The sequence below is a fragment of the Myiozetetes cayanensis genome, unplaced genomic scaffold (genome assembly GCF_022539395.1).
Source record: "Myiozetetes cayanensis isolate MyiCay16 unplaced genomic scaffold, myiCay2020 scf42, whole genome shotgun sequence".
NCBI classification, from domain to species: domain Eukaryota; kingdom Metazoa; phylum Chordata; class Aves; order Passeriformes; family Tyrannidae; genus Myiozetetes; species Myiozetetes cayanensis.
This window is the reverse complement of record NW_026087654.1, coordinates 813,158-936,845: the sequence shown is the minus strand read 5'-3', so window position 1 is coordinate 936,845 and position 123,688 is coordinate 813,158. Positions and strand designations below refer to the sequence as shown.

The following is a 123,688-nucleotide window of genomic DNA, read 5'->3' as shown; positions in this document are numbered from 1 at the left end:
TTTAGATATGCACCCAGCTGTCCTGGTTCGTCCCATGAAAGGCTTTCTTTTTTATCATTAGCCATGAAGTGGTGTGGTTGAGGAGATGTGGTCTGTAGCCTACTGTTATTTGGTAACCCTGGCATCATTCCAGTGCTCGTGGCAAGTGACTTGCTGACTTCCAAAAAGTTAAGAAGAGCACATTGCTCTGCTAATACTGCAGGCTGACCCACCACTGCCTCGGCTTCCTGCACCTGCCCCTTATCCAAGACACTGTTCCTGACACACAACTCAGCAGCCTCTTCTTCCTCACCAATCAGTTCATGTGCAACACCATCACTTCTCTGCCATGTTCATTCCTATCCCTTTGTTTCCTGCTCACTGCTTTGCAAACTGAACTACATCACACATATATCGGGTATTTTCAAATATCTGGCTCCATTGTAGCCATTTTTAAGGGGCATTTCTTCAAGGCATATCTTGTCTTCAGCTGTTTCCATGTTTCCATTTGCTACCATGTGAAAAACTAAAGTCTGGTAGGCACAAAGAATTACAGCAATAATGGAGAAAAGGCAGGGAAGGGGGGGAAATGCTTCTGAGCATCAAGACTTCTGCAGAAGTGAGCGATAAAGGAAATACAAGCATAACCCAAGGAACAGGAGACCTGATTGCAACCTCCCTGAATGGGAGTGAGGAATATTGCCTGTGGGGTTGTAACAGCAAACTGGATCTAACTAAGAGGTTGGAGGCTGAAAAATTATACAGAGGGCTGGAAAGGGTTTCCATTTTTCAATCGTCAGGTCTTACATCTGCGGGAAACAAAAGTACCCAGTAAAACTTCAAGCAGTCCGGCTCTGGCTGCCAGCTCCTCATCCTCTATTGAACTTGAAATGTCCTGTGGGTCTCTCCTGCTGAAATTCTGCCCCAGCCTGAGCTACTGGTCTTCTCCTTTGGCCACCAGCATCCCTCCAGCAACAAAGTCCCCAAAAGCACCTCCCACACAGTCCTGCTCAGCTTGTGCTCTTGCACCCCACACCCATGATCCAAGATAGTTGGTTCCCAGTCCAACAGTTTTCATAAAATAAACCCCTCAAACACCTCTTCCTTAATACACCCACCCACCATGCACAACACTTAATCCTTCCTCCAGCCAGATGACACCTTGAAATCTTTATTAAAAAACAAAAAAAAGGAAGTATTTTAACATATTGCTTTCAAAAGGCTTTTTTCCCTTTATTTTTTTTATGAGGTCAGCAGCGTCACCTCCCTCTGAACAGAAACATGGAAACATGGATTCTGTTTGAGCTTTAAGCACTAATGCAAGCTCTCAATCAGGTCCTTGGAACAACTGCAGTTTCTGCATCCCCTGTTCAGCGTCTGAGGACACAGTCCTTTGAAAGGAGGTAACAAGGGTAGTGAGAAAGGAGCAACAAGGGTGACAACATTTACAGTAAAGTATTTGAAGTAAAAATGTTGGAATTAAGTGGAAATGCAGACCAGCTAGCTCAGTGTTGGGGCGACAGAGCTGAATCAACTTTATTAAAAAATGGAGGGTTTTTATAGGGATTGGGGAGGAAGGTTCAGGAATATGGGAGGAGAATAGGAGGAGCATGCTAATCCTCCAACTAGGATTGGGTATAGGGAAATACATAAACATAGAGAGCATATGCATATGTATGCAGGGGTAGGATAGCAACAGGGTAAGTCAGGGATTGGTCGAGCTGCTGTGGCTCCACGAACTGTCCAATGGCAGCTGACACTGGCTCTTGAACACGATGTCCATGGCAACCACTTGCAACATGATGACAATTGAAGCTGCAGCTCGACGACAATATCACACCTAAAAATCACTTATAATACAGGCTGTTTTAACCACCATAATTATGTTCATTACAATCATAAAAACTACTTCCAACATAAAACCAATAACAAACCCCAAAAAATAGGAAACACTTTTGACCCTCTGGCTATCAGCAAGCATTACAAACCAAAAGGCAGGAACAACCTCTGTGTCCATCCAAATTAAAGAATGAACAAGACAGATCATGTTTTCTAACACCAGCAAGAATAACAGCATTTAGGAAAGTTTCTGGCATTGCAACTGAGGGCAAACCAAAACAAGCTGACATTCTTCTGCTAGAAAGTCAAAATCATATTCATGCTGCACATGCAGTTTGTATTTAATGTGTCACTTTGTGTGGAGTCAGACTTCATATCCCCAAGATGGTCAAATGCATTTCTGAATTGCTCCATTTATTATCTCCGATGCCTGAGGAGAGAGACTCAGCACCATGGATTTGCTTTGTTGGCGAAGTTTCATCCCAAGGGACATGATCTCACCAGTGCACACGGTTATCATCAACACAGGAGAGAGAAACTCCTGTGGTCAGAGTGAAGCAGCTCCACCACTGAGGGCATCTGGTAGCTGACAAAACACGTGTGGAATTCAGGCAATAAATACCACCCTCCTCCCCAGCTTTTGTTATTTCTGTGCCCTTTATCAGAGGATGCACTTGGTTGGTTCACTCAACACTCTGTCAGGAATTTGCCCAAACTAAACCTGTATTTAGCAGTACCCCAGCTCAGAGTAATGTTCCGTCCTCACCCTGACAAGGAGCCAGTCACCAGGGAATCCCCCACCCCAACTTATTTTGGGTAAAAAAATTTGGCATTTTATTAATAACAAGGAATGCAAGGCAAACCCAAGGAAAGTGAAGGATCCCTGGGAATCGGTGCAAGTGCACTCAGGGACCATTTTAGACCATGAGCTGGTGACATGGTTTGACCTCAGCTGGCAACTAAGTACCACATAGCTGCTCTCTCACTGCTCCCCATCCTCACTGGGAGGAGAGGAGAATCAGAGGAAAAATAAAAAACGGTAAAAGAACCCGTTGTGGGTTGAGATAAGAACTGAAACAAATTAAAACAATAATGACAATATTTTCAAAAATTAATTATTAATATCAATTAATTTTTAAATTATTTGCTTATAATATTTACAATTGTTTATTATAACTAATTTAATGAATTAATCAAAATTAATTAATTAAAATAATAATGACAATATTTTTAAAATTCAAGAAAAACGAGTGATGCATGATATAATTGCTCACCACCCAGTGAGCAATACTCAGCCCATCCCCAAACAGTGATCAGCCCCTTTCTGGGTAAATCTCCCCATTTTATATACTGTGCATGATGTTTTATGGTATGGAATATCCCTTTGACCAGTTTGGGACAGCTGTCCTTGTAAGAAATATCTCTGATTAAAATTTCGAAGACAGCCAAATAAAGTGAAACAAAGAACTTTATTTTCAGCGTGCTGGGTGCAGTCAGCCTCCTGCCAGAGCCTGAGAGCACATCCGAGATGGGAGGGGGCAGTTCTTTTAAGGTCTCTTGATTTGCATAACTATTCCCTCGTTCATCACATGCTCAGCTCAGCTCCTTTTCTTTCTTAAAAGGCGATACAGCCCTTTTCTTGAGCTCGATTGGGTCTCTCAGGGCCAGCTCATACTTCTCTTTACCAGTCCATTGGTTGTCTTAACCGACCTGTCAGGTTGTTTCCCTGTCCCAGCCGCGTGGTCCCTTGGCAATGAGCCCTGGCTGGTCTCATTTTCTTACAGGCTTCCCGGTTCACCTTTATACAGTAACTGTAAATAACAGTATACAGGATCACAACTATGAGTACCTGTAACAGGTCATGGCTGCAACAGAACTGCAGCCACAGGCAACTGCAGAACACCCCTGGTCACAAAAACTCCTCAACACGAGGCAACCATGGAAATCCTGCTTGTAATAAAACCATCTCATTTATTTCTTACATCCTGGCCATTGTCCCTCCAAGCTTTTTGTGTACTTCTGCATTGGCGGAGCATGGGACATTGAAACTTCCTTAACATGGGGTAAGCAACAGCCAACACATTAGTGTGTTATCAAGATTATTCTCACACTTGACCCCAAACACAGCACTGTACCAGCTACTAAGAAGAAAATTAACTATCCCAGCTAAAACTAAGATAGCTAGGCAGACCACTCCAGCAAGGGACAACCATCTTCAGGGAAAAAATACATTTTTCTACCAGTCAAAGCACAGTTAAGTCCTTAACACCTTGAAGAACAGTTCCCCAGTGTTGCTCTGAGTCCTTTTTTTTCCACAAAAGAGAAGGCAAACAAAGACCCCAGGCACAGCAAGCAAAAGGTAAACCAGCAAGAGGCTGAAAGCAAAACTCATCTCCTTCCTCCCCAGAGATCCTCCAGACCTGCCTGGGTATGAACAACCTCCCCTGCTCACAGGGAGCGCTGCTGGGAGCAGACAGTCCATGCCAAGCACCTCTCCGCAGGTGAAGGAATGCACACCAGGGCTGGGGACAATGAAGTAATTCACACCCTGAAGCTGTACCGCCAGCCCCTGTGAGGGCATGAAACAGCCTGGAGAGGTGAGGATGCTGGCTGAGCTGATGAATGGTACTGAAGCAGATCTAGTTGAACTGTGTCCAGCTAAAGGTGTCTGTCTCTCCCTACAGATGGAGGGTTCTCATGGTTGGCCTGGAACAGGACGTGAGGTCCAGCACCCTACAATGGCCATCAGGCTAATTTGGGATTTTACCCACCTCGAAATTCCACTCCATTTAAATACAATTCCCAGTGCAGGGTCTGTTTCTGCACAGACTGATCCGTAGCCAAAGCCATGCTAAAACTCCCTGTTTTTAAAGGGTTTAAGTGTATGCACAAACAGAACAACCAATTTGCTTTAAAAACATTATTTTAGCTGGTGTAGCTTTCACCCGGGGGGTCGGGCTGTGTTTGGGGCTGCAGGGCTGCTCTCCAGCCCTGCTCTTGTCCCTGTCCTGCTGCTCACTGCTGCTAAAGCTGCTGTCATCAGGTGTCCTGGCTGGGCTTTGCTTCGTTTTCCCTGGCTATGACCCAGGGTAGCAGTCCTGCTCCTCTCCAGAAAATCTGCTGTCTACTGGGCAAGACACACATGCCAGCAGGCACAACCCCAGTGCTACCTACAGATTTCCTGGGCTTCCAGTAAAAGACACCCTGGGTGACCGGGAGGGATCTTTCCAAGAGTCTGACAAGGGATAACTGCAGACTTTTAATTTAGTGATCCGCAGCGCTCGGTCCCGATCCCGCAGGATGCTGTGCTGCTCCGGGCCTGGATGGGCTGATCTGGGGACACCCCCTGTGGTTCCTCACCTCTGCTGAGGCCGTCAGAGGGGGCTTTTACCCACGGATACGATGGACACGGAGGAGGTACCCCGGGCTCTGCGCAGAGCGGTGAGGAGAGATAAAAACTCACCAGTGGGGCCTTTTGCTTGTTTAACACAGTAAGTATTCACTAATTTCACTCAATAAATGAAGCCAGTCCCAGGTGGGTGCCAGAGGCTCCGGGATGCGGGAGAGGCAGCCGCACGCCCACGGGTGCCCGCCCGAGGCAGGAGATGCATTCGCGAGGCGGGGGAGCCTCCTGCTGGAGAGATACGGCGCGGGATGCGGGATGAGGGATGCGGGATGAGGGATGCGGGTAGCTGCCTCTGCCCGCCGTCCTCCTGAAGCAGTAAATACCCTTCCCCGTTCATTTTTGGAACCACTTTCTCCTCAACCCTCAAGGCTGCGCCCCTGGCTCCCTTCCATGTCCTCTAGCTGTCGTTCCTTTGCCTTCAGGCTTGGCAGAAGACAGCAAACATCACACACCGTAACAGCGAACAGGTGGGCTGGCACCCCCCGGGGATCCTCTGGAGGAGCCCCAGGATGCCCAGCTGGGAGCGAGTCGGGGCATGCAGGTAACATCCAAAACCCGTGGGAGTGGGGAGTGTTTCCCATCATGGTGCTGGGCAATACCTTGGCTGTGTTACTGCCACTGGGCTTGTCTGTATCCTCCCTTCCTGGTGTTGTGCTCCGGCTGGGACCTCCATGCCATGCAGTTAAGCAAAGGGCAGTGGGATCTGGAGAAAGGCAGAGAGGACATAGAACCATGGAATGATAGAATTGTTAAGGTTGGAAAAAACTTCTTTAAGATCATCGGGTCCAACCATTAACACAGCACTGCCAAGTCCACCACTAAACCATATCCCCTAGGGCCACATCTACATGGTTTTTTTAACACTTTCAGGGATGATAATTCCACCACGTCCCTGGGCAGCCTATTCCAATGGCTGACCACCCTTCCAGCGAAGAAATTTCTCCTAATATCCAACCTAAACGCCCCCTGGAGGAACTTGAGGATATTTCCTCTTGTCCTATCACTTGTTGCCTGGGTGAAAAGGCAACTCTACCTGGCTACAACCTTCTTTCAGGTAATTGTAGAATGATCAGGTCCCCCTCCGGACTAAACAATCCCAGCTCCCTCAGCAATCCTTATCTGACTTGTGCTCCAGACCCTTCACTGGCTTCATTGCCTTTCTCTGGTGTGGAGGGAGGTGACTGCCCTGGTGCAACTCCTTTGTAGGTGTTTGCTCCCTGCCCATGTCGAGTAAGATGCAGATTAGGTGGCATGCTGGTTGGTGCAGCAAGGACAGAGGAACAACTTCATCTGAGCTATGGGCTCTGACAGATAAGCTCTGGGGCTCTGCCAACACATCTAAGGCGTTACCGCTCCCAGATGGCTGCTCTGTCCCTCTGCCAGGAGGAACATGCTTCCTAGCTGGAGCAGGAGGAGGAGGGACATCTGCCTGGGTTTCAGCCACCAGAGTAGCTGCCAGCCTCCCTGTGCGAGCTTGCATTTGCTTTCAGGTGAGAGGATGCTCTGTAAAGCCAAGCTGCTGAGACCTTGAGTGCTGTGTCCAGCTCTGGGCCCCTCAGTTCAGGAAGGACACTGAGGTGCTGGAGCAGGTCCAGAGAGGAGCAACCAGGCTGGTGAAGGGACTCGAGCACAGGTCCTGTGAGGAGAGGCTGAGGGAGCTGGGGTTGTTTAGCCTGGAGAAGAGGAGGCTCAGGGGAGACCTCATCATTCTTTACAACTACCTGAGAGGAGGTTGTAGCCAGGTGGGTGTCAGTCTCTTCTCCTAGGCAAGTAGGAAAAAGGGCATGGTCTTAAGCTCTGCTGGGAGAGGTTTAGGTTGGATATTAGGAAGAAATTTTTTACAGAGAGAGTAATCAGATATTGGAATGAGCTGCTCAGGGAGGTGGTGGATTCACTGTCCCTGGAGGTTTTTGAGATGAGATTGGATGTGGCACTCAGTGCCATGGTCTAGTAACCATGGCGTTGTTGGATCAAGGGTTGGACTTAATGATCTCAGAGGTCTTTTCCAACCCGGTTGAGTCTATGATTCTATGTCCACAGGGGCAATGTGGCAGCCTACAGCAGAGAGTGGCTAAGATACATGAGGGTGGTGACACTTTGCCTGCTTCCACTGCTGCCAGGACTTGTCAGCAGCTTCTTTGCATGGGATCAAAGAGGAGAAATGAGTGTTTTGCGAAATTACACCCTCACCTATTGAGCACTGATTTCTTACAGCTGATTTCTGATAAATCACCAACCTGTTAGATTTCTTTGGGGTTATTAAGTCCTTTTATTCCTTCAGCGATGCCCCCAAACCCGATCTCCCCGTGTTAGAAAACTGGCTTCTCTGCGTGATTCTTCCAGAGTGGCTTCCCCAGGCCAAGCATAGGTGACTGCATCTCCCCTTCTGACACCCTCAGGATGCATGTTCTTTCTTAGTGTGGGTTGAGTATCGTGGGACAGCAGGGACACTGTCTTGAACATATCACTGTGCAGTGCAAACCCACATAAATTCACTTTGAATCCCCAGTGCTCTCCATCGACTGTGTTAGGTCTGAGTGTCACCTCCTTGAATCAGAGGAGAGAGTAAAATTTGCTTTAATCTTTCTGGAGAAAAACAAACAAACACACAAAACAAAATAAACAAAACACCAAACCCACAGCGGGACTTCGAGCAGCACAGCTTTATTTCAATATTTTGACCAGAAATTAATTCCACATTAGAGCAGGGAACGATGTAACACAAGCCCCAAGTATGTGCTCGCCATCCTGGAATTAATTGCCTTACGCCCCTCGTTATTTATAGCCCCGGCGGCGTTCCCAGCGGCTCCGCACGGCGCTACTTGTGCGGCGCTACCCGAGCGCGCTGCCTTCGCCTCCTGCCAGCTCCGAGGCAGCAGCGGCAGCTGTGTTGTGTGTGCAGATCACATAGCAACTGCGCACAGCTGCCTGCCAAGGAAAACCGGCCCTGCTCCCTTCCCCTCGCCGGTTATTACGTGAAGGCGGGGAACAAAGCAAGCTGGCAGGGAGGGAGATGCGTGGGGAAGAGCGAGACCGGATTCCTTGGCTAGCAGCACCTAAAAACCTCCTTCCAAAGGCAGACAGGGGGTTTGTTTTGGTGCGGAGGGCTTCTGCCGTCGGGGCAGGGCTGGTGGAATGTGAGCTCCAGGCCGTGCTGCTGACTGGCTGACAAGAGTTGGGAGGAGAATAATAATTCCCAGCATTGCTGATGAAGCCGCATTAAATCGCACGCGGTTTTCCTGCTCTGAGCCAGCTGCTGCCCCTCTGTTGTGGACAGCAGCAGCAAAGACGAACGGGGCAGAGGTCGCGGGGGGTGGGTGCATAGGAACAAGGAGGCAGCAGGGGCCGGGAGCTGGGTGTGAACGGGCCCATGGCTGCTGCCTGGCTGAAATCCAACTTAGGTCCCCAGCCGATTTGGCATGTTGTCACCTCGACATGCTTGTTTTCCGGCACCACTGTGGCTGGAAAAGAGAGGTATCTGTGCTGGTGGCAACAGCCAGAAAGCATAAAATGTGGGCCAGGATGGGGGCAGGCTGAGACCTGTAGCCAGGCTGTAGCCTGAGCCAGGACTTGGCTCCTTCGGAGATTTTTCTGTCTTCATTTTTCATCTACTAGAAAACTTTTTCTATAAGTCTCTTCAATTACTTTTAGGCAGGATTTTTACTGTGCCTTATACCTCGTGCAAGCAGCATACCTATGCTGGATGACACAACAACCTCCAGGGCTCTCCCCCTCGGGATGTATAGTGACAGCTGATCAAGCAAGGGAAGAGCAGCTGGATGACCCCTCACAATGGTGCAATTCCCACTGAGGCATGGCAGAGCAGTCATCTTTCAAAGCTGTTTTAACACATCATGCCCAGTGTCTGGGCTGAGGCTGCAGCTCTCCCTTAGGGTAGCAGAGGCATTTACCTCTCACACAGCTGCTGCTTTCTGATCAGAAGCAGCTGAAGGACAGAGGGAACCAGAGCTGGAGTGGTGGCACGAAGGCCAGCCTGTCACTCGGGTCCCTTCCCACTGTACCTTCTGCCTCCTGTGGATGCCAAAGTCTGCAGTGGGGGAATTAAAGAAGAAGCAATCCACAAGTTTCACACATTGGGAAATTCCAGTCTTACACAATCTGTTAGAAAATACATACGACACAGTAATCAGAATCATTTTATTAAAAAACTTGCAATAAAATTCCTTGGAATTCACCATCTTAACTTTGAGAGTTGCAATATTTTACTAGTACATAATAACACAGTCTCACATATTTACCTTATAGTCCTCTATATAACAAAAATAGCCATGTTGTACTACTGAATAATGTTTCCAAGTATTAGCCTCAACATTTCGGTACTTCCCCCAGCTGAGTCACTGTCCATGCTCTTTAGCATTTACAGTATCTAACAAAGCAAGAAGGAAACAAAAAAAATAAAGTGTGTGTCTCATGATGTCAGGCAAATCCCTTTAAGATGGTAGTTCTCTGACTCCCACATTTTTCAAGAGATAAAGTGCATTGGAGAGGAAGATGTACACATTATAAAATATCAACGAAGAGTTAAAAGTATATTTGCAAGACTGTACAGAAAGTAATGCTAGGGAAAAAAAAAGGCAAAAAAATGCTTCACAAACTGCTACTGCACAGTTTTGGCAGCAAGTCACAGGTAGCAGAGGGAGAGGGGCAGAAAAAAAAAAGCCAACTACAAGAAAAAGAATGGCCCGTGCAAACGCCACTGTGTGGCTTTGCCATGGCCTTTTGGTAGGTGTTTCCCAAACCAAAGTGCAGCTGTCTGGACAAAGGAATTTTTTTTTGTTTGTTTTTTAATGTGGAGACGAAGGGTCGTTTCCACAGTCCAAAGAAACCCAGTGAGGTCAGCCTGCAGAAAGCGACTGCCTCACCAGCACAGCTTCAGTCAAACACCACTCCCATCCTCAGGGAGCTGCAGTGGAGTGTGACAGCATTGTATTGTGACAACCCTGTATCGTGACAACCCTGTGGCCTCCTGGCTTGCTGGGGCTGGTGGCCCTGCTAGGCAGAGGAAGGGGGATGAAGCCTCCCAGTAAATCCGCTCCTGCTGCCCAGAGCAGGACTGATTACTTTGGAGAATTTCACTGGGACGGACCATTGTCTCCAAACTGGAAATTACTTCAGTAAGCTGTGCACTGATCCATATGGTGTTTATTTCATTTGGGATTTTTCTTCCCTTTATAACATTGGCATTTGCTGGTACAGCTCTGCCGCGTGTGAGAAGAGACACGGCTGGAAAAAGCTTTGTAGCCATCACTGAAAACCAGGATACCGCTGCTCTGTTCTTAACCGCATACAAGTGGGATGCCACATTTTTTTGGTTTGCTTATAAACTACTCTAAATAGAAATAATCCTCTTCTGGAAATGGATGGAATGTATATTTTGACAAGTACAAAACCGTTTTAAATGTTCACTAAATACAAGGAACATCTTGGTATAAAAATAACCGACCCTCCCACCCACTATCCCCTCTTTATATTTCTAATTATAAAATGGTACAGTCATTTCAGGTTCCTAACATGAAACAAGAAGTGAGGATGGCATTACGTACACATAAAAAACATTTAGATATTTGACATCTGAAATAACTGTATACATTCAGAGCAAACAAGCATCTTGATCTGGCTATTGTTTTTAATGCTACACAGGACCAAAGAATCAAGAAATAAACAGGAAAGGGAAAACGCTGAAAATGCTGTTCCTCCTTTTTTTTCCCTGTCCTTACTTCTTTTCCATTCCCTACAGAAAGAAATATCTTCCACCAATTCACAATTAAAATACTTGAGAGAGACAAGATTAATTTCAGATGGAAAATTAAGCCGTTGGCTTTTCATTCAAAATCCACAGCATCTTTCATTCATCTTTCTTCTCTATTTCTCCCTTTGAAATAGAGCTCCTGCTCAGAAGGTTTTTTTCCTTGAAGAAGAAATGGAAAGATAAAGGGACCAAGCGGGTGTCCAGCCCAGCGGGGGGAGCGGAGCGGCAGAGGGGCAGCCTTTGCCCTCGCCCTCCCTCACTGCCCCAGCCTGCAGCTGCCATCTGCTACACAAACAAATCCCAACTAAAAAGTCCATCTGGCATTCCTCTTTCTGCGAAACTATCAATTAGTTCAGGTAACAGCTTGGGAAATTAAAAGAAGTGCTTGTTTTGGATCAATTGTCCCTATTTAAAAAGTCTGTGAAAACAACACCTCCAACCTCATTTTCCCTCACCCCTAAGATATTTCGTGACAATGTGTTTTGCTGCTTGTGCTAAACCAAGCTGATTCATTGTTGTCACGCACACACACTCTCACATTTTGCATCTATAAAATAAATGAGTCCATATGGGCTCAGTGTTCCTCAACAAAGCTGTGCTCCCGGTCAGCACTGGCCATGAAGAAGCTTGGCTGCCTTGAACGTGCTGAAAGCCCACGGCCTGCCTTTTTTTAAGCCCTGGAGCTGAACTTGGGCCGGCTCCTTTCCCTCCTCTGATCTGCTGCAAGAGATTCCAGCAGCACAAAACACAAAGAGAGGAAGCAGTACCGTGCCAGTTTGATCCCACGTTCTCCTTCCCTTGCAACAAAGGCTCATGCAGGGGCAAACACTTGTGAGAAGGGTTGGGAAGGAACTGGCTGGATTTCTCTGCCGTTTTAGTCACATGAAATGGATGCACCCAAACAGCAATGCTCTTCTTGCAATGACTTCCTCGGGATTTGATCCAGAGGTCATTAGTGAGATCCAAGGGACCACTTATCACATGTGAGTTCAATAATTTATTTTTCCAAATTGCCTCTATAAACCCCTTTTCTTAAGTGCTACAATCTCCCTCAAATAAAAGGTCTAAAAATGACAGCTGCTTCTGTTTTCACTACACAACAGCTTCCATACCCATATCAGTGCACTTTTATATGCATACATGGCAATTCTACAGAGTGCTTAAAGAATGAACTGCAGTCCTATGATTGTCCTGATCTCAGTTTTCAGGCTCTAAAGCAGTCAGAAAATAAAACAACCCCAAAAACTCAGCAAGTGCCAGATCTGTATCCCCACCAGAACTAGTCAGCTGTGGGGAGGGGATGTAGACCCAGTGCCTTGCACATTTGCATGCACACATTAGGTCATTTGTGATTGCAAAATTCTGCCCACATAACGTTTTATGAATCCTACCTATTGAATAGACCTTTGGGAAGGCAGCTTAGTGCAACCCAAGAAAATCCAAGAATACTTTAAGCCAGTCTCTATCTGACCGAGTTTCATCCTGCAACACAGCCCGAGGGATGATGAGCCTCACTAAGGCAAAGTCTTCTCCCACCTACCACTTGCTCATGGAAAAGAAGAGAAAAGAGCCTCAGATGACAGGATAGGAATTTCTGGGAGAGACACAGGATCAGTTTAATGACAAGAGTGCCTTTCCCTGAGAGCCACACGGTCCCCTGCCCACTGGCCCTGTGCAGTAGGTGACCCCCCTGCCCAGTCATGGCGTCAGCCCTGCAGAATTACATCCACTTGTTGTCAGAGGGCACCAGAGGATTTTGTTTTTTCCTGGCAGCCTGCTAAAGGCTGCTTTCCCTTCTGACCAGCCAGTGCTGTGTCCCAGGCATCTGAATCCCATATATTTAAAGCCCAAGCTTAGCAGGTAGCAGTACCGAGGACTCACACAATGCTCAGGATGGGACTAACCATGTTCAAAGCTGCAAATCTGGAGGTTTAATTTTACCTTGTGAGGAATCTCAGTGGAGACACTCATGTAAGCAAAAATGTGCATGGGCATGCAGCTATGCAGAATTAAGGCCTTCACACATGTTACAAACATACATCAGGGGAGGTTTTAATATTTATAAAGCACCTTGAATTCCCAAGGCAGTTCACAGTTCATAGGTACAAAGAATATTGTCAGCCAGGTCCTGTTTAGGAGAATGTTTCCATTTGACACAGGGGCTTAATTACGCTCATAGAAGACCTACTGAAAACAATGTGATTTTGGTACAAGTTCAGAATTAGTTGTAAGTGCTTTTTTAAAGAAGGACGGAATAGAACATTTATTTAAGTGCTTTCCTAAGTTCAGGCTTCGGTGATGTGTAACCTGGCTTTGCACTCATTATGACTCAACAATGCTCAGAGCTGCAGGACACTTGAGGACAGGGACGGAAAGACATCTTCCCTGAGCGAAACTGCAGGTAGAACTTGGAAAACAAAAGCAGAAAGACTCCTGACCCAGATTTGTTGGGACGTCTCTTCTGAAAGACCACAGCACATGGTGATATGTCAAAACATCTCACCCAGCCTGATACCCTGCCTCTACCAGTAGTGGTCACCCATGGATGCTGAGAGACCAGATCTAGGATGGGATACTTGAACCCTCTAGAAAATCCTTCATTAACTCCCAGAAATATGAGCAGGGTCTCAGTGATGCCATCTCTGTGATGCCTCTGAGCACAGCTCCCTTTAATGATTTTGCTGGACAAAGGACACAGCCTGCTATCAGCTGGGAGTTTCACCTCCTGCCTTGCTTTTCCACAGAGCTCTTTTTTCCTCTGCTGTGCTGTGGGTGGCTCCGCTATGGCAACAGCGAATTGGTCAGTCTATCCATTGAGATTAACTTAACTCTGTTTATGAAATAAAAATGAAGACTTTGCAACAACTTCCTGTGAAACCCGAACAGTTTGGCCAGGAGCTTTTAGTCTGTGTGCTGAGCTACAGTGGGTGTATGTGAAAGGATTACTGACAACTCGGACATCGTGTTCGTGATGTTCCTGTGACATGTAGCACCCAGGCTCCAGCACTGGAGAAGAAATTGTACCAATGCTTGTACTTTCTATAGGGAGCCCTGCCTGTGTATAAGCAGCTTCACTCCTTCCCCTGCAGTCATTTGAGATGAATTTTGTTCCTGTGTCAGTATTTGGTGTAAGCACCACTTAAATCCCATTTCAGCATTATTTGCAGAGCTTTAAGTGGAGCTGATGCAGTACCTCGTGCAAACTCTCTTGTGTAGGGGTCAATTTCAGCATTGATGCGTCAGGTCTTTTCTACCGCAGCAAGGAATAGAAAAGACATTAAAGAATAAAGAAAATAAGATTACAGAACCACAAATATTGTCAAGACTGACCTAGCTGCACCTTCTGGAATGATCTCTAACTTTCTTTTTTAACCAAGAAGGTTTCCAGCTGCCTGTATGTCTTCAGTTGAAAAGAGATTTTCAGTCACATGGCTTCTAAAGATGTAACAGCACATTTCTGCATCTTTTTCATAGAATCACAGAATAGTTTGGCTTGGAAGAGACTTTAAAAACCATCTTGTTCCAATTCCCCTGCCAGACTAGGTTGCTCAAAACTCCATCCAATCTTACACACTTCCAAGCATGGGGCATCCATAGCTTCTCTCAGCAACCTGTTCCAGTGCCTCACCACCCTCACTGTAAGAATTTATTCCTAATAGCTAAAATAATCCTGCCCTCTTTCAGTTTAAAGCCTTTGCCTCAAGATTACCCTCCAGTTTAGGGACTAGGAACATAAAACAAAATTAAGCTATAAAATGAACTGAGTTCTAAATGGACAAAAAAGGATGGAGAATAATTTCTCCTTCTTCCTGTACTAAAGAAGCAAGTCAGCCAAAATTTTAGTGATAATTCTAAACACATTTGTTCCTGAATAAGATCTGACAAACACAAATTTTCACTGGAAGTTGGTTTCCCCATCTAACAAGTAAATCCACGAGATTAAATATAGCAAGAGTTCCAAGAGTTGCATTTTGAGATTCTGCCATGACACCATAAAGTCAAAATGTTTGACCTCCATGGAATTTTGATGTAAGATGAATTGTTGATTCTGTGGACTTACTCAGGAAGCAGTAATGTTCAAATCATCTGACTCTCAGCAGAAACCATGTACTCTTGTGTAACAGAAAGCCAAAAGTGCTTCTTCACAGCTGAGTATTTTGACTGAAAAACTGAATCATGCACTGAAAAAATAACAATAAGCTTTTACCTGGAAAGCAGAGCTCAAGATGAACTAAATGGTTATGTCAGGGCGTTATTATTTAGGTGTTTTGATTTATGTTAGTTCTTTTTATCTTCCAATTCCCTCTCGAAAATCCCTCCCCAATATATTTTGGTATATCTATCTATATACAAATTGCAAGTATTCCATTATGCTTCTGACAGTGTTGACTCTGGAGGGCAACAAATCACCTGAACTCTTGTGCTGCAAAACAAGCAGACAAAAACTGCTGTGAAATGCACTAAGGGAAAGGACCCAAAACAAACCAGGAGTTAAACATTTCAGCCAGCTGCCTCTTGCTTCATTAGCAATTTCTGACACTGACAGCAGCATCTCCAGACCCTTTGTAAGAATATTGTCACCTGCGTAATGCAGAGCTGTTAATGAGCAGCCTCTGGGACACCCCTCAGACACTCCTTTAGCTCAATGATTTGACTTTAGTCTGTGAAACTAAGAAAAGACACGATGTTAGACTAGATCTTTTTTTTTCCAGCTACTGAATTGACTTGAAGGAAGGCCACTAATGTACTGACAGCTGCTAATAGCATAAAATATAGCACAGGACTAAACGGATGGAGTGACGCTCTGAGCTTTTCTTTCTCTCCTTCAAGATGTACGATACTTCTCTAGAACAGAGCTCTATGTAAAAGACAACATAATGCAGTTTTAACCCAAATCTCAGCAATCTCTGTTAATTCAGAGCTCTCTTACAAATAAAGACCTTCAGAACATTTCCAAGCCTTCTACTTCATGAAAGCAGGCTTCACATTAATGCAGGGTGCAGGTGCACCATCCTTCTGAAGCCATGTATACTTCATGCAGAAACAACAAGGCAATGATATATCCTGGTCAGATTATGAAGTGACCTGCAAATGGGAATTCAGATTTCTCGACTGAACTCTTGAAAAACCTGGGGTCAGTCAACACAAACAGAGTGCCTATCCATAACAAACTATAAACAAACAAACAAACAAAACATATATCTTTCAAAAAAAAAAAAAAAACAACAACAAAACCTCAATTGAACAAGTGTAGAAAACACTCAAGCTGTTATTTCAGTTGCGTATTTACGAGCCACTGAAGAGTTCCATGACCTCTCTCAAGCACGTGGGTAAACTGGAAGCGTTCATCTCCCGTGGGAACCAAACAAGGGTATGTAGATGATGAAACCGCATCCAGGCAGACACAACTGTTGCTATTGCTTTTCGTGACCATCTCAGAATGGAGTGTGCAGGAGTGACAGTGCTCTGGAGGCATGTGCATGACTGGTCCAAATCCTAGAAAGCTGACTCGGTCCCTCCCTGTGGCCCTCCCCTGTAGTTTGGTGTTGGATCTCTGTTTGTTTTTCAAGATTTCACCTCTTCGCAGTCTTGATCAGTGGAAAGCTCCACATCAGACAGTCCAACCTCCATTGCCATAATCAGTGAAATATCTGAATCACTGCTGACCGCTGGCTCCTGTTCATCTGTGAGGGTAGAAAAGACAGGAAAAGGTAATGTCTTTCTGTTAGTGTACTACAAATTTTTAGTTCTGCAGGTGGAACCCAGAAGTTTCCCCACCACTGAGGTTGTGATTAGAGTTGAAACTTTGCTTTTATTTGATATCTGCCAAAAACATTTCTAAAAAATATCACAAAGTTCAAGCTATCATAGTGAGCAGCATGATGACAAGGAGCTTGTACAGGTAACACTTTCTTCTCCTCTTAATCCTCCCAGGGGCTTTTCATCCAGATCCTTCATGACCTTCCTCCCACCATCTGAGCGTTTCCCTCCCCATCCCTTTTCACTTCCTCAATTTGGCATCATCTTCTCTCTCCACAAAGGCAGCAAGTTAAAGACAAAGTCACAGACACCTGGTGGAGCAAGTCAATCATCATAAGAACATTCCTAAAAGGAAAAAAATCTGCCTAAGCCCTCATCAGGTGACAGAAGCTCTGTTAGCAGACACTTTTAGGCAGGCACTAGGCTGACATCTGGAAGGAGCAACACAGGCATCGTTAGTTCTGCCTCAGGACTTTGGATCAGGCTACCTGCCTTCTCAAGTGCCCTCTCTCATCCTTTTCCAGTCTCTTTCATATTCACTCTTTCCTCTGATTTGAAGATACCTTGCAGGTTCTTGAACCAGGCCGAAGGGATGTCCCTCAATCCACTATGACCCCAAACACACTGAGTCATATTATTGACTTCTGCCAAACTGCAAATCCCATCAAGATTACAAGTGCAGGAAGAGCAACTTGCTTTTGTTTTGATCCCACAGCACTTACTATGTGTATATTTAGTAGCAGATAAAGCCAACAGATTCTAAAGGACTAAAAGCTAATTTTCTTTCAAGAACAATCAGTAGAAGCAAAGCACACTGGAACTCTAGGGAGATTTTCAAAGACTCAAAACCCCCATAGGTGGCTGAATCCCTGAGAGAAAAAGTCGATGGTTCTTATTTTCAAGTGGTTTAATTACAGTTATGGTATTTATACGGTAGCAATACAATGTATTTAAATCTGGTGCAGTTTTTCCTTTACATATTTTATTTTTCAGACAATAGAAGCAGAGCCTGATTGATGCTAAAGACTCTGAAAGGTAAAAAACAGTACAGTGAGCTAGGAAAATAATAACTCCTCACAGTTTATTCACTAGATGCTTAGTGAGCACAATTAGTCACCCACCTCACAAGAGCTGCATGATTTGTAAATCTGTTTCAGAGAAAAAAACCCCTACATGTGTTTAGTTGTGCTGGGATTAGACATCATGTTCTACAGAGAAAGCTTGAATGGGGTCTGCATTATTCGAACGAAAGAACCAGTGCTTTCCTTTACAATTCTTCCCATTTTTCGCCCTGGATTATTTTTACACTTTCCTGATTGCAGGTTAAATAATTAATGCATACAACATCTTTACATCTGTATCTTTTTTCGCCTTTCAATATGACAGTAGTAAACATTTCTACTCACTTCTGACTATGTTTCCACTGAAAGGTGGAGTAAGTATTTAAGAACTGAATGATACATCCTACAGACTTCACTGGGCTCAACTGCATTGAACCTTTAGGTGAACTGCTAGATCCTAGAGTATAACAGTGCATCTCATACACCTCCAGCACAAAAAGCATCACGTGTAGTGGAAACAGCTCCCTGAGCCAGAACAATGTGGTTCCAGACCACTGGATTATTTATCATTCCTCTATAACTAATAGGATTCTTAAAAATAATGAAAATTATGCTTTAAATGTTGACCTAAGAGCAAGTTTATATTTGCAGGACAGAGTCCCTGAGGCTTAGCCATGTTAAACAGCCACTTGGAGCACTCTTGAGAGCCAAGGTGATTTCCATCTGAACTGGCTGGGCAGGAAAAAAGGTCTGGCTGAATGGTGACAGCCAGATGCACACTCAAGACTCAGGCAATGCTGCCAACACCAAATGTCAAAATGTCAAATGAGAAGTGTTTGTGGTGCTGATATGTTATTTCAAGAACTGTTGTTTCCTCCAGGGTTGCATAGCTGAAAAAGATCTCAACTGAGTCCAAGACATGAAGATGGGACAAAAGCAGATTTGCAAATGTCAGACCAGGGTACAGGAGCACCCCCTTTCCAAATCAGCAAACTTTAGTTTTAGATTAAACTCCTATACAATTATTCAGATTCTTGGATCTCAGTCTTTGCAGACTGTGGGCTTTGTAGTTTGTCTTCTTAGGAACTGTAGTGCAGGTTGGTAGGAACAATGAATAAAGATCCTAAAAATGCTCTGGCATTGCTTTTCCAGCACTGTGAAAGAGCCTAGAAACAGGAACACTCCACCTTCCTGGCTTGCTAATAGTGCAGAGGTTCAAAACTCTAAAGCTACAGCCTTCCACTTCAGCAGAGTGGGGAGAACAACCTGGGCATCCCTATCCTTACAACTTCCATCTCAGGGAAGGTGTCAGCGCTCATGTTTCTTTGGAAGATGTAGACAACACAAGGAAATGAATGCATCCCTCAGCATCACCTGCTGGCTCCTGTAAACCCGAGTCCTACAACTGACTGACCCCAACACGCACAGGAAGAAACTCTGGGAGGCTGCAGAAGTCATAGCAGACACAAATCAGCTGTAGGTAACTGCAAGGTCTGCAAACTGCCTCACCGTGGCTCCCCCACACAACAAGGGCTTGCTAGACTCTGCTGGTTTGTTTTTTGGTTTTGGTTTTTTTTTTTTTTTTTTTGGCTGGCTTCTCCATAATGTGAGCCAGGAGAGGTACTGTTATTTGTTAAAGGTAAGCAAACCTCAACTATACTGCAAGTGCCAGGAGCTTAGCCTGCATTTTGCACCTCTGGTTTTTAGATCCTATTTACAATGACAAAGCTTATACAATCACGCAGCTTCTGCAGAAGATGCCTGACTTCCTGTTAACAATTTCTATGACCTTTTTGCAAGTTTTTTGTAATCTGCTGTTTTTGTTAAAGCCCTGAAGTCAGGTGAAGATCTCACCTTTCGGTGAAGATCTCAGCTTTCACTTAAAAATAAATGAAGCTTAAGAAGCAAAAAGGAAACAAATCTCTAATTTCGAGACAGATTTTATGTTGGAATATCTGACTTTTGATTTTAGATGCTTGAGACTGGCAATCCTGTCTAAGAACACACACTGTAATACTTCCACCATGTTTTACAGCACTTCATGCCACAGGCATAAAGCCTTTTGCTTAATGAAGCAAAAGGCACATCCCAAGCTGCTTTTCAGCCTGAGTGCTGGTGCCTACAGCGGGGAACTGTAGACCTCACTGCCACATTCCTCCCATGTCAGTGAAATGCAATACACCACAGCAAGCTGCCTGTCCAGACAGACTTTTTCCACTCACTTATATTTCCTGACACACATTCGTTTGAGAGATGAAATAAACCAAATCCCTTCTTACTTTAAATTTAATTATGTTAGTGCAGGAAGAATATTACCACGGATATGGAACTGCCCTACATAACAGCAGCACAGCCCTTACTTCTTGAAAAGTTCACTAAGTGATGTTTATACTTGAATATTATTGCAATCAAACAAGAATGAAAGCAGCTAGTTACTCTGGTGCTTTAAAAACAGTAAGACTGCACACTAGTAGTAATTATTTACTGCTACAGCTACTCCTAACTCTTGGAATAACTCTGCAGCTGCTGTACACTAATAAATATTCCAAAAGAAAGAGGTCAGAAGATGGGTTTCTAAGAATTTGATACTGTTTGCAAGAGGCTTGTGAGGGAGCAAAGCACTCAACAGTGAGTGAAAAAACATTCCTCTGCCATGCAAAGGTAAGCATACAGGCATGGGCACCAGTTGAGATCTTTTCCAACCTAGTTGATTCTGTGATTCTGTGACTACAAAACAAAAGCTTCTCAGCACTGAAGATATATAAGGTTTGCCTAAGATGGCACTTTTTTCCTTCTCTGGACCTTTGCTATTACACCCATTTGGGCACAAGGAGATGAGAACTGCCACCAAGTGTGTAATTCATCTACTGAAAGTGTAACTAAAGCCAGCAAACTCCTATTCTTGCGGATTAAAGACACGGGTCACAGCAATAACCCATTCAGTTTGGCGTCAGTCTGTCTTGCCTCATTTATTATCAGCCCTCCATGAACTAATCCAGCATCCTCAGTCCTTCTCTGCAAGCAACTGAACTCTGCACAGAGCTGTGCAGTTGCTAGTGGTTTTCTTAATCTTATGACAGTGACAGGAATCAAGGGGTAAGAAAAAGCTGCTACCGAGCTGCTGACTGAGGTGTGACCTATTTGTGTAGCTAAAAAGTCGAGTATTTAGCATAAGAAGCAGGTCCTGCTTTGCACAGGTCTTCTGTTCTTGATGGTAGATGTAGATGCCCAGCTTAGAGGTGAAATGACTAACTATTGATTTTTTCATTTAATGAAATACTGTGCAAAATTTATCTGTTGTTATTTCATCATTAACTAGCAGAAAAGTGGGACTCTGTCTAAAACCTTGTTTTAGCAAAACTTGGATTTGATTTCACTACTCATTTCACACACTCACTACTGTGAAATATACCTTATTTCAGAACTCCTCAGTTTCTGAAGATAGAATTAAACCAAAACATAAAATCCCTGGTGACAGTTATGCTCTCAGATGTAGACAAACACCTAAAATGCATGTGTTAACATGAACCTTATTCCAGTCTGGGGCTCATTTCTACTAAAAAAAAAGCATTCAGAGGTGTCTAGAAGGATTTTGCTTCAGAAGCAACCAGAAATGTGACCCATCTTCTAGAGCTTCAACGACCTGATAGAAAATATGTCCAAAGTCATTAAAGGCACTGATATGGGACCTTTACCAAAACACATTCTGCTCAGCTTGAAGCTGCAGTGAACTGCCAGTGCAAGCAGTGCTATTCTGAATTTGTTTCCAGTATCAGAACAACCAGAACACAATTCATCACATTTGATTTATGAGAGGGAGAGAGACATATCCAGAGTCCTTTATTTTTCTTTGTCTGCCCAAGAATGCACTTTACCATTACAGAGTTTATTGTTCCCTCCTACTGCAGCCTTGCCACAGCATCACTTTGCTGCTTATAGTCTAAGAGGAAGAGCATGATCTTATGAAGTTAGTACTTCAAATGGCAACTCCTTGCACAACAGTACCAATTAAACTTATTTTATCACTAAGACCCTCTCTTTTAAAAACACTACTGATTCTTAAAATTACTCTCAAATTAATCAACCCATACTTCTCATTGGGTCATTTTATAAGTAAATCTCAAATTCCTTCCATATCATCTCGAGACTTGTAACACTCCAGAATGGGCCATAACTGCACTAACAAAACATAAAAGAAAATACATGGAAAAAATTGCCTATAAAATCTCTAATGCAGAAGAAGCAGAGGAAATATGTTTGAGAAGAAAAGGGTTATAAAAACCCCTGTTACTGATGCAGTCCTTTTGTCCAGATGCTAATAAAATGGATGAAGAAGTTTGGCTGGCTACAACTGAGAACAAAATACCAGGGAAACACTTTACTGCTGTTCCCCAGCATCAGAGAGAGATTTATCTGAGCAGCAAGGGGAAAAAGTACTTGAGCATGGTAACTGCTTTTGGAAGAAAAGGTTACAGTCTTTTCCATAAATAACAAGCCAGAGCTCTGTGAATGTACTAATGGCAACAGGGCTTCTTCCAGGGGGTAAAAAGCAGATGACGTCTGAAACACAGTGCAAAGAATACCCAAACATCAGCACAAAGGGAAGAACCACATGCCACGACTGGGCAAGATTAATTCAAGATGACACTTCAAAAATGTGTTTACCTGCACCAAACCCCTAAGTGGCTGAGAGATGTGATAGATGGGCCTGGATATGACATAAAACACTAGAGATTGACTCCCCCAAAGCAAACTTGCTTTTTTTCTTATTACTGAGTAAAGGGGTAACAAACTTTCCTCCCTGCTTTCTCCAAAAGAAAGGGGAAAAAAACCAATCTGTCCAAATAAGGACATATGGTATATAACACAGGGAGCACATAACAAAAACATTGGGAGAAAGCTGAGCAAAAAGGGAAGAACACATACCAGATGTTATTGCATGGAGGCACTTGGACACAAATGGCTGGAAAAGTAGAGGTTTTTGTTTTTTTTCATTTTATATATCCTTCCCAACAGGGCTTCCAGACTCTTAAACCTTTGCCAAGCTGCTTTTCCTTTCTCTCTCCAAGCCTTTCCACTGTCTGGAAGGAGAAAGGGACAGTGGGATGCTGCTGTGGACTCTCCTTTACTGTTCACCACTGGCCATCCTCAGTGCCCAAAAACTGCACCGGATGCACCTCTGCTCAGGGCAGCATGTTTTTCTGATTCCATAGAAAGCTTTGGAAATAAATGCAAATGTATTTCGTTCAATGTCCAGACTGCTAGAAATTATCATTATTTAGAACCTGCAAAATTATTTATGTATTTGATTGAAAATCAGAAAATGACATCTCCCATAAAAAGGGAAAAGTTTAAAAAATACTGATGCACAGGGTTGTAACTACATGACAGTTTTGATTCTCAAGTACCTTAGCTACCTTTGGTAATATGTTAAATGGCCAAAGATCTTTAAATCTGAAAGAATTTGGCTATTTGTAGTAAGATCCTGCCATTTCTTACACCACTCTAAGGACCCTAAGAAACATTAAGTCCTCCATTTCATGTTAAACAAAAAGTCTAATTCAACTCGTCACCAAATTCACTCATAAAAAAAGTCTCTTAAGCCCAGACTGAACTAAAATCATGATGATTGTGCAGTCCCAAGCAGTGCTAGAAACACTTCATGTGCAGGTATTATTCTCCTATCGCTTCTATTATTCTTCCATTTAAATTCTCTGTATGCAGACCTGGTTTCTGACCTAGCTGAAGCACAGTTCTATGGACCAGCAGCACAACAGAGCCAAGTAGTGGAAGTCCAACTCCTCTTGCCTAGCTCACCACCCTGCCACCTGTCCTGAATCAGTTCTGCTAGTCCTTTGATTGGCCAGCAAACAAAAAAAGCCTGCAAACTCCCTTGGAATCATTTTTTGCTAGGCACAGCTCAGTCACAAGGTAAGTACTGCAGCCAACTTCAGGAAGGAAGGAAACAGAAAGAGGAAGGAAGGGAAAGTACCTCCTCTTGCATTCAACAACTGCAAGCTGTCCCTGCAGTAACCCTGATGTTATACATCTAAAACTTCAGGTGTGGCATGGGGACTGCTTTTTTTAACTCGATTTTCTTAACAGCTGCTAAATGACCGAGGCTCCGTGGTGTTAACTGCAAAACAACGAGCATTAAGTGATAAAGTTACCCAAAAAATCATGCTTTGTCATGTTAATGGTGTGTGAGGGATACTGCAAAGATTATCCCATTAGCCAAGGGGAGGCAGTGGGGAGACAAACACCCCTTGAGCAGTGAGCAAACGTCTTTGGCCAAGCTGCCAGCCATTTCAAACTCTGAAGGGACAGCAGGTGTGTGACAAAGGCAGAGTTAAATGCTGTATGTACTAGCATGTGTTCTACACTATGTGGCCTATTGGCAGGTTGTCGCGATAAAGAGACTTTTACATCCAAGAAGTATAATCACGCAATTTAATCCTGTGCATCTCAGCTTCCATGGGCTATACTAGTCACTGCTATTGTGGCTGAACTTTCTTATTTATATTTCAAAAACCTGTGTCAGCTCTGCTTCCTGCAAGCCTGGAAGAAGGAAATTACAGCCTGTCTCAGACACATAATGGATTGAACGAACAAGAGTGTAACGGTAAGAGAAATTTCAGTTCTTGTTCTGTTCCTAAGAAACATCATAAGGAACATCAGGAAGAAACATCCTTTGATGGGGTGATTTAGAGATGAACTGGCCAACACCACACAATGCCCTCAAAGCAGTCATGCTGGAGAAGTATCTCAATACCCCCAAGCAATATTAAACCAGAAGACTCAGTGTAAGGTGTTGGTTTCCAAAACCTTTTTCTCTGGTCATGCTGCAGAGCTGGGACCTCTCCTTGGGGGACTCCATGGCAGATGCAGCTGCATATTGCCATCTGAGATTGCTCCTCCTCAGGACTGCAGGTCCATGCTGACCCCACCTGCTCCCAGCTGGGAGGAACAAAGAAAGGGATGCTCATCCCAGAGGCACCTTCCTTCCTGCTGCGGCAACCCAAGAGCCTGTCCCAGAGCACCTGCTCAGTGGTGGCCAAGGCTCAGCAGGGTCTGCTGGCACACAGCATGGCCTAGGGGAAAACGGTAACCCATCCCTGTGATCTTTGTTTAACATCTTCAGCACAGCTGGATCCTGCAAAGGTAACCAGGACCGTGGTCCTCCTGTGAAATGGGAATGCTGCCTTCGGCACTCAGGGAAATGCAAGAAGGGGTGACTGGTGCTTGGCAAAGCAACCTACCAAAGGCACAGAATGAGACTAGGGCATGGAAGGGGACCTGCAGTATTTCTTCAGGGATGTTAGAAACTTATCACTCCTACTTCAGGAAGTAGGAGTGATACTCATACTCCTATTCCATGTACAAGGTGGCTACTAACCAGTGAAAATCCACACTGGGGCAACTAATTCTGAGCGACAATTGGAATATAAAGTATTTCTGCCTAATCACTATGAACTGCTTCCTCAATTGCAAGTATGCATACAGATATAACAGAAGATAACAGCTTGCTTCCAAGACAACTCCTGTTAATTTTTAAATGAGGGGGTTGGAAAAGCTCATGTTAGTCTGCCTGAGTTTGTCATGACAGCATGTGTGTGATTTTGTCTGATTCTCCCTCATACACACACAGAGAAAGCACAGCCCTGATCTTCACTGAGCACTGACAAACATTTGAGTTATTACCAACTTCTGGAGCTGTCAAAAATGCCTCCTTTAAAATATTGAAAAAACCTGGAATACTTGACTATTCTCCGATTTTTTATCTTCTCTCCAGTCTAAGTGATGATGTTGTTTCAAAACAATAGCAAGAAAAAGAACAGACAGTGCAGAAACCACAGTTCAAAATAGCTCCAGTGGAAAAGTATCTTTAACTCATGGACTATTGCTCTATACTGAAAGGGGAAGCTGTAGGAGACTTGCACTGCAAGGGATGTCCTGGGTAGTTGAGTCTGTTCTCCACTATTGTAGTGGCTGCATGATATAATTCCTTTCAGATTTGCTAGCAATTAGCATCATTCACTGCACAAGCTCCCCAGCTACTTAGTTCATCTCTCTGCCAGTGCAGAACCACAGATGGGTGGCAGTTAAAAGCTGTAATACCTGATTTTCAAAAGAGCCCTTCATGCAACACCAACCCACAGAGATTTCTTTTTTTTTTACATCCTATGATGACAGATGAGTTCAGCTGCTAATGCTCATTTCTCTTAAACCTCACAAGCCTGTAAAACCTTGAAACACATTTCATATTCCAGTGTAATGATGCAGCTTTTGAATAGCTTTATTCCAGCTCTGATATTCCCCTAATCAATAGTTTCACTATCAGTTCTCTACCTACACTTGCAGGACAGTTCTTTGATTGGGAAGCAAACCTGACCACGGCCCCCAACAGCAAAATGGGAACTTTTGTACTTAAGATTTCCTAAAATGAGAACTTCTCACTATCTGGATGGCCTGTGTAACAGGAAGGTCCTTGTGTGCCACTGGGCAGCTGATGCTGTGGGTCAGCATTTTGCAGGGGGTGCAAAATGACTCAGACTGCTGCTGACACTGACGGATTGGCAGGTAGGAGATGACATTGTCAGTGCTGGTAGGATCTATAAATCTCACATAACTGTGACTGAGTACTAGCAGGAAAAGTAAAGTTGATCTGTGCAGACAGAAGCAGCCCGTAGTTTCCAGCAGGAACATGTCTACCAGAACTTCCTGGAAACTTAAACAGAACCCCCTGATTTAGTTGGTCTATGTATAGATGGTCTTCATTAGTTTAGAAATAATAAAAAAAACCCTAACTCAGTGACTGTATCAAAACCTTTTCTCTTTGGAAAAGTAAACTGGTTCAATGTCCTTTGCCTCTCCTTTAGGTTGCTTCCACAGTTTGCTTAAAGGATTTAGCAATACTTCTGATCTGACCAAAAGCATTCTACAGGAAAGAAAAATGAGCACACTCAAAACCCACCACTATCACATGAAATGATGATTGAAATATGACTAGGAGGTATACAGAACCACTGCCTGTTTGGAGCAGAATTGTCCAAAATGTTACTTGTGTCCTTGTAGCAGGGCTAATGCACCAGATAAAATTCTAACAAGCTTGTCTGTGTATACAGAGGATACATGAGTACTGAAAGACAACTGAGAAAAGCATTCATAAAGGAAGAGGTCAGCTGTTTATCTCTTTTGTTCTTTTAAGAAATTTTAAATAAGCTGATGCCAATCTCCTTTTAACTGAAACATTTCTTTGACAATCTTGGAATAGCTCAACTTTTTTTTTTTCCCCCATTAAAAAATAAATCTTTGATGTGCCAGGCCAGGCCTGCTACATTCAAGTCTTGTTGGAAAAGACATGTATAAAAATGTAAGAAGAAAACAGAAATCAGCTTTACAACAACTGAAACCAAATTGGACAATTTTGATTTAAAGAGTTCAAATTAATTTAATGTGAGTCTCCCTCTGATCCTGTGTCTCCTTCCTGCCTGTCTCCCTTTCTCATTGAGTTCAAAATGAGTCCAAAATGAAAAAGAATGCAGCATAGTTTTTCTTAACCTGAGATCTGAAACCAACAGTTTTGTCTCTCCAGCCCAAACCAAGAGTGCAAGCATGCTTCCTCCTCACTTACCTACCTCCTTTTGCTTCCTTGCTTGTGGTTCACATGAGTGACATCACAAAAAAGTGAGCTTCATTTACTGGCTTGCAAAATTCCAGATGTGACAAAACCAGAGAGGGGTAGCCAGGATGATAAGCAGCAAAGCTAACACTGAAGAGGGAACTCAATCTCACCTCAGGGTCACTAAAGCTGCCGAAATGGACATCTCAGAATAGCTTCTCACTGGCGAACTGCCCTTGGAGGCCTGGGCTGGGCTGGTAGGAAATCCAGCAGAGACAGCAATAGAAACTGGTTTTAGGCTATATAAATCTAGGGCCATTTAGCATTTCCTTTCAAATAATCCTCCAGTCACAATCTAGTTTCAACTGAACAACTTCTGGCATCAGAAAATCCCCTTCAAGTCACAGCTTTTATCAGGGACTCTTGATGGAATGCTCATGAGAACATGAGAAAGGCCAAAGCCAAGACATCCATTTTCAGAGTTTCTTCTCAAAGCAGTGGATGGGAAAGGTCAACTTTAGTTTCAATAAATTGCCGCTGGAATATTACTAGAAAATATGTTCAGTAGGTCACTTGGCCACCACCACTACTATCGAGACGTCCCTAAAATTCTACAAAGTGAAACAAACTGGAAGAGAATAATTTCAAAACACTGTTTCTCTGCATTAAAGCATTCTGTCACTGTTTCAATCTTTTTGACTGAACACATATTCCTGCTCCACCTTCTTTTGAGTTCTGAGCATTCACACTCCTTGGAGAGGCAGAACAAAGAGTTATTACCCTGTGTACTGATATACCTGGAAAAATAAAAGTAACAAAAGCTCTGTAAAAATCTGGAAACTATCCATGTGACTTCAAAAACATAAATGCCTTTGCACTGTTCATTATTATTTTCCTTGGGAACACTACTGTAAAGTTAGAGTCAAAACTCTGTGACATTAAGTGTGGGTTTAACCTCTTTTGCCTTTTCTTTTTTATTCAAGTTCTTCACTTTTAATTCCTCTAATTGAGAAGCAGTAGTTTCCAGAAGGTTCCCAGGCAGTTTCAGAACAATAGTTAGACCTCAGGAGCTTTTAGAAACAAAAAAGATTAAATTGTTGTATTATATGTCTAGTCTGGAAAGAGGGCTTTTAGAAGCTGAATATAAATATATAGTAAATTTTCAGTTTTAACAAGGGAAGTGGACTTGCATTTTTCAGTCAAGCAAAATCAAGCAAAATCTGAAGGATTAATTAAAAAAAAGGCGAGACAGAAGGAATTAATTACTGCAAACAAATGTAATTGTTTCTGCCCTGTGGAATATGCAGCTGTTATAGTAGTTCAACAAGGCCCTTTTGAGGGTCAAAACTAAAAGCATAACCCTTCCATCACAGCTTTTCCTCAAAACTGCTTCCTTTGAAGTGTACTTTTAGGCTGCAGGTTACTCCGCAGCTGGGAGCACGTTACATCTCCCAGAGCAGGCTGGCAGACGGTCATTCTTCTAAAATTTCCTTCCGTGAGACTATTTTGGTCTCCGCAGACTGACGGCTATTCATGCGCAGAAAGACAATTTGCTGGTGCCACTGCCTTTTCAAAAAGCAATTACAGGGAAGCAATAAAGTTTAGCAACACCTCAGTTGAGTTCAATATCCCAGGCAAAAATCAGAAGTCAGGTTTGTCATGCATACGCGTGACACACCATGTTGGATGGCTGTCTCCCAAAGAAGCGCCGGCAGCTGGAAACATCCCGTTATTTAATTAACTGCACAAGGAACTGGCACATTTTAAACCTCCTTTGTGTGATTCCCTCCACCCCTCCCCACTGAGATGCTACGATTTAATAAAGCTATTTCAGTTAAGTGCTTTCCATATTCAGACTTTGCCAGTGGCATCTTTGTTCCACACATTTTCTATACACTTTTGCTGTAGGAGTATGTTTTTTCATTGTCTTATAGGATCTAGAGTGGCAAATAGAGCAGAAATTCGCAGAGATCTCCACGTAAGTTGTTTTGAACACTGTGTGTATTATTGTATGATTTAATTATTGCATATGTTCTATTGCATATGTTCTTGCCTACTCTCTGAGTGGCTCAGATATGTTAACATGAGTTACAATGAAGAGAACAGTCAAATGTATTGGCCCTTGAAAAAGACAGTCACAATATAAGGCTAATTTTGGTGGATGTTCATTAATGCAACTCTGATGCTACTATGCACTGTGCTGAATACAGCCTGAGCTTATTCCTCACTATATCAGCCTTGTCACTGGAGTGGCAAAGATGGCATCTAGCTGGGCAAGAATATATCCACATAGGTTCTATTTTCAGCATCCCTAAATGTGAGGGCTTACGCACCTCTCCTGGCTCTGAGGCAGGAGAAAATCCTCTAACACTCATGCCAGTAGTTGGATATTTCCTCTCAGATACTGGGCTTGACCTGTTACCTACTTCTCTTCTGATCATTCATGTTTCCTATAAACACTCATAAGCCACTTTCTCCATCTGGCTTATCAGTTTCAACAGTCTCAGGCCCTATCTTCACTTAAAATTGCCCACCTCCAGATCAACAAGAAGTGCAGTTACTAAAGATTTAGTGAGAACTCTCACTTCTAGGTGAAGTGACCTGGTTACTGTGGCAACTCTAAAGGATTCCTGAAGTGCCCTAATTTCTGCAGGAGTTGGAGGTAGGTAATGAAAGAAAGAGCAAGACTTGCCTAGTGTTTTATGAGCAAATACCACTTATTCTTTGAGGCTGAAATCGTAGAGTATTAGAGACCATATGTGAAAGCTTGAGCTGTTGCCCCTACAAGAATCTGGAGAAAACACTCCCCCCTGCCTCCCCCTTTCACTTAAACTCTTCTAAATGCAACTCTTTTGTGCTTTTTGAGAAATCAGAACTGCTGGTTACAACACAACAACTACAGGTGTAAGCATGCATGTGATCCTTTAAATGCTTGGGAGAAGCCAGACAGCTTCCTTGTGTAGATGATCCTCTGGCACATTCACAGGCTCAAAGCCTAGATGAATAAGGAGAAAAACATTACATACCAATGCCTGAAAACATTGTATCAGCAGAGCTCTTGTCTGACTTCTTTCATTCGAGTTACCTTCAAAGTGGTTCACAACACTGTGGAGCACTAAGGCAAATGCACACTCCATTATGAGGGAAGGCACCCAGAGCAAAACACACGCAAGCAGAATCAGGAGAGACTGCTGCAGAAATGACACTACTTTCTCAGTACCTCCTGTACCTCAGCCTCTTATTTTTATTCACCCATAGGCACAGCTGCCTTTTCACTGTCTGTCTTTTCCCACTGAATTTATGAGATCTGTTTGCTTTGCTATAATCTGCTCTTACCTGTGAGGTTTTTGAAAGTGAGTCCATCTCTGTATGTCCTGACTGGTTCAGCTGAGCCTGACCCTGGTAGGGTCTCTGGGCTCTGTGCAGTACAGGTGAGCATCACTTTAACCTTGCCTATCTGTCTGAAATTCTGGCACCAACCAGCAGCACTAACCCTGGAATCCTCCCTTTCCTCTGCCTGCCTGGCTACAGAACCATTTCTCTGTCTTACTTTGTAATTCTTATTTTCAGGTGCTGATCCAAGCTGGGTCCTTATGTCTCCCATTTGGTTTTGTTCCTGAATTGGTAAGAAAAAGATTCAGAATCACAGCACCACACTGTATTTTAAACAGCACTTCCTGGTGATTTCAGTGGAGGTTTTTGTGTAAAAACTGATGAGAACAGAAACTGCACAGACATCAAGACATGTGAGAATGAGTCCTAAATAATTAAGCCAATTGTATGCAAGATACTAAATATCTCTTGTGAGGCAAGGCTTTCATTGTCAAGCATAAATCAAAGAGATCAGTTACTATTGTTGTCTGGTCTCTCTGCAGTTCAGATTTGTATTTTACAATACATTGTCTATTTTGCTTTAAAAGCTTTCTTGTTCAATGTTTTATCCAGCTGTCTACTTAACACGGTGAAATATAAAAAAAGGCACAAGCTATTTTATCGCTGGTCCCAGTCCTCTCTCTTCTTGTCCTCCACATTTCTTTCCTCCTGTTGTACTGGCACAACAACTCCAAATGAAAAAAAAAAAAAACCAAAAAAAAACCCTAGGAAGAAATTGGTTGGCTTCTGGATTGGGTTCCCAAGGTAGCTGCACAACACAAAAGCAATATGGAGGCAGGAACTTGTAATCTGGGACAGAGAGAGGCAAGCTAGGGACAAATTTAGATCTAGAGACAGACTTACAAATGGAGCTGAACTAATGGTTTCATCCCTGCTCTGTAGACACTGTCAATATATACAGGAGATGTGAAACAGAGAACAAACAAAACAAATTTAAATTTAAATTTGCTCCTCGTGTCACAGCATTTTGTACATCCTCTTTTGCAATTTGCTGCACAGAAACACTGTCTGTATTTCACATCTTAACATATGGAAAGGAGGAGCAGTTTTATAACAGGAAAACTTCACTGTCCATTCAGAGTCTGGCAGGAGTCTCGTAGGTGTATGTAATAATCCAGAGCACATTTTTAGTGCCAGTTATGTTTCACTTGGTGACTCTTTCAAAGCACCAATGCTATGTTGGCATCAGTCTTAGTCTCAAAACAAATCTAGGAGCTCAGCTCGTTGGAAGTTTCAGTCCATGACAACAGTTTAGTGCGACGTCCTCACAAGCTTTTAATAGAGCCACCAGGAGTTATGTCACATGCCAGGCACATGGGACCCAATCTGCTCAGTTTTTAACTAGGTCCCATCAGTGTTCTCCCTCTGGGACTGTGTAAGAACTTACTAATGCAAGTGTTAATAACTTTCTGCATTAACTACTGTCTAGGGAGTTTTTCCACCTTTTCTTCCCCCTTTACATTCCGCCCAAGAAACCCACTATTAATAGCAAGGAGGAACAGTCAAGTGGTTACAAGACAACAGCGGATCAGGTTCTCATCGTGCACTTTTATCCACTCCCAAAGGCTGATTATTCTTCAAAAAGACATTTTAGACATACACAGATCAAAATAATTACTTGAAAAGTTATATTAATAGATTTAATGAAGAGCTATCAGAGAGATTTGAAAGGGTCCTAACAGTCACGATGAGCTGTACGTTGGCAGGGTTTTATGGAAAGAACAAAATGAGAGGCAGAAAAGGAACTGCTGGTATTCTCTAGACTGCCCACACTGCCACACAGTCCACCAAGCTCTGTTGACTTAGCAGGTGATATGACACCTCGGGGGAGAGCTTGTGGTGCTTCATACTAAAAGTCCCGCCCCTGTTTGCAGTAAAATTATTTATGGATCTTCCTCCAGCTACAGAGATTGTGCTAGTGGGATTTCTGATGAGACATCCCACTGAACAGAATATAAAAACTTGTCTAAATTGAAAAACTAGATTTATGAAGAGAGGGCAAAGACTTGGGCAGTGCACATTATTTTCTGCAGAAATTAGCAAGTGTTTGAGGGAGATAAATAACCATGTATGCTATAAAAGATGAAAAAAATCAATAGCTACTTTTCACCTGCAAGGGTCACCCTACAACCTTTAGAATATCTATACGCTACTTGCCCAGAAAACTACCTTTTTGAGCCATATCATTCAATCCCAGTTGAGCCTGACCCAAAGAATACTGCAATGTCCTCCTCAAATCCCAAAGCCACCCTCCAAAGCTAGCTCAGAGCTTCTTCAAGTTCAGCTCTTAGCCAAGTCCAGCTCACACCCACATCATACGTAGAGCAGACAATTCCACCTGCAGTGAAATTTCCAAAGATGTTAGCATTTTGCATAACTCAGTATGAAAAGCTAGGAACAGAAATTGCTATGATGCATCATTGTAGAATAAGATCCTTAGGTTATCTTCTTTCATATCCTTTGGAGAGCTGAAAAGTTACAGGGTCAAAGCAGTAAACTCAGCTGAGATGAACTCCTAGGTATTTCACACCATTTTTTCACCCTCCCTCCTTCCTTTTTTTCCCCCCTCAACTCCAGTTTTTCACTTTCTCCATCAATACATTTTCAACAACCGATTACAGAACTTTATTTTAGGATGCTATCCCAGGATCCTACACAAAATCCCACCACAGAGAGCAAACAGCCACTAAGACTAAATACTAAACAGACTTTGGGCTATAGATATGCTCAAGGGACTTGATGAAGGCTTGGATCTTGGTAGAAGGCAGCTGGGAGAAACTGCTGGTCCATTTTCAAGTGCTACTAAACAGGAGATGCTTGGTTCAGCAAGGAACTTTAGGACTGGTCCCCAAATGAAGTCCCATCCAGATGCTCATAGTACAGTACATCTCCCAGAGTCCTGTGGAAGACATTACCTATTCAGGAGCATAGGGAGCAAAAGGGAGAGAGAGAAGAGGAAATGTGTGCTGAGCATACACACAGAAGTTAAGATGAAAAGCGCTGGTTGAGCTCCAGAAATTAAAATCAGACCCCACTGAAGTAAGCAGGAGCTTTGCCACCACGGAGATGGAATTTTACCCAAAGTGAACAGTATTCTGGAAACATCCTCCCTCCAGACACACACTGTGGGAGCTCTTCTGGCTCTGAGTACAATCACTGGAAACACAGAAAGGGAAATTAAACCCAAACCAAGACAACAATACCAGAACGATTAATCAACAGACAGAAAGAATGCAACAACAATTAAGTGAAAAGTATTGCAGAAGTGGGTGGGAAGAAGAAGACAACTCCTGGACCACTGAAATTTGTGAGGAATAAGGAAGGATGCAAGGATTTGCAGTGCCATGTCAAGACTGCACTGGAGCCTTGGAGTCTGCACAGGTTCAATAACAAGAGGAAGAAAACCTTGCAGTGCAGATTCAGCCTCGGAGTAGGCTCCATCACTAATGCTATATAAAGAGGCCAGAACCTAGCAACTTCAGCAAAGATTCCTAGGAGCAACCAGCGTCATCGCTTACAAATTCCCAGGCAGTCTAGTTCACACAAAGGGCACGCTCAGCAAGCTCTGCAGTTGTGTAACTAACTGAGGATTCTGGAAATGAGAAATACAATGCCTGAATACAATAAACAGACACAGTGCCTATAAAGTCCCATCTACTATGACAGCTATGACCCAGTTATTTAGCCTACATTTGCCCTCTGATTTAGTTAGCATTTGGGTTCATACCACAACTATATAAAAGGTCCCTTTCACTGGCTTAAGGGTTCAGGCTGCCCAAGATGCCAAGTTCTACCTTCAGAGTGCCTGAACACCCCAAATTCACATGAGCTGACTGGAGAGACAAATTCCCATCACTGCTGGAACTCAGCCCCTAACTCCCAACCAAAGACCTCTTCTTTGCTGCAGCTCTGCTGCAAAAAGGGACCAAATGGCTGTTTCTGGGAACTGCTGCAAAATGCACCACTTTGGACGTGGTGGTGACAGCAGGTAAAGTTGCACATCTACCACTGATGAATATTCAAGTATTGTATTCCCCTTTGAGATGAGAAATCCAGATGAAGATTCATGTCTACGTGTCAGTGATGAGTGAGTACCAAGAGCTAACCAAGCATCAAATCAGAGTTCCCTGAGTGACTATGTGGCAACCACAGCATAGACAGGCACACATCTGGGTTTGGGAGATCCCAAAGTGCTTTGAATTTTCCTCAGGACTCTTCTTTCCTCACAAAACAACTGAAAAGGTCTGCTTTTAGCAGTGGGTCCCCAGCCACACCTGTGACAGCAGGGAAAATAACCAGGGAAAAGCCCTTTTCACAGTCCTTCCCCAGACATGGCAAATCTCTTCATGTGATGGAGATCCGACACTCCATATTTGCTGCCTATGTGCCAGGACAGACCTTGGACAACACTGGCTTTGGGGTGAGTTCCTTGTCCGTGGCCTCTGCTGTCAGCCCTCAGGATTGTCCAGTCTTAGGGTCTCTTGCCTGATGTTATTAAAGGTAAGTGGGAGAATGGAGGGTAAGGGGGAAAACTGAGAGCAACAGGGCAAAATAAAACATCTCTGCAGGCCCTGCAGTACTCTGCTGGCTCAGAGCAAGTTTTTCACCCAGTTATCTAACTTAGCTAGCAACATGGAAAATGAATTAAAAATGTGTTTGTTCCTTCTGCAGCCTCTGGAAACAAACCTGGAGGGAAAAGAGTGTCTGGAGAGTTACTGAGCTCTGGTGCTCCTTGGCAGCCTCAACACCATTGTTACTCATGGTGAGAAACCAGCAGAGCTGCTTCTCAGTCTGACAAGATCGTGGGATGAAAAGCATGGACTGCCCATCGTGCTGGGCTTTGGACCAGGCTGCTGGCTTTTCCCGGCATGTGTCATGCAGCCGTGTGTGTAAAGAGCACACCACAGCCCTCCTTCCCAAACTTACTATCAGACCTTGTAAAGAACAGTGGGGCAAGGACCATTATCTGTGAGAGGAACTACTTGCTTCAGGAGTGCTAAGAGGGCACAGCTGAGAACAGTGTCTAGCCCAGTCTTTATTACATTGTGGTACCATCTTTCCTTCATTGTTTAAATCAGCCTCAAATGCATTTAAAAAACAATCACTGGAAGGAACATCTTGTTTTGAACAGCTCTTGCCAGCACTCAAGGAGACTTGAGAAAGCTGAATGCCACCAGCTGAGAGGCTGGCCGTGGAAGATGGCTGGGCTTCCTGCTCACCCCTTGCTGGATTCAGTACTTAGACCATAAAAGGGCCAAACCTTTAAAGAAAACCAGAACCTAATTCACAAAGGCGAATTTAAAAATCTACTTCTGGGTCACCTGTGTCTAAAGTCACAAGTCCGGCATTTCCACAAGTTATTTTCACTGCCATGACACTGGCTGCAATATCAGGGAAAATGTGATTATCAAGTCTTTCCACAGAGTAAGGAGACTAATGTAAAGTCATTTAATCTTAGTTCTGTCATCTGTCTCCTACCTTTTACACATCATATTACTACTTGTCTTCTTTTTCATGCCCAGGCCCAAAGCAGTACCTAGAAATGGTTGAAAATGTATAATTCTTTCCAGAACCTACACTAACTCCATACACAAACCTATATTTTGTTACATCCTTCTACCTCCCTTCAAGTATATCTGATGATTTTCTACACTAGTCTTGTCAATACACCAACTGGTATCAAACACATATTTTCTACTGATTCACTATTTTACCTAAAAATGAGAATTTTAAGACTGGTACAATCCTCACTTGAAAAAGCTGACAACATTCCTTTTAAACTGTCAGAAGTAGATTTGCAACACAGAACATAATTTTTAGGAACAGAGACACATGCAGACATTTTGAGAACTACCCGTTCAAATGGTGCCCCTTTACACAAATGAAAACTGAACAGACTGAAAACATATAAAATTATCTTTTTTTTTTTTTTTTTGTACAAATAGGCAGTGTTATTTCACTGTGCTCAGGTTTTCAAGTACAGGAACTCTGACCATCAATACAGCAGAACACAGGATATTTAAATTTACTTACCCTGTAGAATCCCCGCTGGGCTTAAAGTAGGGGCCATTGCTCCAGCGAAATGCCCTCAAGAGATCAGTTTGTTATTGGGGTTTCTAAACATTTATTCTCAGTGCAAATTCTGCCAGAAATTGGAACTTACTGCTTGTTGTGAAGTTACTCTCCCCAGCCTGGGGAAAGGAGTCTACGTCTTGGATGACTTGTAGCACTCCCACAGTCCGTGCTGGGGGATCCAGGGCTACAGAGCTCTCGTTCACTGTTATGTCACTGGCTCCTGTTATCTGGTTGGTTGGTGGTCCTCCTATGGATGCTTCCAAGTCTGGAGGTATATCATCCATGCAATCTGCATTTGGCTAATGGGAGGGAAGAGAAAAAAAAAAAAGAAAATCGAGCTTCTACCTGATAAAAGGATTGAATTTACTTGTTCTCACTTATTTTGAGCTTTTCACGTTATTTCAGTACTGAAAATGGCAACATATAATGAATAAACACACAGAGTTTGTCTGTTTTCATGTACTTTAAACAATCTGTTGGAAGAGAGACCCAAAGCATGCCATGGAAATATTATTAAACTGTGTCACCTCCAACTGCTAAACATTCTTATTTATACTTTTAAAAGGGTTTAGAAGAGTGTACATTAAAAAAGTAACTCATTTATTGATATGATCTGCTCAACAAAGGCAGATTGCTGAGTCAAATCACAAATGTAAACAGACAGCAGGAAGGGGAATGATTATCTTTTCCCGAAATACACATTTTATAGAGCCAATATCAGAGCTTCCTGGAATAAGAATCCAAGGGAGCTGACTGTGGGTGCATCTATGTGTGGGTTGCAAAAATAAAACCTAAAGCTGTTTGTAAGACAAATTTCTAAACGTCAGAAGATCATTTCCCTTGCTAATACTGTATTTCCTACAAAATAAAATTATGAGAAAAGAAACAGACAAGCAATAATGGGAATTTGAAGAGTATTATTCGATTCATAGTCTTTCTTGCTATGTGATTTAGCGAGACCAACAACAGAGGAACATAGCAAGACCTGAGTTCCAATACGCAGACACTTGGTTAAGTTAGGAAATGTAAAATTAAGTTGTTTCCATTTATCTTTATTCTTCAGGAATCTGGATCAGTCACGTAGGTTTCCTCTAACTTCAGTGGTTTGAGACAATTTTGCTGTGTGATTCATCCCATACCCCTAGGTATGAATTGCCCCCTCTGCTTTCCCTCTGCTCAGCACTAAGCAGAGACAGGCCTTAAGCTGCTAGACTGGAAATCCAGCTTCCAGATGGCTAACGTCACAGGAGATGTACTCTCTTCAGTGGATCTGATTTTTTCTATGCTTAGTTCTCACATGCTAAGGCACTTTGGAAAATCTCACTACCTGCCTATCTCCCACAGCAGGCACCAAGAAACCAAGCAAAATATGATACAGCAAAGGCTTAAAGACAGGCTTAACTTGAAGCACAAGAGAAATCCCTTTGAATTCAGGCACAGAAGGTTACCATACGCTTACATGTTTTTTCAGAAGGAGGAAATTCACATGTTTTCCCTTTTTCACATACATTCCCTGTCTCATGGTTGCCACCTCATAAGTACTTTTTCACAAATGTTCCTAATGAAAAAGGCAGGCAATTTAAACAATCTTATATCCACAAAATGAAGTTTGGAATAAAAATTAGAATTGTTGTTGCCTGGCTCCAGTCTAATCCACATGCAGCAAGAGCTCCCCAGAATTGGGATAAAGGCACATTCAGCTATACCAGGTTTTAATGAAACTCACCGAATCTGTACTTTTAAAAATTAAATACCAATCACTTATCTGCAGGACAGGGATCCAAAATTATCCCTTAGATGTAGCACTCTTAGCTATTATAAAGAAATGTTTTTGGAATTTCATTTTTAACTTAAATTTGCCTTTGGTGGTAGTGTGCCTTAAAAAAAAAAAAAAAAGGCCTGTTTTCTATTACATAAAAAAGTATTTCAGTTTTTTTCAGGGGATCAGTTGTTTGTCCTTTGCTCTGATGACAGTTATTTTTTCAACAGGGTTTTATAACAAACTTTTAAACCTTTAAAAAGGGGGGATTATAACTGAAAGCCAAATCAAACACTAAAGATGTAGAAATAGTATTGCTTGATATAATTAATCCCTTTACTCCTGAATCATTTTAGTTGGAAAAAATGCCCCAAAGTAAGCAACATGCTACAAAACTAATGATATGAAATACTGATCAAACCCCTCCCTCCCCCCACATTATGGCTTTTGCTGCCAGAGTGACCCAGATACATTTGCTAAGTTTAATTATATTGGTTTCACTCATTCCCTGCATGTGAGTGCTTTGGGAGCACAATTCCACTAAAGTCAAGGGAAGGTTTTCTATTGCCTTCTGAGGGCTTGGCTAAGGCTCTTAGTGAATAGCTTCAAGTCACACAATCTGCTGCCAAAAATGCAGCTGACTGCATATCCAGCAGATATTTGCAGAAAAGAGGGAGAAGCAGAGGGAAACTATTTTATGTGATATGATCATCCCAATAGCAATGTAGGACTATTTAAAATGAAAGACACTTTCGCTGATAATCTATTTCAGATATTACAGCTGAAGGAGGTATAGTCTGAGCTGGATCCACCAGCAAAGAGAAAGTGGAAAAGGTTAGACCAACCATTTGCTGATAAACAGTTAATAATCCTCCAGAGCTGCAGAGTGCCACAGAGAAAAGTGAAGGTGTTTGGGTGCTCAGCTACCGTGAAAAGGAGTGCAGGTATTTCAGTGTCTCACAGCTGCCTGGGGAATCTGGGTTTAGGGCAGATAATATTTGAAGTCTCTGTTACAAAGTAAATGGAGAGTTTAGATGTGAACTGAATTGAAACTTTGAGGTATTTGGATTTTAACCAATCCCTTCCTGGAAAATCCCAAGTCTTCCTGTGAAACGAAGCACAATATATCCACAGTCACACAAGCCAGGTCTTTAATAACAACCATAGGACAAACATGCAGTTGGCAGGAAAAAAACACCATAGCCCTGCCTGTGGTAAAATTTCCTTATTCCTCTCATTGTAAAAGCTTGGAAAAGGACTTGGGCAAATCTGCACTCAAGTCTCCCATCAGAGACTGGTGACTGCCTAATGCTGCTTTTCTGTGTGTGGAAATTTCACCTGAGATGGCTCAGCAAGACTCAAGAATGTGGTTAGGGAGTGACATTTTGCTTTATCCACTCTATAGAAATGTCTGCCCCTTCTCACCAAGAAGCCTTACAGCTTTACAAGTGCTTTGAGGGAACATCTTTTCCCACAGCAGCCTATGGATATGTGGCTAAGCAATGAGGATATCTGACACATAGTTCCCATGGACAACAGCTCCTACTGAAGGCCACCTCGAGGGGTAAGGCTCTCCCTTCATGAACCTAACTGATGATCCATGCAGGTGGGAGCCAGTGTGCTTCCTCCAAAAGATGTAGGGGGCTCTTCTTCAGTTCGTTGTCTTAGAACAACCTAAGGAAATTTTTACGGAAATTCATACAATAAAATCCCCTAAACTTTGCTAGTGGAACATTAACATACAAGTGTTTTATTTTTAGCATTAAGACAGACCAACACTAAGGCTGACTTGGAAAACTTAATTTGAACCAGTTGTTCATGTATGTTACAGTAGTGTCTTTAATTACATGCCCAGTACAATTATTTCCACAGAAACTCCATGCAGAAAACTCTCAGTGACAGGAGCCTTTCTGCTATGTGGTACAGAGAGAACAGGGAGCTGTGAGAAGAGAAATGATGGCTGAGGAAACTGAATGGCACTTCAATTATTCCTGGCAATTAGGTTCTATACCTCCCACTCCAGAGCTGTTCATATACAGTAAAGGCCAGTCATGTAAAACAAAACCTCTACAGATGGCCTCTGGGCATGTTTTCCCTTCCCCTTGCTGTGCCCAGCCTCAGAAAGTCTGTGGACATGCTTAGCCCTCAGCAGCTGCCAGTGAAGCCAGTGAGAGCTGTATTCTGGATGCAAATTCTCACAGCACTAAACTCTCTGGAAGCCTCTAACATCTCACTGCAGGCCTCCAAAAACCAGTGGTCTGATTTGCCTTATATCCCCTGATTATGAAGCCTGACAAAGAGCACCTTAATGAAGTGCTTGGGCAAAAGTGTGAATGGACCAGTGTGAGTGCAGAAATGATGCAGAGGAATTGCCAGAATCCCAAGTAACTGCTCACTGGCAGGCCTGTGAACTGAGATGTGGAACCCGGAGAAAAAATTCTGTATTTAAGCCTAGGTGCAGAGATGCTGAATGGTAGGGCTAGCCTTCATTCTGACCTTTCATCTCAAATACTGATTGAACAGTTGTATCATCTTTCAATATTCTAAAGACATGTTTAGCAGAAAAAGGAGCCAAGCTGTAATGACAGGTTACCCCAACTACAATGCTCTACTTCATTTTTCCCATTGCATGTTTTTATTTTGGATTGTATGAGGTTGATTAACGTATCGACCCACTTCAGCAAAAACATATTTCATTGCTTGCTGTGGACCCTCTTCTGCAGCAACCTGCTTCCTACTCTCCATGAAAAATGAACTCTGGGGAAATGGCTGGATCAGCTCCCCCAGTCCGTTCACGTGAGCTGTTTTACTTTATATAGCTCTTTCATATGGGAACTGGCACGTCACCATCTCTAACTTGGGAGGGTATTTACAGCACCTGTTAATTCATCAGCTGGTGGTGTTTGAGTACTGAACTTCACTGTCACGTGGCAAGCCTTGCACAGGGGGAGAGAGTGACTCACTCCTTCCTAGTGAAGCCCCTGAGCTCTGTGGTAGCTCCAGCTGGGAAACAGTATGGCAAACGGGACATGCACTATGTGAATGCAAACATGCAACTTAAAAAAGAGCAATTGCTTTGGCAGCTACTAACCACATCTGAATGTCTCAAATAACAAAGAGCTTTCTTGTATGTCATGTGGCCCACCATGGGAGAAATGCCTCTTAATTGGAATTAGGAGTACAGATCTTGCTCCAGATAGACTCTAAGAAAAATCTGACAGAAAAAAGATTTGGTTTCCCAGAATGAGCAATTAGTTGTCCTTGAGAGCAGAGAAAATTTTATTTGCAGACTTCTTCTTTGAGATTGGAACTGAGAGCATGATTAAAAAAATAAATCCAGTCCTGATTTAAAACACAAGCAAAATCTATGTGAAGGAACCTATAAATCCACTAAAACACCAGTAAACAATCTTTTGCTCCACAAAGCAGGCAACCACAGACACACAAATCCCAAGCCCCAACCAACCCCCAAATACACACTCTTCCTTGCTAATAGAAGTGGGGCACAGGAGAGAGGTAGAGTCAGACATTTCGGCTTGTACATCCCTTAATAAATCAATTAATAAATCAATAACATGGCAAAAAGGGTAGGATGGGCACAGACAGGCAAAGGGCTAAGGATATACCCAAGTAGCTGGTGTTTCCCTCCTGCCCCACCCAGCTGCTCTGTGATGTGCTTACCGGAATCCCTAGAGCTTTTAGAATATTCATTTTACACATCGGGCAGGTACGATGGTCTAGCAGCCAGGGGTCTACACAGGACTTGTGGAAAAGATGCCTGCAATGAAAACCAGGAGATCTTAATTCAAATGCACCACAGCACAATTTACCACTTAGTACCAGATGATTCTGAATTCAGCAAAGAGACTGCAGTTTGAGACCTCTGCAAAGACTGCAAAACTAGATCCTATGCACACAAGACTAAGATTGTTCCTTCAGAATCTCAAGTACAAGTGCACATTTAAATGTGTTTGGAATAGAAGACATACATAATTAGAGAATTAGGGAAAATACACAAAATGCATCAGCAAATCCCATATTCTTTAAACATTAAAGGCTGTCAGTAAACAAAAGCTGCTTGTTGGTAAAGGTAAAAATCATGTTAGTAATTCTTGATGTTTCTACAGACAAACCTGATTACACCTGATAGTTTAAATGTGAAGTCATTGAGTATAGTATTTTTCAGGACAGAGGCCCAAGGAAATAAACTGAATTTAAAAAAGATACTTTTAATTTAAACAGAAAAGCCAGGATGATGCTTTTTAAAACATTCTCCCTGACTTTCCTGCTCTTTAGAAGCTGCCCATCAGAGAGAGCTCCTACACAATGCCAGCCCTGAAGCACTTGTTGCTAATACTATTCTAGGTCTGAAGTGATGGCCAAGCAGCTACCTTGTAGGTGCTGTACACCACTTTGCTTAGGTGGAGGAGCTGAAAGTTTCTTCTCTAGCATTGCCTGACACAAACTGATATTGGGAGTGTATTCTGTTACTAGGAATACTAGGAAACATTTCTTCATCAAAAGGGTGGTCAGACATGGGAACAGGTTGCTTAGGGAAGTGGTGGAATCACTATCCCTGGAGGTATTTAAAAGACATGTGGATGTGGCACTTGGGAATATGGTTAAGTGGTGGACTTCTGCAGTGCTGGCTTACGTTTGGACTTGATGACCTCACAGGTCTTTTGCAACTTAAACAATTCTGATTCTAAGGCTCAGCCTGGAGCGTGGCACTCACCTGCTTCTACAAGGAAATGCAATCTCTGAGAAAGCCAGAATCACTTAATGTACCAAAATAACGTTAAATATTTAAGTGCCACTTATTCAGTGGAAGGGGTCAGCAGACGTATTATGGTGCAGCCTCTCTCACACAAAAGATGCACGTTCAGCTTGATGGAAGATACTGAAGTGGACTTTAACCAATACTGGTTTGCAGCCCCAGCTCTTACTAACATGCTGTTGACCCGCAAAGCAGCTGTTTGGCTTCTGAGAGGACTGCAGTCCTAAGTAATACTAGAAATTCAAAGTCAAAACTGTGTGAAATCTTATTCTTTTCACTACAATGTTTTTTCTCACTACTTCTAGAAAAAAAATGGATCCTTTGTGAATCAGAGCTACATAGCACATTATCACATTCCTGTGCTTGGTATCACTTCACACAAGCATGGGAAAGTGCAAATCTGTTCTTGGGAGTTCGATCCAGTCTAATGATATGAGTTGGCTGCAATACTGAACTTGGTGAAACCTCATCTGACCCTGTTTGTCAAAGCAATTAATGCAAATGAAGCATCGTTAAGTTTAAACCTAAAGTTTAAACCACTTCTTTACTAAGGCTACTAAAGATTAGAGCTGTCCTTCCAAACAAGACCTGACTTAATGGATAACAACACAATGTACCAGATTTTGGTCTCTGTCCTGCATAAGAATTCCTTCCTTTTATCTTAGGAGGGACATATTCAGTGCATCATCAGACAAGCATTCTGAAGAGGGGAAAGCTTACAGTTCTCAGGCATGTGTAATTTTACATCTGTCTGACCTACAGAATTTCTTGGGTGTGTTAATTCATGGAGGGTATTGAAAATCAATGTCTTGCCTTTCAGCTATTTGAAATACTGATGAAATTCATGATAGTGATTGGTTTTAATTATATCATCAAATTAATAAACAGATATATTTATTGGCAAACATCTGAAGCATATTTGTGCCAAAATAATCAGTAGATTTACAAAATCTGAGATATTTATTCTCTCAGAAAAAAATCCCAGATTTCCAAAATCTGTTTTGGATAAAAAAAAAATACATAATTTCTATTAAGACATTTTACCACAGACTAGAAAATCCCTTTTTGTTTTCAAGTTCCAGCTTTGAAAGCCTCAGTCCAACTGAGGTTCATTTTACAGAATTTTGTGATGTTTGTTCATCACCAAAAGCTTGGAACTTTTGTGACTTAAAGACTTTAACAACTGAAGTTCAGTGCTCCTGAAGTTGGCTTCAAAAACAATATTCTAAAATAAGTCCTAACAATGCCAAATAATTTAAATACATGACAGATTGTGTCACTTTGCACTTCTCAATACTAATGTAGCACAGTCTATTACGAATCTACTAATTTCAGATTTAGTATGCACAACAGAAGGAACTTGATTTGACAGAAGTCTATAGAAAAATGGAATGTTATTGAAAATCAGATAAAGATTTGCCTTTTAAAATTGTTGTGCTGCATTATACAATTAGAGCTTTCATAATATCTATTTTGAACATATAAACATTTGTGAAGAGAAGCACAGGGGCAGGCTTTGCAAATTTGGAAGTTTATTTTCTTTGTTATTAGCTATACCACCATGTACATGCTTATGGCTTTTAACAAATTGTCAATTGTGGGATGTCCTGATCAGTTCATTATCCAAATTCAGGCAAAATAAGGGTCAGCACAAGGTAAGATAAGAGAGCAACTGCAGTATTTCACCATCACATGGTAAGATAAAGATGTGAAAAGATCAACTGCAACAAAAACCCTTCCCCCTTTGCAGTTCTGGCTGATGCAAGCTTTAAATGGAAGGAGAAGACAGAGGCATCACGGATGAGTTCAGAAGTAATGACCCATACAGGGAGACATTAAAGAGAGAGATGTTCCAAGTACAGGCTCAGGACATGGCTTTGACAATCAAAGTCAAACCTAGAAAAAAATACTGCCTTTTCTCCCTGTTGTGTGCAATCAGATGCATTGCAAAACTGTGTTGATTGGGATGGGTTGAAAAGTTTCTCAAAAGAACTATAACTGATTAATTGTCAGAGAGGAAGACGAGGAGATGTTGCAACAACGTCATACAAAAGGCTTTCATAAGGGGAAAGGAAACAACTGCTCTCCACCTCTCCAAGGGATAAGAGGCACAATGATGTGTTTAAACTGCAGCAAGCGAGATCCAGGCTACACAATAAGAAAGGTTTCACCACAGTCAGAGTAACAAAGCCCTGCAATAAATTATCAGGGGAATCTGCAGTCTTCATCCCAGGAGACTGCAGAGTGTGTTGGAAAAAGCTCCCAAGAATGACACGTGCGTGCCAGAGTCCCTGTGCCGTTCCAGAGGTGGTGGCCTCCTGAGATCCCTCCTGCACTCTTCTGCGACTGCACAGGGTTCACAGAGCACAAAGAAAAAGAACCTCAACATCCCAGAGCACTCCATTTACTATTATCTAAGGAGTACTTCATGTTTGTTAACTGGTGATTACTTTTGTTTGAAATGTATTTATGCTTGCTTTCAAGCTGCAATTTTAATCACACAAGAAAAAAAAAAAAAGTCATGTTGAGCTCAGTCCCAAATTATAATGATGATTATAGTACAACTATTGTAAAGCTTTCAGCTTGCCAACAATTTTGAGAAGTCTTTTTTCCAGGTTAGGGGAAACTGTTCTTCTTCTGCCTTCCAATCCTAGTCTCATCTCTGCATCCCTAGGGACCGTGAGTAAAAGTATCAGTTGCCTGGATTAGACCTAGGGCTAAAGCAGAGGATTGAGAAGGGTTTTGATGAGGGAACACTGTAGTATCCAACAAGAAGGTCTGAGCTTTTAGGGGTGCATCTAGGGTATTATTTGTTTACTTTTAAGGTAAAAGGAAGGATAAAAGAAGATGATGAGTGTGAGAGGAAGAAATCAAAGGAAAGAATGTGTGCTATGAAATAATGTTCAAAGGAAGCTAATAAAAAGAGAAAGCGGGAGTGAAGTAGACTCTGAAATCACAGTTGTTCATAGAGTGAAGGTTCAGGGGAAGAGAACGAGCTGGAATGGGGTCAGAGAGTGTGTTTATTAGTGAGAGAAATGACACAGCCAAAAAAAAAAAAGCTTATGAGGAACTCAGCAGAGATAATGTTGAAAGAAATGTCTTGCCTCTCTGTAGAAGTTTACTAAAGTTAGTAGAAGTTTACTAAAGCTACTGCACTGGGGGCAGCAGCACCAGTAACTTCTCCAAAGCCAGAGCAGAAAAGGCAATGGTGTTTTGAAGCTGGAGATGGAGGACAAGCAGAACAAACCAGGGCTGTGACAAGAGATGTCACTCTGGGAACAACGAACTTGGTTACATGAGATCTTGTGTCAGTGCCCTCAAAGACAACTTCAGTGATGTTTGCTACCATTAAACATAAAACTAGCTGCAAGTCAACACTTTTCTTTTTTTTTTTTTTTTTACCAAGTGTCATTCCTTATTTATTTAATACACTCTGTAGAGTGAAGTTTATTAATACAGTCAGTTGTGGGAGCTGCCTGAAGAGGACAGAGAGGAAGAAGCACAAGTTCACTGGAATTCTCCTCTGAGCTTTTCAGAATGGAGTACATAACAAGCAAGCTATCCCAGTGCCAGCAGAAAATGGGACATTTGGGGAAACAGCAAAGTCCAAGTCAACATGTAGCTATTTGACTTCAGAGCTCATCCACTGCAATACTGGCTGGTGGACTTTTGGTACCAATTTCTTAGGAGATTTCAGCTCTTACAAAGTCTTAAAGAGTCTTTAAAAGAAATCTCAAGATACACAGGGCTTTATACAGCACGTGCCTGCCAGCAGTGGCTTTCCCAGTACTACCTGCAGTACAGGGCAGCACCTTTCATGTACAACGCCTGGGGTGTATTTTGCTTTGCAGATAAAACCTTCTACATCTCTGATAGAAACACTAAGGTTAGTCAGCACTGGTGTCATATGGTGCTGGCTTCTGCAAGCTTGGTGACAAGCCAGCCTCTTATTAAACAGCAGTCTAATGAGGTTCCCACATTAAGAAACTTCACATGGTTTAACTGAGGATGCTGGAGGAAAAAACTACAGACTCTATAGATCTTTATGAAGATATAACACACTCCTACTCACTTCACAGAGACAGAAATTAATCTTTTTTCTTCTTTTTTTATTTAATTTTTTAATGAGGAGACAAGACTGTCAACAGCAGAAAGAGTCATGACTACCGTTTCATGTTTCAGAAGTTCAAACACATGCGAACATGCAAAACACTGCCCTCACAACTTGTGTAGCCAGGAAGCCAGGGATTGTGAAGTAGCTGATTGAGAAAGATGAGTTTTTATAATTCCAGACTGCTGAGGCTCAAACCGTGACTAGTTTACAAGACAGTTCTGCAGCTTCTACCCTTTTAGCATGAGTCATTTTCTAGGCGACCTTTTAAGTCAGCCAAGAATCGAACACCACCTGTTAACTATGTGTTTCCTATCCACTCTGCTTGACTCAACGCTGTGGATGACAAAGTCTTATTGAATTATGAGGTGACACACAAGTGAAAGCTAAAGCTTAGACATATTTTAAGATGTTGTATAACTACCTCCAAACACTGCCTAACATGCAAAATTTCTAAGCTTTATTCTGCCTCTATGCAAACAGGTTTGATGTCAAACCAAGGTCTGTATTTTCTGGTAATTTCTCACTGTTCTGTATTTCTGCTTCACCAGAGGATGTGTTTGTGTCTGTTTGTAAAACAATAAAAGAGCTCACATGTGATTTGTCATTGTGAGGATTTACAGTAGGTCAAATTTATGATTAATCCATTGCTTTTTGTTTGCCACTTAGAGATGACAGTAAACAGATTTAATGAGTTGCATGAACTAGATGAAATGGACAGCTTGTAACATTCAAATATCTACTAGGGAACAACATAGCAGGAAAATAAACAAGTATTTTGGTTTCTCAAGCCAATGAATATGATGCAGGAGAAGAAAGACGCTCTATTAAAAAATAAAACCCTCTGTTCTGTATGTACAGCACTTGAGATTCTTATGTCTAGGGAAATCAAACACCTCCTGTTGCTCTCCTGGAGGAACCAGTGGTCCTAAGAAATTTCCTAAGAAATTGATTTCCTTAGAGAAATCCTTCATGTCACTTCACAGATGACAATACAACAGCACAAAGATGAATATAGCTGTTAGGGGTGGCAAGAGGCTCCGCTCCTGTTCCACATCACTGCGAGTGTAAGTTCTGCACAGGACACGTTCACATGAGGGGAAAAAAGGAGAAAGAATAAACCCAAGAGCTCTTCTTCTCACCTTTCTTTACTGTTTCTACTCAGTGTTATCTCTTTGTATGATAGGGGATTTTTTTGACCAAAGTCATCCCTTTCTGAGTGACTGAACGTGGCCCAGGACAGCAAAAGAAGTAGCTCCAAGGAGAGCAGGAGCTTGCTCTATCCCTGCCTGCTGTGGCCAGAGTTCACCTTGGAGTCAGAAGCAAATTCTCCTAAGGCATTTATTCTGGACTGATTAAGAAAAAAAAAAGTGAGGAAAACAGAGGAATCAAAACCTTTAGTGTAAAAATCCTACTGAAGACCTTTGTAACAGGTCCAGATCAGACAAAATTTCTTACTGTCATACTAAACCCTCAAGGTCCCACAACCATTAATACCTGTTTCACTTCATGCTGAATAAAGAGGCATTTCAGATGTCTTTACCAACAGATTTTGCATAAATCCAAATAATTAACTCACCCTTCCCTCCCCTAGCTCTCAGGTAATCTCATCAGTGTGAAACTGTGAGAACAGAGACTGTCTTGAAGTAGAGAGATTATCAGAGCTAAAGCAACTTCAACTTACCTGCAAGGCAATATCCTGACAACATCATTGGGCTTGTAGCCTTCAATACAAACAGCACAGTTATCAAAGTCTGGCTCAGTCTCCTGCAGGAAAAAGAACATTCATAATTTTCATTTTTTGTATTTTTGTTAGCTAATCTCTTCATACAAGAGCCTATGTGACAAAGTAAAAACAGTCACTGAAGTAGATTGCAAATCCAGTAAATGCATTTCAAGACCAGCAAGTCAGATTTTCCAACATGTTTCCAGCTAGAAACTTGCACTGGGAAGCATGCAGATTTAGCGTGTTTTATCTTCAAGGATTTCTTGCATCTTTACTGAATCACCCTCTCTACTCCATTCCCTACATAACTTGCTTACCAGCATTCCTCCCCCACCTGAAGGACACAATAGCTAAATAAGCAATTGCCATTTCTGTTCTGCCTCGTTGTCCCAGAGGTCTGAAGGAATCCTCAGCACAGAGTTTCATTTAGTAACAAGCATTTTGAAAAATTACCTTGTCACCTTTCCTGATGGTTCTGACTTGCAGCTTGCTGATTGCTTTCTTTGCAGCATCTCCAAGCCGGCGCTGTAATACAAAATTTGATCTTACGAAAAGAGCAACTCTTCATGCAGAAACCATCCCTTTTTCTCCCTACCCTTCTTAGTAATTGCAAATGACTGTACATGGAAAGGGAGAGTGTATAAATATAATAATTCATAATAAGGCCACAGTAGGTGTTCTAGGCTTGTTGGTAACCCAGAGCAGATGAGGCAAAGCTACTCTGATAGAGTTCCAGTGGAGATCGCATGTGAGCCCCTCCTGGCACTGCACTACAGCAGTGAGTAGCAACAGATGTAAAAAGTCCACTATTCGGGTATCCTACATCTTCTCTCTCCTTTTTTAACGACACTTAAAAAAAAAAATACTGGGCAGTAAGCAGAGTGAACACTGAACTTTATTCTTACATTGGTCCATTACTAATTCATGATCTTCAGCAAAATGTAAGACCTGAAAGTGAGCTGTTAATTTGTTAACCACAAAAACTGTGAAAAGTCTCTCCTGTTCTTTTTTCCTGCAGAGTAGCCTACTTTGTAAAAGCAATGCAAAGTACAAAAATGAGGATAAAGCATCTGCATTTTACTTGCAGGTAAAGCACTATATAGGCCTGCAGTAACATCCTATCCATACATAACCATTTGCTCAATTCTTCCCCTTTCTATCTTTCCCTCCAGTGCACCACAAATTGGTAACCATGTGAAATTTTTGTCTGTTCTCCCATATTTCCAAAACACCATTATCGTGCTAGCATGGTCACAGCCACTCAGGATTAAAGTATGTAATAACAGCCTGATGCAAAACACCCTGTTCTCAGACGCTGAAGATGGACACGTCTGCCCCTTGCAAGAGGCTGTGAACACTGCAGGGCAGTTCACACAACCACTGCCCAGTGGTCCTGTGCTGTGGAACTTGTGCCTGTATCAGTGCTCTAAGGACTTGGCTGCTCACCTGTGCTAGCCCATGAACAAGGCCATCTGCAGACAGACTCACAGGCTGGAAAAGTCTTTGAGAGGTCATGCACTCCCAGCCGCCCCCTGCTCAAGGCTGGGTCAACTTCAAAGTCAGAGCTGTGTTCAGTCAAGTTTTGAATATCTCCAGGAAGGGAGATTTCACAACCTCTGTGGATAATTTGTTCCAGCGCTTAACCAATCTCAGTCTTTTTTCTTTTCTAAACATACTAATGGAATTTCCCTTGCTGTAATTTGTCACCATCAATGTGCACCTCCAAGATGAGGCTGACTCTGACTCCTTTCTGACCACCTGTTATGCAGCTGAGGGCTGGAAGCAGAGTCCTTCTTCCTCCTCTGCTCCTCTCCCAGCTTAGCATGTCAAGCTCCCTTCACCTCTCCTCAGATGCCATGTGCTCCTGTCTCCCGATCATAGTGGTGACCCTCCTCCCAGGCACTTCCCACCTTTTTTCTGCCTCTCTCATTCAGTTCCAGGCAGCAACACCTACTCCAATGTCTTCTTGTCAGCTTCATAACAGTCCATAATACAGCGCATCCCAATTTGCCACCACTTGAACTCTTCCCTTCACCTCCTCCCCCCATCTATGTTTTTAGCCATGTGTTGTTAGATAGGAGAGAGACTTAGGGCCTTTGGTGACTCAGAAGACATTCAACTTTCCTGGCTGGGAACACTGCCTGTGCTGGAGTTCAGAGGGACTGGTCAGCAGGAAGGGTTTCCAGCTGGAGGGAATGAGAGCAAGAAGCCAAAAACAGACGGAAGCTGGAGGCAGTTTGTAAGTGTAGGCCTAATCACCATACAGATATGACTAATAAATTACCACTTTGTTCTTCAGATTCAATTAAAATCACTGAATTAAATTTGGAGAGTGAGCTTATTGGATTGGAAAGACATGGAAGCTGACAAAATGCATGCAATACTGAAAGCAGAGGGCAATTTCAGATCTGGCTAAAGAGGTGAAAACAATCTTGGCTATCATATGAGATTTATATATGAGCTTTCCAGCATAACTAATTATTGCATGTGAGGGAGTATTTTGCAGTTATACAACATCTCTTTCTGTGGTCCATTTTTCTCACAGTCTCCCTTAAATAAAGGGATCAGATGAGAGCTGGAAACATTTCTTGCCAGCTATTTGGTTCTTTAATGTAAATCAAAGACAGACTGATAATATACAGCAAGACAAGAGCCATTATGTCCTGTTTCAGAAATTGCTTGTGATTCCTTTTTATCACTATTATTACTTAAACGAATGAAATGTCTCAGTTCTTCTTTGCACGCACTTGAAGGGGAAAGGACAAGATTAAAAACTCATGTACTTCTTTGATCTGCTTGTTTTCATGTTTGCTTTCTCTTATCTATCATAAATAGAAAAGTTCATGGCACATGCAAATGAGAGTAATTTAGTTTTTCAAAGAACAGGAGTATCTTGGAGTAAAGGCATACTTTCAAAGTATTCTCCCATTTGAATGCAAGGTGTGCTATCAATAACCATTGATTTCTCCTAAAAGTTAAGAGGCATTACAATAGTCCAAGGGTTTAAAGTGAGGCTTAGAGATTTACAATCATAAATCTTATAATCTCATTAGCATGGTTGCAACATTCAGTACTGGAAGGAGTCAAGCATATGAGATGCAGCGGTCTTGTGGAAATGGGGATCCTAGTTAAAAAGAGAGGGCAGCAGCATGGGAAGCATCACTTACATGCTCCTGAGAAAGTAAATGACCGTAAATGCTAGAGAAGAAAAACTAGAGTAAGTTTTTCTCTCTTAATATCCTTACTAAACTATCACCTTTCCAAGGAGGAGATCACCTTGTGCCTTGTGCAAAATGAAGCGCATCACTGGGACAAGGTATCAGACATATCTCCCGTCCACATTTAAAATTTGCAGACTCCATTGTGGGAAGCATCTTCCCAAAACTGCTTCAAAGACTGATGTTTCTATTCAGTGGCCCAGAACTCTCAAAGCCACAGCCAGCAGTCTTCCTTCTAAGATAATTGCTCCGCACACTGACAGTCAGATACTAAAGATTAACCCAGGATGCATGGGATCCTCCCAAACCTCAGTGCAATCGCTACCTGCTTTGGCTTCCACTGTCCTGCTAAACTAATGAAGCCCACCCAGTTTCAAAATGACTTTGAACATCATTGTTCAAATTCATTGACTCCTCTTAAAAAGAAGCCAGTGGATAGAAATGACATGGAAGAAACACGGTAAAGAAGTCTGGCACTGGAACATCATCCCCTCGTCATCTTCCCACCTGACAAACAGCAGAAAGAGAACTCCACTATTACTGGTGAAATATGAAATCTGACACACTGACAGGGTTGATTTTTTCTTTTTTGATTGTTGTTAAGTCTGTGTCCTGGCTGCTACAGGGCTGTGACAGCAAGTCACATTCTGCTGAATTATCTCTGGCACTCGAATATTTCGTGATTTTGATTCTGCAATTGTCATGTAATTCCAAACTGCTTCTAATTAGCTCTGCAACGTGATGTTTCTTGATGCAAACAATTCCCACAGTTTTTTACAAACTCTCTCATCGTCAGGAGGGCTCCCGGAAGAAGCTGCTGAAGAAACTGATTGCCTATGCATTGCTTATGCAAATCTATCCTCTTCATATCAAAAGAATTATCATCAGGGCAATCACCTTCCTGGACATCTTGTTAGGTCAGAAAAAAAATGTTCATCCATATGAATATTACTATCTATCTTCTACTTCCATATGCACTGTACAGTTGTCTGTGTTAGAGGTACTCTTAAATATTAAATATATTGAAATAAAATTTGATATCTAACCATATTTGTAGCTGGTTCTTTGCTAGCTGCACTCACTGCTTTCTTGATGGATAACTAAATCAGTTCCTTTTGGATTTACTGCTTGCTCAGAAACTTATGCTTCTGTGCAAGAAGGGAAGTGGGCCTGGAAAGGAGGGTCCCCATATATAAGAGGACTAGACAAAGGTAGTTAAAGGGCTCAACAAAAGGACACACAAAGTTTTTCATGAAAGGGAGACACAGTTGCAATGAGTCAGCTTGGAAGAGGCAAAATGGAAAATGACTTAGGGAGACTTAGAGTAACCAAGGAAAGATGTTCTGACATCTTGCTTTCATTTAACAGTGCAACACTTCTCCTGCTTGGAGAGAACAATTTTTTCTGCCAGTCACAGTTTGCAGACACCATTCTCTCAGCACAGTACCCACACTACCAACCCATAGGAGGCTGAACTGCCCCTGGTAGCAAATTCAGTATCAGCCAAACCTCTGAAGGCCATGCAAGGCACAGGTTAGCAAAGACATAGGCATAGGATCTTATCTAACATAGAAAATATAGGGCCCCATGAACCCTTGTTTTAAAAACTGTGTGACTTTAAATAATTCAGATTATAAAATTAAACACTTTTAAAAAAAAAATTATTTTAACTGAAGTCTAATAACTGAGTCACAGTTTTTCACACTTTGAGAAAAGGGCAGTCAGTGTGCACAGTGAAAATTCATCGCACTGTGGGGTAGGAACTGACAGCACAACTTTCTCTCAACAGACCAGCTAGCTCCCCTTCCCCTAATGCTCTGTTTATCCAAACATTTCAGCCTGTGGATACACTTCAGCCCGAACACATCAAATACAAATAGAAAGAAAGCATCTCTTCTAAAATTAGTTAACGATTAAGGTGATTCCAAGCCACACTAGGCTCTCCAACAAGTAAGCACACCACCTTCATATCAATAGCAAGTTATAATGGTAAAAGGTTTTGAGTGCAGTGACAACCTGTCTCCAGTAAAGCCATAGAGGTTTTTTTGTATATATTTGAATATCCAAGATATTAACATAGAAACTTGTGATCCCATCCTTGTGCTACAAGAAAATGTGTCAAAGAAAAGAAGAAAGGCAGAACTTTATGGGAAACAGGGAGGAACCCTCATGGCAAGGCCAAGGGCAAGTTGAGCTCTTCTGAACTACCTACATCATTATATTCCATAGCCAGGACTAAAAGAAATAAAACAAACAAGCCACAGCAATGCATTAACACAAATCATTGAGCTTTGTACATTGCTGCCATTTTTCATATGAAAAGAGTTAACACAAAGATTAGAAGAGATGTCAGACAAAACTGTATGATGAAAATGGCTGCAGACATTCTAATTTGTCTCATATTATTGTGCGATTGTGGCCAAAAAAAAATAATTCTCAGGAGGCATGTTGTTCTTCTTCCAAAGAACAAAAGTAGTAAGATATAAAAGTTACTAAAACCTCTCCACAGGACAAATGCTTGTGCACATATCAGTCTCATTCAAACTTTGGAAAGAAAACACTGAAAAGAAAATTTTCTTGAACATATAAACCTATCATATTACCTGATATAAAACCTCGTATTACCTGAATGAGCTTCTTATTTTGTTGAGTTTTATGTTTATGTATGTCTATTTAGATTGCTAATCTGCCTGTATAATTACTTGATTGAAAGCACACTAACACACACAAATTAGGCAGCCATGTGCTTTTGCAGACAAAGCATCTAAAAATCGCAACAGCCGTTACAGTCACAGCGAATCTGCTGCCAATGATGTTCAAAATCCAGCTGGGATAGTCTCATTCTTGCTATCCAAAATTTCAGACCGTATATTTAAAAGGAAAATATATTCTTTCTGTCTGTAAATACAGAGCAGCTGCACTCTATCTCAGAGGATGCCTGAATTTCAATGGGGGAGGGCAAAGGATTCCTATTATCAAGTATATGTTACAGAGTGTGTGGCTGTACTTTTCTCTACAAGATGATTATTAACACTCTCAGCTTTACCTTTTCTGCAGAATAAGCAAGGCAACCCTCCTGGCCCTGAAAGTAATTTACTGAGGGTTCAGAAACCTCTCTGAATTACAGTGCATTTTTCCCCTGCATTAAAATGGTTATCTCCTCAGATTTCATACACTGATAACATTTTCTGGTGTACCATTAGCATGAAATGTAGAAGCCTTGGCTTTCCAGTTCTGCTGATGCTGAGATAGTTGTATCCAGAAAAGAACAGATTAAATTTATTATTATCATTGCCATTATTATTCCCTGTTGAACTACCATAAAGAGGGACAGTACTTTGTAAATTCAGAGCTCAGGGCTCATTCCCACTGCTGACTTCTCTCCAGTCCTATAGGCTTTGTATCTCTTTCAAGGGGTTTGGACAAGATGCCAAACCCAACAGCAATAATAACATTTAATAACATTGGTGGCTATCATTACAGCACTTACATGTTCAGTGATCATTGTCAAATGAAGATGGACATGTTTGCCTTTCAAGCCCAAGACCCCTCTAAAGAAGCATGAAAATGAAAACACATTCTGTTCTTTCCTCACTTATTGTGAACCATTATTTCACACACAGACATTCACATACCTCTCTTCTATTTTAGTCATCACTGTAATCTCAAGGGTTGCTAGTTATATACATTGCTGTGTCACTTGGCTATATGTACCAAAACAATCTTTTCATGAATAAACATCATCAACTTTTTATTTCTTGTGTGTTTTGCATGGGAAAAAGCCCCATAATATATATATACATTATTAATTTTTTCCTGAATCCCATCCATATTGACAGAAGTCTTGGCTTTTCCCAGACACAGAAGTTTTTATATCTCTATATATCTTCCTTTAACTTTCCTGGGTTTTTTTGTTTTGGTTTGTCTGTTTTTTCCACATGTTCACAACTTCCTCAACTTTTGTTTCTAAGCTGAACCCCACGGGGATCTTTTAGAAACACAAAACAGTGATTCCAGCCCTGCTCACCTGATTTCTGTCTCTGGCATTTGCGTAGCGGAATCTCTGGATGTAATAGAAGACCAGCCACGCCAGGGAGATGATCATCAGCACAATGAAAGAGATGGAGACGAACACCACAGAGGTCCGGCTGACGTACTTCTGCAGGTTGCGTGTCCCGATGGTTATGTACATCATCACAGTAATGTTCCTCTCCAGGAGGCTCACTATCTCTTTTCCTTTGGGTTCAGGAATCATTATTGCTACAACATCTTCTAAACCTATCAGACAAAGAGAGAAAAGGAACTTTTAAGTAAAACAAGTGATCACCAAAAGGCAATCAGAGAGTCACATAATAGCCTTCAGTTTGGAAGGGACCCAAAAGGATCACTGAAGCCCAACTCTTGGCCCTGCGCAGACCACCCCAAGAATTCCACCATGTATGTGAGAGTGTTGCCCCAACACTTCTTGAACTCTGTCAGGCTATGTGCTGTGACCTCTTCCCCGGGGAGCCTGCTCCAGTGCCCAACCACCCTATGGGTAAAGAACCTTTTTCTAATATCCAACCTAAATCACCCCTGACATAGCTTCGTGCTATTCCCTCAGTTCCTGTCACTGGACACCAGAGAAAAGAGATCAGTGCCTGCCCCTCTGTTTTGCCTTGTGAGGAAGTTGTAACTGCAGTGAGGTCTCCCCTCAGCCTCCAAGTGCCCTCAGGTGCTCCTCTCACACCTTCCCCTCAAGACCCTTTACCATCCTTGTTGCCCTCCTCTGGACACTCTCTAATAGCTTAATACCTTTCTTATATTGTCATGCCCAAAACTGCCACAATATTCAAGGTGAGGCCGCCCCAGTGCAGAGAAGAGCGGGACAATCCCTTCCCTCGGCTGGCTGGTGATGCTGTGCCTGATGCCCCCCAGGACATGGTTGGCCCTCCTGGCTGCCAGGGCACTGCTGACTCATATTCCACTTGCCATCAATCAGGACCCCCAGGTCCCTTTCCCAGCACTGCTTTCCAGCCTCTCATTCCCCAGTCTGTCCATACACCCACCCAGGGTTGCCTCATCCCAGATGCAGAATCAGGCACCTGCCCTTGTTGAACTTCATACAGTTGGTGATTGTCTGGACCTCTAATTTGTCCAAATTTGTCAAAACACTAACAAGAAAGCTGTGCTTTCTTCTGCTCTCCCCGCCTGCTTACCAAGAAGGAAGTCAGAAGATGGATCAGATGAAGGTTTCAACCTAAGCCATTACACAGCGTGTTTCTATACATTAGTCTTGGTGTGATACATAAAATGTGTTTTATGGGTTGACATAAACACAGATTTCTAGCACTACTGAGGCTTATCTAGATGCTATTGCTGCAAACACTGCAGAAAAGGAGCTGTGCTGTATCCAACATTCCATACATGTTTATCACAGGCCACTTTGCAGGGTCATGAGCCTGTGGGAGAAGCCCCTCCAAACTCTGCATTCAGATCAGAAATACATTCAATCACAGGTTCCCACATGGTTTCACAACCTAAGCACACCAAAGCATCGCTGCCCTCACCCCAGGCTGGCAAGAGAAGAAAGCTGCAGGGGCAAGAGAAGCTCAGCATATCCCCAGCAGCTCCCCACAGCCTGAGCCCACACAGGCATTTGGGAGCTCTTGCTGGGAGCTGGACTCTCCAACTGATACAAGTTTAAAGTCAAGAGCACTGTTTAATTCCACAAAAAAAAATGCTACTGCAGCCCAGATAAGCCTCTGACACAGTTTGCAGCATGGCCCCACAAGGATGCAAGTCAGCGCAGCTGAGGCAGCAAAATCCCACTAATGGGATGAAGCAAGGACTTCCTACAGTCTTGCCAAGCCTTCTAAAGCCATGACCCTGTGAACAGGGCCCTCCACCAATCTGTCCTCGACTCTGAACCAGTTTTCCTTTCCATACAGCACTGTTTGACTTTACTTGCATCACACACTGCTGAAATTATTTTCTTTTCATAATTTTATGTCTCCTGTGTCCATGAAATACATGGTATGAAATGATTTGGCATTCAGCAGGTCGTTAAATGCTTTTTCTGGCCTTACAAATAAACTATCTCTACTTTATAGTTTAGTATTATGGATATTCTGTTCTTCTACTTCATGAAACAAGCATGTAGAGTATTTTTACACCTAAACTATGTTTTGCAATAGTCAAATCCTGAATTGCTACTAAGCAGCTAAGGACAAACAGGATGTACTGTAATGTAGAAACAGCAGCATATTAACTGATCACAAACTGGCACTTAGAAAGCTACAAACTGGGGGTGTCTGAAGTCAGAGAGCAATGCTGGGGTGGGATTTTAGAATTTCAACCGAACTCCCAGGAAATCAGCCAGCATGTTGTTAATCCCATGGCTATCTGTATTTTGACTGTGGCAGGGGGAGAAAGCGCTGCCTGTGTTGGGACATCCGTGGAGGTGGGAAGGGATCACTCAGCTAGAAATGGAGGTGTGAGAAGGTGACTTGCATTTCCAGCAACATCCCCCTCCCTCCAAGCTGGTATCCAATATGAGCTTCACCAGGGCAGCACTGTGTTCTAGTCTTCACAGCCCAGCTCAGACATTTCTTCACTAAAACCCCTGTGAGGTAGAAACCAGATTTTCAAATATGTTTGGACGTTAAAGATCAGGAGGTGTTTAGCAGGACTTAGGATATACAAAAGCAGACAGGGGTGGTGTTCAGCTGAAAACACTAATTGTGGGGGAAACTATAAAATTCTGCTGGGTGCCTGGAGGTACTGAAATAGCTGTGACAGACTGCTGCTACTCACACACAAAACCTGCTCTCTCAAGTCTTGGAGTGGAAGTGCAAACACCGCCACTCTTCCTCTTGTGAGACTTTCTACAGTGACACTTTCCTGATTATGAACAGGACTGTCAATGAATACGGGGAAATCAATAGTCTGGCCAAGTCAAGAGTTTTAGATATCCACGATCAGAAACTTAACCTTTCTGCTCATCCTTTTCCATAAATCATTAATAATTTTCAGCTATTTACCTTTTTTTTTTTCCCCCCTAGTAAGATTCCACCTTAAGCAGTCAAGATATATCTAGCTTTGCAACTCTTCTGATCCCTGTTTATTACGAAAGGCTAATGCAAACATTACCCTAACAGCCTAGGGAGAATTTGCCAAGTCTCAAAGTGGCTGAGAAGGGCACTGGTACCACGCCAGTAATTTTCCTGCAGTCAATAAGACAAATTGTCTGGAGTAGTGCTTAGCTGTCCACATGGATTCCTTTGTTCTTTTCCCTTCTTTAAAGGAAATAAAAATTTTAAGTTCACTCTACAAGAAAACCAAAGCAACAACCTCACACATGGCCAAAAAGAAACCACAGTGAAAAATTCTGCACCCAAAAATACTGAAATGAATTTAATCAACTCTTCTCAAAACCCACCATTCAGACCCACTGACTTGTCCAGTACAGACCTTTAACATCATCTTCAATACAATTTGGGACACTGTATGAATATTACCTGATAGCCTATAAAAATGGAGACACAGAAAAACCCGTTTTCAGTAGAAAATATAGGTAGTATTTTAACTGTTTAATTATCTCAAATCTGCATTTCTTGAAAAACTTTAACAACATGTTTAATTGTGTTTAATTACGGTTAATATAGCTTTAATATATTTCTAGAGATATGAGATTTCGCAAGGAAATAATCATATTCATTTGCTCAATTCTGAAATCGGTATTTTTGTAATACTAAAACAAGCACCCCACAGTAACGTCCTATCTTTGTTTAAGAGCAAAGTAATTAAACAGAGGGAGAAAAGCTGTGTGATCTCCAGCACAGATTTAACCTCATTCCTGTTTTTCATCACCTGCCCTTTCTGATTAAGCAACAGTGCAGCTTTCTGGCTTTAGTTCATGGTGGAAACATAACTGGCTCTGCACAGGAGTGCAGCCACATGCCTCCCTTCTCTGCTCTGTCCTCCTCACATACCTCTGACAGGGAGGGGGCTTCCCAACCTCTGCCACTGCGAGCTTAAGGTCTTTTAAGACGCTTTCAAACACACAGGACACTAAGTAAATTGCCATGGCTATATACTGAATAAAACTGCATTTTGAAATGCAAAGCAGAAGACACAGTCATTGCAAGAGGAAAGCAGGGGCTTTTATTTATTGGAGTATATCAATTTCAGGCATTTTACTAAGTTCATGACCATTTTTCCAAGGCATTATAGAGAATGCTATTTATCAATCATATCATTAAGCTGTGTTTTTAATCTCAACTATGCTCAATATTGGGAAGAAAATAAACTAAAAAAAAGTAATAGATTTCTCTTTTCTCCCTTATATAACAAAATGTTTGTATTATCTCAGTTTCATACAAGAAGCTCCAACATACATTAAAAGCATACAAATTAAAGAAGGGAAATAATGTCATGAGACATCAGTGTTAGAGATTCATTTTAATGCCCAAGTACACATTTGCTCAGTAGAGTCCAAAGAGAGAAAGTATCTGGTTACACGTACCGATGATTCTCTGGCGAGTTAAATGCTACCAACGCCTTTCATTAAACACACTCACAGTGGGAACTGCATTTTGTGGCCCTCTGATTCCCTAACACATTTCTTTTCTCTTTCTGGCCAAGATTAATGCAGAGTTTGACATGAATTTTTAAGTAGCTGTCAAGATGAATCAGAGATTCATAAATCAAAGGTATTCAGGCTGCAGTCAATTGATTTTTTTTATTATTTTCTTCTTTTTTTTGGCTTAAGAAACATTTAACATATCAGTGCTCCTTTCTTATGAGCCAATAACCAAATAAGTAAGGTAGAACTTACAGGCGTTTGGGATGATTTAAGTCACTTTAACTTGTTAAAGTGTATTTACCTATTTCTGGGTGGAGAAAATGTGCTGCTAATCTTCAGACAGCTATTCCACTTCTGGGTCCTGCATCCAGGGCCATTGGCACAGCCATCAACGGGTGCTGGCTCCAGAGGGGCCAGGCTGGAGAGCTGTGTCCAGGCTCAGATTGTTTTCCTGTCACTGGGCCAAACGTGTGGCTCTGTGGCTCATCCACCGACGGCACAACAGCTGCACCAAGCTTTGTTCACTTACAAAGAGTGGCTCGGGAATTAATAAGGGAAATGGAGAGCAAGACTGCAGCAGGTATCAGCCACCTTTCGACACAGTGACAAAGTCAGAGGCTTTCAACAGCTATTGATGTGCACTTTGGAAAAAGACCTGAAGACCCTCTCCAAACCTTCCCTCTCCACACAGTTCTGGGCTATGGAAATACGTTTCAGCTGGTATTGCTTTTAGGCAAAAATTGCAAACTTCAGGGGTAACCATCTATTCCCTCGTGACAGAGGAAAATACTTTAGTTCAGTCACAGTGGCTTTTTTTACAAGAAATGAATAGATTTTACATCCAGAAGATGTACATAAATTCCACACCTTGGCTGCAGGCTGTGCTTACAATCTTGTGATATTTCTTGATTCTGTTCTGGGAGTGTCAAGGATGACACTGAACACAGTCCTCTCCTCATTAGCAGTCAGGCCAGCAGTGGTGGGCTGCTGCTTTCATCTTTTGTCAGTTTTTGATGGAGGCTCTAAAAAGTGGTGTTTCTGACACATCTTAGAATAGACAGTTTAATTCCTCATGCTTGGCAACACCCAGAAGTCAGTCAGAGAAATTCTCTGAATCATTTGAATAGAATTCCAATTTGAGAGGCATATAGAGTCTTTTCTAAAATATCACATCAAGATATAAATGAGTATTTTTCTTATGTTGTAGATCAAAATCAACCACTAAAGCGCTTCCTTTTCCAGATTTTGTAAGTGAAAATGCAAACTATTTTAGAGTTTAGAAATTGCCCTGAGAGTGTTCAGTCCTGCTCCGAGCCCAGGAATAAGAAACCTTGCAGGAAGGTTCAAGAACCTAAGCAACTCTCCTTCTACTTCTTGAAGAAATAATTTCATTTTTAAGAATCCACTTCAGTAACCAGCAGCTATTGTAAGAAAGCAAAACAAACACAAATCTGAATGATTTGACATCCCACCCGTGCCTAGCTCCAGAGCCTCATCTCCAGGCTCAGCCTGAGGTCCGTGGGTGCTGCCAGCAGTGGTGGTGATGCTTCCTGTGAGCTCAGCAGCACTTGCTCTGCACAAGGACTCACTGTGCTGCCAACCACCCCAGTGCTCTCCTGCTGTAGCTCCTTTTGCTTCCTGTATCTCTGTGAATGGATTTTCTGCTATGATCTGGATGATGGGTAGCATTTTAAAGCTAATTCGGAGCAGAGCACAGATATTTTTTAGAGAACTCTTTTCCCCCCCTCTAGAACAGCAGCTCAGCTGAAGAATTATTACTGAAGAGAATGAAAAGGACTCTATGGTGACAGTGCCGTAGTTGTGACTGTCTAAGCTATAGCTAAGAATGGTCTGTTTGGTTGTTAGAAGATATTCCCTTTTCCTACAGATCTTGATCTCTCTGAAAACAGCATTGCTTTATAATTGTGTTTGGTTTCCTTACAATGAAGTTATATGGGAAATGGTATAGAGGTTAATCAGATGGCACTTCAATTGAATTTTAATACCGTAATCAGTTGTTCTACTATCATTGAATCATAGAATCGTAGAAATGTTTGGGTTGGAACTACATGAAAGATCACATAGTTCCAACTCCTGGGCTTGCCATTCAGTAGATCAGGTTCCTCAGGGCCCCATCCAACCTGGCTTTGAACCACTATCTTCATAGTTGCAACAAAGGTTCCAAGTCTTTAAGCCCATCCACTGACAGTTCAATCTCAGTTCTTCTATTCTGTATGGTGCAATTATAAATCGATCAGAATATCAGATGATACCCGGTTTTCTCCTTAAAAAACCAACCAAGTAACACAGGCTTAGATTACATTTTTATGAACTCAAAAATAACATTTGAAAATCAAAGCAATATTTTAGAAAACCTGATTTCTGAGCTTCATCCATTTCAGGGAAGAAGGAGCATAATATTGTTAAAACAACATCCTAGACACTTATGTAGGCAAACTCGGAAGCATTACAGTAAGAAACCAAACTGGGTAAAATGACTGTTCCCTCTTCTCTAAATGGGCATTTGCAGCACTGGTCTCAAATTGAAGTATCAATAAATGATGCTACTGAAAAAAAATTGGCAAGGAAAGGGCAATACACAGTAAGTGACAGTAATACACAGTAAGTGACAGTAATACACAGTCAACACATCATGTATCACAGGTGAACTGACTATAATCTCTTGCATAAACTATCTCAATGCCAGAGGACTAGAAAGGACACCAATTTCTAAAGAGGTTTCATAACAGATATGGGCAGCTACAGATCAGATCAGTCCAAAGTTTTTCAGCGAGGTTCCTCAATCAAGACTCTTAAGCCAAAAAGGTGGCTCTGAATAAAATGGGAAGGGCATCATATGAGAAAATAAGTGGTTAAAACACAGGATCTAGTTGTTCAAAACATCAGAGAGCAATAAGGACAAAAACCACTCAGGGACCACACACTGCTGGAGGCTGGGATAGCCATTCTGGAGGCAGGATTAAAAGTTCACCCTGTGCTTATTCTCTTCCCCAAGCAACTACTATTTGCCATTATGAGAAAAACCCAACTGGGACAGATGGACTTCTGGTCTCCAAGCTTAGATTTGCTTTGACACTAACTGGAAACTGAAAGTTTCGATTCCCCTGGAGAGAAAAAGGGTTAAGTGAAGTCATGACACCAAAACAACAGGTCTGATTATGCCAAAAAGTCCCTCCATGAGCCAGAGTGGGGAAATCATACCTGTTTCTGTGACTAGTGATGAAGAAGAAAGGACTGGGCCTGAGACAGTCAGTGCCTCTTGCTTCTCAAAGCCCCACTGAGGATCTGACCCAAGGCAGAAGGGTCATTGCATTTCCAGTGTGGAGGAAGGAGGGTGGGTTTGTGGCTCAGAGCTCTGCACCACATTTGTGAGCATCAAGTGTTCAGGTTCCACCACAGGGGCGTGAACACAACGTAAAGCAGAGGTAAGCAAGACGTGATGTGTTCCTGCTGACCTGGAGAGACAGACTGCATCATCCATCACCCCCTGTGCTGAACATCACACCTGGGTCCTGCAGATGTGCCCATCCACCTCTCCTCTCAGTGCCCGTCTCAGAAACGTATTACTGTCACCAAGGGCAAGGGATTGGTGAGGTTGTGGGAAGGATTTCACCCTACACTGTGCAGAAATCGTTGCCCACCCAGTTCTGGGGCCCACAGGCACTGCCAGCCTGTAGGGTACACCCACACAGCAGCCCCTCTGCCCTTGCACCTCGTCAGGTGAAGGAGGAGAGCTGCCAGCAAAAAAGGAAAGGAGGAACGTGACCCTTCTCTGTTCCCACTGCTAAAACTGAGACACTCCAGGCATACAAAGCTAACCCCCTTCCAGGGTGTCCAGCCTGAGAGGAAAAAAAATGCAGGGGAAGGCCAGGAGCAAACACAGCATAGCAGCACATAGCCCTGTGTTTGTAGATATCAAGCTACTGAAGTTATCAGAACACAAGATTTCACCATATAATCTTTTTTTTTTTTTAACTCTAGAGCCCTTGCTTGGCAATGACGTAGGTGCTTTCATCTCCTCCCACCCACAATTCCAAATTGTTTTCTTTCTCTGTTATAGAGCAGAGAGATACTTCCTTCATCTTACCCTTTCCCTAATTTCCCGCTTCTCCTTGGAACCGTTAGCACTCGCCTTGGGCCTCTGCCCATCTCCCAAAACATTAAACTATAAGCCAGTTTTCCTTTAAAAAGCAAATGAGGCAGCCACGGAGAAAGGAGCAACACCTTCTTCCTACAGCACTTTTCCCACTTGCAAAAGAAGGAAGTTCTTTTACACAAATTATGTTTTTTTTGCTTTAGACAACCTTATTGTCAGGAAACACGTTTCACTGAAGGAGCACAAATATCTACTAGGATAATTAAGTGACATGTAGAGAAAAAAGACCAACTCATGTGAATGACTGACTACAGTATTTAAGTAAGGAATATAAAATTTTGCTATTCTATCCTGAAATGGACAACAACCACCTCCAGCAGAGTTGTTCTTGGTTCATTTCTTTTGATGCTAAAACCAGGGGAGGCAAGATGCTTCTGACTGTGATCTTTACTGTGAAAAGCAGCTTTAGCCACTGTTTATCGCTGCTTAGGGACAAAGAAATTTCTGTTCATGTTTTTGTAATCAATGCTGATCTCGCAAAGGCTGGAAGAGCTCAGAATATATTGACTTTATGCAGCAACTGCAGCAAAGGAAAAAGAAGTAAACAGCTACAAAGCTCATAGAATCAAATTCAGCATGATAGTTGCATATTTCCTGGGCTTCTTTCCCACAGTGTCAGCTCATCAGCCTGCTGAACTAACCAATGCTAATGAAGGAACATAGTGATACTTATTCACACTTAATTACAGAAAACAGGTGGTTCTATGAGAGGTTTTCTCAGATCTCAACCCAACCTAAGGCATAAATTGTCAAGACTCTGTTAGCTGAACCAGGATAGTACTTCATTATAACTGCTAATCATTTGTACTGAGGACTGCTCTAGAAATCTCTCTCGATTTCTAAGCACTGCTAGTAGCATCTGCCACTTATTCTCTGTTCTGGACTTTGCACTGGGATGCTTTATGATTTTTTTCATGTAGAAGGTGGCCACCCAGACTCCTTCATGCAGACCTTACAGCTCAGATATGCTCCAACTCAGGGCAAAATATGCTACAAGGATAATTTATTAGTAAAATACAACCTTTTCAGAGTTGTGGCAAAACACACCCACTGCCTAAAGCAGAAGCTGCTTCAGTGGCACTGTGCCAAAAGAAAATATGTCTTAAATAGTATCTTATGTAGTCAGGAGAGAGTACAATGAAAACACAAACTAGTGACTGTGCCTGGTGCCCTTAGAAAGGGAGTAAATATGTACAGTTTCAGGGACCTGAAATTCCTCCTTCCAAACCTTAATCCCATGCCTTGACAAAATACGAACATGTTCATTTGAAGTGCAACCTACAGGCGTGCAAAGATGCATGGAATTCTCAAAGATAAAAGGAGGGGAAACAATTAAATGACACTGTAGGTAACTGAAGCTGTTGTTTGCATAATTAAATGACATACATGGAATGATGACCTGCTAATAGAGTTACGTGCTGTTTATGTTTAGCAAACTTCATGGACAAAGGATATTGGAAACACATAGAAAATTAAGAAGCAAGCATGACACTATACACAGAAAAAATGCTGCAATTATTATGCAGATTAGTCATCATTATTATTAAATGCATGATTGTGCAGTTTTTAATCTAAACTTAGAGACAGAATCAGTGATTTTTTTTTTTCCATGTACTGACAAATCCTGCCCATTTACTGATAACATGAAAGAGAGTGTTAAAAAATATTAGTCCCATATGCAAAATAAACAACATTTGACCCTGGAGAGTAAAGAATAATTAGGAACTTTCCAAGCTATTAAAACAGGGAAAAAAAAGAGGGAGAGAAGGACATGCATGCAGAAATACAATTTCAACTGAAATGTCCAAGTTCCAAAATTATGTTTCAAACACTTTTAACACAGCTTTTAAGCACCCTTTTAAGCCCATGAGGCTTAATCTACAATTCTGGCTGAAAACTCTTCACTAAAGGAAATGGACAGGGACCAGATGGGGGTTTCTTAATCACTGTTCTCATCACCAGTCCCCAGCACTGGAACTACAGCAGTCAGTTCCCAGAGCAAATCCAGCCAGTTTCAAAGGTGCTGCAGATTCCACACTGACCCATGGATGGGATACCACGGGCTGCAGACTGGAGAAAAGGGGACGCGGTCACGCTGTCTGCTGCTTGGAGAGGCAGCACTGTGCACATCCTCCTCCTGCACCATCAAACCTGCCAGTCAGAGAAGCCTTACAGAGCATCTGTTTTTCTCCAGAGAAGAGGAATGAAAATCCCCAAACCAGGAGATTAAGAGAACTCTGGCTGAAGCCACACACAACTCTAGTGGCTCTGCGTGGGCTGGAGTGGTTTGTGGTTCAAAAAGCACAGACGACTGAAAGAGTCAAGAGCTAGAAAACAGCACAGCACATCTGGTGTGGTTTTAAGCCACATTGCTGGGCATGTTCCAGTTCAAGTGACCCTGAATTAGCTGGGCAAGAAACAGGTTCAGGGCAGCAATCTGGAAACTTCGTAAAATTACTTCAGGGAATTTCCTCCTTCCTTACTCAGGTAAAACTTTGCCAGAGATGCAAAAACACTAACTGCTTTTATCACTCTGTGCAGGGGGATGGGATTAAAAATCACTGATAAGAACAACAAATTAAAATGGAAAAAAAAAGAAAGAAAAGGGGGGGGGAAATGGTAAAAAACAAAACAAAAGAAAAGGACAAATCAGCTGAATCTCAGTCAGTAGGCGAGGAACACATCAGCATAATGAAATAAGCCAAATCTGAGGCAGAGTATCAATGACACACTTCCAAACCCTCCAACAGTGAGCATCCCTCAGTGCCATTAGATTTTTATGGGAATTTCTAGACCTCTAAAATATGTGCCATTAGTCATCTCTTTTCCAAGTTGAGTGATCCCTGCCTTACTTACTCAGACGTTCCTCATATGGAAACCATTCCCTATCTTTCAACATACTTTTCCATTTAGGTTTGATTATTAGGGTTTGATTCGATTATTAGTGGCATGTTTGCCAACATTTTTTCTAGTTGCTGCCATCTTAAAGACTTCTCCAGGAAGAAAAAAGGCTTCAGTCATTCGTGCTCAGTGTACGTTGTGGCCACAAGCCTGAAACACCTTATCTGTCACCTCCTGTTACTGTCACAGGGATGACTGAGGCCACAAGTCTTTGTACCAACTGCAAAAGCAGCAGTCGAGTTTTCATGTGGCATTAGCCCTCATTTGTCTTTCATCAGTGATAACAAAATTATTCAGAAAACTAAAAAGGAACGTTGGAATTAGTTCAAGTAACCCTTTACTTTATGCCTTCCCAGTTCTTGGAAAGACACACACTCCAGCAACAGCCCCACATCTTGCCTGCAAAGCAGGCAACCAGCACCACATGCCTTCCCAGTTGGGGGAATGAGAAAAAAGTCACCCTCTGCATGCTGAGGCAAGAGAAGTAGAAGAAGGAAAGAAAGGGAATCATGCAGCTCAGTGTCAGCTGTTTCACCCCAAATGTCACCCAACTCAGTCACAGAAGGCTTATTCACCGCTCCCAGCCTGGTCAAGGCCATACCCCAACAAGAGGGGCATGTTTGTATCCTCTGTTTATGAGCTATTTAACCCCCAAATGGCAGTGAATCCCTGAATTAAACATAGAAACAAAAATCAAGCAAACACCTCAAAAGAGAGGGGGTCCTGTCCTAGTTTGTTTTACCTCAGACATAAACAGGAATAATAAAGTCTGTCTTGTTTTTGTTGAAGAAATTTTGTTTGCTCAAGAACCTTATCAGGGAAACCTTCCATCCTAAGGATGGGACAGAGCTGCTCAATCTTTGGCCTTCATTTTCGCACATTGTGGTCACAGGCTGCTTAAAATTGGGGTCCTATTCTATACACTGAAAGAAAAAAGGCAATATCAGCATAAATCAGACAAAAATTGGGGAAAAATACGTTATTTGGGTAATAAAGTTTATCTCCTTTCTCAAGAAATCAAGTTTTATTTTATTAGTCTCTAACACTGTCAGTTTTGTAATTCTCCAGCTGTCCCTATAATCCCTTAGGGTAAACAACACTTAAAATGTCTAATTAGAAAAAAAAAATATCAGGCAGAAGATAGATGTTAGGTCTCTCCTACATGATGAACACACTGACATGGCTAAATTACCTCCACCAATGCAGACAGATCAAAATAATTTTGAAGAACATCAACTTCAGAAAAAGTGAGAGCTTTTAGAGTAAAATAAATAACTCCCAGGGCCTCTTCTTCAAATCATGGAAAAGGTTTGGGACGCAATAAACTCCTTTTTAACTACAGTGTCAGGGTTAGCTACACACAAAATTTAGCAACAGGCATGTATATATGATAAAAACAAGACAGAATAACAGGAACAAAGACAGAATTAAGAACAATTGAGACAAAACTGAGAACAAGCCACCTAAAAATGCTGGTTTGGAGTGGCGAGGGGTTTGCTTAGTTAGATTTTTGTTTTGTTTGGGGTTTCTTTTGCCCAAGTGAGCTGTCTTGGTGTTAGCTAATATTCCTCTGCATGATTGATTCGACTGTCAGCTGAGAAGTTGTGGACACCCCATTCCTGGAAGTGCTCAAGGTCAGGCTGGATGGGGCTCTGAGCAACCTGGTCTAGTATAAGGTGTCTTTGCCTATGGTAGGAGGGTTGTAACTAGATGATCATGATCCTTGAAGGCTCTTTCCAATCCAAACCATTCTGTGATTCTATGATCTTTTGGATTTGACTCTTTCTAGAAACAACTGGTTCTGATCCCACCGAAAGGCTGGATATTATTCTCCGCAGCTGTAACATCATCATCTTCTCTCTCCAGTGGCTCTAATGGTGGGTAAATACTATCAGCTGAGAGTGGGGCAAGGTGTCCAAGTCACAAAGAAAAAGCAAGAGCTGGGAATGTGGCTCTGGTTTCCCCAACTCCCCAAGCACTAGTCTACAAGTCCCACTTTCTGACTCCACTCAACACAGAATAAGGAATATTTTCTGATACATTTGTTCTTACATTTGCTTTGTGTAACTCCCAGCACATACCTAGTAATGTTCCTGTGGAAAACCCAGCCCAATCATGTACCACAACAGAGGCTGCTTCCTACAAGAAATAGTGCAAATAAAGCCGAGTGAATGGCAGGGGAGGGTTGCCAGGGATCACCTGCGGCAATACACATTTCCTAACACACTCCTACGAGCAAGGTGGTGTTTCTAGGAACAAGGAAGCCAAACTAGGCAAATAAATAAGCATGGGAAAGAGAAAAGATTAAAAAGAAAAAAAAAAAAAGAGAGAGAAGATTGAAAACTGGAAAGTTTGACAGAATAGCCAACCAAAACAAAGAGTGCCATATGAGGGCAGAGTTCAAGGGTAACCCTGCGGCAAAGAAAAGTACAATCCTGGGATTTATAAACAGGAAACAATGAGCAGAAGCAAAGAGCAACTAAGAGGAACAGCAGAATAACACAAACACTTGTGGCTGTGGAGAAAGCATTTTGGGGAGACCTGAAGCATTTCAGGTGCTTTATTGAAAACAGGACCAGGAGGTGACTTGATTATACATATACACATATATATTTACATCCACATATGTTCATATGCTCTGAATAAAAGGGCCTTTGTCTTCATAGGAAAAGGCACAGCTAGAATCAACAGCTGGAGACTTAAAGTAGTCTTCACAAAGAAGAAATAAATCACAAATAAATCACAGATTTTTAAACTGTGAGGGTGATTAGGCAGGGAAAAATTATTTTTTGGGAGGAGAAGGCTGACTGAAATTTGGATTATCCTTAGTAAACAGGTCAGATTGGAAAAATGCAAAAATCACTCTGTGATTTCTTACACAGGACCCCAGCTTCCCTGAAGCTGTGAAACAGAGATGGTAAACCTACCTGGCTGTAATTTCAACCACATTTAAGCTATTATGAGAACAAAATTTTACAAAATATGAACTTTCTTGGATTTCTTTCCCCGTGGGCAGACGTCCAAACAAGGGTTCACAAGGACGTTTACGTGCGGGTGTTTATTTAGTGCAGTCACCAATACCGGCCTTGGCAACTGTAACTCCCATTTGCATTTGGGCTTAAAGCAACCTGAGTGATGAAATGAGATTATTTGATGGGAAGTTCAAGATCACCAGACCCTGCTGTTCACACATGACAGTCTCACTAATGAGTTCCTTAATGGTTGTTATTGAGCCGGTCACCTTTGGCTCCAGGAAGGAGACCGGGGAGGCACCATGAGCTGCACACTACAAAACACACATGATCTTTCATAAGGTGATGTTCCAACTTGAGCTCAGCACAGAAAGCCTAATTCAAAACAAGAAACAGAACAAACAAAAACACACTGGAAGAAAAAGAAAAACTCCACAAATGAAACACAGAAGTGTTTCTTCAGGTTTCAACCAGACGACTGAACTGTGTGAACTCAGAAGTAGCTGGCACTGCTCACCAAACCTCAAGCTCTTCAGGATACTACACATCAAGACTGAAAATGTTTTGAATATGCAGGCCTTCTCAGAGCTGGGGGAAAAAAAAAAAAGAAAAAGATAAACAATACTCAAGAGAATGTGAAAGTCTAAATGTCTTGGAGAAAAATATTTATACTTCTATAGAGTCACAGTGTTTATCTTTCCTGATTTCACAAGCAGAAAGTCACTGGAATGGTTTTTAATGCAACACAGAGAAACAATTATCCTCCAGGACCTTATAGTTGTAAAATCTACGTGGAACTTGAATATGCAACTTCTCTTAAAAATCCTTTTAATGTACACCTTTCTATAACAGTAATATAAACACATCAGAAGTGCCTTTACGTTATAGGAAAAGCAAATGCCTCATAAACCTTATTTTCCCACCTTACAATCAGAGAGGAAAGGTCTGTGCTCCCATTCAGAAGACACACACCTTTTCTCCTTAAAGCCAGTTCTCCCCACAATGAAATGAAAATTAAACCTGCCTCTGGCTAAAACCAAGGCAGAACTGGGCATTTTGTATCTAAAGTCAGCTATGGAAAGGCTACTGAAGAGAAGGAAAAATATCTACCACCACTGAAAAAGCTGGCTATTTTTATTTCTACACTGCTCTTTAGGCAACAGGTTTTAACAGACTGGGTCACAGGCCTTATTTTCCCAGCACAGGATGTGAGCAATTCCTATTGATTATGTATGGAAGTTACAGACATCCTGGAGAAAGGGAACAGGGCCCCAAATATCCTGGCAGGTGTAAGAGTAAAATGTTTTCTTCAAATCCTGCACTACATCCCAGCATTTTCCAGGTTCTCATTTTCAGCAAAGTAGAACTGCAGGTTTCATGAAACGCCACTTTAAACAGCACCTGAATGAATCAATGCCAGATATATGCTCTGGCTAAAATAATTCCACGGTTTCATCTCAGAGGTGCTATTTCCAAATAATTACTTAAAAGGACTTATAATTATTGAAGAACATTTCCCCTGCAGACCAAGAAATCCCTCTTCATCTGCTCAGCACATCCTTTTCCCACTGTCAAAAGCACGTGGGCATGATGAGAAAAAAAGGGTTATGGCTCTGATGTGCCTTTCAGATGCAAGGTCTCTACATTTCTTCAAAGATGCCATTATTTTTATGCTCCTATTATCAAATTCTATAGAGCTTTGTGCTTCATAATTGCATGATAGGGGGAAATTAATCTTTATTCTTACATTTAAGGCTTCTTAGCCTTTCGAGTACTTACACTGGAAATGCAGATTTAAGAAAACACACAATTCAAATTAGGTTGAGATATCTCTGACCACACTAGGATATGCAGGATATAAACATGACTCTGTATTTTGGTTAGTATATGCTACACTGGACAAAGAAAATACTGTGTTTCTTAAAACCACTATTTGGACCACCAAGGCAGCTAAGAATAACCTCTTTCAGTAAAAGTAACAGCCAACATTTTTATTTCAGGCATTTTTCCTTGCAAACACTTTTAGTGCATTTCTCCTGGAATTATCTTTACTCAGAGGCTCTCAAGACATTTACTAAGCAAAGGCTGGAAACAAACCCAAGAAATAAGACAGTATTACCTGCCCCATGGGGGGGTACTCTGCTCTAATGAGAAATTACTGCATCACTTCTATCTGCTACCCAGGGATTAGCCTGGTTTCATGAGAAAAGTCATCATCACACAGAAAAAGCACCTAGTCCTCACGTAGTACTTGAAGAATATAGATATTCTGTTCATACTTCATTTGGAAATGTAAAACAAAGTTCACAATAACCTGGTGCAAAAGAAATCCCCAACATTATTCCAACAGTTAATGTAAAAGGCTCAAAACCACAGTTCTGTGGCTTTTATGGTATCATTCTGCATCCCCATAAGTCGTGGTATTGTGCCTCAGGTACCACCAGTGCAGGCAGCAAGGCAAGGCAAGGGCAGCAGCAATCAATGAGCCTGTGGTCACTTCCCATCAATGCTGCACCTGCCTGAGGTGCTCATGGATTTCCTGAGAGCCCACATTCCTGAAGGATGACAATTCTGGGAACACAAGGATATGGATTTTTTTTTTTTAATGCAAAGTTATTGTATTATACACACATTTAACAGTGACAATGCTCCTGTCTGTGTGCTCTGCTCAGGTGTTTAAATCTCTGTGTTATGAGACAGCAGCATCGTTAACCTTCGGTCTTGCCTGCTAATTTTTCTGATTCTGCTTTTCTGATTCTGGCTTTAAAGTGGAACGTCAGTTTCATGATTCTTGTAAATGTTTTGGGGTTCCTAGTATTAAGGTCAATGCCTCTAAATGCCACTTGCTGCCATTAATGTCAAGTTTGAATAAATCTCTCACTTTCCTTTTTTTTTCTGTTCACCCAGTCTCCAAGTGATCCACAGGCAGGGATTCAGCAAGGTCAGTGTTATTTATGACATGAAATGAAGGAACTTCAGAAATAAAAGAGGGAAATACCAAAGACATTAAAGGGATTCAGTTAAAAAGCAACACACTTTATGTGACACTTCAATTATGTAACATTTCCCCAGAAGGCAAGCCTGGCAGTCTCGAAGATTTGTACATTGAAAGTCAACACATAGAGGTCTTCTATGCCAAAAATATACTTCCAGACACTTTAAACCTGAACAGCCACTTCCAGAAGCCAAATGAGAAAGAATAAAAAAGACACAAAACTGAATGAAATTGTTCACTTATCCAGAGTTTTGGTGGTGATTTTTCAATGTTCTTCCTACACAGCACTAAGATGCAAACAAAGTATATTAATGAAGATTTCAGGTTTGTTAGTGAATTCATTTAGACCTTCTTTCCTCCCTGCAGACAGACTACTACTTCACTCTACAAAGCACTATCAGATTACTAACAGTGTAAGATTGAATCTCATGCATATGGCACAGCCATTTCAGGCAGGATTCATCCCTTCTACAAACAAAATGCAGTAAGTTCATCTAGCCTTTTTAAAAATCCTGGAGCATCGTGAAAAACGTTTAAGTTTTTTAAGTTTCAGTGCAGAAAGGTCACAGTGAGTAAGAGCACTCAGGTTAATAAAGATGCAAACTAAGCCTTTGTGCCCCATAACAACAGTTGCTCCTACCTTGAAGAGGAGAGCAACAGCCTAAATGACTTTTTGAGGTCCCTTCCAATGCTATTTTTACATCATTCTCTCAGTTACTACTTTGTAGCACTTACATGCTATATCATGGTGGTTCCTAAAAATATTTAGTGGAAGTGTACTTGAAAAACAAACACCAAAACAAACACAAACAACCCCCTGAAAACAAACAAAAACCAAACAAAACCCAAACAATCGGGGTAAGAAAAAACCCATTGAAACAATGTATTCTGCTTGAGACACTGCTGTGGATCAGTTGTTTGTGAGCTTCATCTCAAAACCTGAATATGGCAATCTAAATGTTAGAGGAAAGGTAAGAAAGGACAGAGAAAAGTTAAGCCTAACGCACTAAACACAGAATGCCTCAGGTTGGATGAGTCAGTGCCCAGAAAAGGAAGTAAAAAGGTGCTCAGGTGTGCTCCCATCCAAACTAATGAGTGGCCTGATTTAAAATCATACATGGAATTAATGTCACCTCAACTCAACCAGTCAGCTACCTTGAGGCTCTTCCTACAGTCAAAAAAGATGACATATTCACCCTCTGCAGATGTCTTGCTCTTCACATAATAAATGGAGTTCACTTCACTCATTCAGATTAGTGGCCTCACTTTCAGATAACTTTGGTTAAAAACAAACAAACAAAAAGGATGAATACCCTCCAAAGCAATCCACTCACTGTCATTAGGCAAAATCTGTGGGGCTGTCCCAAACCACAAAGCTGTTCATCTCAGTCTAGACTATTTGAAAAGTGGTTACAGAAAGCCCATAGGGAATAACGACCACACTAGTCAACACCTATCTGTTTACAAGAAGTGAGAGAAAAGTCAAGAGTGGAATACTTTTTTTTAATATCCATAATCAGAGCTCACAGCAGAACCACACGTCAGTAAAAAGACAGGCTTTGCCAAGGACTCAAAAGGGAGGTCACCAGGCAATTAGCACAGTGAGCCACACTGGCCTTGAGGTTTGAAATCTATGTCACTCCATTATTTTCTCATTCCCCATATGTGGAGGTACACAGCCACACAGAAATACACCAAAAGACCTCATGCAAAAACAAAGGTTCTCTTCCTTCAGTCTGATTACTTCAGGCTCCATTTTAGTGGGAAGTACTGTGGGCAGCTTTCAAATCAGTTCTCCCATGTCAGGCAGATTAGACAGCACAAAACAGAGCACAGAAGACAAACAAAAGCTGACTTCCATCTAGCCTCAGAGGAACTGCAGTCATGCCAAGGCTGCTGCTGACTGGAACCTGCAGCCTATGCAAGCTGGTGATAGTTTGACCAAGAGTGCTACCCAAAATGCTAAAGGGTAATAAGGACCCTTCAAGAAAAGGGAGCAGTTCAGCCATCCCATTGAAGATCTACATCAGTGCCTTTTGCTGGGATGGCAATTCCCATTTCAGATTTAGCTGTGGAGACAAAAGTAGCATCTGGGCCAAATGATGCAAAGGGACTTCCATGGATCAATGGCAGCACACCTTGAGCAAGGTTTGGTTCACCCAAGCTTTGATTCCAACACCAAGTTTTTAGAGCTCCTTGTAGTGTCAAGATCCCATGAAGAAGTTACTGCAGAAGGAACTGGAACTCTTGTATCACTGTTACAAAGTATTTACAAAACTGGTTGAGAATCAGGCAACTGCTATCAGGTTGTATACTGGTAATGGGTTCTGTAGTTACTAACACATAATACTGCCAGAGTGCAGCAATTGCAGATATTCAGTTTAGAAATTCCTGTATCACTACCCCTGACTGGGAAAGTGAATCCCCAAAGGTTTCATAAAATTTTCTTGCGTTTTAGGAATAAAAGACAGCTGTATTGCTCTAATGTGCTTAACCACAGTGGTATTATCAACTCCCTATCTTGTTTCTCACTCAGAAACACTTCAGTGTTAAATGCCATGTTTTTCCCTTGGCTGCAAATACCTGTATGCATTAACAAGATGTCTGGATTACGGCAAATGCTGCCCTTTTTGGTTTCCTTGTTTATTAAACCGCTCAACAGTTCATGTACATTATGTGAACTCTTCCTGGGGGATTTGGTTTTGAATTATGTATGATGCTTCACATTTCTAGTCAATAATACAATGCTTTCTATGTTTTTCAATAGTTGCTTCATTCATTAACTCCCTACAAGCAAGTTGTTTACATTAAAAAGTATCATTTCTGCTCTTGCTGTCCTATATTTTCATAGAATCCATTTGTGCTCTTGCTATCCTATATTGTCATGGAATCACAGAGCTACTAAGGTTGGAAAAAACCTTCAAGATCATCGAGTTCAACTGTTTCTTTGATTTTAGAAAGAAACAGTTGGTAAAATTGAACTGCAGCTGTCAAAAGTCACTACTTAAAAGAACTTGTTACATAGGCAAATAGTAAGTGTTTACACACTCACAATAGGCAGATAGCTATTTGTCTAGAAGCTAAAAATCCACCTGTATTGAGCCAGTCGCTCAAGGGACTCTTTTCCGACTGTGGCGGCTTCCAGGTTACACACAGCCCTGCCTTGCAATTTATACACTCTCCATGGACAGAAATATCCAGGTAGCAATAACATGGGTATATAATGAGACAGGAAGCTTCCCTACAGTGCTTGGGACAAGTTTAGCAGGTCCTACTAAGCATACACAACATTCCCAAATGAAATACACAAAGTATGACCCTGTGACTTCTCACTGAGGTTTCCTGTTATCCTAGAATCACAGAACCATTTAGGTTGGTAAAGACCCTTAAGATCATTCACTGAGTCCAACCATTCATCCTGCACTGCCAAGTCCAAATCTAAACAGGTGGCCTTAAGTGCCACATCTACACATCTTTCAAATACCTCCAAGGAGAATACACAGACTCTTTAAATCTCTTACTCCTGCCCTTCATTTCCAGCCAGCCACACACCAGAGATGCTCAAAACCAAGTCTACAGAAACAGGTAAAAATCACATATTGCTTTAAGATACAGAATTGAAAAGTGAGTTTCCCTACATCATCCAGTGTTTGGAAGCAAGCTGTGGAGGAGGAGGATAGCCTTGAGCTGAAGGCACAGGGTTGTCTAGTTCTTGGCTTGCCCCCTATGTTGTTATTAGCTCAGCCCTGTCTGTACTGTTTGAAATGTCATCTCTGCGATGTCAAAATGTCTTCTTACACCATTTTCACAGAGAAGCAAAACACAGTCCTGGAAAACACAAGGTTATCTGTAGTGCCTATTATAAGGCTTTGATTATCTCCTCACCTTTCCCACAGCACTTGCTGCAACCCACAAGAACTGTACGTTTTCTTGATTTCATTAGGCTTTTACTTCCTAGCAGTTGCTGCCTGCTAGCTAACATCATTTGTTTTCCCCTTGTGAGGAGGCTTTGTGAAAGCTGGAGCTGCAGAGTCTGGATCCACCCTGCACGAGCACACTGCAGTAATCTATACAGATAAAGCACTTGGGGTCCACACCAGGGTGCCCTTGTGATGTGCTCTTTGGCTGCCACAGTAATATGGATAAGAGACAGCAAAGCCTCTGAGCAGCACGTACAAGGCACAGATTCACTCACTCTAATTAGACTTATGTCTTCCCTGCCCCACTTTCTGTCAGGAAAAGTGAGAAATATGAATGCAAGAGGCTTCACCATTCAGACACACAAACTACCAAGCACTGTATAAAATGGAACTCGGGAGCCACAGCAAGATCTACAGACTAATGGACTTCATCAAAACAAGAAAGAGACTGTGCAATAAATGTTTACAAAACAAGACATATATTTCCGTCTTTCCTCTAGGTGAGAAGGAAATAGACTTGCTACCTAGGGATGGTTTTCACACATATGCTGAGAAATAATAATAATCTGTCTGTAAAAAAAGGACATAACAGCACCACAGATCAATTCCTGCTCATTTCAGAACTATTCTTTATATGTTGAAAAAAAAAAAAAAAAGATGATGGGACTGTGAATTTAACCACCCAGGTTTTGGGCAGTATTAAAAAGTGATGAAAATGGTTAATCACAGAAGCTGGTCAAGGGATACTGATGGTGAAACTATGGCTCTATATTTTTCCATAAGGGAAGTTGAGGAGAAAAGCTAACATGATGAATGCATTGGCTGTTAATGCCAAGTTCCATAGGCAACTGCCTGAAATTTAATCCTACGAATCACTAAAAGGAAAATGCTGGGTTGAAACAGCCTGCTCTCAGACGAGCTCCCCACTCCAGCCCCACAGCCCCACATCTGTTCCTGAATGAGCTGCTGTTGCTCAGCACATCAACAAAACAGATTAACTGTTAGATAATCTGATTTGGGGGTGGGGGGAAGCTACCCACTAGCCATGCCACTCCGCTAAAAGCACACGGCATAAAGAGTCACAAATACTAACCAGCACAGTCTGGTCCTCCTCTTGCCTTTGCACGGAGTTTGGAAGCATTTCTTCTCCAGCCAAAAAAGGCAAAAGGATTTCATGTAATGACAGTCAACTCTTTGCTTAAAATGCCCACACAGCACATGGATGCTGCTCTCTGATTTAAGAGATTATTCTAGATCTATAAGCAACACATATTATGAAAATCTGCCTTTAAAAAGACAAACAAACCTCACCTACTAGCTTTTTTCTTTACTTGTAAATGAATAAAACTGCAGGTATATTTTTTAATGTTCCTAAGTAGAGAGTTAAACCCCAGTTATTATGTCTTCTTTTTCTTTTCTTTTGCTTTCAGTAGCTTTTTATTAGTTAAGCCTATTCTTCTCTATCCTTGCAGAGATCTTTTTCAGTTGGTTTTATTTCTTAGTGTCAAGTCAATGCAAACGGCTGTTGCTGAATTAGAGAGATCTGCTTCTCTCCACCCAAAGAAGTGATATAAATCATAAAGCACCTACCAGGAAAGAAGCAGGCAGTGAGGCACAGCAGCTGCTGCTTTTCTGGAACAGCTGGATAGCAACAAGCTGTCAACATCACATCAGTGCTTGTTTTTTCAAAATCAGGACCTGTGTATGCTTTTTATAATTTTCACGTTTACACAGGTTGTGAGAATTGTGATTTATTTTGCCTGGGCTTTAAGAACAAACCATTATTCTGAGTGATCGAGAGTATTTTGCAAGTTTTATAAAGTACAGTAAGCTAAGTAAAGTACATTCCCCAGTTCAAAGAGGAAAGGAGATGTGGACAAAGGTACTATGACGGTTCTGAAAGTCACACCCCCAGGCTATCCCATATCACATCTGACAACAGATGAAGTTTTTATGGATTTAGGTTGTCACTACAGAAATATCTAAGTGACAGTTTCACCTTACTGATTTTTAGTTCAACCACTCATTTACTGTAATTCTAAACTGAGGATTAGGGCCACTACTTTCAGCTCACTAAATGTCCCATTGGCTGTCCTTTCTGGATTTTCTTGTTTCACTTTTTATCTCTCTGGCATATCTGCATTATAATATTGAAGCCAAACCTCCTCACAGTACTGCCTTCCTGCTACTTTGCACCTAAGAAAGCTGTCAGTAAGAGGTCCTGCCCTACTCCATCTCTGCCTTGAGGACTCAAGCAGTGATGAGTCAACACAACCCTGGATTCTCACAACCCTGTATTCTGTTGCTCCATCTCTGAAGATCCCTAGAGCCAGGACAGCTGTGACTATGCAGGGGCAGGGTGACACTCAGCTCCCTCTGCACAGTGACACTTGCTGCACATATGCATATTCTCCCTGCAACAAATCTGAATGCTTGCTGGAATTTTCCCAAACACCTAAGAAAGCCTTAGACTAAACTTGTCCGTAGGGCCTGTGTAGACAAGGGATTTTCACTCTCTAAGCCTGCTTAGTACCTTGAGGGCAAAGGCACGGCTTAGCACAGGTACCCCAGCAATCACTGCATCACAGCAGATCAGAGGAGCAAAATCTATGATGACTGGGCTGGGAAGGAGTATCTGAGGCTTGTATTCTGCAAATTTCTTTGCCAGACATGGACTGTGATTTGTAGAGCACCTCTCCCCCAAGGTCACTTCCCTGCAGTGGTATCAAATCCACTAAAAGCTAAAAAACTAGTAATCCAGAAACTAAATTGCCAGTGCAAACTCCTCTGCCTTTGTTTAGGCTGTAATGTTAAGTGCTAGCAGGCATGGGAGGCATCTCAGAATCACTGGAATTCTGAAGAACTGACAAATGGAACAGTTGATCATGTTGTCTAATACAGAGCAAAAAGTACAGGAAGAATTTTTAAGTGCAGCCAAAGGAGCTGATTTAATGCATATGTAGGGCCATTGACTGCAGCTGAATATCAGCACTGACATCCTGCTGTGCAAATGGTGTGCCCAGATGTGTGAAATAAAATGGAACTGCAGGGAAAGTGATCCTCAAGTTACAGTACAAATAACCACCTGTGAGAACATCCTCCATGCAACATATTTATGAAGAGGGGCAAACAGGTGCACATTTGACACTCATTAAGAGTTAGGGCCTGCAATTAGTCAGAATCCTTGATCATTAATCCCAGAAATTTCTGTTTACGAGAGGTTCAGTCATTTGGCCAGGTGTTTCTTACACAGCTTTTAAAAGGAACTGCCCTACGTCTGTATCATAAATATTTGACTGTCTTAGTCATTCGACAATGGAAATTTATTTAGCCAACAGCTTGTTAATAAAAAGGCAAACAAACATACAGCTTCCTCTGGATGTTTTGGTTCTTTGCCACACAAAAATTACAGGCAACATAAAATGAAACAACATGGTTTCAGATTTTTTTTTTTTTGTAGGGGAGCCATGAAATTTATACTGTCATAAAACCAATTCTGAAATCCCAAAAACATTCTCCCTAGTTCTAGCTAAAGTTGTGTATATAATTTTCTGTCTGATCCATTTACTGATATAGAAATGTGCTCTGGTAATTATGTCAGGCTACTTAATAGCTCTTCAAAAATTCACCACCTCCCCTCAGTGTAGCATATATATTTTTTATAACGATATCAATAATCATTTTGACCAAACAAAAGGATTCAGAAAGTGGAAGAAGAGACTATATAAATGGAAAAAAAATAATTTCTAACAATGCTTCACAGAGTTCAAAAACCTGTGACACTCATTTCCAATGTAAAAAGAAAAACAAACCAGATCCTATTCTTCTTGGAATGAAAATGCCTTGACTTCAATGGAAACAAAGTCAAATTTCATGTATAAATTTTTCTTCCACTGCTGTTTCACTAATGGGAGCTTGGCTGAGCTCTTCATAAGCTTATAGTTCAGTTGTTCCTGGCTGCAAAGAACCTGCAAAATTCCTGCACTTTTGCACCAAAATGGGTTTTGAGCCAAATCCCTGGCCTGAACATAATCAGCCTCTGAGGATTAAGTCTTTATCTAAGCAGAAAGGAAAGATACCACCTACAGGGACAGATTTCTATCCCCTCAACAGATTTTAAAAGCCAGTCCAAAACAGTCACTCATATGATCAAATGTCTCCTGTAGTCACGATGTTCTTACATCATTTTAGACAGATCTGTAGACCTCCAAAGTTTTAGCTGGGGTTGTAGTCCAACCCCTTTTCAGCCAAAAAAGATTTTTATTCTAATTTCAGTCTAAGCTAGAAGAAATCCTGGATGAACTCCTGCTACACATCTGCCAGGTCACTTACCGCATCCCAGGCATGAGGGCTCAGACATTCTGCATTTGAGGATCCACGTGTAAGTCGCCACTGCCAAAAAGCACAAGTTGCTATATGACCCCCACTTCTGTGTATGTGTGTGGCCTTCACAGTTTTCTAGAGTAGTTTCTCTTCAAAATACTGGCAAGCACCTCAGATACCTCAAATCTGATTAAGCCTTCTTCTTCTTTTTATAAAGTGATTAACCAGCCACAACAATCACACTGAAATCAGGACCACCACAGGTAGAAAACCCGCCATCCTTCTCTCTTCTAAGCTGAAGAGATGTATGAGAGTGGTGAGGCACTGGCACAGGTTGCCCAGAGAAGCTGTGGATGCCCCATCCCTGGAAGTGTTCAAGACCAGGTTGGAAGGGGCTCTAGGCAACTTGGTCTAATGAAAGGTGTCCTGGCCCATGGCAGGGGGAGCCATCATTCCATCTTGGAATGAGATGATCTTTAAGGTCCCTTCCAACTCAAGCCATTCTATCAGTCTGTGATTCTACATAAAAGTTACCTTTCCTAAATCTTTTCAGTGTCAAGACTCAAAATCTAACACCAAAGAAGCCTGTCCCAGTTAATGAGTTCACATGGAAAGTGTGTAAGTTCCTCACTCTCAGGGCACTGCCTCAACAGAACAGAAAACTGGGGACAACCTACTCAGCTTCTCAACCTAAATCCTGAGTTTGTTTCTCCTGTCTATGAAAAAGGAAGTAATCAGACTGAAGGCAACCAGACTGACAAAGGATTTGGACCACACCTTGTACAAAATGCCTTATGTTTCCATCTTTGTTTTTGTGGATCCCCTTCATATTGCACTTCAAGTAAGTAAATGCATGAAGCAGGGCAAAAATTCCCCAGAGGTTGTTGCCTCTGTGCCCAGTACTGCCACACAGAAGTTTGATGTCAATTAACAAAGTTTTGTTAAAGTCAGGAAATGGAAGGGTGACAGAGGTTCTGAGATAGAAAGGGTATATTTGGGAATATGAAATATTTACAAAAGATATATTCAATGTCATTTTTCATCACACTGTACTCCATTCTGTTACACTACACCCTCTAAAACCGTCCACTGCAAAATACTGTATGTTCTCAGTGGTTTACTTTTCGAAAGTTCTTACAGTGCTGTTTTGGAATCTGGTGTTTAGCAGGTGCAGCATTTCCTAGAGGGCAAAACCACAAGGCACTATCCACAGCAAAGACTTTCCCAACCTCTGCTACGCTGCATTTGATAGATGACCTTGATGTCATGTCACTCTGGCCACTGCCAGCAGACCTGTTTTCCATATCTACATAAGTATTTGGTGCAGTTTTCAACCTGAATACCCTGTACTAAACTAGACAGTTTAGTTATTCCTTCTCATAACAAACAGTTTTCAAGAAAGAGCTTTTGATGTAGGATGAAAATACCAGATGGATCATCTTCCACTGAAACCATAACGTTGCAGCTAAAGAAAGCATAAGGGTGTCATTCAAATTTTGTGCCTAATCCTTCCCCCTCTTCTGTGCTCTGGGAGGAACCTGACTGAATGAATAACTACTCAGCATAAGGCAGTAAAATATGATTGAATTTATCCTACCTTGTGTTTTTCTCTACGCTATTATTGATTAATGGAAGATAGTTTCGTACACATTTTATTTTCCTAGATTTGCTAAACAACAGAAATCAGCTTTCCAATGTCCAGTAAGCAATGAACAAAGAAAACATGTATATATTTCTTATTTCTCTGCCTTACTTTCGTCCCACCGACCTATTATTAGTAAGATGGACTTAAAAGGCCAGTTTTCTCTGTTGGGACAAAGCACAAAGCAAACATTTCTGCACCATCCAGGTCTCTTTGCTGTAGTCCATTTATAAAGCAAGGCTGCTTTGCATGGTTACAGCTTACTGCATCCATAAAGGAGTATGGGAAAAAGAAAAGCATCATTTTGCAGGCATTATTACAGCAACAAGATGACAAAAAGGAACCTCTAATCCAGCTACTGGTACACATGTAGGAAATTACCTCACATTAGCTTACACTATTTTAGAATCACATTCTGAAGTAATGGATAGTACAGGTACATTTTAGTAAAACCAACATTTTTTCTCCTAAGCAGATTTCAAATATTAATTTATTTACTTCTTCTCTTTGATGTCTATTCTCATACTGCATTTAGATGCAACTTTGTTACAGTTTATCTCATAAAATTGGTTAGAACTTGTATCATCATCATTTTAGTGGTTTTGTTCAGAATAGTATTCATCTTTCTAACTAAAAAGTGGCTAAAATATACAAGCAGAAACAACTGGTATGAGGATTCATGGATCTGATGACAGATCAGACAATTAAAAAATTATTCCTTGTAGAATGTGTCATCCATGTCAACACATTGATTGAAAAAAATTATTTTCTAATAAAATGTTAATAAAATATGGGAAGAATGTAAAATTAAAACTTCTGCAAAAATTTTTATGAAATGTTCTGCCATTTCCATATGTCTTCCTATCCACATCATCTAAAATGAAATGTTTTCCATATTCTAGACGAAAGTAACATTAGTCCACCTTTCCTAAATTATTCAGCTTTCAATACAAGATGCAGTAGAACTTGGTCTTTTAATTCTAGCTTATATTAAGCTTTTCAGAGTGGAGGATAGAAAAACAAGGAGTGGATCCAAAGAAAACCATTATTAACAGTAATACAATTCTAATTTCAAAGATCACTACTCACAACAGACACATAGTATGAACCACATTAAATATACCACTTATCATTCTAACCTTTAAATTCCTTTAAATTAATTTTTTTCTCCAGATTTCCTAATTTCCCTGTTTTAACAAGGTCTTAAAATCATTAGTACCATCTGTGACACAACCAAGCAGGAAGTATCAAAGTCAATACTGTAAAAATCTTCTCCATCATCAAGTAAACTCTTTTGAAATTAACACTGTATTTAAAATGTTGGTCCCAGCAGAACCACAGAGATTTTAAGTATGCATATTGGCTTTCCCTCTACTATTATCTATCCATTACATCATTAACTGTAGGTTTCTACATACAAGCCCATAAAGCAAGGAATGTTGAAAAAAAAAATAAAGACAAATTAGGGAATAAATCAAGAGAAAAGAAAAACTGTAAGATGGAAAAGGTGAAAAGCCCAGAATTGGCTGTTTTACATTCAACATATGAGCCTTCAGCCAGAAAGCTTATTACCAGTAGCCGTGTTTTTGAAGTCAGTGGCTCCTGCACCTAAACACACCCAGATCTTCCCAGGATATGTATCCCACAGTGCATTTTTACAGACCTGGATGTAGGTATAATTTCAGCATTTTCTTAGTGAAAAGTAGCACAAAATTAAAATCTCAGGGAATTCAGGTACTCTTCCCTTTTATACTTTGCCTTCTGAGACTTTTGGATGAATAATTCATTAATAGTTCACTGGGAGAGAAAAATAAAAAAGGGAAGAGGTACAGGAGCTTTCTCCTATCGTGTACAAAGTCTAAAAAAGTGAGTTTTCAGAGCAAAACTAGCTCACCTTTCAAAGTATATGCATATCAATAACACAGCACAGAGGGAAAAGACAAGGAACAGAACAATTGGTGTCTTATATTTCTGTGGGGACTCTGTAACAAGCACAGTTAATTTTAAAACCTGGAGTGATATTGTGGAATTGTAATGAAAATCTTGAATGTACCCAGAAATTCCATGTACTGGGCTTGATTAATTACTCATAAACACAACTGTAAAAGCTGACTGTGATGTAAGGTCTGAATAGGGCTGGAAAACTCATGGAAGCACTTAGAAAGCTGGTGGTTTTGCTTTCTCCATCTTGACTTTGATATACGCCTGTCCCTCTCACCTGCAAATGTCACTACAAAGCAGACTGGAAACAACGTGGCTCTACAAGTCTTTCCTAAAATAAAACCTCATCTGTTTAGTATCCTGCCTCAGAAGTTGTACATTCTCACACCTTGTTGAACCTCTGGGTAGAGACAAAGCACTCAACAACTGTGGGATATTCCCAGTGTGGGATGCTCCAAAAGCCTCTTAAAAAAGTGAGGGTGCTGGGCTCATTGAAAAATAGCGATGAGGCTGAGGGGAAGTCATTCACCTTCACTGCTGGAAACAAGCCCTCAGATAAAAGATGATCTGAATGTCAAGCAGCCTAGGGGATGAGAGCACAATGTGGAGGAAGGAAAAAATTCCTAATTCTGCATGAACCTCAACTTTCCTTAGAAACTGTTTCTGGACCTCAGAGCTTTTTCTGGGAATAAAAAGAAAAAAAACCCCAACACCTTAGTAAAAAAAGTGGAAGCTTAAAATGACTACACTTTCAAGTCTCACAGGGGAAAGTGACGCAGAAAAAACCTACAGCACTTTTTGAAAAACTGTCAGGTTGGAAAAACAGGTTGGAAAGGGGAACTTAACTGATGGAAATTTGAATGCTGAGGGTTGTAGGCCTGAAATGAAATATGTGAGGCTGGACTATATCAGAGCAGGTAGAAAGAGTACTTTGAAATACAATAAAATTCATAGCAGGGGACTGAAAAACTCATGATGGGTAAGAAAGGGAGAGGACGATCAAGAGTACAGTTTTCAACTTTTTTCCTTTTACTTTCTGACATGTATGCAGTCATTCTCCAGGTATAAGTAATGCTATATAAACAGATTCATTAAGAATAAGAATCTTACTCATACTTAATTAAAACTGCATCTCTTATATTTTTTTCCCCACATTTAAAGAAATCTAAGTATGCAGGAATCAGAGCTCTTAACATATTATAAGGAGAAGTAATTAGCACCACTACTTCTTCCATTTTGGGAGATTATTCAACACTCAGAGGACAATTGCAACAGTTTTGCCCTCTGCAACACTGATTCCAGTTTCTAAAAAGTCCCATGACAGCAGCTTCCCTTAGCAGTGCTGAGGGTGAAAAAAAGGCTTCTGTAAAGCAATGAAATAGAAAGTTCAAAACAATAATAAAATAGATTATTAAAAAAAAAGGAAAAAAATAGAAAAAAAAGGAAAGAAAAAATCAGATCCTCTGTGCAAATATTAATGTTTCTACCAGTGGAAACTGGAGAGCTCAACGTTTAGTTAACCCACCTTCATACCTGCCTACCATTTCTATGTAAAGTTTGCTTTGTTTTTTTCCTTCCTACGTTTAATTACAACATGAACCAGGCATGTCTTTATTCTGGCAGGTGTATCTCTTCCTCCTCCTTTCACCTCAGAATAATGCTGGTAAAGATTCAGATGAAAAAATTCTCAGATGATGAGTTAGGAAGACGTATCACAGGTCTCCTCACCTGACAGCAACGATCAGTAATCAGCAGACAGATGCACTAATGTTTTAGTAGCGCTACACTTCATCTCCAGACATCTCCTCTTACAGGCTGTAAATGAGTGTTAATAACTTCACCTTGTCAAGGACAGCAGCAAAATCTGTAAGTGAGATTTATCCATGACTGTAATATCAGGAGAAAAGAACCTGAACTTCACAAATGACATGTCAGGGGCAGTGGCTGTGGCAATCAGCTCTTCTGCAAGAGCTGCTCAAAGCAGGGAAGTGAGGGTAACCACTAGAAAAGAATATGCATGAACATAGTACTTGTCTTCAATGGGGAAAAAAAAAGAACATTAGACAAGAGAAGGAAATAAAATCAGTCAAGCATCCATGGTTAGCTACGGATATTAAAGCTTTCTCTCAGTATACCTTACATGATATATTCAACTGCTCTCTTTCTTCACAAAGTTAAAAACAATAATTCAAATGTACTGACCACATATTATGTGGGCTGCGATCTGAGCTAACTTAGCTCTTGACAACTCAGTAAGAATAATACTGAGTAATTGTCCTGGGACAGTAATTCACTGGGTAACTTGGGGCCAGCTCTAGGCTTAGACAGATCAGGCAGATGCCCAAGACGGCATTAGGTCAGGGAAGGACAGAGCCCAGCCAGCTGCCGGTGTCGCGGCAGGGCTCGGAGCACGTGGCTCTGCAGCCTCTGAAGAGGTGCAGCCAGGCACTGCACAAGCACAGTCCTGCAAACCATTCTCCCAGGGTCCCTACCTCTCAGTTTTCCCCTGCTCCCTCCTCCCCTCTTCCTCTGGGGGGATCCTGTGCCCAGGCTGGGCTGCCAGGGAGCGCAGGTTTGCCCAGCAGTGCTGACTTGGCTCAGCTCCACCCTGAGCAGAGCTCGCTGCCAGCTTCTGGCCACCAGGCTGACTCACTCCCAAGTTACTCTGTCTACAGTCAGACTTTTAAATGCATGAACTTTCTGTTTAAATTCATAAAACTGGCTCTCACTTCTCAGTGGCTTATCCAGATACTGCTTCCCGCTGTAGCGTACATTTGCTACATTTCTTCACATTTGAATTTTAAGTTTGGCCTAGTGAGTGGTATCATCGCTAATGACTCTTTGAAGTCATGGCTTTGCTGCATATATTCTCTTTACCTCTATTTTTTTGGCTTTATACTTCCTTGAAAATATCTCCTCGTGCCAGGATCAATCTACTTCAAAACAATTCTGAACCATCAATTTGGTTCATATTAGTTACGTACAGTACTGACAAATAAGTGAGATTGCAGAATGCAAACCCTTTGGAGAGGAATTCTGTCAACAAACCTAACCCACAGAACAGCAATATATTATATAAATCAGAAGATCTACGGAAAGACAAATCCAGCCTGAACTACTTTTCTGTTACAGCAGGAGGAAGTCGCTGATGTGATTTTCTGTCAAGAAGCACTTGTCTGCATAAAAACCAGGCTCCTATATTTTAAGTTTCTTTAATTATCTGCTGCTCCCCAGCACCTACACTCTTTATTTGCCTCACTCACATCCCCCTTATCATGTGCTCTGGCAGTTCTTCCTCTGCTGCCCAATGTTCCTGGCATTTTTTTCCAGTATCCTCCCCAGACATTTCCTCCTGCCACCAAATTCAGTGGCCTGAAGAGAGGTGCCCTGTGCCACTTTACACTCCTTAGGGTATGTGAGGAACCTGCACAGGGCTGGCAGGTATGACACAGGACCTCTGGGAGCCCAGTGGGCAGCAGGATATGCTACAATGCCTACAAGAGCTCTACAAATCTCTGTTTAAGTGACTGGATCCTGCTCCCAAAACCAGGTTTTTTTTTGCTCTCAACAGCAAACACATAAGTGACCCTGGTGGCATGCTTCCCATCTGAGGCTGTGTGCATAAACCCCACGTTTCTGGCAATACAATGTCCTTTAAATGGTTTGTCACCTGTTTTTTTTCAAGATCTGTGCCTTTTCAAAACTAAGGAACCATACCTCCATAAAGGTTTAAATGCCAGCTTTGATGTGTAAATAGCAAAGCCAAGCTGGGCAGAGCAGAAAAGCAGGTCCTTTTGGTTCAGTGGACAGATGCTGTCCCATCTCATTGTCCAGGTACATATTGCACAGTCATGCTTGACTCTGGGATATACACCTGAAACTTCTGGTCTGTATCTTTAGTCTCCTTCATGCTTTGGTCTAAAGCACAGCAAAACACTTCTAGTTATTTTAAACCTACCTACTAAAATGCAGCACTTCCAGTTTTGAAGCCTCCTCGTTTTCACTCGAGAACATAAATTAGCACACAAATATATGGGGATTGAAGAGACAGAATGTTAGGAAACAGGAGTAGGTTGGAGTCTCGCTATTAGTTACTAATTACTATTCTCTTAAGGACTACAGAAAAAATACTTGTCAAAAACGTGCCTGTCGGCGTTAAGCCCCGGCACGTGGTGGAATCACACTGCTCACGGAATGGGGGTTTGAGAAACAGTCCCTCACCAGCAGGCTGCTGCAACAGCAGTGTCTTTGGCAAAGAAATACTGCTTTGTGGGATTCTTGTCAGGGGACAATAAAAGGAAAGATGGAAACAAGACAAAGGAGGAAAGTGAAATCCTGAGGATCTCTCATCTTCCTGCCCTACTGAAAGAAAACAACGGAGCTCTGGAGCCTGTGCCCACACAAGGAGGACACAAAGATACAAGGAAAGCTCAAAGACATGAAGAGAATTCAGATAGCAGAAAATTAAAAGAGAGCAAGAAAAAAATATCTGATAATCTTCAAATGAAGCAAACCAGTAAAATCAATTTTCCCCCAGAGTCATCTCACTGGTCCCAGATAATGCAATATTCAGCTTAGACTCAGTTATTTTTTCAAAATATCAGTACTTCAGTGTAAAACAACACCAAGACTAACTGATTCTTCCAGTCACACACCTATTAACCCCATCATTTTTCCTGACCTTCTGGACTTCATCAGCACATCAATCTGCCCCCAGTTTCTGCTTAAGCACAAGATGAAGAGTATGATTAATTAGCAAAGGAGGCTCAATGAGAACTCAGTTACAAAAGCAATCAGGGAAATGCATCTAAATAAATGTGACTGCTGTGGGAAAGGAGAGCCCAATTGCTGTGTGTGCACAATGTGACTCTAATTTTCTGTTTGTACTAACTCCCACTACCATCTTCCCCTAAATGGGAAGTGGCAAACAGCATGGCCCAGAAACCAGCAAGACACAATGAGCATTACCTAGAAGAGTTGTATTTCGCTTCCAAAAATGCTCCATAGAGCTGTCTGTGTGAAGAATATTTCATATGGAACAGGAGATCAAATTCTGGGACTGAGACCCACCTCATTAGTGCAGCTATATATCAAACTACAGAAAAAGCGGTTTCACAGACAAGCACATCAATTATATAATTATCCTGCTGGCAGCACTTCTGCTTCCACAGTATTTATATTCAGTTTATTTAAAAACTTCCTGTACACATATGCATATTTCTCCATGCATTTCTTACGCATAATTGCTGTTTGCTTTATGTTTGTTAGCTTTTGAACTCACTTGCCCATGACCTTTTTGTTATTTAAAAAAAAACCCCAACAACAAACCCCACAAAAAAGCACTTGTAGAGTGTTTAAAGGAGAAACATCTATTCAAAGAAGGGACAAAACTACCATGATGCATGCAAAACTGTGTGGTGACAAGCACATGAAATTATTCGGTATTCATATTCTGTCCTCCAACTCCCTTTGTCTCTCGCTTCTGAAGAAGGGCAGCAACATAGAAAGGTGATTATTCTAAAGATCACTCCCAACAGGAATAAAAATGAAACAAACCCAGCTTTTGCAGCCAGATTTTTCTCATCAAATCCTTTCCCCCCCCAGCTCTGACACATCACTCCTGAGTGCGCACATCTCTTTCTAAGACTCCAGGCAGAGGACACAGTCTCTCCCCGATGTTCAGATTTAGCTGGGAATAGTGACGAACTGGCATCCCTCTTCTCTGCCCCGTCATTCCCACTACACTGCATCTGAGCAGATTATTCTTTCAGTGAATGTTTTTCAGACAGTCTTTCCCCGCAATGCTTTTTTCTGGCAGAGGCAGCAATCGGTTCATCCAAGTGCCAGGAAAACGAACCAGCAGTTAGGCAAAAACACGATTGCAGCTGGCAGAGAGCAGCAAACAATGCAGGCTCATGGCATGCTGTTTTGGAAGACAGTTCTCACAGCTTATGCTACTGTCATATTTAGATTAATGATGCATTTTATTTTCTAAACAAGCTAAAATCCCTCCCTCCTTTCCCTCATACACATTCAGATGCTTCCATCACACAACTCTGTCTCATGTACAATTCAGCTCCAGCTCATTACAAGCTGATCAAGTTATCTTTGACACTGAATTAGGAATTTGATCTGAAGTAAGCTTTTCTTTTTGAAGAATATTGTGCCTCTATACCTGACTAATCAATCTTTGTTCATTAAACACTACTTAATAATCTCTGTTTAATTCTGTCCACTTGGATTGAAGCCTTGCCCAATGCAAATGTCTTTCTGAAGGAAATACAACATCTTTTTTGGCCAAATACACCCTCATCAGAATTTAAAAGCCTGAGTTGGTTAAAAATGTGACTTTTTTATTTTTTTGAGTGTTAATAAATAAAAGTATATCTCTGATTTTCCACCCAGTCATCACCACTGGCAACTGTACACTCACTGCTGGCAACTGGGGAGTTTGTGGACTACAACTCCAAATGGGGAACTACCAGCTATTTTTGCTGTTCTGTGAGCTTCTGATCAGAGATTGCTGCTCTAATGCCCAACCTTTTCAGAGAAATTATCAAAGTGCAAAATTAATCCATTTAGCATATTGGGGATCCATCACTATCATCAGACAAATCACCTACCAGTAAAAACCTGACAGAATATCTTCCATGTTTTCAGAGGAGCTGGCTAGATCCTTTCCTTCTGTGACTATATTCCAGTTTAATCCTGTTCAAAGGGTGTTATAAAAACATATTTTTATACACCAAAGACATTTATTCATGACCATCAACATATTTACATCTCTTGTCCAAGTTCTCATCTCATCTGTGTCCTGTCCTATTGATAATCTTTTCCAGAGTCATCCTTAACATTACAAATTATGGGATATTTCACAGGGAAGCTCACTCCTAATTTTATCCCTCTGGGGGCTTGCAGTCACTTAGGCACTTTACATGTTACTCAAATCCTCACTATGTAACAGAAAGTACTCTGAAAATGGGACAAAGTTATTCTACTGGAAACTCTCCAAGAACAGATCAGTAAGTATTGGGAAGCTCTTGGCATTAGCTCCACTGGGAAGGGAAGGCAGGTCAATTCATTACAATTGCCACGATCTTACAAGTGTTCCTGGTATCTAGACCTCCATACAAACAAACCTTTCTGCATCTTAATTAACAGCTCTCACAGAAAGAATAAGCACTGCACAATTCTTGGACCTGCTAAAAGCTATTTGGTCAACGTTAAAGAAAAGGGACAATGCAAGGACACAAAGAATCCATAACTTGATGATTTACAGGAACTTTTCTAATAATGACATGCACTGAGTCAAGTTATTTTCCAGCTTTCCATTCTGGTCTAATGTTACCTGTACTTTTGTTTTTTTTTTTTTTTTATTTGAGTAAAACAAAACATCTTTTATGTGCTCTCATCCAGTCTCATTTGTATTTTCGTTTTTTAAGACACCTCTCCAATGACTGATGAAGAAAGTCAGTTTTGCTTATTTACAGGCATTTGTATTCACCTCTGAGCAGGTTCAAATGAAAATTATTCCTGGTGAATAGGTCTGAATCACTGGGCACATCACTACAGGTAAGAGTGCTAAGTAAAATATGCTCAGGGATGGGGAAAAGGAGCCATTCAATCTAAATGGTGCCAAAGGGCCCTGTAGAAAAACTTCCAAGTTTTAAATGCTTTTGCTGCTCAAAGTTTGATATTAATAAACTTCAGGTGATGCTTTCCAGGAGAAGGCAGCCTGGGGATGTGCTGTAGCACATTTCAGGGTCAAAACTATTCTGATTGTTGAAACACTCAAAACTACGCCCTTAATTATACAGTGGAGCATTTGCCCAGAGATAATCACCTTTACTTTGTTAATAGTTCTGAAATATGCCAAGAAATGAGCTTCTGAAGATCACGGTTATTTTCTAGTAGACAGATTTGTGACGTGCATTTCAAAGGTCCTGAGTAGCCACTGTTTCTGCTAATGGAAGAGTTGCAAGTGCTTAGCATCCCTCAAAAAAACCAAAGTTAAATCCCTGAAGGTCATAGCCATTAGCTACTTACAACTTTTCAGATCAAATTAAGAGCTTGCACAATAATGTCACACTAAAACTGACACAATCTGAAACAGTGATATGCAATAGAACAAAATTACAATGTCATTAAAGCAAGCAAATGAAGATTCACACCTATGCAAAAAGATGTGTGCTTAAAATGTAAAGTTTGTTGCATTTATTTTTTTCTTTTCAGCCAGAATTGAACAAAAACCACAGAGAGAAAACTACTGAACTTTTAACCTGAACTTGGCCACGGCAAAACCAAGTCAAATACCTCACTACTGGATTCCTGTTACATAGGACAGAGCTAAAGCTCAGCAAAAGAAAATGTTCTTGATGATTCAGTTCAGCGCTGAACAAAAGTAACACTTATTATTAGCATAAACAGGTTCAGCCCCCAAAATGTGCCATTTTGACACCTGTGGTGACATTATGTGCTGCATGCATCTTACTGCATACTCCCTTCTGAGGGATCACTGAAGAGCACTGCAGCATCCATTTGGAACAGCGTGCCCTGTTCAAATATCCCCATCCCACTCTCTCCAGGAGATTCAAGTTCCTGCCTCCATGGGAGCTGGTGAGGAACAGCATGTACAAAAACCTACTGTGTAAGCAAAAACCACACATTTATGTCAGAAAGTATAGGATACAGGTTTAGGAAGGGTTTTTTTTACCTCCTGAAGCTGTCTGTGCTGACATAACTCACTGCATTTTAGCTGTTCCTAAAAGACATCATCGGTTACTTTCTATGACACATTTGGCATTTGACTGGCTCTTATTTTATTATTCATTGTTCAAATTCTCAAAGTGTATTGATTTCTAAACTTGAGAGCCCCAGTCAGGGGTGGAAGAAGGGCAGTAAATCTGCAGCAGTTTCTGCCCTCAACTCCACTTGCATTTTTCTCAGTAATTTTAGACTGGATGCCAGTGAGACAGCACAGGCAAGCCAGGCACTGATTACTGTGGGACAAGTTACTTAGTTTGTGAAAAACATATCCTGCTCTCAAACGTATTTCTCTATCAATAAAACATTATTTGTCACTTAGTAAACAAACAAAACCAAAAAGCTGTTTCTCTGCCCCAAGCCCCATTTTAAAAGCCCGTAAGGACAATTTCTCAGAGACAGAAGTCACTGTGCATTCCAAATTCTGACTGCACTAATCTGAAACACTTCATTTTGTATCTCACTATATCAGTGAGCATTTTCTCTACATTCTAGCAATCAACTAAAGTGAAGAGATACAGAGGATCTTTTCATGGCAAGGAAGTGAGTGCACTGGCATTCAGACAGCAAAGCTTAATCTGGAATTAAAGTCTGCGAGCGTGCCTTAAATGCCACTTCCACTGCTCATTCACATTATTTTCTCTAAAGGTTTTTCCTCTGAAGCAAATATAATACGATTTTGAATCATCTACCAGCATGTCAGAGCTAGAGTTAAGTGCACTTGTTTTGGATCAGGTTTTTTTTTGCTGCTGTTAAGATGTGTTCCGATCATTCCAGAGCTAACTAGTGAAACCATCCTAAAATAGCACTGTCAAGAGCTTACAAGGGCAGACGGTCATCTCTGCAATAAAAAGGACTTGTTGAAGAGCATTTCTGATTGAAGCAGAATTCTCAATTTATGCTAGACAACGCACTCAGCTTGATTTGCAGCCACAGGTGCTCAGCACCTGAAAAAATTGTTCCCGTTAAACATATGGGGGAGGGAGATACTGCGTCTTTCATTACCAGATTAAATGGCATACAGGAAAAGATCAACAGTGCTGACAGACAGCTGAATTTCATTTTAGTTCCTGATCAAAATATATCCCACTGTTATTTTTATCACAGAGCCCAGATATGGATTATTTTTTCAGGTCTGGATTTGACGAAATGTCTGATAAATAATACTCTTACATACTTTAATCTATTAGAGCTACGTATTATTTTGTAGGCATTACATCTATTTTTTAAAAAGATAGTAAATACATATAAATATGTATAATATCAACACAATTTATTATATATTTATTTTTTAATAAAAAATGCTCTGCAAACCCTTCACCTGCACAAACACAACAAGGCTGCTAGGCTAAACAAATGTATATGCCATAGTAGGTACATTAGTTTTCAAAACAAATTGCTTTCTTTTGCTATTACAACAAAAATATATCCTAATAGTAATACTAATACTAACACTAATATTTCCATCTGCAGTAACAGACTTCCTTTTTTTTATATAGACAACTCTACTCTGCAGGCAATTTCAGAAAAGACACACATGAATCTTTAACTACCTCTCTTCAATAACTTGCATTATCAAATGTTCATCTGAAGTAAAGTTCTGTGATCTCACATTTAGTAAGTAAGCAAAAGAATGAGGCTTTGTTTTAGCTGTTAAGTAAGTCTTGATACACCTTTAGTACTCTCTCATCTTCACAAAGGGCTTCAAAGGACAACTGTTCGCTACCACAATAACAGACACAGGCTGAAGCACACAGGCAACCACAAGTGAAATTATGTTGACAGACAACCAATATCTGCTCTGTCAGCTTTTCTGATCCTTACAGAAAAATACAATAACCATGATTTAATTTGGCAGGAAAGAAGTCTTTAGTAGAAGACACTGCAGCAAAGCTACTTTACACAACAGGGGTTCCCACTGAAAAGCAAAATGGAATACTTCCCCTGCCTATCTCCGACAGCAAACCCTGCACTCCAGGCATCTGAGTGTTTCCAGGACTGAGACACAGTTTGTAAAACTCAGGACTATGATTAAATGATAGAAACTTAGTATATTAAAAAGTATAGATCTCAAGATATGAACTTTATATCATTAAATCGCATAGATTTGAATGTAACAAATTAGACCGTCTTGCTAAAAAGCAATGTTGTTTTTCATGAGTAGTCGAGGAAATTGCATGAAGTTGTAAATATAAATTGATAATGGAATTTAATTGTGATTCCAAACTATTACAAATGGAAACACTTTCTTTGTAGAAACTGGGTTCTTTAAAATATTTGAACTGTGATTTTTTTATCTCAACGCTAAAATGGATACATAAGATCTGGTAGCATCTTTTTTAACTTCAAGGCATGAACATTCTCCTGTGAGGACTTACTTGCAAAACAGATTTTTTTCAGGATCACATTTACAATACAGAAAAGTCCACTGACTTTGCCACCAATTACATAATTTTTTCAGCAAAGCAATTGCCTTCAGAAATACAAGAAAAAGGCCAAATGAAATTTTACTCCTACAATTAGAGCTACCACAATTATTTCACCTGTACTCTGATCTTATGTATTTCACAAATGCTAAAACATGAGGTGAGACCGTTTTTCTTTAGCTAATCACAAACCTCCATTTCTAAACAACCACAGAGCTCTAAATTCATCAGGTGGGACTTTCACCAGTTATCATGAGAAACTGAGTTCTGGACTAGGAGTAAGAGTGACAAATTGAAGCTTAAAAGACATAATAAAAAATGTTACAAAACCCAAATACAGGGGAATCAATGGAAGTGCCTTGTCCACCCTCCTACACTGATAGCACAGTGTTGTAACTAGCACTGCAATTTCAGCCAACATGCAAAGGACTTTTGTGCCATGTTCTAAATTGATGTTAAACACATTCATCCAGAGTACAGTAACTGGAATTGTAAGAGGTTATAACTGGAGCTCTTGTTCATGTAAAATGAAAACCTATTTCACCCTATTAAATTGTGACGGTATGACATTTGCATGTACAGAGAGGCCAACAGCTGTAGCATTAGAACACATCTTGGAGCCCTCAAACCCTGAAGTATTGTGTGATTGCCTTCTTTCCATACTTCACAAGGAAATTCAATCTCACTTTCCTCTCACCAACAAGTGTGCAATGTCAAATTTACAAGCACTGCAGAAAATGAGGAGTTTGTGATTGGCCTACACTGCTATTTTGCATAGAGGAGACAGGAAATAACCTGAAGAGGCTGCTATTTAGGATTCTGCTTTAGCTTTATGGAAATGCAACTTGCAGCATTTTCTGCCTCACAGAGGGCAACACAAGCCTTCCAAAGGTTTCTGTGTTGGAGGGCCTGTTTGCCCTCAATGAAGACCTGAGTGTGAGCTAGGCAGGGTTCTCTGCCTGGCACAGGAAGAACTGACAGGGCAGAAGGACAGAAGACAGGATTGACGATGTATAGAGTTGCATTACCTGTGTTTTGCCTTGTTCAGGACCTGAGAGACCTTTTCATAGTGTGAAGATGGTATGAAAATGCAGGAAAAGAGCAGGATGGCTAATGGATACCTGTGCTCCCTGGCAACCCATGGATGATGCAGTGGCCTCCTTTGGCCACCTTCCAGAGCTGGGCAAGCCACAAAAAGTTTGCCTAGGAATATGTGTATATAGCAATGTTAAGCTGCCTACTTGTCACACTTTACTCCAGCTAGCACAAATAACAGTGACACTGAAGATCCAGGGAGTGGGATTTAGTGTGTACACTAGTAAACAGAGTAGGAGAGGCCGGGAGCATACAGGCTTGCTGCTGATGCAGGCACTAGTGATGCTCTTGAGCATTCACTGCTGTTGCCACCAGTTCAGGATAACACTGCTTGGCCTTAGGGATTATAAACACACCTCTGCTTTCCAGGGAAGCATACCTTAAGCTGGTTTATGGGATGAAACTTGGCCCTGATTTGTTGTTGTGTATTGATTATATTAATGTTACACCTGCACACACAGAACAGAACGTAATTCCACTTTGTAGAATAGTTGTAGAAACCTCAACTTAAAATATTTGTAGCAAATTACATTCCAACTACGTTAGACCATCAGCTTTTTTTTTCTACTGAACCTTATCAAGCATTACAATGAGATAATCCTATATCAGGCCATAAACCTATGATAGTTTTGCTAGCTCACAAGAGTCGGCTGGGAAAATGAGTACAAACAGAGATAAAATCGCCCTATCAAATACAACCAAATCACCAAACCATTGTGAAACAGAAAAGACCTTAGGAAACGCCATAATCCACTCATGGTCTGGTGATGATTCCTATCTTGACAAACATTTAAAACTTTTTTCCTTCTTAAGGTTTTCTATCACACCTCACCCTCTTATGTTTCTCATCCTCTTATTTTTCCTGTTATCTGTTCCTTCTTTGGCAGCTCCTGCATTAGTCTTCTGGCTCTCCAAACATCTGTAGCTTTTTGTCATTTCTATTTCTATTTCCTCTCTCTCAGCACTCATCCTGTTTGGAGCTCTGAATAGCTCCAGAACATGCACGCCTGCCTTTCCACGAGATTGTTCTCCTGGCACTAGCAGATGAAGCACAATGTTGGCAACAAGCCTCTGATGAGTCAATGAAACTGTGTGAAATGATGGCACAGCACATGTAATTCTGAGACAATGTGCTACACAATAGGGAAACCTGGAAACTTGTTATTAGCCTCCTTCAGAAGGCTTCTGTCAAAGGCCCTCATACAAGAGCGTACTTGACCAGTGACCAGCTAGACTTGGCTTGTGCTCAACCTCAGAAACAAGTTGTCTTTGACTTCAGGCGGGACCATTTCCATGCTGTGCACAGGGAGGGAGCCTTCCCAAGCCAAGATATGTGTATTGGACAGTCAACTGTACTCCTGATTAAGTTTAAACAAACAAAATAAACAACTGCCTTGAGCCATAAACTGTTCTCTGACAAGTAGCTACCAGCGCTGCTATCACTGTACATGATACCTTTGGTACATACAGCACCTAGAAAATTAATACTGAAAGCAGAAGCAGAATAAGATCACAAAACGCTACTGAATTATGCTCTCCTCTTGTATTTTTATGTGGTAACTAATTTTTTTCTTCTAGAGACAAAAACAAAGAATGCATTCTTCTTACATTCTTACATTAAGATAAAATAACTGCAGCCCAAGTATCCACTTCCTAACAAGATTTTGTGACAGTATTTTTTTTTTCACTAGCACTGCTTTCTAGCTGGTGGTGAAGAGTCTGACAATAAGGCATATACTGATAACTAGACTCCAGCACCAGCTTTTTAACTCCTCATCCATCTTCACTGAACTAAGAGACAAAATATTCCTCTTCTAATTTGATCCCACTCTGCAACATCCGATAAAATAAAAGCAATATGTAATGAAGGAAGCTGCTATTCTCTGTTGTCCGTAACATTCCTTTCGGCAAATTTTCCTAATACAAGAAGACCCTGTCTCAAATGCAATGTGAGGACATATTTTAAATGTAAAGTATATATTGGACCCTGTGTGAGACCAAAACAGCCAAAAAAAAACCCCAACCAAGCCATGTTTATGCAATATTGAGACCAAGTACTCTGATCCTGTACAGATCTGCTTTGCTTGATGACTATTCAAATGAGATGTGGAAGCATATTCAGTTCCATTTTTAGCATATTACATCTCCCATCTGCAAAATAGAATGAAATCCTTTTCATTTGCTGAGGAAAATGCTTTTCCATTACCTTCACATTTTATCTCCCCTTTTCAACTGCTACAGTTTTCACCTTCATGAAGTCTGCTACAAAACAACAGAGAAAACCATATTAATGAATTAATAGTACATCTATGACAGGGAAACAGCACAGGATAAAAGGCTTGTAGTCATTTAAAATGCATTTTAAAATGTCCAGAATCTTAACCAAAGATAGGTTTATTCACCAAGTCTTATTCAAAGTAAGTCATATTCAGAGTTGGATAACTGCTTGAGAACAGTTTCTATTTGTTTGCAATGACTGAATATCAGTTCTGTTAACTTACAAGAAAACTCATAGAGATGTGAAAAACAAGAAGGAGAAGATGCTGTCCACTGTCTAGACAATGTGACACAGGCAGAAACTTAATCAGATAATTCATTGTCGTTAGAGAGATGTGCAGTCAGGCACTCATGTACTAGACTGATCAGATACACCTTTATAAAATAAGCTCTACCTTCATTTTAAATATTGAACTATATCTGCTCAGGTCTATGCAGAAAAGAAAGCCAACAATTTCAGGACTAGCCTGGACTTTAAGTTTTAGGCTTTTTATAATCTTGACATGATTTGCAATGTTCAGATTCTGCTATTAGGTATGAAGAGCATCTGATGATCTGAGGGACTTGTGACTATAGAAGGGTAGAGCAGAAATGCATAATGGTTCCTTGAAGCTACAACAAGGAAGTATGTTGTTATGTACACAAAAGAAATGCTGAAGAAACCTGTTTCTGATTTTTCATTGAAGTCATAAAGGACAGAAGGAAGAAGCAGCTTTTAGCCTTGATGAGAAAAGCTTATTTGAGAGGAGCTGCACTTACTACTAGCTCCTTCACATCTGACAGGTATGGATAGGAGATGAACAGCCATGCAGCTATCATGCGAAGAATGAGCATGAACACTGTGTTGTACATGCTACTGGGAATTATAGCATCCTCACCACCACCAAGAAGCCACAGGCAGATTTACCCAAGATTCATTAACAGATGTTCTGGCATAAGTAACTCTCTTCCCTGACCACAGCTGCCTTTCTTTGAGAACCTTCCCCTGCCCCTTTAAACATTTTGGATAGGAAACCAGACATTCTGCATTTAGTTCCACCACATGTCAGAATATTACAGCTGTTTTGATAAGATACAGCTCCTGAAAATGTGCAAGAAGACTAGAGAGCACTCCTTAGGAAAAGCACCACTTAAACATGATCAGGCAAGCACACGGCTAAGAAAGAGCAAATGCACGCCCTGTAACAGTGTGGCATGTGACATGACTTGAAATCCCAGTCAGAAGGGAGAGGAAAGAGACAAAGTGAGGATGAACTGCTAACGGGACAGGAGGTCATCAAGGATATGATAGCTGTTCTACAGGAAGAGACGGAACATGGAATATCATCAAGCCAGCAAACCCACAGGGCATGCCAAGACCCGGGGAGTGGGAAGTTGCAGCTGGTGTGATAGAAGTGTCAGAAAACAACATGAACAGCCTAAGGATATATGGCAGGAAAGGACTATGTCAGCAGTCTGAGGTTGGAAAGTTGGGACACACGCATTACACTGACAGTCCCACACCCACATATAAGTTATTTACACTAATTCCAGTCCCCTGGGCCTCTAACAAAGCTATCAGATGGTTTTCTGCAGCACAAACCATTTCAAATAACATTTGAGTATATAGCAGATTTAAGTACAGGGCTTTCCTCTAAACTGAAAGTTGAATCCGGGAATGAGAATCCTTTCTCAACTGACCTCAGATTAGGAAGCTGCTAAGGGGCTTTTGAGCTTTGCCTACACACTACTTGCTCTGTTTTGCAGACAGTGTAATAAACACAGCTGCACTTGATGCTCAACATAAGACTTAATCCATATGCAGTTCCACCCTGTGCTTTTTTTGGGAACAGAGCCGTTTTACAAATTTTACTGGCCCTCCTTGCCAACAGCTGCCTGTTCCTGCTGCAGCATTGCCACTCACCTAGACCTCAACTGGGCCATCACAGAATGAAGGGACTGCAGGGTGAATTGGGTCTGATAGGATCTAGAAAAAAATAGGGCTATTTTCTTCTTTAATTTTTAAAAATCTTTTTAAAGCCCAACTCATTTTGGAAGAGCTATAAGAGAGGAAAACTGCAACATGGGAGTGGGAAACAAGTATCTTGGAGAAAGACAAGGAAGGAAGAGAGCATGGAAGGATGGGGAGACACTGCTAAGATGTCTATGTATGTTTGAAGAAAATACACTGGGGTCATTAAGTTTTCTGTTTTCTCAGGCTTTCTGCAGAATGTGTCCTACCTGGGGTCTTCAAGAACACGAGAAAGCAGAGGCTGTGTCATGGTCAGAAGGACAAGAAAGACAGAGTAGACTTGTTAATACAAAACTTCCAATAGTGTTAAAACCCATACATACATATATGAATGTCTTGACAAAATCTAAAAGCTCATTAAAATTCTCTTTCAGATTTTTTTTTCAAAGAATGTTTTCCACTCAACTCTCTCCTCTCAGAAGACTGACAAAAATTGTTTTCTAAAAAAATAAAGGTTTTATGTCAAAGGTGTACGAGTTACAGTGAAGACAGAGCCCCTGTTGTGGGTGCTATGACTGAAGAGGCTCTATTTCCATCTTCACTGCTTCTCTGTAATTTGTAGAGTCTCCTAAGTTAGAACCAGTAAGTTACCATTAGCTTAAAATTGGCAATCAGCACCTCATGGTACCTGGCTGCTTCCAGAGGCAAGTTGTAGTCCTGTATTAGAACCCGAGATGATTTCATTCATTTTACAGAAATATATTAATCTCATCACCTTGAACTCAATGTGATGAGTAGTTCTGATCAGGATGCAGATTCGTAATGCTAATAATCCTACAGCTCCTTTGATGTGATGCCAATCTAGTAATTTAACCTGTTAAAAGTCATAGAAAATACTCTGCAATCATTCAGCCCACTTAAATCACTGCATTAGTATTTTCAAATGCTTTTAAAGTAACAAACTGCAAAAGGGAAGCCAGTTTCCTGATGCTGCACAGCAAAGCCAAACAAAACCAAAAAACCTCCATACTTTTAGCCTGGATTCATAGCGAGCTTTCATTTGTAGCCCTCCCAAAGAGACCTGCAGGCATCCTTACACACAATCACGGTCTCTGTCCCTGCAAGGGTTAAAATTAGCCATTCTAGGTGAGCATACCAGATACCTCACACAAGTATCAGGATATCAGCAGTTGAAACACCATTCAGTGGCTGCAGGTGTCCAAAAAAGGTGTATTATTCAAATTTCGTATTTAACGCGAGATCTGTTATTTCCATAGGAGGGGAGGGGCAAAGGGGAAGGGATTCAGTACACCTATAGTTTCATGGAAGCATGTTTAATTTAATTGCCTGGATTATGTTCACAGCTACATTTTCCTCTTTTTTTGAGATTTAAAAAACTATCAATTGTTAGATTACAGTAGAATTTCAGAATATGTATTAAAATTATAACATTTTTAAATGGAATTACAAGAATAGCTGATGGAAAAAGCAAATAAAAATGAACTTCAGTTGAGCACAGATGAAGACTTCAGAGTCTTATATTAAAAGAAATGCAAACTGATCTTGGTGGGAGTTCAAGCATATGGAAAGAGTAAACCTACAGAACCAAAACTAGCAAAAAGCAAGCTTGGAGAAGCACGGTGCTGTGGGGATGGAAATGATCTATTAGCACTGAGAAAAGAGGACCTGAGGAGACTGGAATCCACTCCTGGCACACTGTAAGATCTGGCTACTCCAGATTTGGAGTACTACTCTTTTTGTTTATTTCTCCATTGCTTAAAATTGAAGGTTATTTATTTATCCTTGTAAAGAAATTATCCAAAATAATAACAAAACAGTGATTAAAAGCTACTTAGAAAGTTCTATTAGTTACAGATCCTTCTTGCAGAGACACACCAGTGAAAAGGTCATAAGTATTCATCAATTGTGAACACCTACTTAATCAAGTATATTTGTTTGCTACCTGGGTTCTTGTCCTGCACTGTGATCTGTAGTGTGAACTGCTGCTCATACACACAGCCCAGTGATATTTAAGGAGCCCCATCTGGGTAAAAACATACACTGAGTAAAGCTATAAATAGACCAAGCAAGTTCACTACATGCATGGTACTTGCCCACATGAGTATTTTCAGCATGAGGGACTAAAACTGTAAAAGTAACCTCTACAGTTTTCCTACAAAGAACCTTGTCTTTTCAGCTAAGGAACTAAACCCTTATAACAGATTTTTTAAATTTAATATCTGAGCTTATCAAGGAGTACACACGTCCAGATGGAGAAGAACAGAGACCACTCTCTGACTCATTTCTAATCAAACACTTGGAACAATATGGGAACAACATTTATTTCATTTTTGTACTCAGCAGCTTAGAAACTTTTCTCCAGATGGAATCTCTCACTTCTAGTACTCTGAAATGCTAATGAATAGAAGACAAATTCTTGTCCCAGCTCTGTTACACCTGTGCATAAACAAGTTGCAAGATTATGAGTTGACTGTGCAACACATTTTATTTACATTCCAAGACAACACATTTTATTTACATTCTAAGACCTGAAAGGTTAAGGACTAGATTTGGCTGAGACATAATTTTATTCCTCCCTCTCTTCTGACGCCCCTCTAAATCAGAAAAGGGTGCAGAAATGGGGCTTCTTTAAAATGGTATAGCAATTTTTAAAAGCTTTTTTTTTTTTTTTTTTTAACAGGAATGTGGCAATACAGACTCTTCTTCTGACTATTCAGTTAGAAATAAATTCCTCTGAGGCAAATTCATGATGCTCTACTGGAACAATCTCTTCAGTGTGTGTTGCACGTGCTCATATTTCTACAACAAAGCATTTGTCAGAGTTACCTGTCAGTATTTTCAGGCTTCACAGAAAAGTACATTTCTGCCCACACTACATTTTGTACAGCTGTGACTGATTTTAGACGGTTCATTACATGGTTTCCATCTGTGAGATTTAGGCATGCTTTGAGGGTGATGAAAACAAAAGCACTTAACATAATGCTGATATCACAGTACATTGCTAATTAGATTCTTTCTTTTTAATGCTCAAATGCATACCCATGCAGATCTCTTTACAGTACAGTGCAGTACCTTTAAGAGTTTTCCACACTGGATCTATCTGAAACAGATAAGGTAAGTGCCATATTTCCTTACTGAAATTTGATTATCTGAACATGTACTGGAGCCAGAAATTTCAGAGTTTGAATGTGAATTACATAACTCTTTAAATGACTTGAAACAAGACTTTTATATGAAACATTTCAGATCTAAGACGTTCAGAAATAAAATCTTGCAACAAATTTAGCAAATTTTAGGACACAAGACACAGCTGAAGATGTGAAGGGGATTTACTGAAGTTATACAGTTGATTCCAAACCGAGGTTTGTTTTAAGGTAACCTTCAGTTTAATGGTAACTTTTATTTATTCCTTGAATATGCAACTCAGATGCTGTTATGATGCTGTTCCAGATACTTACATGCTGCTTTACAAGCTTCTTTCCCCTCCCTTAAAAAACAAAACCAAATGAAAACAAAACAAAAAAACCCAAACAAAACTCAACAACAAACTAAACACATCCTGGCTCCCAGGGAGGAATACTAGTCATAACTATTTATAATTATCCTCTGCTGGTAAAATTACTGCTGCTCATATATTTCTGGGGATGAATTCAGCCCATGTGTGAGAGGACATGAAAGGAGGATAATTCTATTTACCTTGGTTCTGGTATGACAGCTTATGTTCTCTCACCTCATTTAGCTTTTCTGCCTTGGATGACTCAGTGCCTCAATATAAGCAGATAGAAGCGCGAGCTGAAATCATGAACTTCTGATACCCTTTTATTTCTACACTGAATCACCTACCTGGATACCCCCTTTGATTTCTGATACTTTTATGTAATTGTAACATTTCTGTTAAGCATTGCTGTGCATTTGATATTTCTGCCTGCATTTAGCCTCCTACAATTAATTTGGATCAAAGAGATCAAAAGGCAAGATGTCTTTAAGGACACAGCAGTGCCTATGCTGACTGAGAGACAGAGATTCTCTCATTAGCAACCATCTCAATCAGCAAAGAAATTCACCATAATGGGCATGTTCAAGACTTACAAAGAGGTTAAACAGTCACAGAATTCCAAAATGAAGGTGTAGTGAAAACTGAAAATAAACCATTTGTAGAACAAAACACCATTCACTATCCTGTAACCAGATCCTGAGTGATCTGAAGCATGTTACAGAACCTAAATGAGATTAACATAGCAGTGGTTTCGAAAACCCCACAAGCTCTCAAAACAGATCAGTATCACTCAAAACGCAATACACGCAGTAGGACGAATGCACTGAAATCACCATGTGGTATTGCCTGCGTTGTGGTCTCTTCAGCTGAATGGTATTTCCAGGGGAAAAAAAAAAAAAAAAAATCACTGACCAACAACATGTTTCAAAATCTGATAGCTAATCCTCTGTCTTGGACAAATTCAGCTCACATTAAGTGCCATCTTAACTTGGTCAGACAGCAAACCATTTAAGAATGACCTCTGCTAGGCTTAATGTGGATAGCCTTCATATCTATTTTGTGACAACTGTCCACATTTATTCAGTACATAGATGGATGGTATGAAATGCAGATTCCACTGCTTCACTGGAGACTGCAAATGTTAATTTTGAGCATTCTCCTAACAACCACCACAGAAGCATTCCCCTCGTGATATGGCTGTCATCATTGCCTTTCCTTCTTAGTATACCAGTTCGTGAAGAAAGGTGTGAAAACCATACTGCTCTCACTCTCCAAATTTAGAACAGGTGCATTTGCAGTGCATCCAGCCAGTACCTGCTGGAGATTCAGAAGGTTTTATCTCAACTCTGACTTTTGTCAGGCAGTAACCTCTCTTGCTGCTCTTGGAGATGAGCTAGCAGGGACGTGCATCCTGCACACCCAGCTTCTGAGCCTCCTCCTGCAGCACAGCTCTAACACAACCAGACCACCAGATTCCCTTCATTTCAAACAAAAGCTGTGAGCCCTGCAAGAAGCACTAAATTTTAGCTGTCAGTAGATTTCAGGAAAAGCATGTTTTGAAGCCCAGTGTCAGAAATACATGTAAGACAAGACCTACCGTTCTCAAGTACTTAAAAAGGTAAGAAAATGAGCTTCTATCTGTATCATAAATGTAACAATGGCTACATAATTTATACAATCACTTGAGGCCAGGTGAACCCTTTATTAAATGCTCTTGAGAAATCATGCCAGTTAATACTTCCAGGATCAAGGCACTCACAGGCTGGCCTGTCATTTTACTCAATTACAAAATGACCTTAATGAAGCCCTGGTGTTGTCTGCTGTGTTACTTGAATCCAATAGATGTAAACAATTCATATGAAGTGCTGACTACTAATACTTCACTTTGACTGCTGGTGAAAGATTGGTATTATATCTTTTGGGTTGTGATGAATGGGGCTCTTCTGTACAGGAAAATGCGTTAAATACTATGAGGGCAGCAGAAGATACAATGAGCTCAGGTATTTATTTTCTTAGTTTAACTACCTGGCAGTGAAATCCATAGGAAGGTTTGTCATTGACTTCAGCATGGTTAGGATTTCTGAAGTAGAGGTTACAAATTAATGGCATAGGTAAGTGCATTGCTGGTAATCAGCACACGTAATGCTTTTTCTAAAGGAAAGATGGAATTTAGAGGACAGTTACTGTTTTTCTCTTCATAACACTAAAAAATATAAATAAATGAAATGGGATCTTTGGAGACTCTTAAATGGTGACTAACCTGAAAGTTCAGAAATCAGACCTGAGCTTATCTGAAAGCAGTCTCCGTGAGGAAAGTATGGCCTGGGAAAAGTCAGCTTAAAGCCCAGTCTAATCCCAATACTCCATGTAATAACTACTGACATCATTATACTGGCACTGGAGAGGTTTTTCCCTGTGAACTTCTTGTGACTTTTCCAACCAAGTCCTTTGTGTGCCTCTTCAAAGCAGCTAGAGAAGTGGACTTAGAATTCATCCGCCTATTTAAAACTTCACATATTCTTTCAGTTTTCATGACACTAAGTCTGCACAGTGCAGCATCCCTTCTAAAGAAAAAGGTACAACCTCTTCACTGCTATAGCCTGGGGATGCTTACATGCTGTGGATATTATCCATTTCAGTGACAGGGACATTGCCATTATTAAAAGGAAACCAAATTGAAATTGGTGGGGTTTTGTGGGTTTTTTTGGGTTTTTTTTTTAAGTTGACTTAATATGGAGCACTTTAACAAAGACTTAATGCATTCTCAGACCCTGAAACTCTTGCCAACAAGTGGAGACAACTGTTGGATAACAGCATGAATATCAGGTTTATTTACGAATTAATCAAACCTGCAGCAATTCCCTGATGGATGGATTCCAATTCTGTTTTATTAAACAAGGAGACACAGGAAAAGGCAAACTAGGGGCCCAGGCCTATGAAAAGCATAGCACTCACAAATGGATACTAATCACCTCTACCCCACTGCAGGCCATTCACATTGAGATTATAGAACATCTTTGAGGCTTGTGGTGATAAATACAAATTTGCAGAGCACTCAAGACACTACTGAGTCACCTCAGGTATTCATCAATACTTGCATATCCTACATTAACATTTGCCTAGCAAGTCTTGCTCTGTGTTACAACAGTTGTCATGGGGCACCCATACATACTTAAAGGTTATTAAAAGTAAGTACTGCATTATTTCCAGGCAGATCCCTTTAACTAAATATGGCAGTTAGCTAGTTAGGAATGTCTAAGGGAGGAATGTGTGTTAATTTTACACTTCCCTCCTCCTTGGCTACAGTTTCCCATCCTCTCAATACAACCCAAGCAACTGTGGCTGAAAGTTATGTCCTGTGTACCACCGGGGACATCAAGAAAACCTCTCCTGAATTTCTCAAAGCAAAATGAAGCTGACAGACTGATAAGGCCACAAGGGAGGACGCAAAATTTTATCTACTGGAATCAAATCTGTAAAACATTACAATAATTACTCCCAAACTGGAATGGGTGTAAATTTTGGAGCTGCTGTGTATCAGATTGGCCTTAGAGTATGTATTTCCAAATTAGGCAACACCCTGATTAGCAAGAAATGCTGTGTGTCTATTCTAAATTACATGAACTCCTCTAGCTCACCTAGCAAGTACAAATGACTGGTTGATGTATATCTATCTCTAAGCCATCTGCAAATAACTAACCAGCTATCCATGCTTCTCACAGCTCTGGTAACAGACATCAAATAAAACACAGTGAAGAACAGAAAGCATCTGGGTTTATAGGGTTTGGGTGGTCAACTCTTCCACAAATGGAAGTGGCACAGTGTTCACTGAAAGGTGATGTATTCTTACTGTGATACAGACATGCCTGACAACCCAGAAAGCCAAACTGTGGGGGAAAACAAAATATAATTAAAGCATCTCTTCTTAATAAGTATTTATAAAGTACCTGTTTTATGAAATATATAAAGTATATGTATCTTATCTTTACAATCATAAAAAAATTGCCTTATTGTGAGGACCTTAACTATTCACCCAGGATGACCACAGTAACATTCTTAGTAATAAGCCTCTGGTCTGCATCAGAGACTTCTGCATCTTTAATAGATGACATTTTCTCATAAAACAATTTTCAGTGACTTTTAGTCAAGGTGCTCAACTTCCGACCCATTCTCAGCAAGAATTAATCGTGAGCTTAACTATAACCATTTGTGCAAACACTGTCCTGAACTGGGACATCATGCATTCTCCAAATTAATTTAATGTAATGTAGACATTAGAAATAACGTCTAACCTAAAATTTTAAAATACCTACTTACTAGTGAGTTTTATGGCAGCAAAATCATGGCCTTAGTAAAGTGAGAAGTGGTTTTTAAGTATAGGTCTCATCCGCAAGTAAGAGATTTTAGGAGTTTCTATATTAGTCTGGGTGAGACACAGTTAGAATTGCCTCCCTGCTATCATTACCACCAAGCAGTTTATTGCTTTACAGATACACAGTAGCTCCTGTTTTGCAGGCTAATCCACGACACATTTGGCTCTAGTCAGAGCCAAAGACAACAGCTTTGTGATAATATCTGCAGAGTTATCTTTGCATTGGCAAAAAATATTCTTGGTCTGTGGACACAGAAAGACCAACAGCAATCATTGTGCTGACTCAGCAGAGCAGTGGTTGAGAACTAAGAACAGACTGTACACTACAAATGTACAAGATACTCAGTAGAAGATACTCAATACTAAAAATTCAGTGCTTGCTTTGTTATTTACCATAAGTCTAATAGTAGAAAGATGGTTACATAAATTAGTTAATAGGAATGAAGCCCTTAATTATCACAGAAAGAAGTGATGTCATGCATATTTAGAAACCAGATAAATATCAATTCTCTAGCACCAAAAATTTCCTTGAACTAACAACCATTAGAAACTTCAGAAACAAACAGTTACACAGTCATAATTTTCTCTTAAAAATTGGCTATGGAGTCTCATAACTTGCATCTCAATAAGTTCTGGTTAGTAGAGTAGGGTAGAAAAAAAGAGAGCGGAAAAAAGGCTGTCTAGGTCTTTGATAAAGAAAAGATGATGTCTCTAGATTGGGAGGAAGAAAAAAAACACAACACAAAAAAACCCCCACAAGCCAAAAACATGGAAAGAAGAAATTTTCCTGTGTAGTTTCTTAAGCAGGGGTTAGTAGTTAGGGGATTGAAGATGACAGATGAGTTACCTGAAGAATCAATATGCACTAGAGAATCCTGACTGGCTTATATATAACTCAACACTTTCACATACAGTTAAGCTCTTTGGTAGCTTTATCTAATTCACCTGTGGATCCAGTTGGGCAGCACTCTGTGAACAATACAATGCTTCTTTCTCAAACACCAACCACCATGCAAAACTGCTAAAGACAACGAGAAAACATTCATGCTCAAACTGGAGCATAAACTGACCAAGAACCTCACCACCTCAGGGAACATTGCCAGCACCTGTAAAGGCTCCAAGGAGGGACTGGGACAAACAGCAGTGAGGTAGCAAACAAGAAAATGTCAAAGATCATGACAGTAAGTACCAGTGAGAAATCAGAGTCAATGCAGAATTGAAATGAGGATTAAGATGTATGGATTAGTCAAAGAAGTTTCAGGGTCTCTGAGAGGAAGAATGTCTTCCCACTGATGATGCCAGAGGGATCACAAGTGGATATTATTTTTCAAGTGGATATTATTTTTCATCAACATGAATTCACCTCTCCAGGATTCAGGTTCATTCACATGACTTTCATCTAGTGGCTATTTCAGCTGTTTCTCTGGCAAAGTGAATGACAGTCCCACTGCCTTTTGAACTATTTCATCCTCACCTGTGATAGCTTTGTTGCGCTAGGTTGTACTCAATCATGGCATTCCCTTCTGCTGGCATTCAACATTTAAATAAAAGTTTTGGAAGAGAAATGCTTTCAACTTCTCTCATGATGCAAGACAGATGCTCCAGAAAATGCTTGTTTTGTGGAGGCTTACAGGCAGCCCTCTGCATTTGTTAGCCACCTTCAGACACAAAAAATAGAAGTGGCTCAGACTATGTTTTTCTTGCAAGTGCCTTTTTTTTGCGGTTTCCTCTCCTATGAGCAACAGTCACAAAGAAATATCGAGCTGACATTGGTTCATTGTCACTGTTACCCAGCTAAGGTCTTTGCAGAGATCCTGTCTTGAAAAGCTGATGCTTCAGGACACAGGGTTTACCCTCGCCCATGGTGCAGAGCTTCTGCCTCAGCTGTTTTGAGTCTCCAGGTGTGGAAAAGAGCTGAGTGGTAGTTTCAGACGTACCCTAAAACCATAAAGAACTACCATGATCACCTTCTCCAACCTGTCTTGTACACATACTACTACAATTTTCCCAGAGAATGGGGTAATTTTTTCCAGCATTTGACATTTCGAGAGCTGTCCAATCCCATTCAAGTAGCATTAAGGTATGGACAACCATTTAGGAAATTGTATCTTACTACAAGCCTGAATTTGTCTCACTTTCACTGACAACTACTGATCCTTGTTATGCCTTTGTCTATGAGGGCAATCTCTATCTCGTATCATTCCCGTGTGTCTCGTGCTGAAGTCATGCCGAGCCTGCCTGTAAGGACACACAACAAGAGCCAGAAATCTTATAGCTTATGGACTGCACTATGGGAAGACAAAGCTGTTGTCACACCATCACAGAGAAAAGAAATTCAGCATTGCAAACATGAAGTCAATTTCTTTAAATAATACTTGTGATCAAATGCATGCATTGATTCCTGGAAAAGTGTAACGTGAGTTGGGAAGAAGGCAGGTCTGTGCTCTGGAGGGGAACTAGTGTCTAAAGCTGGTAGAAGCTGATTAAAATGTAATATATCATCAAAAAAAGGGAAAGGGAACCCAAACTGTTCCTGAACCTGAAATTCTGAGACATTAAATATTTACTAAAATAAAATCTTTATTAAAACTCAGACCTCTAAGACATCTTTTCTAGAGAACAAAAGCTTTCCAAAACAGTTTTTCATTGAAAATCCATTTCCCTACCTAAGTTAAACAGTTTTGGAAAAATTTCCCATCAGTTTTTCCAGCACCCAGTGAGGAGAAACTTAATCTTCTTCCATAATGGCATGAAAGAGAAGAATCTACCCCTTCTCAAAGAGGAGACCATAATTTAGTCTTTTAAAAATTCATGAAAAAGACTTAGGAGTGTTCAGCACAAACCCCCTTCTATGCATAGCAAATGTGCTATGCCCAGCTGCTGGTGTCCCACTCCTCCAAGCCCACCCTGAGCAGCAGACAGCAGATGCTCTTTAAACCCAGAGTCAACTGCAAAGGACAATCAATCAAAAGGCAATAATCCTGCTCTGCTTCATCTTACAGTCAACTTTGTATACAAAGCTAATAGCCTTTACCTACTTTTGTCAACCTAGCAAGGAGTGGGCAGAAAGGAAAAGAAAAAAATAGAAACAGAGGAGATGAAAAACAGGTTCAGAACACACAAAGGGAGAAGTGAAGAGGGAAAGAAAAAAAAGGGTGAGAAGTCCAAGGGAAGATTTATTGGAAGCATGGATAGTAAAGGAGGCAAGAAAAAAAAAAAGAGAGAGGAAAAAACTAAGAAGAAAATAAAGAGGATACAGGATTGAAGGAAAAATAAGGCAAGACAAACACATCAAAGGCAGCATTATAACAAGACATAATGTATTTTAATCAGACAGCTCTTCATTTTCCAGCATGAGAAGTCTTGAAAGAGTATTTAGTAAAGATATGAATTTGATAGACAAGCAGATGGTACTTCAAAGACATGGGCACATAAAGAGCAGTAAGAGACCAGGCACAGAGATTACACAATCTCGGGAAAGTTGCCTCTGTCAAGGAACATAATACTGGTAGGTAAAACCAGGAGACAATGAGCACGTAATAAAAGCTTGAAAAGGGAAAACATATTCTGTGTAAGAATAAGAAGCAATCATGAATGTGATTGCAGCATCAAACTGTTCTGTTTCAAAGATTTATTTATTTCTGAGTACAACCCCAAACATGTCCTAGAAATATGGACAAAGGTTTAAGATTCTCTAACACAAAGGAAAAGCAGAAATATATTTCTGTCTTCTAACAGAAAACACTGAAATGGAAAAGGAAAAAGAACATTAATGCTTTAGCATCATGGGATGTAAAACCACAACGATCTTTATCAGATACTGATAGAGAACTCCTGCATAATTGGAAAACCCAAGAAAGCTTTTATTGTGAAACTTGTTAGACACTCAGAGCTTTGATCCTGAGGAACTGGAAATGCTCTGCTACTACGAAAGTAGCAATTAGGTGCAAAAGCTTCTCAAGTTCTCCACAAATCAATTTAACCAAAACAACAGAACCGTACAGCTTATTGTACTGGGTCTGAACCTAGGCATCCCACAACATACCTTCAACTAATGCTGACACAGTTTACAGCAATCTTAAGATTAGACATCCATGTTAACTAAAGATGAAACTAGCTTCTAGGGTTTTGAGTTCATTCTTACTGCTGCTGTGTAATGCCAGGCACATCCAATGCAATGTAACAGCGACCACGCTAGAAATGAATCTTTTGACAAGGACTGCAAGATCAAGCAACGAATAGAAGAGCACATTTTAATGGTGTGTGATTTATGAAGCTGGAAGCCAGAGATTAATGTGATGTATAATTCCTTTTAGAATACATATATTATCTGGTGAGATATTCTTACAATGACTTGCAAAAAAAAAAGATGCCTGGTAAGGAGAGGCTTGAACAGTAAGAGGCAAACCTAAGAGCATACAAAAAGGGAGGAAGCACAAGGTATGGAGCAAATTATGAGGAAGAATAAAATCCTATATAATTAAGCCAATGTTCAGTGACAAATGATGATGGTTCACAGAAAAATATGTCAGTAGTAGGGGACTGTCTTGGTAGAAAACCATACAAAGAGAATTGCTTTGTTATGGAGCATCCCACTGCTGGGGTCCTCTCTCATGATAAAGGCTCAGGAGTATAAATTAATTTTAAAATGCTATGTTTCATTAAGTGTGTAGCACAAGGGCGCACTTGCCAGCCCACCCTACTCCATGTATTCCTGGAGGAACTACGTTCCTATGCAGATGTAATGTTTCTGTCTGTGTTAAAGGAGTATACAAGGTGAACTCAAACCAGGACTCTGCGGAGTTACATGGCTGTAATTTGCGTTTCTGTGATCTGGGAAGTAAAAGGATAAACATTTTTTTCCCCTGTAATTTTTTTCTCAAACTGAAAATAAATGGGCCACCTTTCCAATTTACATCAGGCTCTGCTACATACATAAACACAGTTAAACACATCAAATTCGAGTTTGAAATTCTGACGGACCCTTAGGCTTAGCAGTATAATTGAATATCACTGTGATTATACTGTCAGAAGCAAATGAACAGGTACTTCACTTTATTAACGTTACTTATAAGTCACTCTTGAGAGGGAAAAGAAATGAACAGTTACTTGAAAAAGCTATTATATCTTTAAGTAGCAAAGAAACAAATATGCTAGCTTTTCATATTTTGATGTAGAATACCAATAAAACAGTTTAATCTTTTCATTGTCTCCATTCCTTAGTTCAGTGTTCTAAGGTTTATTTCAAATAATTTATTGAAGAGGAGCCAGAAAGTAAAGAATGCCCTTGTTAAGCCTCTCTTGTAAAACACAGCTACAGAGCATTGTTGTTTCATAAGCAAACCAACCTTTCTCCATCGACTAGAACTGGTGAAAGAAGAGATGTTTCCACTCATCTGTTCTTTAATCAAAAAACATTGTTTCCAGCAGGGTGATAAGGACCTAAATCACTAATTTTCAACTTATCTTGGCTGAAGAATTACTTCTAATTACACTAACGTGTCCAGTGCATCAGACAGTAGATATAAAGCTAGTAGACTTAATATGGTAAATTTTAAAAGTTGAAGTTCTCACCTAAGTGGTTTGGCTTTTCTCCTCCAGGTAAGAAAAATTTTAGTTCTCAATAAAATTATGTTCTGAGATGCTACATCCAAATGCATGATGAACTCATGAACAAGCAAGATACCCTGAGGGGTCCTTGACCCCTGCTCATCCACATTCAGGACCTGGTAAAACTGTGCAGTACCTGACCTGTGGCCTAACCTTTTTGATTTCTTTTGCAGAGAAACCAAAACATTGAGGAGTGAAATGAGGAGAGAGAGATGGTCACAAATGAAACCCTGGGTCACATCCCACAGTGGAGTCAAGACACAGCACAGTAAAGCCTATTTGGACACAAACAGTTACAAAATATTTTGCCACCTCCTCCTTTTTAAAATTGCCGTGTAACTCCCTTAAACTGTGTGGTACAATGAATACAGTTGGGTTTTAAACCTTATCCTTTAGCAGCTATGCCTTTGTGGAAGTTATGAGAATTAAATACTCCTGCAAAATACAGTATTACTAATTAACATGCTCCCACATTTTATATTTGCTGCCTCAGCATCATTCTCCTTACACAGATTGCATTTGGTTCTAAGCACCCCAAAACTCTTTCCTAAGCAAAAAGCACTGTGATGGTAGGGGATGGTAACACTGTAGGAAGCAGTCCTGCATTCCTAAAGTGACAGATTACATGGACTACTCAATATTTGCCATATCTGATTTCTATGAGTCAATGATTGTATTGTTCACCCCCTTCTGTACCAAAGGAGTCATCAAGTGACTAGTGATCAAATGCAGCTGAAAGGGCAGAAGTGGGGCTTGTCTTGAAATGAATGCCGTTTCTGTGCAGGTTAGCTATGCAGAAATTATTGGGAAGTGGAGAAGTTGTTGGGTTATCCCTTCATAAAGATCTAACTCTTCATCAGCCTGGCTCGTGGTCTCCGCAGACGTCACTTGAAACTCAGTCATCTCACATGACAATGCACTATGAGTTCCATCAAACAAGTGCAGCAAAATAATGGGTTCTTTTAGGCCTTCGCTTACATGAGAAAAGTCAAAAGTGTGCTGCTCTCTTACCAGGAAAAAAAAACTCTAAAGAGTGCCAGCACTGAACTAACTTTCTCTCCCTTTTGCTGAAAATGTTCCTGGGGTCTGTGATGACCCATGAAGGGAGGCAGCACAGAAATACATCTGCATCAATTAGTGAGCTACAGTTGTTATCAACACTAGCCACAGGCTACCAAAATATTCTAATAACCCAAGCTAACATTTACCATTTTAAAGGTAAAATACCAATGGAACTAGAACAAACCATTGCTTTGTCAAAAGCAAGCCATTCTCCTAAAGACTGTAAACCAAAGAGGTGCTCCAGATTAACAGGCAGCAGTTAGCATCCATGCGGATACAGCTTTGTTCCTGAGGAAGATTGTCTTCATCCTGTGTCACTTCCTACTACAGAGATCTTAAGAGAGCACTTGTATGAACATCACTGTACACAAACATTGCAGGTAACCAAAGGATGTGCAGAAATCTAACTGCTTTTGCAATCAGTGAGCTTGGAGGATCAGTGCCATCTCCAATGAATCAATACTTCACAGCTTTGTAGGAAAAGCTGTCCCTTACAACTTGATCCAAAGCTCAGTGGACTCACCGTCTTTGCGCTGTCTGCAGTGGGCTCTGAAGGAGACACACGAACGAGCTGTGAGGCTGAAAGATGATGCGAGACTCAACAAGGCAAAAAGCCTCTCATCTCATGACAAAACTCAGTGCCCCAGCATTGAAGTGGCTGTCCCAGGTTGTATCAGAGACTAATATTATTTCTCTAGTCCTCGTAGGTCAAATTCATTGCTTTTAATTCAGCTAGGTGTGTTACCTAACACCGCAAAGTGCCCCCTCCGCTTGGCACAGCTGAACACACGGGCAGTAGAGCAGCCTAGCACTGCACCACAGCAGAGCTAGCAGGCAGAAGTGTGGCCCACCAGCCAACGCGGTGGGACAGCTTGCTGCCACTACTGCTGGTTCTAGCCAGTGCTATAAATCCTGGATTTTGACAAACACAGAGAACTAGATTTTAAAAAACTGCTGACAGCCAGGCTTCCACGACGGATCAAGGAGCTCCTAAGAACGGCAGCACACCACAGCCATGCCCCAATGGATAAACCTCAGAGATGTACTGACCTCTATCTCCCTCCAGCACTGAGTTAGATTCTGTTAGGAATCAATCCTGGGTGCCTGAAACAGAAAACAATTATGGCAGGCCCCAGAAGCCTGAAATTGCCAGCCCTCAATTAATTCACACTTACCCATATGTAAATTCAATGTGAATGCTGTCAGCACTTTCCTCATTAGAATTCAACAAAAGTTTAGAAAAACAATTGTTTTAGTAAAGAAACAAATGTAGCTACAGTGCTGAATTAAGTCTGTAAAGAGAGAAATCTTCAACTTCAAAAGTTTAATTTGCATATCAGTAGAAATCTACAGGGGGGCCCAAAGCCAAAACTACTACCAACACATCTTAAACTATGTAAAAGGCAAGCCTAGTCATTGATCACGGAACGAAAAATCTGAGTACAAGGAAAGAAACTGCTATTGAACTGAATGCACTCAAATTAAGGCTGGCCACGTTCTCAGTACGTGCGGAGGGACACATCTGATTTTGCAGTGGGATGGTCATGCCCTCCTCATGCAATTTGGTGCACACATACTGCACTTGAGGGTCAAGGAGGAAGGGAAGAAGTCAGAGTCCTCTTAGACCACAGAGTAGGTTCATGTCTCCAAGATACAGCTGCTAATTGCTGCCAGAGTGTACAAGCAATTACAAAAAATGAGACATCTGCCCTTCATTGCAAAAGGGCTGTCATGTGCAGCACATGACTTAAAATTTGTGATGGCATGCACTGGAAAAGCAGTGGAATATGGAGAATGCAAAACTGCCTGACTCACATATGCTTCCGGTGCAAAATGAAACGGGATGAAATTTCCTTCACATAACAAGCATATCCATTCTGTGAGATAACCTGATGCACCTCTGAATTTGAACTGAATGTTACAAACTGTAGAGAACACTACAGATTTGATTTTTACCCACATATGAATCATACACAGTCAAAGTTAATGTTCCTCCCTAGCCCCAAGCACCTGACAGGTACCTAAGTTAGAAGTGGTCAACGTAAGGTTCCCTCAAAAAAGAGCTGAAAAGAGGGGAGTTCTCAACTTGAATCACCTTCTGGAAGGCTCTTCTACTGTATCTGTTCAGAGCTCAGAGGAAATGTCAGGACGGACATGTGCTACAACAGGTAATAAGACTACTTCAAATTAATACTACATTATTAAATTAGACACAGTGGCTCAGGGCCTTTTCAAACCTAGATGACAGCTAATTCCAATGAGAAACCCTAGCCAACACCATGGATTACTCTTATGGAGAAAAAAGAACATCCCCTATATTATTATTTTTTCTGTCAGGAAAGTGAATTTAGGAGAAATGCAAAGCATCTGAAATAGAAATTCTAGAAGCTTTTGTTCCCTCTCTAGTTAAAACCTACTTACTCAAAAAGCAAACGAAGGCATACTCACAGCTCCTATGCCATACTTCAAGCCAATAAACATAAAGATGCCACTTTGCAAAGGCTGCAGCAGGTGATGTACAAACTGAGTGCATCCTATCAGGAGAACTCCAGAGCTCCGCATTCCCTGTGAACGCAGATGTCACAACTCCACCACATCCTTCTGGATGTGCAAGCAGTGACCTCAGTGCAAGCTCCCCGAAAGCAAAGGCTTTCCATGCAGTGACTGAACCGGTTCAAATAGCACACTTTGTCTGTTCTGTCTGGTGCACTATAAATAAATCCCAGAGAGTCACATTTTAAGATTTGCATAACAACCTCCGATATAACACTACCCTGGTTTTGGTTTGGGATGCTGGGAAGGAGGTCTATGAACCTCCTTTAACTTGAAGCACTGAGTCCTGCTACAGCTGCCTACAGATTTTAAAATCAGGAGGCACAACATGAGCAAAGGGTCATTGGCATGCACTGTAGCAGAGAACAGAAAATATAATTAAACATAGAGCCGTGAGGTAATATCTTTGGCAGGAGAAAGAGAGCTTCGGGAAGAAAGCAGTAAGGGCAAAGCACTATGAAGTGGTCCAACAATGTGGTCAAGAGGGGGAATGAAGCACAGGGGTAGGGATGAAGAAGCAAGACTGAGGGTGAGAGAAGCAGAAAAAGCAGCAAAAAGAGATAAAATGACAGTTAAGAAAAAGAAGGCAAAGCATACAGAAGAGAAGAATGTATATAAAACACCTCTTAGGAGTAATAGTTCTATAGTAAGAGCAGAATCCACATAGTTATGCAACAGGATATACTTTTCTGTATAGAGAGTGTTTGTTAAATATTCTATGAAACCTCAAAAAAAAAAATCTGTGAGAGGAAAAAAAAAAAAAAAGGAGTAACAGCATATTTCTTTTGACTTTTAAATTGCTTTTTAGGTCATATTTCACCCTCCCCTCTCACCCTCCAAGTATTTTCCAGGATGGAATTTTCTTCTTCCCACTCCAGGATTTGGCGTGGGTAGAGCACTGCAGATGCTGCTGAACTCAGAAAGCAAGAACCTGATTCATTCTTCCCTTGAATCTTGTGCTATCGTTCAGACTGGGAACAAGCAGACGTCAAAGGCTGCAAGTTTCTGACTTCTGACATAATTTTACATAGCTTGTATATTCACTCTGTCGCAGTGTAACAGTGGTACCAGAGGGAGAGTAAAGGTAAATCCAGTTCTGAATCCCTGCTACTTTGCCAAATATTTAAGAATAATTGTTTTTCCTCCTGTTCCAGCAGACTGAGGCTGTAAAACTCCTCTAAGTTTTGACTGTGTGCAGAAGGCAGGTTTTCTCTAAGGTAAGCCCAACGATCATTACTCAACTTTGCTGAACAAAAATCCTTAAAATGAAGACAATCTCATCCAATCAATCAGCATGGATCTCCAGTCTCAGTGATCATGGTCCACAAGTTCAGATTATTTTCTGCAAGTTTCATTTCAGCCTGTGGTACTGTACAATCCCACTGCTGGGTATCAATTCGGTACTCAGAAAGGAATCTCGGAACAAACCCTCCAGAGTCACATGACAGAAAGAAGATTCTCCCACGATAATTGATACAATGTTCATATTTTTTAAATCTGAGGCCATTTTCAGTAAGAAAGTTTCCCTGCTTACTTCATCTTAGAACTTTAAAACAAACCAAAGCTCTAACATTTTAAAAGGTTAGACACATTTTTTACTCCCACTGTTTCTTAATAAAACACCATTTGTGTGGGAAAACAGCTTAGTGCATACTTCAGAAACAGGCAAGCCATTAATTGATCCAACATGTTGGCAGTTTTAGAGAAACCCGCTACAGAAGAATAAGCAATGCTGCATCTTAAATTTTAGAACAGCCTGGGCTTTACTTTGAGGATATGTAAATATGCCAAGCTCCTACTACTTTATACTGCTTAGTATCTAATCTGTGATGCTTTAAGTAGCAAGAAGTACAAGCTGAACAGCTAGCAAACCATGAGCAGGTTATAAGGCACAGTTTTAAGAAGCTCAAGAGGTTATGAGTTGCTTGTCTCACAAACCCAAGGGAAAGCACTAAAAACCCCCCCATCTTCCACCAACCCTACCAAAGAAATGTGAATTCACCCAATATAAATGGTTAATCTCCCTAAGAGGCTGCACACAAGTGGTTCCAAAAGTGCTACTTTTGCATCAGCAGCGTTATAGCACTATGGCTGGGCAATAAATTGCTTCTCAGCACATCCACGCTAGCTAGTTTACTGTGGAAATTTAAAATGTCATTAGAATAACATCCTGTTTTGCAGCATTTCTGTGTTTAAATCTGCCCCTAACTCTGCTGAGATTCTGCTGGCATGAAACAGCTGGGCATGATTAGTTACTGGATGGAAACCAAACTGAGATTTCACAATAGGTGGCATTTTGTCTCCACGCATAGGCAGCTGGTATAACAGACCAGTGACCCCCTGGCAGAAAGCTCTGTCCCTAAATATAAATCTGGTGAACTGTTTTTAAAACAACGTTATTTCAGATCAAACACTGTTACAAAATCGGTGGAGTTTTTTCGTGGGCATAAGCCAAGGTTTAGGTTGTTTCCGATGATTGGATTTTGCCTTGGTTCCAGCTGACGAGCACATGTTATGAGCCAAGCACCCATGTGCTGACACTGCAAGCACTAACTCCATCTGATCGTTCACCTGGGAGACTGAAACAATCCCCCCCCATCCCAGTTCTGGACAAAATATCTCATGTTCTCACCAAATCAGATACTCGACTTTCCTGCTCCATCTCACAGCTTTTACACTATCGCAGCCAAGACAGTGGACACCGTGTTCCCTGCTTAATTGCACCTCCTGATAAGCCTGCACCACACTGCTACGCTTCTCCTCTGAAGGTCTCGATCACACTCGATCCCACACAGCATCTGCCAGAGGACCCTCGGGACACAACAAAACACGGACGCAGTGGGCTCAGCGTCCCAACCATTCCTCCGACTAGACCCAAAGTTTACACGTCCCAAACTTTTCACCCGTGGAGCACTGGCGTGCATTGCTACGGATATGCTAGCAGCACATTCATCCTTTGCCATGGCAGCAATGGAGAGGTGCTCCGTGACCCCCGCCCCGGTCCCCGATGAGCACCCACCACCCGGCGAGGCCCACAGCCCACCCTACTCCCTGTCAGGAGGTGCGAGGACACCTTCTCTCCCAGCAGCTCCTACCCCAAGGATACGGGACATCAGAGCGGGCTGGAAAACGGCGTCCATCCATCCGCCCACTCCGCACAGACCTGGGGGCGGCGGGGCTCACCTGCGTGGGGCATGGTGATGGTCTCGTTGGCGTTGCTGGAGCCCACGTTGTAGATGACGACGGCGGAGGCGTTCTGGGCGGCGGCGTGGCGGATCTTGTCCTTGTAGGTGCAGTTTCCCCGCGGGATCAGGGCCACCCAGCTCTTGCCCGGCGCCGGGGCGTTGAAGCGGGTGCCGGGGTCGCAGGCGAAGCGGTCGGCGGGCGAGGCGGACAGGGCCACCTGCCCGCGGGCGTCCTGCTTGGGCGACTGCTCGCCGTAGCGCCCGCACTCGCTCTTCTCGCTGCGGAGCTCGGCGCCGCCGCCCGCCGGGTCGGCGTAGGTGATGTTGACGAAGGCCGTGTACCACTCCTCCTTCTCGGCCACGGTGAAGTCCAGGCACAGCAGATGCACGAAACAAAAGGACAGCAGCCATGTTGAGAGCGCCAGGCTGCGGCACGCTTGGATCACAGACATTGCCATCTTCATCTGCCGGCCCCCTGCCCGCCCGGCCGCCGCCGCCGGTCCGTGTGTGCGTGCGCGCCCCGAGCCGCCGCTCCGAGCGGGGCGGCGCTGCCGCCGCCGGGCGCCGTGCGGGGACCGACGGAGGGGGAGGGGGCCCTCCCCTCTGCGGCCGCTGCCTAATTCATGTCGGGGCCGTTTGATTTCCTCGGGCTGGCCCCGTCCCCGCCCTCCACCTCTCCCTCCTTCTCCTCCCCTCCTACCCCTTCCTCCCCCCTCCCTCGCCCTGCCCGCACAGCTGCCTCCCCCGCTGCCGGCAGCGCGGCCGGCGGGAAGGCGCGGAGGAGGCGGCGCGGCTGCGGCGCGGAGGGGTGGGGGGGGAGCTGCACACGCACGGAGCGCGGCGCAGTTCCCTCCCCGGCCCCGCCGATGGGCTACCCGGAGAAGGGGGCTGCGAGACCCGGTCTGTCGGAGGGGCTGCCCGGCGGAAGGGCTGCGCTCCCCGCT

General features: G+C 41.4%; 1 protein-coding gene across 1 annotated transcript; it reads right to left on the bottom strand.

Moving 5' to 3' along the window:
- Positions 1 to 9,368: 9,368 nt before the first annotated feature.
- On the bottom strand, positions 9,369 to 123,368 carry RNF150 (ring finger protein 150). The gene is made up of 7 exons (XM_050330624.1): positions 122,743 to 123,368; positions 56,524 to 56,774; positions 49,732 to 49,803; positions 49,237 to 49,319; positions 42,346 to 42,442; positions 36,994 to 37,204; positions 9,369 to 16,678 (listed from the first exon to the last, which is right to left on the bottom strand). Exons 1-7 carry the CDS (start codon positions 123,206 to 123,208, stop codon positions 16,560 to 16,562), a joined length of 1,299 nt encoding a protein of 432 aa, XP_050186581.1. The 5' UTR covers positions 123,209 to 123,368; the 3' UTR covers positions 9,369 to 16,559.
- Positions 123,369 to 123,688: the final 320 nt, after the last annotated feature.

Bases quoted from the DNA above. Each gene is read 5' to 3' on its own strand.
- RNF150 (XM_050330624.1), bottom strand. From the start codon at position 123,208: ATGAAGATGGCAATGTCTGTGATCCAAGCGTGCCGCAGCCTGGCGCTC. The intron at 49,320-49,731 runs GTAATTTTTCAA...TTTTTCCTGCAG, and splicing joins CCATCAGGAAAGGTGACAAG to GAGACTGAGCCAGACTTTGA. The intron at 42,443-49,236 runs GTAAGTTGAAGT...TTTTCATTGCAG, and splicing joins GTCAGGATATTGCCTTGCAG to GCATCTTTTCCACAAGTCCT.